General features: G+C 40.2%; 1 long non-coding RNA gene across 1 annotated transcript; it reads right to left on the bottom strand.

Moving 5' to 3' along the window:
- Positions 140,384-140,837, bottom strand: LOC110436098. Its single transcript, XR_002453765.1, has 2 exons — positions 140,787-140,837; positions 140,384-140,703 (listed from the first exon to the last, which is right to left on the bottom strand). It is a non-coding gene; the product is annotated as an uncharacterized LOC110436098 (long non-coding RNA).

Genomic DNA, 144,179 nt, shown 5'->3' with positions numbered 1-144,179 from the left:
TCAATAGACGCAACTTCTACAACACTATCTATGACACCAGATTAGGCGTCAACATCATGGCCAAGGTAACATATGAATTTCTATATGGTACTATGCCTTTGGACCCTACCTATGCACAGCTATAGTTGATGGACTAGTCCTTTCGCTTCGTGGTGGGATAGCCAAAAACGTCCCTGTCCAAATCAAAGACCACTACGTCCTCACTGACTTCTTGGTCATCAACATGGGAGAAGAGTATGATCCACCCACAATCTTAGGAAGGCCGTTCCTCAACACTACCAAAGCCATCATATACATTGGAACAGGAGAGGTCCATTTCCAATTCCCCTCAGAGAAGGTACGCCTGCATTTCAACAATAATTATATAATTGAGGAAGATCCCAAGAATAAGAGGTCAAGGAGAAGGCGATGCACCCGCTACCACAAGAAGAAAAATTTATAGATGGATGGGCTGACTATGAAGGAGAGTTTTTGTTGGTGCAAAAACTGATCTGCAAACACAAAGGGCTAATACCTGATTCAAACGTTAAGGCGTGCCAACCGATTTGACCTTACAATCGACAAAGGTGGTAACTCGAACACTTTGGTCTAGAAAACAGCGATGTGCCCGGATGTCACGGCCAAGAGGTGCTCACACGGAACTTGAGAACACGCCGAGTTTGACTCGACGGATTCCTAAGAACTCATAATAAAAGAGAAAATATGCAAGATGACGAAGTCATCAAAAAAGTAATTCTGGAATATGAGTAAAACTTGTGTTTGATTGATTGATTGATTCTTTCATTACATCACCCTAGGGTCTATATTTATACCCTGTCCGAAGAGCTACAACCAGACACGACTAGGACTCGAATTCCAAACTAATCGGAACCCGTACACAAAATGAATTCTAATAACTAAGGAAAACATAAAACTACCCCCTTGTAACCGACCGGGGCACCGCCACAGATCAATCAGCAATCTCCACACTTTCCTTCAGAGCCATCGGCAGACCTCCTGCTGTGGCCATCGGCAAACATTAATACTGGTCATCAGAACGAACACGTCACCACCTCAGGACTTAGTCACATTCAATTGTCCCTTCATCGGCAACCACCTTCATCGGCAACTTCCCTGTATACTAGTTACCATTGCTTCATTTGCCGATCCATACTTTACTGACCCTAGGTACACGTCAAAAAACACGTGTCCAAAAACGGTGTCAACACATGCCTCCCAATTTTGGAGTATAAAATCATTAATGCTCCGAAATTCTCTATAGTAATGACATCTTTCCACAATTAATTCTCCCAATTTGGTAACCGGCCATTAAATCCGAACAACCTTGGCCCGATTCTTCTACAGATCCCTTGAATTCCTCAACCTCCCGAACCAAATCTTTCCACTTTATGTGCTCATCGGCAATGTTACCGTTAGAAGGAACTGCCGATGGACCAACTAGGAGATCTTGTACAGTGAAATATCTTCAAAATCATGACCGCTTACTGTCAAATCACCTGCACAATCCCTTGATTACCGTGCGAACAGTTACCATATCCACCTGAATACTCTCGGACTTCACGGATGCGACAAAGAGATAAGTCAGATTTACCCCTGCCCGTTTTGTCCTATAAATATTTCCTTCTCCAGTACTCCTTCTCCATCTTGTCATTCTATAGCCCCAAATCCACTTTCTTGGCGGCGGCATCACTCGAGGACTCCGAGAACAAGGATCTCCTCCAACAACCCTCAAAGCCTTCGATTTCTCCTTCTCTCAAGAAGGAATGACCATCAACTTCAACGTCCCCGAGGTCAGTTTATCATCCTTTTTTCTTTTCGTATTTTCGCTGTACTCCTGTTCTTCTGCGATTCCTTTTACTGAGTACCCCTTTTCTTTTTGTTCTTCCTTTTACCCCCAAAAACTTCTAGGATTTGGCCGATAAGATCGTAATTCCTACCGATCAACCTCACCTCCAATGTCTTGGCCTGCTAGGAAACCCAGATCCCACTGATCTGATAAACGCAAAAACAAACATAATTCCCTTTAGGGCCGAAAATCTCTCACTAGATCTATGGAAAGATGCCTTCCATTCCTGGCCCAGTCCTACCAAGGGATGGAAGGATTGGTTTTTGAGAGTCAGCCATTCAAATGAGGTTCAATGGGGCCAACAGAAGTTAGACCAGTGTATTGGATTGTCTCTTGCCGATATGGAGAGGAATGAGTCACTGCTGATCGCTGCTTCATACTTTTGGTCAGACACACTCAATGCTTTTGTGTTTGGACATGGCCCTGCTTCTCCTACACTTGCCGATGTACTCATGCTCACCGGCTTAGACATATCCACTGCCGATAACAGCCATCTATTTGACACCAAACCCAGTTCTAAGGTAGAAACTCGTGCTATCGGTGGTTGGTCTGGGTACATTCAGAAGTATCGAAAAATAGGACCTGTCAGTGCAAAGGAACAGACCACTTTCCTGAATATGTGGCTGGATAAGTTTGTATTCTGTGGTCGATCGGCAGGACCAACCTCTGTTTACTTATCGGCAGCAGAAAGATTAGCCAATGGTGGCCAATTTCCTCTTGGCCGATACTTTCTCGGCTCTGCTTATCACCTCCTTCACCAGGTAGCCAAGAAACTTCTGCTAGGTCAATCCATCGGCAACTTAGGGGGTCCTTGGTGGTTTATCAACATGTGGCTTAGTCTCCATATGCACAAGCGTCTTGAATTCGACCTCTTTGCACAGCACTTTCCTAGGGACATAGCCAAGGATTATGAATTGGATGAAGAAGAATCGGCAACTCATTCCCCCTTGAACTTTGGTGAAGCTGCCATAGTCTTACCTGGCACTGGTGGTAATGAAGACCAGGTTAGCCGATTCTTTCAGACTCTCTATGAAGGTCTGACTAGAGAACAGCGGGCATGGATGCCTTATGAAGATCCAGACACCAGATTTCCCCTGACTTTCCATCCCTTCAATGATGCTCTTAACAAGGACCGTGGTGTGATGATGACAATTATCACCCCAAGGGCCATACCAGTGAACTTCTTTGGTAGTGGGAAAGCTTCCAATCTGACCTATGAGTTCTACAACCCATTGGCACTAGCTCGTCAGCTAGCCTTTGGATAGCTGCCGATTGCACTTTGCTACGCCGATGTGGTAAAGCCAAGGGAAACTATCACCAACAATCTTGAGTGGATCAGAATAGCCCAACTCCCGCCAAATGCCGATACATATGTCGATCTATCAGCTTGGATCCCAGCTCTTTTCATTACTCAAGCATACAAACAGTGGTGGGAGGAGTGGAAAGAGCATTTGTTCTGCAGATCGGCCCTCACATACCGTGGCATGATCGATCCCAAGTACGAAGTCCCCAATAATACTGTAAGTATTTTAATCAATGTTTCAATCCTTCCACTTTCATTTTCTATCGGCAACTTACTTTCTTTGTTTTATACAGGTTGATAATACGCCACCATCAGTTAGCAGAAGTGGCAGATCGATCGAACTCCTTCCATCTGGCCCGATCTCTTTGATCGGCAACAACGCTCCGAGCTTGGCGGCTTTAATGCACCGGGGTGCGCGTTTCAAGAAAATCACCACCAGGCAAGCTAAAACATCCCCGTCGGTAGCTGTCACTGCTTTGGCACAAGCTTTCAAGGTAAATTCTTGAATCCTTCAACTTATACCGATTCCATTCTTACATTTACACAATTTTTAGGATACATCGGCTGGCATGGGAACCTCATCGATAACTTTTACTATTTCAACCACAACATCGTCAATACTCTGTTACACTTGTACTTATAAAACTTTCATTGTTATATCAGCAAACTGGCAAATCGATAAGGACTAGAAGTACCAAAATGACTGCCGATGCCCCCCAGTCTAGCCAAGTAAAGAGAAAAGGTCCCAAGAGTACCAAGTCACAAGCGAAGCGTCAGAATACAGCGCCACCTTCTTCTCCTCTCCAAGTGTCGCCGATTCAGGTAGAATCGTCCCCTTCTTCACCAGCAACCCAGACTCAACAAGCACCATCTTCACCTCAACCGCAAGAAGAACCTCAGCCAGAAGAGGCATCAATCGATGTACATGAGCAGACCATCGATCCAGTTGGTTCAATCATAACATCGGTAGTCTCTTCAACTCAGACAAGCACTCCACCCCCTCAAGGTAAAGCATTGTCTATGAAACTATTGCCGATGGAGTTATTCTTTCCCACTTATAATCGTTATTATATTTTTTCAGCTGACATCATTCCATCGGCAATTCCAGCCGATCAACCTGTTGCACCATCGGTTCTAGCTAGCCAGAGGCAAGAAATTGCCCTAAAACAAGTAAGTCACCCAATTTCTATTTTTCATCACTAGTGTTCGACCATCAAATAACTTATTTCATTCTCTTTTCCAGGAACAAGATTCTCCTGATAGTCTGTTCTCCTTCGCTATTGAAATTTCTGATGACGAAGGTGAAGAAGCAAGTTCTTCTCAAGCGATTGGGATCTCATCGGCAGAGATCAGAGCAAAGCTGGAGGATCTGTCAGCCCTGCTTCATCAAGATACAGTGCAATTGGTCGATGACTTTGATCCAGCCAAGGCTCTGTTTAAGGCTCTTAGAGGTCAAATCCCTGCCGATGTCGAAGAAATTCTTTTTCAGGCTGCACACTTAGAGAGTCATCAGTTGCAGTACCAAAAGGCCGCTCAGCGCCTTGCCGATAGAGCCACTTATGCCCAGCTCTCAGAGGAGGTGATGAAAGTGAAGCATCTTGCCGATGATAAGCATAAGAGCGTCGGCATTCTAAAATCCTCCAGAGATACGCTGAAACAGAAGATCTCTGACCTATCGGCAAAGAGAGAAGCACTGCTAGCGGAACTTAAGCAAGTAGAAGAAGCTCTGTCCCAAGCTCAACAGGAAGAAAGCTAGTTGCCCGAGATGATCAAGACCCTTGAACAAGAGTGAAACGTCCAAGCCCGCAAGGCACTGCAGATGAAGAAGAAACTGAAGCCAGTGGAGGGCTCTGCCGATGAAGACATGAAGATGATAGAAGAAGCTGATAAGATTCATCTGCGCGGCATATCGACGATCTAGGCTCTGCTAAACATATGAACTCTTCATCGGCGGCGTGTTTTGCTCTTTTCTTTCAAACACTCCTGATTATTTTGGTCTAGCCGATAGGATTGTTATCGGCACCCTTTTAAAACATTGAGTCCGGCCCCAGATACACTTTGATCCAGCCGATAGGAATGTTATCGGCACTTAAACTTTCATGCATCAATCCATATGCTAGGATAATATTTCTTTAAATATTTGCCATTCAATGCCCTGGGAAATTCAACTCCTTTGAGAGTTTCTAAAATATAGGCATTTCCAGGAGCAGATCGATTTATCTGATAGGGACCCTCCCAATTGGGAGACCACTTCCCAAATTTTGAACTTTTAGTCCCGATCGGTAAGATTAGTTTCCATACCAAGTCTCCATCGGCAAACTCCTTAGCCTTTACCTTCTTATCATACCATCTGGCAATTCTCCTTTTATTTTCCTCTATACTCATCAAAGCCTTCAGCCGATGCCTTGCCAAATCATCCAACTCGTCTTTCATTAAAGTAGCATAGTCATCGGTAGTCAGCTGGTTTTGAAAAGATAGCCGCCTAGATCCGGTTTTAATCTCCCATGGCAACAAAGCATCGTGTCCATACACCAACTGATAGGTGAAACTTTGGTTGACCCATGACAAGCCATCCGATATGACCATAAAGCTGCATTCAACAATGTATGCCACTTCTTAGGATTTTCTTTAATCTTCCGCTTGATAAGCTTAATAATCCCTTTGTTAGACGCTTCGGCCTGCCCATTGGCTTGAGCATAATAGGGAGAAGAGTTCAACACTTTAATTGCCATACCGATCGCAAATTCATCAAACTCTCCCGATGTGAACATAGTACCCTGATCGGTAGTAATCGTTTGAGGAATACCAAATCAGTAAATAATATGTTCTTTCAGAAAATCAATCATATTGGCCGATGTTACTTTCTTCAAAGGAATAGCTTCAACCCACTTGGTGAAATAATCGGTGGCAACCAAGATAAACTTATGCCCTTTGCTTGACGGTGGGTAAATCTAGCCGATTAGATCAATAGCCCATCCCCGAAATGGCCAAGGTTTAATAATGGGATTCATGGCCGATGCGGGTGCCCTCTGAATATTACCAAATTTCTGACATCCTTGACATCCCTTGAAATATTTAAAACAATCTTCAAATATGGTTGGCCAATAATACCCATTTCTTCTGATCATCCACTTCATCTTAAAAGCCGACTGATGTGCTCCACACACTCCTTCATGAATCTCTCCCATCAAACTTTTAGCTTCATCATTACCTAAACACTTGAGAAGAACTCCATCGATTGTTCGATAATATAATTCATCCTCGAGGAGCACATATTTGGTAGCTTCAAACCGAACACGCCTTTCAACCTTCTTAGATGGATCCCTTAAATAATCAATAATTTCTTTTCTCCAATCATCGGCACTGATTGCCGATAACGTGTTCAATATGGGTTGATACCCCGAGGCATGCTGAGCCAACCGATTAGCTTCCTCATTATGTAATCGAGGAACATGCTCTAATCAGAAATCTTTGAATTCCCTTAATAGTTGTATACTCTTTTCGTAATAAATTATCAGGACTTCACTTCGGCATACATAGCTTCCAGCCAATTGATTTATAACCAGCATAGAATTCCTGAAGATTTCAACAGCATCAGCATGAACTTCTTTCAACAACTCCAACCCCTTGATTAAAGCTTGATACTCGGCTTGATTATTTGTAGATATGGCAACAATCGGCAAAGAGAACTCATACTTCCTTCCCTGAGGGGAAATTAGTACTATGCCGATTCCTGCCCCCCGGTCACACATGGATCCATCAAAGAAGAGCGTCCAAGGCACAATTTCCAAAGTCTCCACTACACCGCGATGTTGGGTCACGAAATCGGCCATAATCTGCCCTTTAACCGCTTTAGCCGATTCGTAACATAGATCGAATTCCGATAGTGCCAAAATCCATTTACCGATTCTACCACTCATAATCGGCATGGACAGCATATATCGGACCACATCATCTTTGCATATAACAGTGCATTCGGCCGATAGCAAATAGTGCCTCAACTTAACACAAGAAAAATATAGGCATAAACATAATTTTTCAATGGCCGAATACCTGGTCTCAGCATCAATCAATCTTCTACTTAAATAGTAGATCACACGCTCCTTCCCTTCAAATTCTTGAATCAAAGCTGAGCCGATGACCATCCCATCGGTGGAAAATATAATTTGAAGGGTTTTCCTTGCTGAGGTGGAATCAATACCGGAGGATTTGCCAAATAATTCTTGATCTCATCTAAGGCCAATTGTTATTCTTTTCCCCACACAAACTCTTGACCGGCTTTCAATTTAAGCAAAGGACTGAAAGCACGAATTTTACTAGACAAATTAGAAATAAATTGTCTGATAAAATTTACCTTGCCGATCAAAGACTGGAGTTCAGTTTTATTGGTAGGGGAAACTATCTTATTGATAGCATCAATAGATCGTCTACTAATCTCAATTCCTCTCTGATGCACCATAAAACCAAGAAATTGCCCTGCCGATACACCAAATGCACACTTATTAGGATTCATCTTTAAACCATGTTTCCTTGTGCATTCCAACACCTTTCGCAGATCGGCAAGATGCTTCGTGAAATCTCCAGACTTAACCACCACATCATCAATGTAAATCTCGACCAGCTTGCCGATGAACTCATGAAAGATAAAATTCATAGCCCTCTGATAGGTAGCACCAGCATTTTTCAAGCCAAAGGTCATGACTATCCACTCAAACAGCCCAACATGACCAGGACACCTGAATGCAGTCTTTGGAATATCTTCTTCAGCCATGAATATCTGATTATATCCTGCATTGCCGTCCATGAAGCAAATAATCCGCTGTCCAGCTGCGGTATCAACTAGCAAATCGGCAACTGGCATTGGGTAGCCATCCATCAGCGTAGCCTTGTTAAGATTTCTAAAATCAATGCAGACTCGAAGCTTCCCATTTTTCTTGTAAACTGGAACGACATTGGAAATCCACGCGGCATCACGACACTGCTGAATAAATTTAGCTTCAATAAGTTTGGTTATCTCGGCCTTAATATCGGGAAGAATATTTGGATTACATCGGCGAGCTGGCTGCTGATGTGGCCGAAATCCAGATTTGATAGGTAACCGATGTTCAACAATTGATCGGTCTAAACCAGACGTCTCGGTATAATCCCAAGCAAAGCAATCTTTATATTCCTTTAACAAATCGGTTAACTGTTGCTCACACTCAGAATCTAACTTAGCACAAATAAAAGTAGGTCTAGGTTTATCTTCATTACCTATTTCTACCTCCACTAAATCATCGGCCGATTTGAATCCCTAGCCTAATTTTCCATCATCGGTGAACCTATCCATTAGAACTCCTCATCAGAACCGACTGCTTGGATCAATGGAATTTCATAATCAGCAACTTTGAGGAAATCCTTTTCCCAGATTTCTCCTGAGATGCATCTGGTCCTTTCATAAGTATCCGCTTCTGCCGATGCGATGACATAAGAGGAATCTCCCGGGACAATCTCAATCTTGTCACCTACCCATTGAACCAAACATTGGTGCATTGTAGACGGGATGCAACAATTGGCATGGATCCAATCTCTCCCTAGCAGCAGATTATACGCACCCTTTCCACTAATCATGAAGAAAGTTGTCGGCAAGGTTTTGCTGCCGATGGTCAACTCGACGCATATTGCCCCCTTAACCGGAGACACATTTCCTTCGAAATCTTTTAGCATCATATCGGTCTTGGTTAAATCTTGATCTCCTATCCCAAGCTTCCGATAGACTGCATATGGCATGATATTGATAGCAGCCCCACCGTCGACAAGTATCTTGGTCATCGGCTGCCCATCAACCCTTCCCTTGACGAACAAAGCTTTAAGATGCTGCCTTTCATTGTCGATAGGCTTTTCGAAAATAGCTGTCATCGGATCTAGAGCCAACTGAGCTATCTGCTCGGAAAAATCCAGCTCCTCATCATCATTGGATGGCGCAAGGAACTCCATCGGCAACATAAATTCCATGTTAACATCTGCCGATGATCCTTTTCCCTTAGGATCCGATTGCTGCAGATCTTCAGACTTGCCAGAATTCTCCCCTTTGCTTAGCTCTTCTCGTCTTTCACGCTGCAGTCTTCTTTTCTGTGTCCTAGTCAATCCCTCTAGACACCACAGAGGAAGTGGTGGCTATCTTGCCGATGGGCGACGAGTTTCCTTTGACTCCACTCGATAGGTGTTAGCATCCATGCAAAATATGAATTCGTCAGGAACTCGTGCATCGGCCATCTCTTCAAGCTCCTCTTGGTTCCTGGGAAAATATCCGACACGGTCACCAAGTCTATCATACACACTGAGTCAGCCCCCAGCCGATCATGAACTGAAGCTCTCCCCCTGATCGGCCCATTAAATCGCCGATCATCATTCTGATACCGCTGATTAGGTCTATCATACCGATCATAACCATTGCATTCAGGGCAATCCCTAACAGTGGGGAATTTAATGTTTTGCTCCCAACAGTGAATAAAGAACGGGCAATTCCAATGATCCCTGTGCCGATTCCACTCCTGTCGGCGTCTTTCTTCTTCTCGACGATAATCCTCCTGTTGGCACTGATACCGATCTTTACGCTGCTGCCAAGTCTCCTGATGCCTTCTCTGAGTGATCACAATACCAGATCGGGGAGGCCTCCCTGAGCTGATTCCTTCCTGAACCAGACCTTTGCCTTTAGCGTCATCGGTAGTAATCTGATGTTGAGGATCCACCGATGCGCTTCTTTCAGCTTCTTCTGACGTCACGATCTTGGTTTTTCCCTTAGCATCCAACATATTTGTTGGGAAAGGATGTTGATCGATCTTCATCGGCTTCTGAGCTTTAGAGCTATCAAATTTAGTTCTCCCAGATTCTATAGCCGATTGTAGCTGTTGCCTGAAAACTTTGCATTCATTCGTGCTATGAGATGTTGCATTATGCCACTTGCAGTATTTCATCCTCTTTAACTCCTCTGCCAACGGAATCACATGATTGGGTGACAACTTAATTTGCCCCTCTTGAAGTAGGAAGTCAAATATCCTATCGGCCTTGGTGATATCAAATGCAAACTTCTCTAGTTCCTTATGCCCAAAAGGGCAAGACATCGGCTTCTTGTTCTTCACCCACTCTACTAAGCCGATGACTGGTTCCTCATCAGAATCTGAGCTTGCTGCCTCATCAACAAATGACACCTTTTTATTCCATGCTCTCTTAGGCTCAAAAGGTTTAATATCTTGGTCAAAAATTCTCTGCACCAAATGACTCAAACTCTCAAACTCTTGAGAAGCATACTTGTCTCTGATATGGGGCAACAATCCCTAAAAAGCCAAATCGGCTAGCTGCCGATCATCCAGAATCAGACTATAGCACTTATTCTTAACTTCTCGCAACCTCTGCACAAAGCTTTCAACCGATTCATCATTGCGCTGCTTCAATCTGACTAAATCGGTAATCTTCTTCTCATGGACTCCAGAAAAGAAGTATTTATGGAATTGTTTCTCCAGATCGGCCCAAGTAATCACTGAATTGGGAGGTAATGAAATAAACCAAGTAAAAGCCGATCCAGACAAAGATGAATAGAACAAACGAACCCTTAACTCATCCCTGTTAGCAGCTTCTCCACACTGGATGATGAACCTGTTGACGTGCTCCATGGTTGATGTATCATCCTGCCCAGAAAACTTAGTGAAATCTGGTACCTAGTATCGATTTGGAAGTGGAATCAAATCATATGCAGGAGGATACGGTCTCCGATAAGAGTAAGTGTTGACTTTGGGTTTTATCCCAAATTGGTCTCTCATTACTTCAGCTATCTTACCGGCCCAATAAGCATCGGCATCTTGCCGATGAAGTGGTTGTGGATCTGGCATCTGCTGATAAGCTTCCACGTGTCTCTGAGGTGCACGGTCTGCCTAGAACATTAGATTAACCATCTGTCCACCAATCGATTGACCAAGATTCATTGGTTGGTTGACCAATCCCTGGTTCTGAAACCCAGGTTGGATCTGTCCTTGCTGAAACCCTACGGTCTGATGATTCTGCTGAGGCATCTATGGAAAGACATACTGCCCAGCCCGTCCACTGTTAGAATTCATCGGCGCAGGACCTGCCGATGATTGGTAATTGGGTATCATCATTGAATTGACATACCCTGGTTGTGTCATAAACCTCTGCTGCGTCGGCATTGAATCTGCCGATGTGTTAGGCATCTGGAATGTTGGAGCTTGAGAATTCCCAGTATAAGGTCTTGTAGTAGTAGTTGTAGTATACTGGGGACTCTGATTCATCGGCGGGTTTGGAGGTGCCGATGCCATAGGAGCCTTGCCTATCACGTCAGCCGTTTGAGAAGTTCCAAGGCTCTTTGCCATCAACTCTGGGGGCATACCAAAACCCCACCAGTTGGGAGGAACAGATCCCGACATTGTCGATGCCAATAGATCTATGGCAAGCTTGATCTGCTCGTCTGACGTCGATGGTACGGTCGTCATCGGTGTAGATTGCGCATTAGTGAGCTCTAATGTGCTTGGAGGAGAAGTAGCTTCTGTACCCGCAACGGCTGTAGTAGCCGATGGAGCTGTAACCAAAGATGACCCTGGCTGATGATAGGCAGGACCCACATAATTTGGTGGCAATTGTCCTTCTTTGAAAGTTCTAGCCATAGCATTGAAACCCGTATTGGACAGCACACCAGCTTGGTTGATCAAGGCACGGTTAATGGCATTGTCAACCATGTCTTCAAGTTTACCAGGATTGGCTTCAAAAGTAACCTGCCGAGGTGCCGGCAACGCTTCCTTCTGGATCACCTCGCCACTCCTGTTGATACTGAAGGATTTCAAGCATTGCTGCTTGTAGTCCTCCATGACTTTTGCAATTGCTTGCTTTTGCTCATCTCTGAGATTGGCTTCTGTCATGGGAATAACATTCTCCAAGTCGAAATCGGTGTTCGACATGTTGATCTTGATCTTGAATCTATCCCACTAGGCATGCCAAAAGATGTGTTGGTGCAAAAACTGATCTGCAAACACAAACGGCTAATACCCGATTCAAACGTTAAGGCGTGCCAGCCGATTTGACCTTACAATCGACAAAGGTGGTAACTCGAACACTTTGGTCCCGACAACAGCGATGCGCCCGGATGTCACGGCCAAGAGGTGCTCACACGGAACTTGAGAACGCGCCGAGTTTGACTCGACGAATTCCTCAGAACTCGTAATAAAAGAGAAAATATGCAAGATGACAAAGTCGTCGAAAAAGTAATACTGGAATATGAGTAAAACTTGTGTTTGATTGATTGATTGATTCTTTCATTACATCACCCTAGGGTCTATATTTATACCCTGTCTGAAGAGCTACAACCAGACACGGCTAGGACTCGAATTCCAAACTAAACGGAACCCGTACACAAAATGAATTCTAATAACTAAGGAAAACATAAAACTACCCCCTTGTAACCGACCGGGGCACCGCCACAGATCAATCGACAATCTCCACACTTTCCTTCAGAGCCATCAGCAGACCTCCTGTTGTGGCCATCGGCAAACATTAATACTGGTCATCAGTACAAACACGTCACCACCTCTGGACTTAGTCACATTCAATTGTCCCTTCCTCGGCAACCACCTTCATCGGCAACTTCCCTGTATACTAGTTACCGTTGCTTCATTTGCCGATCCATACTTTACTGATCCCAGGTACACGTCAAAAGATACGTGTCAAAAAACGGTGTCAACAGTTTTTCAGATACAAAGATCGATATCCTGTTGAAGAAGACATCGTCAAGGAAGAAGAACCAGCAGAAGAAGAGATAGTGATTCTAGACACTCTCACTTCGAAATCACCATCACCTACAAGGTAGGTATGGAAACCCAAGGTAAATTCAGAGTTAAATCCTGCTCAGGACACAACACTTGTGGCAGCGTCCTATGCGCCCCTCGATGATTGAGCGAACAAGAAGGTCCACTTCGGATAACTTAAAATCACCGAACGCCATGCCAAGAGGTAACTTGGTATTTATCTGCATTTTCTTTTATGCATATTTATTTCTCTTAATTGTATTAGTAGTTGCATCTTTATTTTTATTGCTGTATTAGAAAAGAAAATAAATACATTTTGCATTGCATCTAGAAAATTGCTAAGCCCCATGTATTTAATATGTGATGCAACAACTCACATACTTATCTACTGTGGAGGCACAAAAATAATTTATAGCATATTTATTTCCCTGTCTGCATATCATAAAAGCAAAAAATATATTGATCCTGTTAAAAGATAAATGAGTATAAGAAAGTTCTAGACTCCTAAGGCTTAGTGGTTTATTAGTAATACTTAATCAGTTCCACAGACTTTGTTGTCTAGTTGAGCTTCACAGGCTTTAAAGGATCAAAAAAATAATAGGTAGAAGGACGTCCTGTCCCCTGTCGGAGTACTATCCACATCAGGCTGTTTCTGACAGCAAGAACCCATGACACTCTAAGAGGATCAGTACGCCTTCACTGCCTGTCAGCAACCTCAGCAGACTATGCCAACATCCAGCTTGGGAGAGAGCAACCCCCGTATACTGAGCTAAGTATCTCTTACTTACTCATATATTTATCTATTCCTAGTGTGTTATGACAAGATAAAAAGAGGAATAACCTTAGAAACTTAATAAATATTTTATCTTTCATAAATTAATTTTCCTAGCTATGGAGAGATCTTAATGAATCTGTTAAAATGAACCTCTAGAATAAACTCTTATATGGAGATAATGAATAGTTGCTCTACCGTAATTCTTTTCAAGCATCTAGTTTTCAACCTTGTACTCTCCTGAGTTTTAGAAATAACAATTTAGACTTAAGATTTTGCTCTGAGCCTAAAACTTGTGGGTAGCAAACGCTTGATCTAAGTTTAGGTAGTTGAGGGATATGATATGGGAAGGTCTTGAGCTGCTACCAATCTTGCTCCTAGAGATGCTAGAGTTCTGGAGAATTTTATTTTGAAAATTTTAATTTGCTACATGATGAGTTCCTTTATGACAAGAGTTTAATTTCCTACCACAGCCAAATACTCATGCTTGCTAGATTAGGAAAACCTCCACTTATATTTCAACCTATAAGCTTTGAGGGTAGTTAAGTTGCGTAGACCCTAAGGAACTAGTCATGCAGTTAAAATCAATATTATGTGCTCTCCATCCAATGATCTTAGCTACTTCTACCCTTAGAAGTACACAACCACTTACATCCACCACATTCACTATGTGCTACTTTTGTTCCTGGAAGTACCACCCACACATAGGCACTATACTCTGTGCTGTTTCTATCCTGGAAACACGCACCGATGCTACTCCTACACTTGGAGTACGTAGTCCTTCATCCACCCATATACATTCCATATCCACTTAGAAAATATTCTACTCCTAGACTGGGAGGGAATACCCAAAAATATCAATTGCCATTATGTCTTATTCTACTTATCCAATAAAGCTTCAGTTATTTCAGAGTATACTCCCTGTTGTTATCAGCACATTAGAAGGGATGGCTGATCTCTAAAAAAAGATAAAAGAAAGAAAGAGGACAAAAGTCCCAATGCAAAAGAAAAGAAAGACATCCAAGTCCTTAGTCCTAGATTAGGGAGGCATGTTTCCCCGAGGAGCTAATGTAAAATTAGATATTCACCATCAGTTATCACCCCTAATAACCCCTTTCATTCTTATCACTCATATGCACATATGACTTGATTGTATAATTAGTTTCTCTGGATCCACGGTTTAACTATGCAATACATGTAAGTAGGTTTGAATAATCTTTCCCACCTACGAGCTCCACATAAGCTAATTAAAAGTAGGGTGAGAGAGAGAAGGCATACTCACTTGCCTTGGAGAGGATCCAAAAATACCACATATGAGAGACTGGAGAGTTTCATACAAAGAAACTCTGAATTTTATTTGAAAATCTTGCAAAACTCTAGAATAATAGTTGAACAAAGAGTGAGTAGCATAGTCCTTGACTTAACTGTTCTATCTTTCAACTGCCCAAGTGTTGATATTTGGTAACGCAATAAGGAAATGATCCGCAAGCGCACGGATATCGGTGAGCATTTCACCCGGGAGGTTATCTAGAGTCATCGTATTTATATTTTTACCACTGGGAGAAAGGGTGCATCTGACTAACCAAATCTATTGCTACTATCCCTTTAGGCTGCAAAGAATGTTTCTCGATGTGAGTGATGTATAGAGAAGACTGCAACCGTAGTCTCGTTCTAACCTTGGTAAGGATGATCTACTGTTCTATTGGGGAAGCTTACGAAATCTAGACACCACAAAGGATGTTCGACCCGCACCTATAAACCTACCCGTCCTGCTAACGAGATATGGGATACAAAGGTAACTCAGAAATGTCATGTTCCTCGCTACTACCACGATCCAGCTAGTCAGGGGATATCTATGAGTACCCTAGCCTAAACACCACGTTTACGCTAGCAATGATTACTCTAATACTCAACCGGAAGAGGATTAAAGTAAACTCATAAACCAAAGAACAATAAAACAAGAACTTACTAGAATTAGAAGTCGAATTACTGAAGAATCTTAGGAGCAAGCCTCGGGTTAGAAGACTTGATCCTGCAGGTACAACCTCGGAGTAGACACCGACAGGCCGGCCTTCCTCCGATCTACACCTCCACTCTATATCTCTCAATCTAGTAGAAACTAGAAGATCTATTTCTACTCACATTGGATGCTAAGCCTAAAATAAATATTTATTTAGAGAAGAGGTTTTCCTTCGAGGGCTCCCCTCAACTCTATGATAAACTTGTTCTCCTCTAGGGGCCAGGGGCCTTGCTTATATAGTCCTCCTCCTTTGTGTGTTTTTGGTCCAGCAGGCGATGTGGTACTATGTTATCCTTGATCCTTTAGATCGGTGGAACGTCGTGTGCGAAGAGAGTCCTGATTGGCATCCAACAGAGGGCGGGCGCCCAGGTCCTCAGGGCGGGCGCCCTGGGCCTGGCCCCTTTCGGCCTCTGCTTTCTTCCCGTGGCTTCTAGAGTCTTCTAGATGGTAGAAAATTGCGCGGTGTGTTGATATCTCTATGTAATCCCGACATGTGGGCCTTTCTTCCGTATTTCCTGATAACCCCCTGCATAAATAGACAAACAAAAAAACTCGTGGAATTCTGTCAGATAAAACCCTAAATCTGGGAGTTGGTTGCATTTGGATCCTTTTCTTTATTTATTTGATGATTATATTTGGTACTTAAGGACCGTCAACAACTCCCCCAAGCTTACCTCTTGCTCGTCCCTGAGCAAGGATGGACTCAAGAGTTTCTGCAGTGGTTTTATGCCTTAAAGATACATATGCGTTGAAACCAGATCTCATCTCTAGGTTAGGGTAAACTGTTAAGATTTAAACTTACTCATATTACCTTCCACCATGGGGCTTGCTACCGTCACTTGTGTCTTGAGCAATTAAAAGATAGAACGGTCAAGTGAAGCGCCATGTCTCTTATTATTGAACAGCTATAGCTCTGGAGTTTTTTGTAGATTTTCAAATAAAACTCAGAGATTCCTTGTATGACTCTCTCAGATCTCTCTTTTGTGGTATTTATAGATCCTTACCAAGGCAGTAATGGTATATGCCTTCTCTCAAAGTATGTGGTATTTTTGGTATAATGCATAGTGATATTGCCTTCTCTCTCACCCTACTCTAATAAGGTTTTGATATCTGGAGCTCATAGGTGGGAGACAACTCATACATACTTACAAGACATTTATTGCATAGTCAAACCATGGATCGAGAGAAACAAGTCAATAAGTCAAATCAAGATGTGCATGTGTGGCGAATGAATGGTGTATGGTGATGATGGTGATAACAATGGTGAAAGTCTAATTCTACTTTTGCTCTTTTAAGGGGATACATACCTTTCTTGCACTTTGAAGCTTTTTGAGGAGAATGAGATGCTCTATATTTTCTTTTTCTTTCCTCTCAGGTGGGTATCTTGTACCTCTAATTCTGCTATCGGACACTTGTCCATTTTTACCTCTCGTCTCACTTTTTCTTTTCTTCGAGGTTCCGGGCACTTGCCCCTTTTTATTTCCTCGTATATTATTTTTTTTCTTCTTTTTTTGGAGCACTCATCTCCTGAAATAATGTAGCAAGTGGTAGTAACCAAAATAACTGGAGCATTTATTTCACAGGGAATAAGAGGGATAGGAAAATGTTTTTGGCTATTCTCTCCCGGATTAGGAGTAGAATAATTTTGGGTGAATCTGGAGATGGAAATGAGTGGATGTATGTGGATGCGTACTTCCGGAATAGAAGCAGCATATACGAGTGAACATGCAAGTGAATCTTGATTTTAACCACATGACAAGCTCCTAGGGGTATACACAGCTTGACCACACTCAATGCTCATAAGCAGTAAAAAGTAAATATATGGTTCATAGTCTAATAAGCATGTATATGTGGCTGTGGTAGGATTTTAAACTCTCATCATATAGGAACTCATCATGTGTTATTTTAAAGATTTTCAAAGATAAAATTCTCCAGAATTCTAGCATCTCTAGATACAGATAAACAGCAGCTCAACCTTCCCATATCATATCCGTTAACGACTTAGACTTTAGATCAAATACTCTTCCCACAAGTTCAGGTTTAGAGCAAATCTTAATTCATAATAGTTATGCCTAAACTTGAGAGAGATTTCAATTTTAAGAACTAGTCATGGCAGAGCAACTATTCATCATTTCCATGTGAGAGCTTATCATGAGGGTTCATAGCAAACTTTATTTATTTATTTATTTAGCAAACTAAGCAAAGATATATATAAAAGCACAAAATCTTTATTTGGGTTTTTATGATTATGCATCTTTTTATTATTTGAGTAATGTATAAATGCGAGTGGAAACACTTAGCTCGATAAATGGGGGTGCTCTCCCCCAAGCTGGATTTTGACGTAATTTCTTCTCATGTAGCTAGCAGGTGACGGAGGTGTATTTGAATGTTGGCAGCACCTTGACAGCGATTAGGATGTCCTCCGTCTGCTAGTCTTCTTTGATCCTTGAATTTTGTGGAACTCAAATAGACAACAAAGCTTTGTGGAACTGGTTAAGTGTTAGCATAAATATCTAGCCTTTATCATGTTGAGCCTCCTCAATAAATGTTATTTATTTAGCAGGATCATGCACTTATTATTTTTATATTTTTATTGTAAGATGAAAACATATTTATTTTATGCCACCACAGTGAATGTACCTATGGGTTTTATGCCATGAGCATACTCACATGGGGCTTACTATTTTTAACATTTTTATTTTCTTTTTGAGATGATATGAATCCTAATTAACTAAGCAAACTATAATTGAATAATTGAAAGGAAAAGGATAACTATCAAGTTTACCTATTGGCAAGGCGTTCGATGTTTTTAAGTCCTCCGAACGGGACTCTCTGTTTTCTCAGTTGTCCTGGGATTCGCTGGATGGCGTAGTCGGTGATTCCGGTGGCGCCTCCTCTTCGTGTATAACTATCTTCTCCCTCCACACGTGACTCGGTGCTATGGTCTCCTTAGGATAGTTCTATCCAAGCTGTATGTCTTCAGACCTTACCACTTCTCCTTCGTAGTCTGCCCATCCGTCCTTGATGATTTGCCTCCTGTGATTTCGGTTGCGTCGCCTTCTTCTTGTCCTGACCTGCTTAGAATCTTCAACTATATAGTTAGAATCATTAAAGTAGTAGCGTACCTTCTCAGAGGGGAAGTGCATGTGGACTTCTCCGGTTCCAATATAGATGATGGCTTTGATAGTGTTTGAGGAACGGTCTTCCAAGGATGGTAGGTGGATCATACTCGTCTTCTCCCATGTCAATGACATGAAAATCGTCTGGAGCTGAATGTATCTTGGTTGTAGGAGCAAGGTTCCATGCAGGAGCTGATAAGTGACTGCAGCCCTTATGTTGTCGTCAGATCTGGTGTCGTAGAGTGTCTTCTGAAAAGAGTATCCATTAATTGTGCACTCGATGCTTGGAACACCAGGGTCATCCTTCTTGATCAGGAAAGGCGACTTGAGTCGACGATCTTGACCTCTTTGAACTGCAGTGACCATCTTAGCTGACTCGGTCCACATTTGCTTGTTCCTGTTCCTCTTGTTGGTCTTCTTCCTTGGTTCGTGTCGGGATTTCTTGAAGGAAAGTCTCCTTCTTCCCCTTGATGTAGAAACTGATCTTGGCAGCATTAACATAGATGACAGCTCTGGTGTTTAGGAATGGCCTCCCTAAGATGATGGGTGCCCTCTCCTCAGTACCAGTCTCTATTACCATGAAGTCTGCTAGAGCGTACAAGGTACCAACTCGGACGCAGAGGTTCTTCAATATTTCCTTTGGGAAACTGAGTGTCCGATCTGCAACCCTGGTCATAATGTTGACGCTGGAGCCAAAGTCGCAGAGTGCTTCTGGGAAGTCCACCATGCCGATGGAGATCGGGATGACGGGGCGTCCTGGATCACCTCTCTGAGTAATTAGGCCTCTGTTGATTCCAACCTTGATTTTGTTGAGGACGGTTGTAGTAATAGTTGTTATTGTTGTTGATGTAGTTCACGTCCTCAAGCATCTCAGGGCAGTGATTGCCTGAATGTCCAGTATCTCCAGTGTGTTTGTGCTCGTAGATCCTGGTTCTTCACTTGGTGGAGTCTGGGAGTTGTAAAACTCCTTCATATTATGCTCGAAGTGTACCTGCTCATAGAGACAAGGCAGAGATCAAGTGCATGGGCCCTGTTGGTGGAAAACACCAATAGAACCAAAAGTGTATTTGTTCTTCTCTAACCTTAAGCATAGTGAGCAAGACAAAGTTGATGGATCATGAGTGTAGCATTTGTCAGATCAGATGGCTCAACCTAATGGAAAGATAATCTATCTATATTTATGTTTTGTTTATATCTTCCAAAGATTGAATGTGCAACATATTAGCTTATATGATTAGGAGTGTGGGATCACGAAGGTAGTACTAAGAACAAAGATTAAAGAGCTAAACATGTTGAATTAATTAGGTTTGTTAATTTAGAGTTATAAATTATACATGTTTGTCTCTTTATTTATGTGAATGCCAGAACCAAGGAGAAGCTTATAAAAGTGATAGTCACGTACCTTAAGATGTTACCTTACTTGAAGAGTGATGGTATAGTATCACCTTGTGGAAGCTTTCCTTTCTTAGCGGTTGTGCATCGTGTTTGTGGCACCCTCCATGGATCATCTCTTTATGATGAATGAGCTATGTCTTCCTTGTGCAAGTCGTTAAATTTCATGTGTCTCCTTTATCTCCAATGGGCTTGTAGCTCAGGACTTCCCAGGTTAATATTGAAAGTTTTCCTGCAGGGGTTAGTCCGACAAAATATACCAATGCCTACTCAAGCAGTTTTTAGTTCAGTAACCAAACTAGACTCCATGTCTAATCAGATTAAGGAAGGCTATTTAACCTAAGCACCATGCTTAATTTAAATGCCAATGGAAGTATGTCGAGTACTTCCAAACCAACACTTACTAGGATAAACAAAGGTAGCATGATGGCATTTATAGAGATCTACTCAAGTGGAGATGAAGTAGTGTGATTAGTGTTTAACAAATTGAGCATGTCTCAAAGGTAAGGACAACCAACATAGCAACATGGCAAATGATGTTTTTATGTAAAGTACTCCCCCAAGCTTGAATTTTGCAAAATTCAAGATTGGATGAATTTAATTCAATGTTGCATGATGATTGGTTGGTCATACCTTGCGTTTGTCATTCCTCAGATCTTCTTGCTCCAATCCTAGAAAGGTTAGTGACACGAATACCCAAGGAATTTTTCTACAATTATCTTTATATGCTCAATACACAAGGCAATGTTGCAAATAATTAGAAGTTCATGATCAGTGCTTGTTTTAGGACACTAAGCTTTGGGAAACCATCAATCAACTCAACAAGATCTGCAATATTTATTATAGACATATGCATCGACAACCGCTCTTTTAAAGTTGTTATAAATATAAAGGAAGAGAGGGTTGGAGATCTCAAATGTGGTGATAGCACATGGATTTTTAATGCCCTCTAGCCATTGATGTTGCTCTTCTCGATCCTCCTTGTGGTCTTGGTGACTCTTATGAACGGGATGTCTAGAGAAATTCATAGGCTTATCGGGAGGTTCGAAAGAAAGAGCATAGTAGAAATTATGAGGCTCAAGGATGGGATGGATAGCCGAATCATGGGATTGAAATGTTTGGAAATTGGCTATTGAAACTTTCTTTCCTTGTCTGGGAGATGATTCCTTCTCTATCTCTAAGATTTTTCTATCAAGACTAGTACAAGAAGGATGTCCACGAATGAAGACATACCTTCCTTTACTGATAGATAAAGAAAGAAAGACTCTACCAAAGGGTATATGATTAGGACCAATGTAAAAATATCGAGAAAAAACATGGTCTTGTTGGGCTAGGTTTAAACCAGAATTTATAGAAAAATTAAAAGATTCCCTAGGTGTAACTAAAAGTGCATTATCTTCTTGATTAAAAGATAGGACCTCAGCTATAGAAAAGGGTTGGTTTTGACCTATTGCAAGCAACTCCGGACACAGATAATAATTAGGGGCAGGACTTGTTGACTCCCATGGTCTATGGCTGGTCTCCGAAGGTGCAAAAAATTCAATAATAGGTATGGAATTTGAGTTATCCATAGAGATGAAAAAAATAAAAAGATAAAAGAATAAAAGTATAAAAGTATAATACAAGATAATAGCAAGATTCAAAGTTATCTCAGCAAACCGTCTTTCTCCCCGGCAACGGCGCCAGAAATGCTTGTTGATATTTGGTAACGCAATAAGGAAATGATCCGCAAGCGCATGGATATCGGTGAGCATTTCACCCACGAGGTTATCCAGAGTCATCGTATTTATATTTTTACACTGGGAGAAAGGGTGCATCTGACTAACCAAATCTATTGCTACTATCCCTTTAGGCTACAAAGAATGTTTCTCGATGTGAGTGATGTATAGAGAAGACTGCAACCGTAGTCTCATTCTAACCTTGGTAAGGATGATCTACTGTTCTATTGGGGAAGCTTATGGAATCTAGACACCACAAAGGATGTTCGACCCGCACCTATAAACCTACCCGTCCTGCTAACGAGATATGGGATACAAAGGTAACTCGGAAATGTCACGTTCCTCGCTACTACCACGATCCAGCTAGTCAGGGGATATCTATGAGTACCCTAGCCTAAACACCACGTTTACGCTAGCAATGATTACTCTAATACTCAAACGGAAGAGGATTAAAGTAAACTCATAAACCAAAGAACAATAAAACAAGAACTTACTAGAATTAGAAGTCGAATTACTGAAGAATCTTAGGAGCAAGTCTCGGGTTAGAAGACTTGATTGGCATCCAACAGAGGGCGGGCGCCCTGGGCCTGGCCCCTTTCGGCCTATGCTTTCTTCCCGTGGCTTCTGGAGTCTTCTAGATGGTAGAAAATTGCGCGGTGTGTTGATATCTCTATGTAATCCCGACATGTGGGCCTTTCTTCCGTATTTCCTGATAACCCCCTGCAGAAATAGAGAAACACCAAAACTCGTGGAATTCTGTCAGATAAAACCCTAAGTCTGGGAGTTGGTTGCATTTGGATCCTTTTCTTTATTTATTTGATGATTATATTTGGTACTTAAGGACCGTCAACACCAAGACCTAAGTGATAGATATAAGCTCCATGGTTAAAGGTAATATGTGTGAGTCTTGAGTCAGAATAGCTCACTCTAATCTGAAGGAGAGTCCTTGTTTGAATACTTATGTACTTGTGAGGCATACATAATCTGAAGGGGAGCAACTCCTGATCCATCATTGAGTCTATCTTTTCTTAGGGACAAGCAAAAGGTAAGCTTAGGGGAGTTTGTTGACGGTAGATAAGTACTCTTTTTAACCGTCAACATAGCATGAGAAAGGATTAAAATGAGAATATTATCTAGCTATAAGGGTTATCACTAACAGAATTCCATGAGTTTTGGTGATTGTCTATTTTTGCAGGGGGTTATCAGAGTAAGAACAAAAGGAGGTCTACATATCAGATTTACATAGAGAGAACACGTGAAGCATCAACTTAGGAAAACTCTAGAAGACTCAGGAAGACACCACTTGAAAGGTGGGGCCCACGTGCCATAGGGCAAAGGCGGGCGCCCCACCTTGTCAGGGGCGGCCGCCTGACTAGCTGGACCAATGAGGGTGAACCTCACGGATCCTGCATCCACCGACTTTGAGGATTAATCTTAAGCGCACATTTAAGTCGGTCTGATCCAAGGGCTGTTGTGCTTCCTAGGGGGCTATAAATAAAGACCTTGACCCCCCTGAGAAGAGATATAGAGGAGTTCATTATTCTTTGATCAAGAGAAGAATTGGACACAGAAGCGTCCCTCGAATGGATCTATCTCTATAGGATTCTTAGCCACCATCTCAATTAGATCTCTATAGTTCTTTAGCATAGCTACATAGGAATAGATCTAGAAGGAGTCAAGTTAATCTCGGAGTCTGGATCAATCTTCAGTTCTCAGTAAACTCTTATTCTCTTGTTATATTTATATTAGTTCTTACTACTATGAATATGACTTTGATCTATTTGATTATATCAGAATTGACTTTATTATATTTTCTTATGTTCTTAATTTTATTGTTCTTAGTCTACTTTGATTATATGCTTAGCATAGTCAGATCAGAATTATATTTATGCATAGGATCGTATAGCGCTTAATCATTAGGCTGATGGGTAAGTGATAGATATTGTGTAGGTGAGGTGCCTAGACCGTATTTATTTGTGATTACCCCTTATAGTCCGGAGCTTGAGGTAGATTGTGGGAGTGACAGTCTTGTTTAGTCCTTTGTATTCCTTCTCCTGATTATAAGGATTGTAGAGCATCATTATTATAGGGAAGTTCTTGCTATGTTCATGATCTTTCTTGCTAATATCACTATGCATAGATATAACTATTGGTGCAAAAATTGGTTTCTCACACCAACAATCTCGGGGGCTCTCAGAAGGAGTGCAGGAGATGAAGTCCTAGTCCTCCTGAGCCACAATCACACGAGCTTGGTGAAACGATTCCAGGGAGTGCCAGTTAATTTGACCTAAAAATTGACAAGGTGAAAGTACAAATGTCAAATTATAGAACCTGCCGGTTATTGCCAGACAATTCCGAGATGTAATGGCTTTAACAAGCCGTTGAACTAAGGAAATTAACTAGAAAGTCAACTCCTTGAAATGATGCAAAAAAATAAGCATTATCGAACGTACTAGACGAATGCATCTTAAGGGTGTAAATTACTGGATCGGCTATTTAGACGATACGCTGTGTGAAGATAAAAGATAGCTTACGTGCATTATCCTTTTATCCACTGAATAAACAATAACTTACTAAAACTGGTCTAAAGGCCTGTGGTTTCACTGGATTACTTTTATAATTTGTATCAAATCTATATTCACCTAGTCTAATAGCTAGCGAGCTTTAATAAATTCAATACAGAATACTAGTTCATTTAATGCATAAACAGACTCGTGCACGCGCGCTATTCGTTTAAGCTTAACTGGATATACTATTTTAGCTGATACAGGGTCCATGAGGCACAAACAAAATCTATCTATGTTGTTATAATCGAATTTAGTTATTAATACCAAATTAATCATAATAAAATAAATATCTCAAACGCACAACATATAATGAACAAGATTAATGAGCTAGCTATCTTATATTCGCTTAATGATTGTTATTTGCTTTGAGGTTCGTGATAAGCGTTTAGATTTGAAGCTACAATGTTGGTATAAATTAACTGCACTCTTTTAAATAAGATTTAAGTAAGATTATCCGCAAGCGCACAGATATTGTACCAATGTCACATTTTACCCGAGGATTTTTAAATATCATATCCACAGAGAAGGTCTATATGTAGGACTTATAACTATAACTTATAGTATTGGTGTGAATGATAAACCATATCTAGAATCCTACTCATAACAGGGATAAGTCGATTGATAAAAGATATAAGATAAATATTGATCAGTCATCATAAATAGATAAATATCAGAGCTCTTCTAGTCATAGTAATAGCTAGCCATTGGATAAACTCAGGAAGAAATACTAATGTAATTCTATAACTATGTTAATTAATAACTCTAATTAGTGCAATTACATCTAGAAATCATTGTAAAGTCAACCCTATATCATAATCACATGTAAAGAGGCAACAACTAATGAGAGTTTTAAGATGCAACCGTCACCTCCTTCATAACCACGCCCAAGCTAGTCCTACGTACGGGGGGTGGACTACAGAGGAACCAACACAGCTATCACCTGCGCGGACTACCACATGACCCGGTACGTCTGGGTGCCCTCACAGATAAACAAGATATCTTGACACCACGTCTACATATTGTCTACCATCTACCCACCAATTGATTGGGTAAACGCTATACGAGCAACTACATGAATTCAATAAGATCAAACTAACTATCCTAGACATATAATCAAAGTAGACAATGACTATTGTAATTAAGAATATATAAGAGATTAAGAACAATATTGCCTGAATCATAATATTGAATATAATAAGAGAAAGGTACTAGAGCTATACCGAACTTCGCTCTCCAGACAGATGCCAGGGGCTCCGGATCCCATTGAAGAACTAGAACTATTCTACTTCTAATCTAACTAGGCTAAAACTATGAACTAGAGAGGCTCTGATGAACTAGAGAAGGCTCTTGATGAATGGATCTCCAAATGACTTTATGCCTTCAGGGAGGGGGTTCTGCCCCTTTATTTATAGCCCGGTGGGATCGACGTGCGCTGCAGGATCAAACTGATTTTACCAAGGGCCAAGATGACTCCTCGGAGGTGGTGGAGGAAGCTTCCAGAAGGGGGGTCGAAACCCTAACAGGGGGGTGCCGGCCGGCCCCACTGGGCGGCCTCTGGCCCCCTGTTTCTTTCGATGTCTTCTAGAGTCTTCCCACGTCCCGTTCGTGATCTTTTTCATGGCGGATAAGTTTTGTGGTAAATATGCACTTGAATCCCTCTTTTCAGCTTTTCTGGAAATAGACCGTAGAAAATACAGAATATGCAAAACTCATGGAAATTGTCAGTTTAAACCCTAGACTAGTGTGTTTTCATGTTCTCCTTCGTGTTTAAAGTTCTAATAAAAGTTGACGTTATCGACCATCAATAATTCCCCCAAGCTTACCTTTTGCGAGTCCCTTGGCAAACCAAGCCTAAGCAGTATATGTAAGAGTTGCTACAATGTTTTTATTCTTTCCAAGTACACATGCTCCCAAACAAAGATTCTCCTCCGGATTAGTTAATTACTGCTCTAATCTTCAAACTTACCCATTTTACCTTTAACCATGGGGCTTTACAGCTTTTGCATGAGTCTTGAGCAATCAGAAGACAGAACAATCAGGTCATGCATTATGTCTCAAATTCTTTGGAGAACCATTATTCTAGAGTTTATTATAACTTTTCAGAATAAAACTCAGAGCTTAATTTTATGACACCCTTAAGTCTCTCAATGTATGTGGTATTTATGGTTCTCTCTTCACGCATTAATGATGTTATGCCTCCAATAGCTAAAGGTATATATGGTAGATCTTATAGGAGTGCCAATAACTAGGATAGACATACTTTCAATGCACGTATCATAGAGTCAACTAATGGATCCATAGAGAATCGAGGCATACAATCAAACCAAGATGTGCATGTGTATGGAATATGGTGGATGGGTGTATTTGTGGTATTTGTGGCTAATTTCTATTTCTACTTTTGCTCCTTGAGGATAAATCTCTCTTTTGATCTAGGAACTTTTCGTGGGAAAACATGGGCTATCTTTATTTTTTTTGGGACGCGGGCATCTAGTGCCCATTGATTTAATTACTGGGACACTTGTCCATCTTTTACTCCCTCTTCTTCTTTTATATCTTTGCATGGCCACATGTATCCTTTGAAGTACAATAAATGAATTGAGAGATATAATTAGGACTTAGAGCATTAAAGACAGGGGTTATCCTATAGGTTGATTGTATATTTTTGTGTCCTCTCCCAGTGTAGGAGGTGAACATGATTGATGAACATGGAATAGAAATGATTGCGATTACTCCTAGTGTGGGAATAATGCATATGTCAACTGAAGTGTGTACGTGATCTTGGTTTTAAAAGCATGACAAGACGCTTGTAAGGTATACGACAAAGGTTGACTAAACTCAATGCAAAGCAACCATCATAAATGTGCAAAAGGTTTCCTAACTCTATGATATGACCATGCCAGCAAGCAAGATGTCACAAGCTCCAAGTTAAGCTACAACCACTCAAGTTTTACCTACACCGACACCAGGCCAAGTCATCGATGGACCGGTTACACGTAGTCGTGCAAAGAAGCTACAACAAGAGGTCCACGCGCTACTTTGTGAGATTCATTTTAACATTAATGAGAATTATATACTACCTAAGTGTTCTACCGTGATTGTACTTAGGTATATAGAAGAAGAGACGGATGAATCGGACCCTGAAGAACAGACCCGTGCATGTCCGATAAGACACTACCGAACGGACCAGAGAGTCAAAAACGGACCAGTGGAAGTCAAGAACGGACCAGTGCAAAGAAATCTTCATAACATTTTAGTCACAAAAGATATGAAGGCCCATGAGGACTTGTTGGAAAGCTTGTCGAGTCTACTTTCCAATGAATCTAGTGGCGACCCGTTTTGATACGCCAAATTGACTGCAGACCAGAATTAGTACAGACTGCTTAGAAGGTCAACAGTCTGTCGTGACAGAATATTGGTACAACTTGCCGTGCAAAACTGTACCAATCTACAATGTTTTGTGGTGCATGGCATATATTGCTAGAAAGCTCTACGAGTCTAGTTTCACACCCATGAAATGGTTCATCATTTGGACTTCCCAATAAAAAGTTATAGTCAGTTTATTGGAAACTGCTCTGGAGGCCAACAGTCACGTGAAGCCAGTTCGGGAATCCAGTCTGAGAGCAGTTTCTAATGAACTAACTATAACTTTTTATTGGGAAGTCCAAATGACGAACCGTTTCTTGGGTGTGAAACTAGACTCCAAGAGCTTTCAGCAACGTGCGCCATGTATAACGAAACATTGTAGATTGGTACAGTTTTGCATGGCAAGTTGTACCAATATTCTGTCATGACAGACTATTGACCTTCTAAGCAGTCCATACTAATTCTGGTCTTCAGGCAATATGGAGTGTCCAAAATGGTCGCCACTAGATTCATTGGAAAGTAGACTCGACAAGCTTTCCAACAAGTCCTCATGGGCCTTTATATCTTTTGTGAGTAAAAAGTTATGAAGATTTATTTGCACTAGTCCGTTCTTGACTTCCACTAGTCCGTTTTTGACTCTCTCTGTTTGGTAGTGTCTTCTGGGACATGCACGGGTCTGTTCTTTAGGGTCCGATTCATCCTTCTCTTCTTCTATATACCTGAGTATAATCAAGGTAGAACACTTAGATAGTACATAATTCTCATTAATGTTAAAATTAATCTCACAAAGTAGTGCGTGGACCTCTTGTTGTAGCTTCTTTGCACGACTACGTGTAACCGGTCCATCGATGACTTGGGCTGGTGTCGGTGTAGGTAAAACTTGAGTGGTTGTAGCTTGACTTCGAGCTTGTGACATCTTGCTTGCTGGCATGGTCATATCATCCTCTCCCTTTTGAAAAGGAGTCGTCCTCGACTCGTCCAATCCAAGAAAAGAAGATAAATCGGCGACATTGAAGCTTGTACTCACACCATACGTACTTGGGAGATCAATTTTATATGCATTGTCATTGATCTTGTGAAGCACTTTGAATGAGCCATCGGCTCGGGGTTGCAGCTTGCTCTTGTGTTGTTCAGGAAAGCGATCTTTGCGCAAGTGCACCCAAACCAAGTCTCCCGGTTCAAATAACACCTTCTTATGACCCTTGTTGGCATGCTTCTCATATAACTTGGTCATCTTCTCAATGTTTGCTTTAGCTCGATCATGAAGCGTCTTGACAAATTCTACTCGCTTGCTCGCATCAAAGTTCACACGTTCCTGCATAGGCTAAGGCAAAAGATCGATGGGAGCAGTAGGTTTGAACCCAGAGACAATCTCAAATGGACAAAATTTTGTGGTCGGATGTACTTCCCTATTGTATGCAACTCCACATGAGGCAAGCTTTCTTCCCACAATTTCAGATTCTTCTTTAGGACAGCTCGCAGCAATGTTGATAGTGTGCGGTTTACAACTTCGGTTTGTCCATCCGTTTGAGGATGACACGTTGTGGAGAACAGCAGCCTTGTCTCCAGTTTTCCCCACAAGGTTTTCCAAAAGTAGCTCAAAAACTTGGTGTCACGATCAGACACGATGGTACGTGGCACTCCATGTAGACGCACAATTTCTCTGAAAAATAATTCAGCAATGTGTGAAGCATCATCGCTCTTATGCCAGAGAATAAAGTGTGCCATTTTGCTAAATCTATCAACCACAACAATTATGGAATCCTTTCCCCTCTTGGTTCGTGGTAAACCAAGGACAAAGTCCATAGAAATGTCCTCCCAAGGTATACTAGGAATAGGTAGAGGAGTGTATAAACCATGAGGGTTCAAACGGGACTTAGCTTTGTGGCAGGTTTCACAGCGAAGAACATGCCTCTCCACATCTCTTCTCATCTTAGGCCAAAGGAAATGGTCAGTCAGCACTTGTTTTGTTTTCTTTGCACCAAAATGGCCCATAAGTCCTCTTGCATGAGCTTCCTGCACTAGCAAAATGCGAACAGAGCAATCTGGAATGCAAAGTTTATTAGCTCAAAATAAGAAACCCTCATGCAAATGGAATTTTTCCGATCCCTTGCTGCCACAACACTTGGAATATGGTTCAGCAAAATATGAATCCTTAACATATAATTCTTTTATACTTTCTAATCCAAGAATTTTAGTATCAAGTCGTGAAAGCAAAGTATGATGTCGAGACAAAGCATCAGCTACAATGTTATCTTTCCCTTTCTTGTACTTGACAACATAAGGAAAGGACTCAATGAACTCACTCCATTTTGCATGCCTTCGGTTCAGTTTTAGTTGGCCTTTAAGATGTGTAACACCCAAAATTTGATTTGTAATTAATAGGATTTAATTGGATTTATTTATGTATTTTTGGTGAGCATTTAAATTTGGCACTTAAATAAATTTTGCGGAAAATAAAATTTATCATAAGTTTAGAAACATGTTTTGCATTCATGCTGGGGCATAGTATTTTTGTGAATTGCTGTTTCTGTTATATCTTTAATTGTTTTGCCCAAAACTCTTTTTGCAAAAAGGATTTGGAAAATAAAAAAAAGAAGAAAGAGAGCCACCTGCTCTCGGCCTGGTGACACAATTGGCTGCGGCCCAGTCCTTTTCCCCCTCACCCCCTGGCTTTCTTTCCACCTCGGCCCACTCCCATTCTCGTCCGGCTGTGCTGAAAGGCGTTTCCAGAAATTACAGAAATGCCACCGATTTTGTTTTGCTCATAAAATACTCATTTTAACTCCGTTTTAGTCCATTCAAATTCCGTTGGATTCGTATTTATGATCTCTACATGTTAGAAGTATTTATTCTCTATTTTGAAACCTTTTAATTCTGCAGTAGCATTTATATAATTATTTCGCTATAGGAAATCTTGGAAAATTCATAACTTCTCCGTTTTAATTCCGATTTTCGTGAACTTTACGTTTGTGTGATCGTAGCGCTGCGTAGAATATTTTGATAAATTTTTATATTTGTTTTACCACTGTTTGGTGTATTGTTCTAATTATATCTTGTTTGCTTCGTGTATGATTGTCTACATTGGATTGCGTGTTGTTGATTGATGATTGGGATTAGACGGTGAGCCGTACATTGGTGCTCAAGATCAAGCATTTGAAGACCAGCAGGCTCAGGAGAGCTTTGATCAAGGCAAGTATAACTTGGGATCATCCTTGTTACCTATACACAACTAATATAACAATTATCATATGCATGCTATCACCTTGATGACCTTAGCAAAATCATAAATGATTGTTATCCTGAATTCCTTGTCATCTATTTGGACATGCATTTGGGTAGTTCTTGCTAGTGCTTGATTATTAATCCATGATCTTGTGACATGAATATTTGAATATACAATAAACAATAAAATAAGCTTTCTAGCAACTTGAATATAAAGGGTGGAAAGAACTCTGGCTTTTGCTGGATTGATCTTGACCCTCCATAAGGACTTATCCCTTGGCAAAAGCTGGGACAACTCGTACAACCATGAGGGCTATATGGCTCTGGCTTTAGCTCAGTATGAAGAACTTTTCTAGCTTGTTAGAGGTTCCTCGAAAGGGCGGAGGGGCTGAACCGACACGGGTATAGTGCGGGCCCCTGTCCCTATGTGTATAGGCTGCGCGTCATTGTGCCATTCGGAAGGGGGGTATCTATATCTGCTCGCAAAGGAAACCTTGCGGCCCTAACATGTTAGACGAACTTTTGAAAGGCTTCATAGTGATCCCTGCCGACCTCCCTAGGAAGGGGGTTAAGAGACTAGCTACCTCGGGCGAAAGGGTAAATCATGACTCATGGGTAAAGATGTACAACCTCTGCAGAGTGTTAAATCTGGTATACTAGCCATGCCCACGGATACGGGCGGCCCGAAAAAATGACGGAATAGATGGACACTGATGAACATGATTAATGATAATAAAGGATGGTTTATTATGTTGTTTATATGTGTTATTCTTAATTCTTGTATACATTGATCATGTGGTTATGGAATTTATTATGCTACCTTGACATTTGCTATTCAATGATTAAACATGCTATCAACTATTAAAAGCTAAATGCAGTCAAACCAGTGTCAGCTATTTGAGCCTCATGAACCCCTGGTTATACTTGTTGAGTACGATATGTGCTCACTCTTGCAATTTCCCAACACCTCAGGATATGATAATGAAGATGACTGGACGAGGATTATCGCTATGAGTACTAGGTTTGGAGTCAACCAGTCAACAGTGTCCCTATGTGGAGCTTCCGTCGAGAGCGTTGTTTATTTCATGCTATCATTTTTGTATGAGACTATGTGATATATTATATTCCGATATGTAATAAACACTGCGATGGTACATTTGAGATTTGTCTACTTATGTGTGCGACTATTCCTGGGGCACATATGAGTCTTTTATGCATCCTATTTTGTTCTTAAAATATGGGTGTGACAAATTCACAGAATGTGGTACTAGGCAAAGCACCAGGATTCAGAATAGATGACAATGGTGTATTGTGGTTTGAAAAAAGGATATGTGTTCCGGAAGTGAAGGCTATCTGTGATATGATTCTAAGAGAGGCTCATGAGTCAGCCTATTCCATTCATCCTGGTAGCACCAAGATGTATCTAGATCTGAAACAGAAGTACTGGTGGTATGGCTTGAAGAGAGATGTGGCTGAATATGTTGCTTTGTGTGATACTTGTCAGCGAGTGAAAGCTGAACATCAGAGGCAAGCTGGACTGTTGCAACCAATGAAGATTCCTGAATAGAAGTGGGAAGAGGTAGGCATGGATTTCATAGTGGGATTGCCTCGTACACAGAGAGGATATGATTCAATATGGCTAATAGTGGATTGATTGACTAAAGTTGCTCACTTCTTGCCAGTCAAAACCACTGATTCAGGAGCTTGACTAGCAGAGTTGTATATGGAGCGGATAGTTTGTTTGCATGGAGTGCCTAAGAAGATTGTATCTGATAGAGGCACTCAGTTTACCTCTACTTTTTGGAAAGCAGTGCATGATTCCTTGGGGACAAGGTTGAATTTTAGTACAGCATATCATCCACAGACAGATGGACAGACTGAGCGAATCAATCAGATACTAGAGGATATGTTAAGAGCTTGTGCATTGCAATATGGAACCAGTTGGGATAAGAGTTTGCCATATACAGAGTTTTCCTACAACAACTGTTATCAGCAAAGTCTTAAAATGGCACCGTTTGAAGCGTTATATGGTCGTAGGTGTAGAACACCTTTGTTTTGGAATCAAACTGGGGAGACTCAGGTGTTTGGAACGGATGTGCTTAGACATGCAGAACAACAAGTGCGGACTATCCGGGATAATCTGAGAGTTGCTCAGTCACGTCAGAAAAGTTATGTAGATACACATAGGAGAGAACTAGGTTTCGAGGAAGGTGATTATGTCTACCTGAAAGTGTCACCTATGCGGAGTGTGAAGAGGTTTAACATGAAAGGAAAGCTAGCTCCAAGGTATGTCGATCCGTTTAAAGTTTTGCAAAGGTGTGGAGAAGTAGCGTATCAGTTAGAGTTGCCTGAAAGTTTATCTGGTGTGCATGATGTGTTCCATGTATCACAACTTAAGAAGTGTTTGCGTGTACCTGAGGAGCAAATACCATTGGAAGAGCTTTCTGTGAAAGGTGATCTCACTTATGAAGAGTATCCGGTCAAGATATTGGAGACAGTTGAAAGAGTCACCAGAAGTCGGGTGATTAGAATGTGCAAAGTGCAGTGGAATTGGTATTCAGAAGCAGAGGCAACTTGGGAAAGAGAGGATGATTTGAGGAAATCATACTCATATTTGTTTGAGTAACCACCTTTCAATCTCGAGGACGAGATTCTTTTAAGGGGGGTAGAGTTTGTAACACCCAAAATTTGATTTGTAATTAATAGGATTTAATTGGATTTATTTATGTATTTTTGGTGAGCATTTAAATTTAGCACTTAAATAAATTTTGCGGAAAATAAAATTTATCATAAGTTTAGAAACATGTTTTGCATTCATGCTGGGGCATAGTATTTTTGTGAATTGCTGTTTCTGTTATATCTTTAATTGTTTTGCCCAAAACTCTTTTGGAAAAAGGATTTGGAAAATAAAAAAAGAAGAAAGAGAGCCACCTGCTCTCGGCCTGGTGACACAATCGGCTGCGGCCCAGTCCTTTTCCCCTCTCACCCCCTGGCTTTCTTTCCACCTCGGCCCACTCCCATTCCCGGACGGCTGTGCTGAAAGGCGTTTCCAGAAATTACAGAAATGCCACTGATTTTGTTTTGCTCATAAAATACTCATTTTAACTCCGTTTTAGTCCATTCAAATTCCGTTGGATTCGTATTTACGATCTCTACATGTTAGAAGTATTTATTCTCTGTTTTGAAACCTTTTAATTCTGCAGTAGCATTTAATTAATTATTTCGCTATAGGAAATCTTGGAAAATTCATAACTTCTCCGTTTTAATTCCGATTTTCGTGAACTTTACATTTGTGTGATCGTAGCGCTGCATAGAATATTTTGATAAACTTTTATATTTGTTTTACCACTATTTGGTGTATTGTTCTAATTATATCTTGTTTGCTTCGTGTATGATTGTCTACATTGGATTGCGTGTTGTTGATTGATGATTGGGATTAGACGGTGAGCCGTACGTTGGTGCTCAAGATCAAGCATTTGAAGACCAGCAGGCTCAGGAGAGCTTTGATGAAGGCAAGTATAACTTGGGATCATCCTTGTTACCTATACACAACTAATATAACAATTATCATATGCATGCTATCACCTTGATGACCTTAGCAAAATCATAGATGATTGTTATCCTGAATTCCTTGTCACCTATTTGGACATGCATTTGGGTAGTTCTTGCTAGTGCTTGATTATTAATCCATGATCTTGTGACATGAATATTTGAATATACAATAAACAATAAAATAAGCTTTCTAGCAACTTGAATATAAAGGGTGGAAAGAACTCTGGCTTTTGCTGGATTGATCTTGACCCTCCATAAGGACTTATCCCTTGGCAAAAGCTGGGACAACTCGTACAACCATGAGGGCTATATGGCTCTGGCTTTAGCTCAGTATGAAGAACTTTTCTAGATTGTTAGGGGTTCCCCGAAAGGGCGGAGGGGCTGAACCGACACGGGTATAGTGCGAGCCCCTGTCCCTATGTGTATAGGCTGCGCGTCATTGTGCCATTCGTAAGGGGGTATCTATATCTGCTCGCAAAGGAAACCTTGCGGCCCTAACATGTTAGACGAACTTTTGAAAGGCTTCATAGTGATCCCTGCCGACCTCCCTAGGAAGGGGGTTAAGAGACTAGCTACCTCGGGCGAAAGGGTAAATCATGACTCATGGGTAAAGATTTACAACCTCTGCAGAGTGTTAAATCTGGTATACTAGCCGTGCCCACGGATACGGGCGGCCCGGAAAACTGACGGAATAGATGGACACTGATGAACATGATTAATGATAATAAAGGATGATTTATTATGTTGTTTATATGTGTTATTCTTAATTCTTGTATACATTGATCATGTGGTTATGGAATTTATTATGCTACCTTGACATTTGCTATTCAATGATTAAACATGCTATCAACTATTAAAAGCTAAATGCAGTCAAACCAGTGTCAGCTATTTGAGCCTCATGAACCCCTGGTTATACATGTTGAGTACGATATGTGCTCACTCTTGCAATTTCCCAACACCTCAGGATATGATAATGAAGATGACTGGAGTGAGGATTATCGCTATGAGTACTAGGTTTGGAGTCAACCAGTCAACAGTGTCCCTGTGTGGAGCTTCCGTCGAGAGCGCTGTTTATTTCATGCTATCATTTTTGTATGAGACTATGTGATATATTATATTCCGCTATGTAATAAACACTGCGATGGTACATTTGAGATTTGTCTACTTATGTGTGCGACTATTCCTGGGGCACATATGAGTCTTTTATGCATCCTATTTTGTTCTTAAAATATGGGTGTGACAAGATGTTTCAAAGATTCATGGTCTGAATGTATCACAAATTCTTTTGGCAAAAGGTAGTGTTGCCAAGTTTCCAAACTCCTAACAAGAGCATATAATTCTTTATCATAAACTGAGTAATTCAGAGTTGGACCACATAGCTTTTCACTGAAGTATGCAATCGGCCTTCTTTCTTGCATGAGAACGCCACCAATTCTTACACCACTTGTATCACATTCAATTTCAAATGTCTTACCAAAATCTAGAAGTGCAAGAAGTGGGGCTGTTGTCAACTTCATTTTCAGTTCTTCAAATGCCTTCTCTTGGGCTTCTCCCCATTTAAAAGGCACTTCTTTCTGTGTCAACTCATTGATTGGAGCAGCAATGGTGCTAAAATCTTTCACAAATCGCCGGTAGAAACCAGCAAGTCCAAGGAAGCTACGCACTTGGCTTGCATTTTGTGGAGGCATCCACTCATGAACAACTTTGATCTTATCCTCATCCACCTCCACACCATGTCCTGAAACAACAAAGCCAAGAAAGACTACCTTGTTAGTGCAAAATGTGCACTTGTCATGGTTAGCATACAATTTTTGCTCACGTAGGACAGCAAGCACACTTTGGATATGCTCAACATGTTCATCAAGAGACTTGATGTAAATTAATATATCATCAAAGTAAACCACAACAAACTTGCCAATGAAAGATCTAAGCACATGATTCATCAATCTCATAAAGGTACTTGGTGCATTAGTCAATCCAAAGGGCATTACCAACCATTCATACAACCCAAACTTGGTTTCAAAAGTTGTTTTCCACTCATCTCCTTCTTTCATTCTTATTTGGTGATAGCCACTTCTCAAGTCAATTTTAGTGAAAATTATTGCACCACTAAGTTCATCAAGCATATCATCAATTCTAGAATGGGATGCCTATATCTTACTGTGATGTTATTAATAGCTCTACAGTCAACACATATTCTCCATGAACCATATTTTTTAGGAACTACAAGAATAGGAACTGCACAAGGTGAAACACTTTCCTGCACATACCCTTTTCTCATCAATTCTTCCACTTGTTGCTGAATTTCTTTTGTTTCTTCCGGATTGGTGCGGTATGCTGTTGACACTTGCTAACACCACTTGAATACTAGGTTGTCATCCCCAACATGGCACTAGAGTGTACTATGGTATTTATACGCACACAGATAAATCCACAAGCGCACGGATACTGTTGTAGCTTTTACCCGGTTAAAGGTTTTATCGTATCCACAGGGAAACGGGAGAACCAACTATGCTCTAACTTAACCAGGATAGATAGATAGGTGTAAATAGGAAAGATGGTAGAATAAGAACAATATTAAAGGTAAGATAATGGGTGATAATATGGGAATAGAGAGTAGAGCAATCTAGTATATGGGCAATGGTAGGAGAATAGAGAGGATAACTATGGTTTCTCTACTTCAAAGGGGTATGTCTATGTCTGACGAACCATGTGATAAGAATACACCACAAAGGATGCTTATCCATAGGCCGATAAACCCTACCAGTCCTGCTAATGGGAGGTGGACTACAGAGAACCAACATAGCTGTCACCTATGTGGCCTACCACACGATCCGGCTAGACAGGGGATATCCACAAGTAATCTTGGTCTAAGCACCGCGCTTACACCTATACTACAACTCTCACCTATAGCATCCTATAGATTAAAGTACTCAAAAGAGTTGTGAACCAGAACATACATGGATAGTAATTGCATAATGAAATAGAAGTAGACTACCAGAGTCATCCCATGAGCAAGCTTGATTAGAGCTTGATCATGGCAAAGTACAACTGGAGGAAGAACCGACAGGCCGGCCTCTCCTCCAATCCTCCCTCACTCTCCATCTCGCTACTATCTAGATCTACTCTAGTTTAGAGATGAGAGGAGAGCTTTCATCTCCAAACCCTAGCTTTTGCTCTGTCTATGAATAATGAATAAGGATTCAGAGGTACCTCCTCTAGGGGCCAGGGGGCCTGCTTACATAGCCCCTCCAAATGAATGTGGGCCGTCGGATCAAACCGACCTTAATCGCACGGTTGTCCTTAATCCCCTAGGTCGGTGGAGCATGATCCACGAGGTAGAGCCTGATTGGTCCAGATGACAGGGCGGGCGCCCAAGGGGGGAGGGCGGGCGCCCTGTCCCCGAGCCCGCTCGGCTTCCCGTTCGTTCTCGTGGCTTCTGGAGTCTTCTAGATGATAGAAAATTATCGCACACGTTAATATCTCTATGTAAAGCCGACGTGTGGGCCTTTCCTCCATATTTCCTGATAACCCTCTGCAGAAATAGACAAACACCAAAACTCGTGGAATTCTATCAGATAAAACCCTAAGTCTGGGTGTTGGTTGCATTTGGATCCTTTTCTTTATTTATTTGATGATTAAATTTGATACTTAAGGACCGTCAACAACTCCGCCAAGCTTACCTCTTGCTCGTCCCTGAGCAAGGATGGACTCAAGAGTTTCTATAGTGGTTTCATGCCTTAAAGGTACACATGCGTTCAAACAAGATCTAATCTCTGGGTTAGTGTAAACTGTTAAGATTTAAACTTACTCATTTTACCTTTCACCATGGGGCTTGTAACCGTCACTTGTATCTTGAGTAGTTAAAAGATAGAACAGTCTAGTCAAGCGCCATGTCTCTTGTTCTTGATCAACTATAGCTCTGGAGTTTTTGTAGATTTTCAAAATAAAACTCAGAGATTCATGTATGACTCTCTCTAGTCTCTCTTTTGTGGTATTTCTGGATCCTTACAAAGGCAATGATGGTGTATGCCTTCTCTTCAAAGTATGTGGTATTTTTGGTACGAGGCATAGTGACATTGCCTTCTCTCTCACCCTACTCTAATAAGGTTTTGATATTTGGAGCTCATAGGTGGGAGATAGCTAATACATACTTACAAGACATTTATTGCATAGTCAAACCATGGATCCAGAGAAACAAGTCAATAAGTCAAATTAAGATGTGCATGTGTGGTGAATGAATGGTTTATGGTGATGATGGTGATAATGGTGAAAACAATGGTGAAAGTCTAATTCTACTTTTGCTCTTTTGAGGGGATACATACCTTTCTTGCACTTTGAAGCTTTTTGAGGGGAACGAGATGCTCTATATTTTCTTTTTCTTTTCTGTCAGGTGGGTATCTTGTACCCCTAATTCTACTATCGGACACTTGTCCATTTTTACCTCTCGTCTCACTTTTTCTTTTCTTCGAGGTTCTGGGCACTTGCCCCTTTTTATTTCCTTGTATTTTTCTTTTTTTTTTCTTCTCTCTCTCTTTTTTTAGAGCACTCACCCTCCTGGAATAATGTAGCAAGTGGTAGTAACCAAAATATCTCGAGCATTTATTTCACGGGGAATAATAGGGATAGGATAATGTTTTTGGCTATTCTCTCCTGGATAGGAGTAGAATAATTTTGGGTGAATCTTGAGATGGAAATGACTGGATGTATGTGGATGTGTACTTCCGGAGTAGAAGCAGCATGTATGAGTGAACGTGCAAGTGAATCTTGATTTTATCCGTATGACAAGCTCCTAAGGGTCTACACAGCTTGACCACACTCAATGCTCATAAGCAGTAAAAAGTAAATGTATGGTTCATAGTCTAATAGGCATGTATATGTGGTTGTGGTAGGATTTTAAACTCTCATCATACAGGAACTCATCATGCAACATTTTAAAGATTTTCAAAGATAAAATTCTTCAGAATTCTAGCATCTCTAGGAACAGATAAACAGCAGCTCAACATTCTCATATCATATCCGTTAACGACTTAGACTTTAGATCAAGTACTCCTCCCACAAGTTCAGGTTTAGAGCAAACCTTAATTCATAACAGTCATGCCTAAACTTGAGAGAGAATTCAATTTTGAGAACTAGTCATGACAGAGCAACTATTCATCATTTCCATGTGAGAGCTTATCATGAGGGTTCATAGCAAACTTTATTTATTTATTTAGAAAACTAAGCAAAGATATATATATATATAAGCATAAAATCTTTCTTTGGGTTTTTTATGATTATGCATCTTTTTATTACTTGACTAAAGTATAAACACGAGTAGAAACACTTAGCTGGATAAATGGGGGTGCTCTCCCCCAAGCTGGATTTTGACGTAATTTCTTCTGATGTAGCTAGCAGGTGGCGGAGGTATATTTGAATGTAGGCAGCACCCTGACAGCGATTAGAATGTCCTCTGTCTGCTAGTCTTCTTTGATCCTCAAATTCTGTGGAGCTCAAATAGACAACAAAGCTTTGTGGAACTGGTTAAGTGTGAGCATAAAATCTCTTTGCCTTTATCATGTTGAGCTTCCTCTAATAAATATTACTCTCTTTGGTAGGATCATAAATTTATTTTTATATTTTAATTTTTATATGATAGGAACATTTTTATTTTTACACCACCACAGTGAATGTACTTATGGATTTTATGCCACGAGCATACTCACATGGGGCTTACTGTTTTTTAATATTTTTAATTTCTTTTCAAGATAGCATGATTAACTGACAAGCTATTAAGGAAAGTCAATAATTTTAAGGGAAAGGGAATGCAGAAAGGATAAATATGGATAACTACTGATTTTACCTTTCGGCGAGGGTTCAATGTTTTAAGTCTTCTCAACAAGACTTCTCACCGTGTTCATTCTTTAGGTGCGTCATTTGATTCAGGTGTGGACCTTGACGTCTGCACCTCTTGATACGGTGTCAACCATGTTCTTCGTTTGCCCAACAGTTCGAAGTGCGGCGTTGGCAGCATCCTGCTCAGTGTGTTTGTGCTCGTAGATCCAGGTCCTTCACTTGGTGGAGTCTGGGAGTTGTAAAACTCCTCCATGTTTTGCTCGAAGTTTACCTGCTCATAGAGACAAGGCAGAGATCAAGTGCATGGGCCCTATTGGTGGAAAACACCAACAAAACCAAAAGTGTATTTGTTCTTCTCTAACCTTAAGCATAGTGAGCAAGACGAAGTTGATGGGCGATAAGTTCATGAGTGTAGCATTTAAAACATTTGTTAGATCAGATCACTTAACTTTATGGAAAGATAATCTATCTATGTCTTTTTCTTTATATCTTCCCAAAGATTGAATGTGCAATAAGTTCACTTAACTTTATGGGCGATAAGTTCACTTAACTTTATATCTTCCCAAAGCTCATATGATTAGGAGTGTGGGATCATGGAGGTAGTACTAGGAACAAAGATTAAAAGACTAAACATTCTAAATCAGTTGGGTTGGTTAATTTGGAGTTATAAATCATACATGTTTGTCTCTTTATTTATGTGAACGCCAGAACCAAGGAGAAGCTCATAAAAGTGATAGTCACATATCTTAAGATGTTACCTTAATTGAAGAGTGATGGTACTATTTCACCTTGTGGAAGCTTCCCATTCGTAGTGGTTGTGTATCTTGTTTATGTACTTTGTCTCCTTCCATGGATCATCTCTCTATGATGAATGAGCTATGTCCTTCTTGAGCAAATTGTTAAACTTCATGTGTCTCTCTCTTCAACTCCGATGTGAGTTTATCTCAGGACTTCCCAAATCAATATTGAAAGTTTTTCTGCAGGGGTTAGTCCGACAAAATATACCAATGTCTACACAAGCAGTTTTTAGTTCAATAACCGAACTAGACTCCATGTCTAATCAGATTAAGGAAGGCTGTTTAACCTAAGCACCATGCTTAATTTAAAATCCAATTGAAGTATGTGCAGTACTTCCAAACTAACACTTACTAGGATAAACAAAGGTAGCGTGATGGCTTTTATAGAGATCTACTCAAGTGAAGATGAAGTAGTGTGATTAGTATTTAACAAATTCAGCATGTCTCAAAGGTAGGGACAACCAAGATAGCAACATAGCAAAGGATGTTTTTATGTAAGGTACTCCCCCAAGCTTCAATTTTGCAAAATTCAAGTTTGGATGAATAGACATACCTTGTGCTTGCTTGTCGTTCAACCGATCTTCTTGTTCCAATCCTGGAAAGGTTAGTGACAAGAATACCCGAAGGAATATCTTTACAATTATCCTTATATGCTCAATATACCAGGTAATGTTGCAAATAATTAAAAGCTCATGTTACGATCTGATCAGTGCTTATTTTAGGACACTAAGCTTGTCCTTGGGAAACCATTAGTTTATGTTGGCGAAGTGGTTTCCCCTCCGACGCTAACCTTTGTATATCAAGATTAGCTAAACGAGATCTGCAATATTTATTATATACATATGCATCGACAACCGCCCTTTTAAAGTTTTTATAAATAGAAAGGAAGAGGGGGTTGGAGATCTCAAATGTGGTGATTTTGGAGAGACCAATAGATTGGGAAGATGTTGCATATGAGCATGGAGTAAACAAAGTGGCTATGAAATAAATTCCATGCTCATTAATGTTATCTTCGTCTCCAATCTGAATGTTCAAAGTTTCTCTTAGATTGGTCCCGTCTATGTCCTCTTCTATAGATGGATGAATCTCATATTCAAGGGGAGTTAAAGACTCAACATCTGAAATTGAGCCAAGGTTAGAATCCATTAAGGCTTCTTCCTTGTCCTTCCATTCTACACATTCCAGCCATTTAGAATTTGTGATCAAGACAAGGGAGCTGATAGAATCTTCTATATAGCTTAGCTCTCCTTCTATGGCATTACTTGTCATGCCATCCTTATGGTCTTCATGACTCCTTTGGTTTGGTCATCTTGGTGAATTGCTAGGATCCTCATGAGACTGGAAAGGAGAGGGATAAGAGGGATCTCTAAGGTCAAGGATGGATTTAGAACTTGTGAACATGGAAGGGGAGCAGATAGAATTTTCTATATGTCTTAGCTCTCCTTCACTTGATATGTCATCCTCGACTTCTTCATAACAGGAACCAGGACATTCTATAAGAGAACCATCATTGCTAGGATTTGAGTTCACTATGCTTGAAAGTCCCTTATGGAACCAGAAGTCTAAACCATCAGGATCTAAAAGATTTAAGGTTGGAATTCCTTCCTCCCTTAGAGAATTTTGGGGTATTGATGGTTTAGGATCGATAGCTAAAGTTTGGTATTGAAGTGGTTGTGGTCTGGCTATCGAAACATCTTCTTGTCTAGGAACTGGTTCTTTTTCTTTCTCAGGGATATAAATGCTAGGAGACTTTCCACTCATTAAATCAATCAAATTCCAAGCTTCACTAGCGGACAGGTGGTGGAAAGATCCTCTAGAGGCCGCATGAAGGGTTTGCTTATTTTCCCTACTAAGGCCATTAAAAAAGTGAATTAGAAGAACTTCTTCTAGAATAGAAAGCTTTGGGCCAGTGAGAGTAAGGTCAATAAAACGGTCCCATGATTCGCCAAGAGATTCTCCTTCTAATTGTCTAAAAGAAAGAATCTCGAGCCGAAGATCTGCCACTTTGGAGATCGGAAAATATTTAGAGAGAAAACTATTGTATAGCTCCTTCCAATCTTGAGCACTTCCTATGTTGAGTTTATACCAATGTCTAGCCTTTCCCGTTAAAGAGAACGGAAAGAGCTTCCATTTAAGGGTCTCATCGGACATGCCTTCAATGCGAAGGAGGTCACAGACTCGATAAAACTCTCTTAGGTGTGTGTATGGGTTTTCCTCACCTTCTCCTGAGAAAGGTTGTTTTTGAAGAAATTCTATGTATTCCAGGTCTTGAAGGTCCTTAAGTATCAAATTTAATTATCAAATAATCAAAGAAAAGGATCCAAATGAAATCAACATCCAGACTTAGGGTTTTATCTGACAGAATTCCACGAGTTTTGGTGTTTGTCTATTTCTGCAGGGGGTTATCAGGAAATACGGAAGAAAGGCCCACACGTCGGGATTATATAGAGATATTAACGTGCCGCGCAATTATCTTACATCTAGAAGACTCCAGAAGCCACGGGAACGAAGCGGAGTCAGAACGGAGCCTGGCCCAAGGCGCCCGCCCTAGGGACTAGGGCGCCCGTCCCCTGTTAGAGTCCAATCAGAACTCCCTTTCGGGATTACGTTCCACCGACCTAAAGGATCAAGGATAACATTACAATCAATGTCGGTTTGATCCGACGGCTAATATTCACTTGGAAGGACTATAAAACCAGACCCCCTGGCCCCTGGAGGAGAGGACCTCTCAACCCTAATTCATTATTCATTAGGGAGAAGAAGCCTCTGATCAAGCCCTAGAGCCACCACATCAATTAGACATCTAGATTAGCATAGCTACATAGGATTAGAACTAGAAGGAGTCAATCTTCGATTGGTTTCCGGATCTGTCAAGAGGATTCTTGGTAATTCTCTATTGTTCTTCAATTGTTCATTTTTGTTCTTCAATATTATGAATATGACTTTGTTCTACTTCAATATATTGGTTATGACTTTGCTTTACTTGTTTATATTCGTAATTATATTGTTCTTAGTTTATCATAGTTATATACTTGGCTTAGTTAGATTGGATCTATATACATGTTTAGGATCGTATAGCGTTTATCCATCGGATCCATGGGTAAATGATAGATATTGTGTAGGCGTGGTGCTTGTACCGTATTTATCTGCGATTGTACCCTATATGCCAGATCGCGGGGTAGTTCGTGGTAGTGACAGCTCCATTGATTCTTATATAGTCCCCCTCTCGTGTATTGGGCTGGCAGAGCAACATTATTACAGGGGAGTGATTGCGATGTTTCTCATATTCCTTGATAATATCACTATGCATGGGCGCAGTCTTGCCTCACAATGATTGCTAAGTATAATTGCACTAACTATGGTATGCTAGACTGTATAGTTAAGAATAACGTATGGAATATTCTTGTAGTTCGTCATAATTCCATGCTAATGACTTGCTAGAATATCTAATTGAGGTGCTTCTCATATTTATTATGTGGCTAAGTTATGCTGATCAGATTAATTATCTTTGTCACTATTCATTACTTTATATATATCCTTTATGCGACACTTATCCCTGTATGAAAGAGTTAGATAAATGTTCTCAATTATACATGCAATGATAGATACTCAATCTTATATTCTATTCTATAATCAACATTGATGGTTACTAATCCCTTCCCAGTGGTAAAAATATAAATAATGATACGTAGAATACTTCCCGGTTAAAATGCTGCATCGGTATTAATCTGTGCGCTTGCAGATCACATTTGTTATTTATTTAGATGAGCAATTGCATATTTTAATACCGCGTCTCACATGTCATGCTGGGGATGACAACTTGGCTTAAGTGGTATGAGGGATAGGTTTGGCATTTTTGGCGCCGTTGTCAGAATTAGAAAACTAAGTCTACTTTTGGTAATGACGTTAAGAATACCCAACAAGCATTTTTGGCGCCGTTGCCGGGGAAGGTTGATTACTAATCAGGAATGGATATAGAATTTTGAGTTATCATTCACATCACTAATATGATTGAGCTTATCAATTCTTTCATACAGTTTTACCCCGATATTTTTCTATTTTATCTTATGCATGGTAATGTATGAATAGAAGACATCTTCTAGGAAATTTTGTTGACAATCCTGAATTGTTATTCAGGAAAACAAGAGCCAAGCTCAAGAAGAGACCATCAACACTTCAGCAAGAAGCTTCATCCAATCAAGAAGATCACCGAAGTTTCACCCAGAACTTGTCTTCAGAATTCGAAGTCATGGCGAACAAATCGATCCGCGAGTTCTCAGCTCCCACTACGGACAACATCCGCACTAGACCTGCTGTAGAGATCGATGGCAACTTTGAGCTCAAGCCTGGACTTATCAACATGGTGCAATCCAACCAGTTCTGCGGGAAGACACACGAAGATGCTAGTGCTCATCTCCAACACTTTCTGGAGATTTGCAGCACATTCACCATATCAGGAGTCCCCAGAGATGCTATACTACTTCGCCACTTCCCATTATCACAGTTAGGGAGAGCGAAGCAGTGGTTCTACGCTACAAAGGAGAAGAATACTGCGTGGGCACTCTGCTCCACGAACTTTCTGGCTAAGTTCTTTCCCATGGGCAAGACCAATGCTCTCCGTGGGAAAATTACAAGTTTTCAGCAACAACATGATGAATCTATTCCAGAAGCATGGGAGCGCTTCCAAGACTACATCCTAGAATGTCCCCATCATGGAATGGAGAGCTAGCTATTGATGTAGACGTTTTATCATGGGCTCGGCAATAGTGCCCGAGAGACCATGGATGCTGCAGCTGGAGGAGCATTCCTATCACTCACCATATCACAAGCCACAGCTCTTGTGGAGAAGATGGCGTCCAACCAAAGCTGGAATGAAGAAAGGACCCAGACATGCAAGAAAGGTGGAGGTATGCATCAGCTCAAGGAGGTAGACATGTTGTCTGCAAAGCTAGACCTGCTCATGAAGAAGCTCGATGATAGAGCTGGAGATAAGAAAGAAGTTATGCACATCGACGACTCTCACATGACTTGTGAGGAGTGTGGAGATACTGGACACTCAGGCAATCATTGCCCTGAGATACTTGAGGATGTGAACTACATCAACAACAACAACTACTACTACTACAACCGTCCTCAACAAAATCAAGGTTGGAATCTACAGAGGCCTAACTACTCAGGTAATTATCAAGGTAATAATTCTTACAACAATAATAATAATTTTTCACCTCTGAGAGAGTTAGTATCTAATCAAGGAAAGCTAATGGATAACCTATCTAAGAAATTAGCATCTAATGATAAAATGCTAGAAAATATAAATAATATAATGGATAATTTCTCTACTGCCATCAAGAATCAAATTAGCTTTAATAAAATGATTGAATCTCAGTTAAATCAAGTAGCTGCTGTTGTTCCTGCTACTAACCCTAGTATACCATCACAACCGGAAGGATTAGAATCTGCAAATCTTGTAGACATGTTTGATGCAGGTAACTACTGGAGTAACCCCGTCAGTGAAGTTACTAGTGACCTTCTGCCGGTCAAGAGAGGCGATCCAGGACGCCCCGTCATCCCGATCTCCATCGGCATGGTGGACTTCCCCGAAGCACTCTGTGGCTTTAGCTCCAGCGTCAACATTATGCCCAGGGTACTCTATGAAAAATTCTTTACATATCCTTTATTAGAAACAACCATGTGTTTGCAGTTTGCAGATCAGACGATAAGTTTTCCAAAAGGAATATTGAAGAACCTCTGTGTCCGAGTTGGTACCTTATATGCCCCAGCAGACTTCGTGGTGATAGAGACCGGTAATGATGTGAGGGCACCCATCATCTTAGGGAGGCCATTCTTAAATACCTCAGGAGCTGTCATCTACGCTAGTGCTGCCAAGATCAGTTTCTACATCAAAGGGAGGAAGGAGACATTTTCCTTCAAGAACAAGACTACACAAATCCAAGAGCAATCCCGACATGAATCAAAGAAGAGGACCAACAGGAAGAACTGGCACAAGCAAGTGTGGACCAAGTAAGCTAAGATGGTTACTGCAGTTCATGAAGGACAAGATCATTGACTTAAGTCACTGTTTCTGACCAAGAAGGACGACCCAGGAATGCCAAGCATCTATTGCTCCATAAATGGGTACAACTTCTATAAGACATTTTGCGACACCGGATCGGGCATCAACATAATGGCCGCAGTCACCTATCGGCTCTTGTTTGAAACCATGCCCCTAAAACCAACATACATTGAGCTCCAGATGGCAGATCAGACATTTCGAGAGGTTAAAGCTATAGTAACTGATGTCCCTGTCAAAATAGACGATCATTTTGTCTACACAGACTTTCAGGTTATTGACATGGGAGAAGACGAATACGATCCAACCATCATCCTTGGAACCGGAGAAGTCCATATGCACTTCCCGTCAGAAAAGGTACGCCGCTATTTTACTGACCCTAACTATATTGTTGAAGACTCTAAGCAGGTCAGGACAAGAAGAAAACGACGCAACCGCAACCAGAGGAGGGAAATTATCAAGGATGGATGGGCAGACTACGAAGGAGAAGTAATAAGGTCTGAAGACATACAGCTTGAACAAAATTATCCTGACGAGACCGTAGCACCGAGTCAGGTGTGAAAAAAGAAGATAACTATACATGAAGAAGAGGCGCTGCCGGAAGCACCGACTCCGCCATCCAATGAACCCCAGGACGACTGAGAAAACGGAGAGTCCCGTTCGGAGGACTTAAAAATACCGAACGCCTTGCCAAGAGGTAAACTTGGTAGTTATCCTTTCCCTTTTCAATTATTTCAAATAGTTTGTTTAGTTAATCATATTCGTACTATCCTAAAAAGAAAATAAAAATGTTAAAAATAGTAAGCCCCATGTGAGTATACGAGTGGCATAAAACCATAAATACATTCACTGTGGTGGCATAGAAATAAAATAAATATTATTTCTTCTTTATGAAACGAAAATATAAAAATAGAGAGTAACATTTATTGAGGAGTCTCAACAGGATAAAGGCTAGATATTTATGCTAACACTTAATCAATTCCACAAAGCTTTGTTGTCTATTTGAGCTCCACAGAATTCAAGAATCAAGAAGACTAGCAGAAGGAGGACATTCTAATCGCTGTCAGGATACTGCCGACTTTCAAATACACCTCTGCCACCTGCTAGCTACATTAAAAGAAATTACGTCAAAATTTAGCTTGGGGGAGAGCACCCCCATTTATCCCACTAAGTATTTCTATCAATCTTTATACTTATACTATATTAAAATATAAATATACATAACGATGGAAAACCAAATAAAGATTTTATGCTTATATATATACATATCTTTTGCTTAGTGTGTTTAGTAAATAAATAAAGTGGCTATGCTAAACTGAATCTTAAAACTCTAGCATGGATATGATGAATAGTTGCTCTGCCTAATTTTCAAATTTAAGTTTTCTCTCTAGCTTAGACGTAACTGTTATAATTTAAAGCTTGCTCTAAATCTGAACTTGTGGGAAGAAAACTTGATCTGAAGTCTAAGTTGTTAACGGGTATGATATGGGAAGGTTGAGCTGCTGTTTATCTTTTCCTAGAGATGCTAGAATTCTGGAGAATTTTATCTTTGAAAATCTTTAAAACATTGCATGATGAGTTCCTCTATAATGAGAGTTTAAAATTCCTACCACAACCATATATACTTGCTTGCTAGACTTTGAGCCACACATTTACTTTTTACTGCTTATGAGCATTGAGTGTGGTCAAGCTGTGTAGACCCTTAGGAGCTTGTCATGTGGTTAAAATCAAGATTCACTTGCACGTTCACTCACACATGCTGCTTCTACTCCGGAAGTACGCATCCACATATATCCACTCATTTTCATCTCCAGAACCACCCAAAAATATTCTACTCCTAATCCGGGAGAGAATAGCCAAAAATATTTCTGTTTTCCCCTGTTAAATAAATGCTCAAGATATCTTTGTTACTAACACTTGCTATATTATTTTATGAGATGAGTGCTCTAAAAAAAAGAGAGAGAAAATATGAGGAAATAAAAAGGGGCAAGTGCTCGGAACCACGAAAGAAAAGAAAAAGTGAGACGAGAGGTAAAAATGGACAAGTGTCCGACAGTAGAATTAGGGGTACAAGATACCCACCTGAGAGAAAAAAGAAAATATAGAGCATCTCATTCTCCTCAAAAAGTTTCAAAAGAGCAAGGAATGTATGTATCCCCTCAAAAGCGCAAAAGTAGAATTAGACTTTCACCATTATTATCATCATATACCATTCATTTGCCGCACATGCACATCTTGATTTGACTTATTGACTTGTTACTTTGGATCCATGGTTTGACTATACAATAAATGTCTTGTAAGTATGTATACTTTATCTCCCACCTATGAGCTCCAGATATAAAAGCCTTATTAGAGTAGGGTGAGAGAGAAGGCAATGTCACTATGCCTTATACCACAAATACCACATACTTTGAGAGAAGGCATATACCATCACTACCTTGGTAAGGAACCAGAAATACCACAAAAGAGAGATCTAAGAGAGTCATACAAGGAATCTCTGAGTTTTATTTGAAAATCTGCAAAAACTCCAGATCTATAGCTGATCAAGAATAAGAGACATGGCACTTGACTAGACTGTTTTATCTTTTAACTACTCAAGATAGAAGTGACGGATACAAGTCCCATGGTGAAAGGTGAAATGAATATGTTTTAAGTCTTGACAGTTTACTCTAACTCAGAGATAACATCTTATTTAAAAGCATATGTACCGTCAACTTTTAAAGGCATTGTTGACACTAGCTAACACCACTTAGATACTAGGTTGTCATCCCCAGCATGGTGCCAGAGTGTACAAAGGTATTTATAAATGTAAAGGCTCTCTAGAAAATAATCTATTCTATCCGCAAGCGCACAGATAAAACACCTCATTGTAGCATTTCACTAGGATAAGTATTCCAGGTATCGTTATTTATAATTTTGCTCGCGAGAACTAAGAAGATTAAATTAAGGGCAAAATCTATCAAGGCATAGACTAGAGATAAACTTGCAAGAACATGATTACTAATGAGAAACTCGTCACATAGTCACATACTTAAGCAGGGGGTAAACCATAAAGATAATGATAATGAATTATAAGTTTATGGGATAGATAACACAGCGATTAGAAAATAGACTACTCCTTATATGTAGGTGATGTCGGATTAGCTAGAGAATGAATTCTAAGTTATCTACTAACTACTAAGTCATAATCTACTCTAATTATCTACAAGATCATGTATAGCATAAAAGACTCTTCATTCATGTATAAGGAACATTGATAAAGTAAATCAGAGCATCGCATGACTTACTCCACAATACCGGTTCTGCCTGTCCTATCAACAGAGGGTGGACTATATAAGAATCAATGAGGCTGTCACTATCGCGAACTACCACACGACCCGGCCAATAGGATACATTTGCAGATAAATAACATCTAAGCACCACGCTCACATGTGATCTATCACCTAACTCCCTCACGTCAAGAGCTAAGCGCTTTGCAAACTTATACATAAACTCATTATTAATTAGAACTATATCAAATATAGAACTAGAGCAAACTAAGAACATAATAATTAGAGACATAATACAATTAGAACAAAGAATTAGAGAAAGATATGAATAATACCAATCTTTATTACCGAAGATCCGAATCCAGAGCGTAGTGCTCTACTTCTCTAATTGCTATCTAATCAAACCTCTAAACTTGAACGATTAGGGAGTAGCTAATTCTAATTCTCTATGGGAGAGAAGCTCTAACCCCTAACTTTGATGGCTACCTCTGAATAATGATTTCTTCTCTTCTCCTCTCTCCCCAAGGGGGGGTGGCCTTGGTTATATAGTCTTTTCAAGTGAATGTGGGCCGTCAGATCAAACCGACATAGATTGTATGGTTTAGATTGATCCTTTAGGTCGGTGGAGTTTTGCCCCGAAGCAGAGTCCTGATCCAACTCCTGGCCAGGGCGGGCGCCCTGCCCCCGAGCCCGATTCCCTTCTCGTTCGTTCCCGTGGCTTCTGGACTCATCTAGATTGAGGAAAATTGCACGGCACGTAATTGTCTCGTTGTAAACATGACATGTGGGCCTTCTCTCCATATTTCCTGATAACCCCCTGCAGAAATAGATAAACACCAAAGCTCGTGGAATTCTGTCAGATAAAAGCCTAATTCTAGATGTTTGTTTCATATTGATCCTTTTTCATGTTTATTTGATTATTAATTTTAGTACTTAAGGACCGTCAACAAACTCCCCCAAGCTTACCCTTTGCTCGTCCCTGAGCAAATAGCTAAACTTAGACGAATCAGAAGTTGCTTCGATGTTTTCTTTCCTGACAGGCACACATGCTTTTACATAAAATTCTTCCAGATTAGAGTGAAGTGTTATGGAGTTAGTACCTGCACTTAAATCTTAAGTAATCGAAAGACAAAATAGTTAAGTCAAGCACTATTCCTCCTGTCTATACTTCACCTTTGTTCCAGAGTTTTTCATAAGTTTTCAAAATAAAACTCAGAGTTCCCAGCAATGATCTCTCAAGTCTCTCTATATGTGGTTTTTGTGGATCCTTACCAAAATATCACTTACCTGTAGCTAATGAAATATTTAAGTGGAGCTCATAGGAGTGAAGAACAGCTCATACATATGTTGTCTAATCGAGCTATGCATCCAAAGGAACTCAGCATATAATTAAATCAAGATGTGCATGTGTGATGGAGTAAATGATAGTGATGGTGAAGATATATATAAGTAATAATAAAATTTTCTTCTCATTGCTCCTCATATTGCTATCTCTCCTCCTCTTTGATTTTTGCTTTGAGAGAACATGGGCTATCTTTTTTCTTTCTCTTTTTTTTTTCAGGTGGGTAGTAGACACCCCTAATTCTACTGTCGGACACTTGTCCATTTTTTCCACTCAGGTGGGCATCTTTGTACACCTAATTCTACTTCGGACACTTGTCCATTTTTACCTCTCGTCTCACTCTTTTTCTTTCTTTTTCGAGGTTCCGGGCACTTGCCCCTTTTTATTTCCTCGCATATTTTTGCATAACCTATGCCTCTTCTGCATTGAATCTTTTTTTAGAGAGAGAGAATAACAATATTCGGGACAGTGAGTGATAATATTTTTAGCAATTTTAATGATTGGTGATGAATGCTGTGGTAGATGTGTGCAAGTGAATATCTTAATTTAACCACATGAAAAGCTCCTAAGGGTCTACACAGCTCGATCAAACTCAATGTAAATATAGTAAAAGATGTTATACCTAGGAAATCATCATGTGATTTGTAATTTTTCAAAATAAATCTCTAGAACTTAGTGTAGTAGGAACAAGATAAACAGCAGCTCAAATTTTGTATTATGCCTTTCTCTTACCTAGACTTTAATTTTATGCTTCCCATAGATATTAAACTCAGTTTTAGTAATTCCTGGAAGAACTCTAATATAGAAGCTAGGTACTTGTAAGTAAGCAAACAGAGCAACTATTCATCATTTCCATCATGCATCTTTTTGGTCTTTTTATTTTTCTAGAGATTAAGACTTAGCAGGTAAATAAAGCACACTTATCTACACACTTTTTTTTTATTTTGTTTTCTTGTTTATAGAATGCAGTAAATTAAAGCAAGAAAATATTTATTTGATTTTCTAAATTGTTTTTAAGATAGAATGCTAAAATAGAAAAGAATAAATAAGAAGAGCAAATAAAAACTTACTTGATAAATTGGGAAGGAACTCCCCCAAGCTGGATGTTGCTATCGATCTTACCCGATATTCTAGAACCGCATCATAGTTGTGATGTTGTCGTTCATTGTTGTTGTATCTTGTCTCAGCTCTTCTACTGCAGCGGCATGGTCCTGGTTCCATTTTTGTTGCTCTTCCAGGAGTCTTCCATGTTCTGCTTGCGTGTTCTAGATGTCGAGGAGGGTGTTGTCGGTACGAGTGAAGAAAACACCGGCCTCTTGATAGTAGTCATTCGTGAAGGCGTAGGAGGCGTCAGAGTATCGTCCTGCATCAAACTGGGACGGAGGTCTGGATCCTGAAGCTCCATATGGATCAGTGGAGTACCTGCCCGTATGAAAAGGCGGGTTTGTCCACTGGTGATCTTGGCTCTCCGGCCATGTCTCCTCTATTGGCTCTTGTGGTTGCGCATGACGAACCCATAGGTCTCGAAGGACTCGGGGGTTGTAATCGCAATAATGCAGGTGCGCTGCTTCTTCTGGTCCAGGGTCAGCTCCATACCAGGTGCGTTCTCGGTGGGTGGTCATCCTTTCAGATGCCACTCGCTGTGGACTTCTCTGGTTCACTGGTGTTGCTGCAATCTCAATCAAAAAGTTTCGCACAACGTAGAGGCCAAGGTTCGGGTTAGGTAACCGAATCTTGCCTTTATCATCATATAGCATATACATTACATTCCCCTCTTTCTTTAACATCTGAGCCTGTCTAAATGTGTCATAGCCATGATAAATTCTTAACTCATCTATGAAGTCCAACGATAAATTTTCTAGTAAATGTAGATTAAAGGCTAGACGAGTGATAAGTGAAGTACATCCTACTAGTCCCTGAAGACTAGGTATACTAAGCCAATGAGAAACTAATAGTGTAACAGGTGAAGTGGGTACTTTACTAATAGCAGCATATAAAAGTTGTAAATCTTCTACTCTTACTTTCCTAATATCATCACGATAGAAAAGATTGTACCCAAGCCATTTGTGGAACATCCTAAGAGTGGGGTGTACCATGTCACTGGTTCGGGCTTGACTATAAAAATTATCTCTAGATATTTCTCTCCAAAACTGGTGTCTCTCAAAGTTAGGTAGATCGGAGTCAATGTTTAGGATGCATCTTGAAGAGAAACCAAGATGGTCGCTCAGCTCTCTCCAAGACAACATAATTTCCTGTTTGAACATCCGAAAAACAATTCCCCCCTCATAGTATTGTAAAGTGCAAAGAAATTCGAGGGTGAGAAGACGAGAACCCAGCTCAGTTATATTCCAAAAATTTGTCCAACCTATCATCTGAAAAATTAAGTCAAATTCAATGTCCATACCTATTTCTTGTAGTAAGATTGGATCGAGAGTAGGGGTGTGAATGAAATCTTTGTTCTTCAGTTGCTGATAGACTTCCTTCTCCCTTCGGGTCTTTAGTCCTAGGTCTCCTATCTTGAGAAGGACCTTAACTTGATGACCTGATGAAGATGACGGAGCTTGTGTGGGTGTCGGGTCGACGCTCATCTCTGATGGCTGTGAGGAGTGCCGGGCTGAACTCCTTGTACCAATGTTCTTGAGAGCCTTCCCTGCATTCTTCACCTTCTTAAACATCCTGCAATCAAAAGTTGGCAAAAACACAACTAGTGGAAAATATGAGAGAAAATGATAGTGGTCAGCTGTCCAGAATGTCAGTAGTCCAGGGGTTAATCGTTCAAGACAAGTTTCTATTTTGGTAGCGCCTCCCCCTAAACAACTTTTACTTCTGCTTGGACAGCAGGATCACTACTTGCTAGGTGATAATTACTCTCTCAAAAGAACTACAAACCTTCTCTTCCACTCTTCTCTTTCTTTTTACTCTCTTCTCTTCACTACAATAGCTCCTTCTCGGGAAACTGAAACTTGTGTGGTTTTCTGGAATGTGTGTGAAGAGAAGGGAAGCTGGAGGTGGCCTTTTATAAGCTGAGCAGGGGACAGGGCGGGCGCCCTGGGTAGGTGGGCGGGCGCCCACCCTTGGTGTCCATCCTGGGTGTGCCTCCTCCACTTGCTTCCTTGCTTTGATCTCACGCAGAATAATATTGTGTTGGTGGTGGTTGGACGGTGGAAAGATGTCTGGTGAGTGGAAACATATTGGTGGATGAAATTATGTGATGGGATGTATGTGAGGTGTGGTGTATGACATGTGGGACCCAAGGAGTGTGGGTCATGCTTCTAGAAGATTACTATAATTAAATATAATGCAGGAAAATCTATGAGAATTAAAACTTATTTAAAATGATTATGGAAAATATTTTTGTGCCTCCACAATAATTAATAAATATGGGTTGTTACACACCATAAATATTATTTATATGGGGCTTATTATTATTATAATTATGCTATGAATATATATGACTAATGCAAGAATTAGTTATGCAAGAATCTAAATATGAGAAAATTAATAATGCGGATAAATACCGATTTACCTCCTGGTGAGGGTTTGGGATTTTTAGGTCCCCCAAGCTGGACCTCCAAATCTTTTAATCTTCTGAGTTACCTTCCTCCGGAGATGGTGTCTCCAGTGGTTCTTCATGAACTTCCTTCACTGTAGAGTCCCTCTCTGGTCTGGGTTTGAATGTGAAGTGTTCTTCTTGTCTATTTACGTTGAACTTGATTTCTCCTTTTCCGACATCAATGTGGGCATTGGCAGTGCTCAGAAATGGCCTTCCAAGGATGATGGACACTTTTGAGTCAAGACTCATGTCTAGTACTACGAAGTCTACTGGCACAAGGAAATCTCTGATCTTGACTGGAATGTTCTCGGTGATGCCTAACGGGTGTCGAACCGATTGATCCGCTAGTTGTAGGCACATTGATGTTGGTTCTAGGGTCGCATGCTCAAGCTTTTTGTAGACTGATGCTGGCATCACACTGACACTTGCTCCGAGATCACAAAGTGCATTGTTGAAGTGTTGGTTTCCGATCGAGCAGTCAATAGTGGGACATCCGGGATCTTCCTTCTTCTTTGGTGGTTTGTTGAGGATGGCCGCACTACATTCTTCTGTCAGCTTGATAACCTCAGTGGTGGGCAGTGGTCTCTTCTTGTTAAGAATATCTCTGATGTACTTTGCATATGTAGGTACATGTATGGCATCGAGCAGAGGTATGTTGACATATAATTTCTGAATGACCTCTACAAACTTACCAAACTGCTCATCCGACTGCAGTCCTCTGTTTCTTCTGGGAAATGGCAAATAGTTGGTGTCGTAAAAATCTTTCCTCATTTCTCCAGTTCTTGGTGGTTGTAGCAGATCTTCTTCTTCAACTGGGCTTTCTTCTTCTATCACTGCTGGTTGCACTGGTGCTGATGTTCTTTGTTTCTCTTTTGGGTATGGGGGATCTCTGGTAGCTTTGCCTCCTCTAGTAGTTATATTCTTTACCTGCTCAATGTTATTAGCAACAGGCAGTGCAGCATCTATCTTTATTAATTTAAGCTCTACCCTTTTATTAAGAGTGTTTTGCTCATCAAAGGCAGTTAGTAGAAAATCCATTTTATTGTGTATATCTTTTAGAGATGATTCATTTGCATCTAGCCTTTGTTTAACTTCATCACTAATTTTGGTTTGTTGAGCAATTATCTCTTTTAATGAAAGTTGCTTGAAAGTATTACCTGAATTCATACCTTTGCTATTGGGTTGACTCGAAGTTGGTTGATATTTGTATGCTGTCTCAATGGACCTTTGATCTTCTTTGAACTTGGCCCTCTGGTCAATCCAATGGAGCAAATTTTCCATCTTAGTTGATAATGCATTTACTTCTTCTGGTATTTCTTCAGTTTGATGACATTGTTGAGCTTTATCTTGGAACCAGCTTTGATTTTCTGCTATCTTATCCAAAAGTATCTCTGCTTTTCCAATTGTAAGCTCCAAGAATGATCCTTTAGCCGATGCATCTAGGCACTCACGAGCCTTCTGGTTTAATCCATGGTAGAAGGTCTGCATAAGTAACCATGTGGCCATTCCATGGTGAGGACAATCTGATATGTATCCTTGAAAATGCTCCCATGCTTCTGAAATGGCTTCTGTCTTCTGTTGTTGGAAACTGACAATATTTCCTCTTAAGGCAGTTGTTTTGCCTATAGGGAAAAACTTTGATAGAAAGGCATCTGACAAGTTCGTCCAGTTGTTGATGTTATCTTGATGAGTGTAGATCCACTTCCTTGCTTTCCCTTCTAGTGAGAATGGAAAAAGGCGAAGCAGTATGACGTCTTTGTCAACTCCGTTGATGTGGATTGTGCTTCCAATCTCTAAGAAATTCTGCAAGTGTGCACTAGCATCTTCATGTGCCTTTCCACTGAATTGTGTAGCTTGTACCAAATTGATGAGGCTTGACTTGAGCTCAAACTCAGGTATTCCTTCTTCTGCTGCAAATCTTGGACCAGTTTTAATGTTCTTGTTGGCACTTCTTAACGCAACCACCGGATATCGGTGATGGCGCCCGAAGTGCCTGGTGTGGTAACTCTATTAACTATTGGATAATTCCGCAAGCGCACAGAAGGTACCGCTGTAGCACTTCACCCGGGAGTATTCCAAGGTATCGTAATTTATATTTTCCCAAGGGAAAGCAATAGCTAGAAATGCTTGTAAGAAAAGAGATCCTATCTCAACTTAGTTACAACTAGTGCAGAGAGGTGGTAACGAAAGGTGAAGGAAGGGATGATGATGATCCAGAGATAATCAAAAAGGATAACTACAAGATAACTAGAGTAGAGTAGCTAGGTGGGAGGACAACGAGTGAGTACAGGTTCCTAGGATATCTAATTCTACTCTCGTGAACTAATCTTAATCAAATAGCAGAGACACACTAGATTGATACCTTACTAATGGCTGCCAGGGATAGCCGAGCTGGTAAGACGCTTAAAAGGTTTTTCACCTAACCCCTTACCGAAAGCGACTATTGGGCTTATGGACGCCTTATCTTTTAAGAACTAGCTCGTACGTGAGGAGAACCTAATGCCGCCCACGATCTGTCACCTACTAGGGAGTGCGCCCCTACTTTCCGTCCGAGCCAGCGACACCCAAAGGCAAGACCTAGCCTAAGCACCGCGCTTACGCTAACTCTCACTACTCTAGCTGCGATCAAACAACTATAGCACCTTGCTAAAGGCGATGGGAAACAGCCACGAGCTTGTTACAGGATCACAATCTAATATGTAACTACTAAAGGACAAGATAGAACACTACAATACTATTGCAAGAATAATATTGCACAAAGTAATACTTAGAAAAGTAGAAAGAGAATATATTAAGAAAACAAGTCTTACAGGAGAAAAGATACAAGAGCTATACCAGACTCTCCAGAAGACGACTCCGGAGACCCCGAGCTTCGCTCGACTCAACTCTAACTCCCACACTAGACTACTACTACTACTACTCACTTGTATCTAGCTTGGATCACTTGAACCTTGAATTCATCATGCCCTGGAAGGGTGAAATCAGCCTCTATTTATAGGGAGAGGTGGAGTAGGGGCTACTCCACCGCCACGTCATCGATCCGTGTGATCATGCCTCTCCACCCTTGGACCAAACCGACTTCACAACCGCCATTTGATCAACGGCAGGGGCAAACCAGCACGTGAGACATGTGGGGAAGGTCGGTGGGAGGCCACCGACCCTGAAACCGCCATACATGTGGGGTCGGGCGACCCCACTCCTGACCACCTGGGCCCACCAGCAGTGTCCACAATGGTCCCTTATGTCGGTGGAGTAGGTGGCACACCTGGGTCCCACCAAAGAGGGGTCGGGCGACCCCCTCCCTGTGGGCCCAGGGTGTCACCTGTTGTCCCCTCGATCTCCTCTTGATGATTCTGATGTTGGCTTTGTCAAATAATGTCTTGAATTTGTTGTTCCTGCATGAACAAGCTAAGAGTACAAGTGGAACTAGTTATGGATAAAATATGTTCGTGTCATGTCATTTCCCCTTGCAACCGAGGCATGTTGACGGTGTTTTGTATGTGGATTTCTATGGTATATCCACCGTCAACAGTTCTCAAGGCTTGGAGCAGAGAATTCTTGTAGGGTCTTCTGTGCCATAGCTTCAGCAATTGGTAACTAGCTTCTTCTTCTCTTGATTGCTTTGGTTCTGATGATGAAGAGTTGAATGCATCCAAAGTCAATCCTGAATTACCCTGTATAAAAATATAAACATAGAAAAACAACAGGGTGAACCTGCCAAAGCAGAGGTGCCTTGTTATGATTTCTCACTTAGTAGCTGTTTTTATGCAATTATTTCTCTATAGTCTAGTCTAATATTTTATATGAATAACCTTGACTGATTTTTTGGCTTTCCTAACCGTTCCTATGTGTTACCCTTTTGCTTCCCCGGCAACGGCACCAGAAATGCTTGTTGACACTAGCTAACACCACTTAGATACTAGGTTGTCATCCCCAGCATGGTGCCAGAGTGTACAAAGGTATTTATAAATGTAAAGGCTCTCTAGAAAATAATCTATTCTATCCGCAAGCGCACAGATAAAACACCTCATTGTAGCATTTCACGAGGATAAGTATTCCAGGTATCGTTATTTATAATTTTGCTCGCGAGAACTAAGGAGTTAAGGGCAAAATCTATCAAGGCATAGACTAGAGATAAACTTGCAAGAACATGATTACTAATGAGAAACTCGTCACACAGTCACATACTTAAGCAGGGGGTAAACCATAAAGATAATGATAATGAATTATAAGTTTATGGGATAGATAACACAACGATTAGAAAATAGACTACTCCTTATATGTAGGTGATGTCGGATTAGCTAGAGAATGAATTCTAAGTTATCTACTAACTACTAAGTCATAATCTACTCTAGTTATCTACAAGATCATGTATAGCATAAAAGACTCTTCATTCATGTATAAGGAACAATGATAAAGTAAATCAGAGCATCGCATGACTTACTCCACAATACCGGTTCTGCCTGTCCTATCAACGGAGGGTGGACTATATAAGAATCAACGAAGCTGTCACTATCGCGAACTACCACACGACCCGGCCAATAGGATACATTTGCAGATAAATAACATCTAAGCACCACGCTCACATGTGATCTATCACCTAACTCCCTCGCGTTAAGAGCTAAGCGCTTTGTAAACTTATATATAAACTCATTATCAATTAGAACTATATCAAATATAGAACTAGAGCAAACTAAGAACATAATAGTTAGAGACATAATACAATTAGAACAAAGAATTAGAGAAAGATATGAATAATACCAATCTTTATTACCGAAGATCCGAATCTAGAGCGTAGTGCTCTACTTCTCTAATTGCTATCTAATCAAACCTCTAAACTTGAAGGATTAGGGAGTAGCTAATTCTAATTCTCTGTGGGAGAGAAGCTCTAAACCCTAACTTTGATGGCTACCTCTGAATAATGATTTCTTCTCTTCTCCTCTCTCCCCAAGGGGGGTGGCCTTGGTTATATAGTCTTTTCAAGTGAATGTGGGCCGTTAGATCAAACCGACATAGATTGTATGGTTTAGATTGATCCTTTAGGTCGGTGGAGTTTTGCCCCGAAGCAGAGTCCTAATCCAACTCCTGGCCAGGGCGGGCGCCCTGCCCCCGAGCCCGATTCCCTTCTCGTTCGTTCCCGTGGCTTGTGGACTCTTCTAGATTGAGGAAAATTTCACGGCACGTAATTATCTCGTTGTAAACATGACATGTGAGCCTTCTCTCCATATTTCCTGATAACCCCCTACAGAAATAGATAAACACCAAAGCTCGTGGAATTCTGTCAGATAAAACCCTAATTCTAGATGTTTGTTTCATATAGATCCTTTTTCATATTTTTTTGATTATTAATTTTAGTACTTAAGGACCGTCAACAGGCATTACAACAACTTCTGATCCATCGCTGAGATTATCATTGCTTAGGGACGAGCAAGAGGTAAGCTTGGGAGAGTTTGTTGACGGTCCTTAAGTATCAAATTTAATTATCAAATAATCAAAGAAAAGGATCCAAATGAAATCAACATCCAGACTTAGGGTTTTATCTGACAAAATTGCACGAGTTTTGGTGTTTGTCTCTTTCTGCAGGGGGTTATCAAGAAATACGGAAGAAAGGCCCAGACGTCGGGATTACATAGAGATATTAACGTGACGCGCAATTATCTTACATCTAGAAGACTCCAGAAGCCACGGGAACGAAGCGGAGGCAGAACGGAGCCTGGCCCAGGGCACCCGCCCTAGGGACCAGGGCACCCGCCCCCTGTTAGAGTCCAATCAGAACTTTCTTTTGGGATTACGTTCCACCGACCTAAAGGATCAAGGATAACCATTCAATCAATGTCGGTTTGATCCGACGGCTCATATTCATTTGGAAGGACTATAAAACCAGACCCCCTCGCCCCTGGAGGAGAGGACCTCTCAACCCTAATTCATTATTCATCAGGGAGAAGAAGCCTCTGATCAAGCCCTAGAGCCACCACATCAAGTAGACATCTAGATTAGCATAGCTACATAGGATTAGAAATAGAAGGAGTCAATCTTCGATTGGTTTCCGGAACTGTCAAGAGGATTCTTGGTAATTCTGTATTGTTCTTCAATTGTTCATCTTTGTTCTTCAATATTATGAATATGACTTTGTTCTACTTCAATATATTGGTTATGACTTTGCTCTACTTTTTTATATTCGCAATTATATTTTTCATAGTTTATCATAGTTATATACTTGGCTTAGTTAGATTGGATCTATATACATGTTTAGAATCGTATAACGTTTATCCATTGGATCCATGGGTAAATGATAGATATTGTGTAGGCGTGGTGCTTATACCGTATTTATCTGCGATTGTACCCCATATGCCAGATCGCGGGGTAGTTCGTGGTAGTGACAGCTCCATTGATTCTTATATAGTCCCCCTCTCGTGTATTGGGCTGGCAGAGCAACATTATTACAGGGGAGTGATTGCGATGTTTCTCATATTCCTTGATAATATCACTATGCATGGGCGTAGTCTTGTCTCACAATGATTGCCAAGTATAATTGCACTAACTATGATATGCTAGACTGTATAGCTAAGAATAACCTAGAGAATATTCTTGTAGTTCGTCCTAATTCCATGCTAATGACTTGCTAGAATATCTAATTGAGGTGCTTATCATATTTATTATGTGGCTAAGTTATGCTGATCAGATTAATTATCTTTGTCACTATTCATTATTTTATATATATCCTTTATGTGACACTTATCCCTGTATGAAAGAGTTAGATAAATGTACTCAATTATACATGCAATGATAGATACTCAATCTTATATTCCATTCTATAATCAACATTGATGGTTACTAATCCCTTCCCAGTGGTAAAATTATAAATAACGATACCTGGAATACTTCTTGCTTAAAATGCTGCATGGGTATTAATCTGTGTGCTTGCAGATCACATTTGTTATTTATTTAGATGAGCAATTGCATATTTCAATACCACGTCTCTCATGTCATGCTGGGGATGACAAATTTGCTTAAGTGGAATGAGGTATAGGTTTGGCATTTTTGGCGCCGTTATCAGAATTAGAAAACTAAGTCTACTTTTGGTAATGACATTAAGAATACCCAACACCAGGCTTATCTCAAAACTAGATGTCATGATAGGCTTTGAAGATTTTGGTGATTCGAGATGTGTGCCCGTAGGTCTATTAAACTCATAGATAGACATGTTTGCCTTCATGATAGACTAGAGATCAAGGGTTAGATAAGAAGAAAGAATAGCAGAAATGAGGCAAAGGATAAAAGGAAAAATATATATATTTTTTTTCTTAGAAAATGATTAAGCTAGTTCGTAGTCAACTCAGCAACTGTCTCGCCGGCAACGGCGCCAAAAAGCTTGTTGACACTTGCTAACACTACTTGAATACTAGGTTGTCATCCCCAGCATGGCACTAGAGTGTACTATGGTATTTATACGCACACAGATAAATCCGCAAGCGCACGGATACCGTTGTAGCTTTTACCCGGTTAAAGGTTTTATCGTATCCACAGGGAAATGGGAGAACCAACTACGCTCTAACTTAACCAGGATAGATAGATAGGTGTAAATAGGAAAGATGGTAGGATAAGAACAATATTAAAGGTAAGATAATGGGTGATAATATGGGAATAGAGAGTAGAGCAATCTAGTATATGGGCGATGGTAGGAGAATAGAGAGGATAACTATGGTTTCTCTACTTCAAAGGGGTATGTCTATGTCTAGGACGAACCACGTGATAAGAATACACCACAAAGGATGCTTATCCATAGGCCAATAAACCCTACTAGTCCTGCTAACGGGAGGTGGACTACAGAGAACCAACATATCCATGAGCTCGTCCTCCATCTTGGCCATGATGACCAGCCCGCCTGCCACTACCACGACCATCTCTGAAATGGTCATGTCCTCCATTAGAATTGTCATCACCAGATTCATCAGATTGATGCTGAGGAGCCCTCCGCCCATCTGCAGGTATGCGTGCATCAAGCATCCTCTCCATGGCCTGCAAGAGTGAGTCTGCCATTTGGCGCAACTCAGCCCGTGCAATAGGGGCTTCTTCTTCTCCATGACGATTACCATGAATACTTGCGTTGGATCCTGTCATGTTAGCACTAAAGTAAAATATAGTGGAGTGGGCAAATTTGTGGAATCACACAACCTCACCTCTTACTTACCAATGATCTTTCCTGTACTCAAGGACAGTGAATTGTGCTAGTGTAGCAGCTCAACAGAAGTGATTCCGAGGTCGCAAGGATTACGAGTCGAATGTCCTGGTTTTAGTTTTTGGTGGAGCTATAGGTGGCTAAACAAGGGAGGCTACGGTACTAAAAATCAAGTGGTTTGATGTGCTCACAAGATGTAATGTTGGTGGTATATAAATCACCAAGAATCTGAATGTGTAAACTAAATTTTCAGTGAGCAAACCGCAATATAACCCATTTCCTCTTCTTCTACTTTTTCTGTTGTTTCTCTTTTCTTTTCTCTGATTTTTTTCTCTGATTTTTTTTAAACTCTTTTTTTTATACTAACAGGGGTGCGGATAACAAATGAAACACAACACAATATATGTAAAGAGGGTGACTAGCAACTTCATGAAAACAAAAAATAAGATAACAGTACCGTCAAAAGGGCTCTAGGATTTTTTTTGTGGCTTTTTCAGTGGACTATAGGTGATGAACAAAACTGTGACAAACGATAGATAAACTAAAGGTAGATATGTGGATGATTGTGAGATCTACCATGACAACGAAAGCATTGATACCAGTTGCTAGGGTACCGATATGAATCGGTACGAGGGTGGCCCGATCTTCACGGCAGTAGATCGAAAGAACAAGGATAACTTGCTGCGAATAGCGGATAACTAGCTTTATACCTCAGAAAGGTTGGATACGACCAAGCGACGGGGAGAGAGGCACCAAAACCGCGAAGACTTCGACTCGATCTTCGAACGACCGCAGAACCACAATCCAGAACTAATCCCAACAATACGGCGCAGCCGAACGGAAGCCGTAGAGCACGAAGTAGGGGAACCCAGAGGATTGACTTCACAAGTCCATGAAGAACAAGGAAGAACAAATGTTGAGTAAGGCACTCAGCAGCGCGGCTGCAATATCATGTAGTTTATCAAAATGGTCAAAGGTCGCTCATAGCTTAGAGGTAGGGGATATGTATACTAGGAAAAACCCTCCTAGAGAGGTATGAAAACGAAATAGAGTTTCTGAGGGAAGCCAATGTGAAAGGTCCCCTCGAACTAGATTCCCAAACTGGCTTCGCGTGACTGTTGGCCTCCAGAGCAGTTTCCAATGAACTGACTATAACTTCTTATTGGGAAGTCCAAATGACAAACCATTTCTTGGGTGGGAAACTAGACTCCAAAGGCTTTCTAGCAATGTATGCCATGCACCACGAAACATTGTAGATTGGTACAGTTTTGCACGGCAAGTTGTACCAACATTCTGTCATGATAGACTGTTGACCTTCTGAGCAGTCGGTACTAATTCTAGTCTGCAGGCAATATGGAGTATCCAAACTGGTCGCCACTAGATTCATTGGAATGTAGACTCGACAAGCTTTCCAACAAGTCCTGATGGGCCTTCATATCTTTTGTGAGTAAAAAGTTATGAAGATTTCTTTGCACTGGTCTGTTCTTGACTTCCACTGGTCCGTTTTTGACTCTCTGGTCCATTTTGTAGTGTCTTCTGGGACATGCACGGGTCTGTTCTTCAGGGTCCGATTCATCCTTCTCTTCTTCTATATATCTGAGGACAATCAGAACACTTAGGTAGTATATAATTCTCATTAATGTTCAAATGAATCTCACAAAGTAGCGCGTGGACCTCTTGTTGTAGCTTCTTTGCACGACTACGTGTAACCGGTCCATTGATGACTTGGGCTGGTGTCAGTGTAGGTAAAACTTGAGTGGTTGTAGCTTGACTTGGAGCTTGTGACATCTTACTTGCTGGCATGGCCATATCACTCTAGATGTATATTATTTATGGCTTTGGTAGGAATTCATACTTTGTCATACAAGAGCTCATCATGTAGGATTTTGGGTTTTCAAAATAATTCTCCAGAACTTAATAATGCTAGGAATAAGATAAATAGCAGCTCAGACTTTCAATGATCATATCAACCGACTACCTAGACTTAGCTCAAACTTATGTCTCCACAAGTTGCAGGTTCAGAGTAAACCTTCAAATTAAAACAGTCATGTCTAAAACTCGAGAGAATCTAACATTGGAATCTTGGTACTTGTAAAGAATTATTACAGAGCAACTATTCATCATCTCCAAGACAAAATTTTAATGTTCATAAATTTTTGTTTAGCTCTAGTTTCAATTGACTCTAAACAGACTCTAACACTTGACTAATTATAAACTCACAAAAAGACTCTATGACTTGTGGACCTTCATGTGCCCACATATTTTTTAGTATTTTTATGACTATGTAGACTCGATAATCGCTTAGGTATAATTACTTGATAACTAGGGGATGCTTCTCCCCCAAGCTAGATGGTTGCAATATCTGATGTAGACGTCCTTCAGAGTGAGCTAACCAGTAGCAGACCTGGTGGGTGCCACTGATAGACTCTCTCCTTGTTATGATGTTACTCCTGCATAAATACTCTCCACAAACAGAAACCAAAACTTGAGGCTGGAATTTGTTAATGGGTTAGCGGTCAGCCAAAAAGTAATTGATTTCCTTTATGAGCTAGTTTTATTGTTGTCTAATTTAAACAAGATTTCACTTTTGTGTTCTTTTTTTGAATTTTCTGTTTATGATGCAGGAATTTAAATATGAATGCTATTTTTATGCCACCACAATAAATATTCCTAAGGGTTACCATAAGTTTATTCACATGGGGCTTGGTATTTATGATATAGTAATTAAAGCAGTAAATATTTGTTTGTATTTTGTATTAATATGCAAAGAGAATAAATATGCTACTAGGTGTATTAAAGCAAATTTACTAATGCATGCTAACTTAACTAGATAACTATCATTCTGACCTTATGGCTAGGGTTTGGAATTTAAAGTCTACCAACAGGACTTAAATAAAAGGGAACACTTACTTAGTGGGTTCATCATCTGAGGTAACCTCAGTCAACTCCATGTTTCATGGTGATGCGTCAGGTGCCTTCTTCCATCTCATTTTTGTCTCTTTTGCTTCTTTCTTTTCTGGCTTCAGCTCTTCAACTTTATTCTCTTTCTTCCACGCTTATAACCATGCTGATAGCTAGGGGATGTTCTCCCCCAAGCTTGATGTTTGCTTATGGTTGATCGTTGAAGCTGAGTGGTCCTCATGGAGGAGCTCATGCTTATAAGAGCAAGTGTTGCCTGGAATACTTCAATCTCATCACCCAAGAAGTTATTTCATTCATATAGGGGTCAGCTGTATGGTAGAAAGGTGTACTTCAAGTGATGAAGATGAAGATTCCTTGGTAAGTTGGCTCTTGGAGTCATCCTGCAGAAAGATCTCACAAAACACCAAAACTCCTGGAATGGTATTAGGATAAAATGTTAATGATTATCGTTTTTGGAGGATTGGGTGTTGTGGTGGTTTCAAAGTATTTTTAAGACAGCAGTATTGTAGCAGGATGCTCAGTTAATATTATTTTGGATTTTATGGGTTTATATGCATAAAGTGCAAATGCATGATATATATTTTTATTCTATAGGCCACCACAGTGAGAACTCCTACAACTTTTACACTACAAGGGTTTCACATGGAGCTTAATATATACATTATTTTTTTAAGATGCATGAATGTAGCTTAATGCAAGACTATTTATTTTTGTTATTTCTATCCATTGCCAATAGAAAAGTAAACATACGAAAGAGAAATTAACTCATACAATGTAAGGAAGTAGATATAAATAACTACCTATGTTACCTTACGATGAGGGTTCGATGTTTTTAGTCCTTCAAACTAGACTTCTCCTTGCAGTAGTTCATTGAGTACTTTGAGTTGCTCTTGATGGTAAGGATTGAGGTGGTGCCTCTACTAGTGGCTCCCAATAGCGGTGCCACCTTATTTCTTTCTGTTGTAGGCGTCTCAAAGCCAATCTTATGTGCATCATTATAACTAGTTGAAAACATTCATAAAGACAAGGTAGAGATCAAGTGCATGAGCTCTGTTGGTGGGAAAACACCAACAGAACTACAAATTTATTTATCCTCTAACCTTGGGCACAATAAGATTGATATTTTTCATATTGTTTATTCCTATCATGAGTGAGAGGACCAGAAGTATAAATATGATATTTAAACTTGTGATATAAAGAGTAAAGCTACTTAACCATTAGAAAGGCTATTCATCTTTATAATATATCAAGAATAATAGATGAAGTATTTCTAGCTTACTCGGTTAAGACTGAGATTACAAGAATAGTGCTATGAACATACTCAGAGAACAAATCATGTTGAGTTTAATCAGGTTGATCAATTTAAGTTGTAACTGTAACATGGTTGTATTTTCATTTATTACATACCAAGATCTAGAAGAAATTAATGACCACTTATCTTAAAGTGTTACCTTCATTAGAGCATGATGAGTTTCAATGGTCTCTCTTTTTTTCTTGTATCATGGGTTATTTATTAGCATCGTGTCTCGTATGTTGTCCTCCTTTCTCACTCTTCAGACCTTCTGCTTCTCTCATTATATCTTTTCTGCAAGCGGTTAGTGGACAACACATACCCGAAGGAATATACTATTTGTCAAAGTATGGATAGTGTTTGCCTAAAAGTTAAAGATAAATTTGTAGCTCATATTTTCAATGATTCAATAATTAATTTATATATATATATATATCAAGATTAAAGCAAGGATATTATTTTGAAGCATACTCTTAACCTTGAATTGATTCTACGAATAGTCTCCTAATATAATTTAAACACTTTTTTAAATAGGAGGGGTTAGTCTATATGTACAACTAAATTCTTATATAAGCATGCTTAATTTTCATAATGTTTAAGTAATATTCTAAAGCATACTTATAATAGAATAAGGAAGTTTGCAAGACTAAAGGTATTTATTCACATAGAACCGAGAATATGCATGGTGAACCATAGGAGCATTTTATTGTATATATATATTAGCAAGTTATGTTTGAGCATAGTATGGGGTAGAAATGACCAAGACAAATGAGCAACATTGTATGAGATGTTAATTGTAGTTACATGTTGCATGAGGCTTGGACAAACGTACCTCATATCTTCATCTTTCTAAGTAAGTGATGACGAACTTACTTGGAAGAGGAGGGTTCGGGTTCATCTATTGGTGAGAGCTCCTGGTCTTGCTGAGCAAGGCCTTCCTTTTATTCTTCGCCTTTTCACCATTCAATGAAACTATAGAAGATTACATGCTCTTCACTCATCAACCTTTTCCTAACTCCTTTGATTAATTTGCGGTTGATGAGCTGGGGTCTATTGGAGATGCAATAATGTTCACTTGAAAACTTTTTCTCCAATAGATTAAGGTTGTTCTTTCTTGCAAAACATTAATGGACACATACCCAAGGGAATAGCAAGATTGAAATATGGGTTTTGTTATCCATACTTTCCTTTTTTATTTTATTTTATGCTAATCAAGATGATATATGGTTTAAGATTATTTAGCATAAATTGTGTCTATTGTGTTTTATGTTGTTGTTGCAATCTATCATGGTTTAAGGAAAAGATAAACTGTAACAAAAGATAAATGGATAAATGTTACAACTCATAAGTTGAACTTTTTGTGCAAAGTTATCATTTGCCTTGATTTATCCCCGGTGCGAACTTATCTCTTGACTTTCCCAAATTTAATTCAATATTTTCTTATAGGGGTTAGTCCGACAAAATATTCCAATGTCTACTACAGCATACTATCGGCTCAAAAATCAACCTAAACACCACGTCTAATTTGATTAAAGAAGGCATTTTAACCACGTCTAATTAAAATCCTTTGAGAGCAAGATCATCACTCCTAAACTAGGCACCACACATTATTTAAGAGATAAATGAAACTACTCTACACCTAAACATATACTATAGCAAACAAAGGTGACATGAAAGCATTATAGAGATTTATTTAGATAGAGATAAAAGAGCATGACCATGGTGAGTTTTTTTATAATGCATGTGAGATGAATATACAAAATGGAACAAGTTATGGCTGAGGAATTTTAAACTAAATAGTGTGAATATATGGATTAATGTAAACATGCAGTGGAATGTAAAAGATAACTACTCATAATTGTTGAAGTCCATGAGCAAAACTTTCTGACCTTTATTTGATCATACTTACTATGACTCATATTCTGGAATTTGAGAGTGATGCAACATCTTTGTTTGCGTCACTTGAGATATGAATTAAAGTCCTATGACTTTGACCTCTTTCTCCAACATTAGATTTGTTATGTTTCATCTTATTTTGTGGGGGCATGCCGAAAGGTCGTAAACTGGTCGTTTATTACCCTGCATAGGATATAAAAGTAGACAAACAAGGGTAATCCTGCTTGAGAAGGGGTTAATGGTTATCTCGATCACATAATTGAGTCTAAGTCTATCAATGTTCCTTAATTGCCTAGCTACCTTCCTCGGCAATGACACCAAAAATGCTTGTTGGTATAAATTAACTACACTCCTTTAAATAAGATTTAAGTAAGATTATCCGCAAGCGCACAAATATCATACCAATGTCACATTTTACCTGGAGAGGTTTTAAATATCATATCCACAGGGAAGGTCTATATGTAGGACTTATAACTATAAATTATAGTATTGGTTTGAACGATAAACCATAACAAGAACCCTACTCATAACAGGGATAAGTCACTTGATAAAAGATATAAGATAAATATTGATCAGTCATCATAAATAGATAAATATCATAGCTCTTCTAGTCATAGTAATAGCTAGCCATTGGATAAACTTAGGAAGAAATACTAAGGAAATTCTATAACTATGTCAATGAATAACTCTAGTTAGTGCAATTACATCTAGAAATCATTGTTAAGTCAACCCTATATCATAATCACATGTAAAGAGACATCAGCTAATGAGGGTTTTAAGATGCAACCGTCACCTCCTTCGCGACCGCGTCCAAGCTAGTCCTACTTACGGAGGGTGAACTATAGAGGAACCAAGACAGCTGTCACCTATGCGGACTACCACACGACCCAGTGTTGGGTATTCTTAACATCATTACCAAAAGTAGACAGTTTTCTAATTCTAGTAACGGTGCCAAAAATGCCAAACATATCCCTCACACCACTTAAGCCAAGTTGTCATCCCCAGCATGATATAAGAGACGCGGTATTGAAATATGCAATTGCTCTTCTAAATAAATAATGAATGGGATCTGCAAGCGCACAGATTAATACCGATGTAGCATTTTAACCGGGAAGTATTCCAGGTATCGTTATTTATATTTTTACCACTAGGAAGGGATTAACAATCATCAATATTGATTACAGAATAGAATATGAGATTGAGCATCTATCATTGCATGTATAATTGAGAACGTTATATCTAACTCTTGCATACAGGGATAAGTGTCACATAAAAGATATATGAAATAATAATAGTGACAAAGATAATTAGTCTGATCTAGCCACATAATAAATATGATAAGCACCTCAATTAGATACTCTAGAAAGTCATTAGCATGGTATTAGAACGAACTACAAGAATATTCCCTAAGTTATTCTCAACTATATAGTCTAGCATATCATAGTTAGTGCAAGCATACTTAGCAATCATTGTGAGACAAGACTACGCCCATGCATAGTGATATTAGCAAGGAATATGAGAAACATAGCAATCACTCCACTGTAATAATGTTGCTCTACCAGCCCAATACACAAGAGGGGGACTATATAAGAATCAATGAAGCTGTCACTATCACGAACTACCCCACGATCTGGCATATTGGGTACAATCGCAGATAAATACGGTATAAGCACCACGCCTACACAATATCTATCATTTACCCATGGATCCGATGGATAAACGCTATACGATCCTAAGCATGTATATAGATCCAATCTAACTAAGCCAAGTACATAACTATGATAAACTAAGAACAATATAATCTTGAATATAAGCAAGTAGAGCAAAGTCATAAGCAATATATTGAAGTAGAACAAAGTCATATTCATAATATTGAAGAACAAAGATAATTAGAAAGCAATTAGAAGCACAATTAGAGAATTACCAAGAATCCTCTTGACAGATCCGGAAACCAATCGAAGATTGACTCCTTCTAGTTCTAATCCTATGTAGCTATGCTAATCTAGATATCTAATTGATGTGGTGGCTCTAATCTTGATCAGAGGCTTCTTCTCCCTTGAGGAACAATGAATTAGGGTTGAGAGGCTCTCTCCTCCAGGGGCCAGGGGATCTGGTTTTATAGTCCCTTCAAGTGAATATGGGCCGTTGGATCAAACCGACATAGATTGTATGGTTTAGATTCATCCTTTAGGTCGGTGGAGATCTTCCATGAAGCAGAGTCCTGATTGGACTCAAGGAGGGGGCGGGCGCCCTGATCACCTGGGCGGGCGCCCAGGGTCAGGCCCCGTTTCGCCTCCACTTCGATCTCGTGGCTTCTGGAGTCTTCTAGATGTAAGATAATTGCGCGGCACGTTAATATCTCTATGTAATCCCGACTTGTGGGCCTTTCTTCCGTATTTCCTGATAACCCCCTACAGAAATAGACAAACACCAAAACTCGTGGAATTCTGTCAAATAAAACCCTAAGTCTAGATGTTGATTTCATTTGGATGCTTTTCTTTATTTATTTGATAATTAAATTTGATACTTAAGGACCGTCAACAAACTCCCCCAAGCTTACCTCTTGCTCGTCCCTGAGCAAGGATAGACTTAGCTATGGATCATAAGTTGTTGCAATATCTTTAAAAATTGACGGTACACATGCTTTTAAATAAGATCTCATCTCTGAGTTAGATATACTGTCAAGACTTAAAACTTTCTTACTTTACCTTCACCATGGGACTTGTAACCGTCACTTCTGTCTTGAGTAGTTAAAAGATAGAACAGTCTAGTCAAGTGCCATATCTCTTATTCTTGATCAGCTATAGCTTTGGTGTTTTTGCAGATTTTCAAATAAAACATAGAGATTCCTTGTATGATTCTCTCAGATCTCTCTTTTGTGGTATTTCTGGATCCTTACCAAGGCAGTGATGGTATATGCCTTCTCTCAAGATATGTAGTATTTGTGGTATAAAGCATAGTGACATTATCTTCTCTCTCACCCTACTCTAATAAGGCATTAATATCTGGAGCTCATAGGTGGGAGATAAAGTATACATACTTACAAGACATTTATTGCATAGTCAAACTATGGATCCAAAGAAACAAATCAATAAGTCAAATCAAGATATGCATGTGTGGCGAATGAATGGTGTATGGTGATGATGGTGATAACAATGGTGGAAGTCTAATTCTACTTTTGCTCTTTGAGGCGATACATACCTTCCTTGCTTTTTGAAACTTTATGAGGAGAATGAGATGCTCTTCTTTTTTTTATTTTCTCTCAGATGGGTATCTTGTACCCCTAATTCTACTATCGGACACTTGTCCATTTTTACCTCTCGTCTCACTTTTTCTTTTCTTTCGAGATTCCGAGCACTTGCTCCTTTTTATTTCCTCGTATTTCTCTTCTTTTTTTAGAGCACTCGATAATATAGCAAGTGGTAGTAACAAGATAACTTGAGCATTTATTTCACAAGGGAAAACAGAAATGTTTTTGGCTATTCTCTCCCGGATTAGGAGTAGAATATTTTTAGGTGGTTCTGGAGATGGAAATGGATGGATATATGTGGATGGTACTTCCGGAATAGAAGTAGCATATATGAGTGAACGTGCAAGTGAAATCTTGATTTAACCACATGACAAGCTCCTAAGGGTCTACACAGCTTGACCACACTCAATGCTCATAAGCAGTAAATAGTAAATGTGTGGCTCAAAGTCTAGCAAGCATGTATATATGGCTGTGGTAGGAATTTAAACTCTCATCATACAGGAACTCATCATGCAACATTTTAAAGATTTTCAAAGGTAAAATTCTCCAGAATTCTAGCATCTCTAGGAACAGATAAACAGCAGCTCAACCTTCCCATATCATATCCGTTAACAACTTAGACTTCAGATCAAGTTTTCATCCCACAAGTTTAGGTCTAGAGCAAGCTTTAAATTATAACAGTTATATCTAAACTTGAGAGAGAACTTAAAATGTGCAAATTAGGCAGAGCAACTATTCATCATATCCATGCTTAAGTTTTATTTAGATACAGATTAGCATAGTCACTTTATTTATTTATTAAACACACTAAGCAAAAGATATATATATAAGCATAAAATCTTTATTTGGTTTTTTCATAGTTTATGTATTTTAATATAGTATAAGTATAAAGATAGATAGATAGATAGAAATACTTATCGAGATAAATGGAGGTGCTCTCCCCCAAGCTGAATTTTGATGTAATTTCTCTTGATGTAGCTAGCAGGTGGCAGAGGTGTATTTGAAAGTCAGCAGCATTCTGATAGCGATTAGAATGTCCTCCGTCCGCTAGTCTTCTTGATTCTTAAATTCTGTGGAGCTCAAATAGACAACAAAGCTTGTGGAACTGATTAAGTGTTAGGATAAATATCTAGCCTTTATCATGTTGAGACTCCTTAATAATTATTACTCCCTATTTTTATATTTTCGTTTTTATAGAGAAGAAAAGAAATATTTATTTTATTTTTATGCCACCACAGTGAATGTACTTATGGGTTTTATGCCACTCGTATACTCACATGGGGCTTACTGTTTTTCACATTTTTATTTTCTTTTTAGGATAGCATGAAAATGATTAGCTAAGTAAACTATTTAAAATAATTGAAAGGGAAAGGATAACTACCAAGTTTATCTCTTGGCAAGGCGTTCGGCGTTTTCAAGTCCTCCGAACGGGACTCTCCATTTTCTCAATTTTCCTGAGGTTCGTTGGGTGGTGTAGTCGGTACTTCCGGCAGCGCCTCCTCTTCATGTATAGTTATCTTCATTTTCCACACCTGACTTGGTGCTTCGATCTCCTCTGGATAATTCTGTTTAAACTCTACGTCTTCTGACCTTACAACTTCTCCTTCGTAGTCTGCCCATCCGTCCTTGATGATCTACCTCCTCTGGTTGCGGTTGCGTCGTTTTCTTACCTGCTTAGATTCTTCAATGATATAGTTAGGGTCAGTAAAATAACGGCGTACCTTCTCTGAGGGGAAGTGCATATGGACTTCTCCGGTTCCAATGTAGATAATTGCTTTAACGGTGCTGAGGAACGGTCTTCCAAGGATGATGGGTGGATCATACTCGTCTTCTCCCATGTCAATAACCTGAAAGTCTGTGTAGACAAAGTGATCGTCTATCTTGACTGGGACATCAGTTACTATTCCTTTAACTTCTCGAAATGTCTGATCTGCCATCTGGAGCTGAATGTATGTTGGTTTTAGGGGCATGGTTCCGAACAAAAGCCGATAGGTGACTGCGGCCATTATGTTGATGCCCGATCCGGTGTCACAAGTTGCCTTGTAAAAGTTGTATCCATTTATGGAGCAGTAGATGCTTGGCATTCCTGGGTCGTCCTTCTTGGTCAAAAACGGTGACTTCAGTTGTTGATCTTGGCCTCCATGAACTACAGTGACCATCTTAGCTGACTCGGTCCACACTTGCTTGTTCCTGTTCCTCCTGTTCGTCCTCTTCCTTGACTCACGTCTGGATTGATCTGGAATTTGTGTAGTCTTGTTCTTGAAGAAAAATGTCTCCTTCCTCCCTTTGACGTAGAAACTGATCTTGGCAGCAGTAGCGTAGATGATAGCTCCCGTGGTGTTCAAGAATGGCCTCCGTAAAATGATGGGTGCCCTCTCATCATTTCCGGTCTCTATCACTACGAAGTCGGTTAGAGCATACAAGATACCAACTCGGACACAAAGATTCCTCAATATTCCTTTTGGAAAAGTTATCATCTGATCTGCAAACTGCAAACACATGGTTGTCTCTAATAAAGGATATGTAAAGAATTTTTCATAGAGTACCCTGGGTATAATGTTGATACTAGAGCCAAAGTCGCAGAGTGCTTCTGGAACGTCCACCATGCCGATGGAGATCGGGATGACGGGGCGTCCTGGATCGCCTCTCTTGATCGGCAGAAGGTCAGTAGTGAATTCAGTGACAGGGTTACTCCAATTACCTGCATCATACATGTCTACAAGATTTGCAGATTCTAATCCTTCCGGTTGTGATGGTATACCGGGGTTAGTAGCAGGAACAGTAGCAGCTATTTGATTTAACTGAGATTCAATCATTTTATTAAAGCTAATTTGATTCTTGATGGCAGTAGAAAAATTATTCATTCTATTATTTATATTTTCTAACATTTTATCATTAGATGCCAATTTCTTAGATAGGTTATCCATTAGCTTTCCTCGATTAGACACTAACTCTCTCAAAGGTGGAAAATTATTATTATTGTTGTAAGAATTGTTACCTTGATAATTACCTGAGTAGTTAGGCCTCTGTTGATTCCAACCTTGATTTTGTTGAGGACAGTTGTAGTAGTTGCTGTTGTTGTTGTTGATGTAGTTCACATCCTCAAGCATCTCAGGGCAGTGGTTGCCTGAGTGTCCAGTATCTCCACACTCCTCACAAGTCATGTGAGAGTCGTAGATGCGCATAACTTCCTTCTTATCTCCAGCTCTATCATCGAGCTTCTTCATGAGCAGGTCTAGCTTTGCAGACAACATCTCTACCTCCTTCAGCTGATGCATACCTCCACCTCTCTTGCGTGTCTGGGTCCTCTCTTCATTCCAGCCTTGATTGGACGCCATCTTCTCCACAAGAGCTGTGGCTTGTGGTATAGTAATTGATAAGAATGCTCCTCCAGCTGCAGCATCCATGGTCTCTCGGGCACTGTTGCCGAGCCCATGATAAAATGTCTGCATCAATAGCCAACTTTCCATTCCATGATGGGGACATTCTAGGATGTAGTCTTGAAAGCGCTCCCATGCTTCTGGAACAGATTCATCATTTTGTTGCTGAAAACTTGTAATCTTCCCACGGAGAGCATTGGTCTTGCCCATGGGAAACAACTTAGCCAGGAAGTTTGTTGAGCAGAGTGCCCACGTAGTATTCTTCTCCTTTGTAGCGTAGAACCACTGCTTCGCTCTTCCTAATAGTGAGAATGGGAAGAGGCGAAGTAGTATAGCATCTTTGGAAACTCCTGATATGGTAAATGTGTTGCAAATCTCCAGGAAGTGTTGTAAATGAGCACTAGCATCTTCGTGTGCCTTCCCACAGAACTGGTTGGATTGCACCATGTTGACAAGTCCAGGCTTGAGCTCAAAGTTGCCATCGATCTCTGCAGCAGGTCCAGTGCGGATGTTGTCCGTAGTGGGAGCTGAGAATTCACGGATCGATTTGTTCGCCATGGCTTCGAACTCTGAAGACAAGTTCCGGTGATCTTCTTGATTGGATGAAGCTTCTTGCGGAAGTGTTGATGATCTCTTCTTGAGCTTGGCTCTCGTCTTCTTGAATAATGCTTCGGGATTGTCAACAAAATTTCCTGGAAGATGTCTTCTATTCATACATTCCCCTGCATAAGATAAAATAGAAAAATATCAGGGTAAAACTGTATGAGAGAATAGATAAGCTCAATCATATTAGTGATGCGAATGATAACTCAAAATCTTTTATTCCATTCTTGATTATTAATCAACCTTCCCCGGCAACGGCGCCAAAAATGCTTGTTGGGTATTCTTAACATCATTACCAAAAGTAGACAGTTTTCTAATTCTAGTAACGGTGCCAAAAATGCCAAACCTATCCCTCACACCACTTAAGCCAAGTTGTCATCCCCAGCATGATATAAGAGACGCGGTATTGAAATATGCAATTGCTCTTCTAAATAAATAATGAATGGGATCTGCAAGCGCACAGATTAATACCGATGTAGCATTTTAACCGGGAAGTATTCCAGGTATCGTTATTTATATTTTTACCACTAGGAAGGGATTAACAATCATCAATGTTGATTACAGAATAGAATATGAGATTGAGCATCTATCATTGCATGTATAATTGAGAACATTATATCTAACTCTTGCATACAGGGATAAGTGTCACATAAAAGATATATGAAATAATAATAGTGACAAAGATAATTAGTCTGATCTAGCCACATAATAAATATGATAAGCACCTCAATTAGATACTCTAGAAAGTCATTAGCATGGTATTAGAACGAACTACAAGAATATTCCCTAAGTTATTCTCAACTATATAGTCTAGCATATCATAGTTAGTGCAAGCATACTTAGCAATCATTGTGAGACAAGACTACACCCATGCATAGTGATATTAGCAAGGAATATGAGAAACATAGCAATCACTCCACTGTAATAATGTTGCTCTGCCAGCCCAATACACGAGAGGGGGACTATATAAGAATCAATGAAGCTGTCACTATCACGAACTACCCCACGATCTGGCATATTGGGTACAATCACAGATAAATACGGTATAAGCACCACGCCTACACAATATCTATCATTTACCCATGGATCCGATGGATTAACACTATACGATCCTAAGCATGTATATAGATCCAATCTAACTAAGCCAAGTACATAACTATGATAAACTAAGAACAATATAATCTTGAATATAAGCAAGTAGAGCAAAGTCATAAGCAATATATTGAAGTAGAACAAAGTCATATTCATAATATTGAAGAACAAAGATAATTAAAAAGCAATTAGAAGCACAATTAGAGAATTACCAAGAATCCTCTTGACAGATCCGGAAACCAATCGAAGATTGACTCCTTCTAGTTCTAATCCTATGTAGCTATGCTAATCTAGATATCTAATTGATGTGGTGGCTCTAATCTTGATTAGGGGCTTCTTCTCCCTTGAGGAACAATGAATTAGGGTTGAGAGGCTCTCTCCTCCAGGGGCCAGGGGGTCTGGTTTTATAGTCCCTTCAAGTGAGTATGGGCCGTTGGATCAAACCGACATAGATTTTATGGTTTAGATTCATCCTTTAGGTCGGTGGAGATCTCCCACGAAGCAGAGTCCTGATTGGACTCAGGGAGGGGGCGGGCGCCCTGATCACCTGGGCGGGCGCCCAAGGTCAGGCCCCGTTTCGCCTCCACTTCGGTCTCGTGGCTTCTGGAGTCTTCTAGATGTAAGATAATTGCGCGGCACGTTAATATCTCTATGTAATCCCGACGTGTGGGCCTTTCTTCCATATTTCCTGATAACCCCCTGCAGAAATAGACAAACACCAAAACTCGTAGAATTCTGTCAGATAAAACCCTAAGTCTAGATGTTGATTTTATTTGGATCCTTTTTTTTTATTTATTTGATAATTAAATTTGATACTTAAGGACCGTCAACACCCAGCACGTCAGGGTGCCCTCGCAAATTGATCGGGTAAACGCCTTGTAGTTAGTTAGATTAGAAGTAGAGGGTAAACGTCATCAAGAGCGTTCTAGTTCATAGTTCTAGTTAGTTAGATTAGAAGTAGAGGAGAATTAGTTCTTCATCAGGATCTGGAGCCCCTGGCGTTGGTCTGGAGCGCAAGAGTTCGGTAATAGATATAGTTCTTACTTTATAGTATTTAATTGTATATTAGGGAGACTTTATTCTTATTAGATTCATATGTTCTTAATTTCATTAGTCATTGTCTACTTTGATTATATCTTGGATAGTTTGTTGGATCATATTGAATTCATGTAATTGCTCGTATAGCATTTACCTAATCGATCGTTGGGTAGATGATAGACAATATGTAGACATGGTGTCTAGATATCTTGTTTGTTTGTGAGTGCCCCCTGACATGCCGGGGGTCGTGTGGTAGTCAGCGTAGGTGACAACTGCGTTGGTTCCTCTGTAGTCCACCCTCCGTATGTAGGGCTAGCATGGGTGTGGTCGCAAAGGAGTTGATGGTTGCGTCTTGAAACCTTTATTTGTTGATGCCTCTTTACATGTAATTATGATATAGGGTTGACTTAACAATGATTTCTAGATGTAATTGCACTAATTGGAGTTATTCATTGGCGTAGTTATAGAATTACCTTAGATCCAACTCCCTAGTTTATCCATTGGCTAACTAATATTATGACTAGTAGATGCTCTGATGATTATCCTTAATTATGATACTTGATACTTGATGATTATGCTATCATTATTATTATTTATCTATTTTTATCTTGTGACCTCTGCCTGTTATGAGTAGATATTATGACTTGGGTAATATCATTTATCCATTCTTATCAATATAATAGATATAGTTTAACCCTTAGCCTTTCCAGTGGTATAAATATAAATCAACAACCTGGATACTTCTCTAGGTAAAATGCTACAATGGTATAATTATCTGTCCGCTTGCAGAACCCATTTAGTTTACAATTATATTCATACCTATTATGCTTTGCCTATTGCATTAGAACATGTGAATCTATATTAAATTCCTAGCAATATAATTAGGGATGACAACCTACTTTGTGCTTAGGAATTTAGAGTGGTTTATTGCTATTTGATAAGTTAATTAAATACCGTGCATTTCTAGTGTTGTTACTAGGAGTAGAGTTTATCTCTATTTTTAGTGTTGACATTAGTAAATGTTAATAAGCATTTTTGGCACCGTTGCCGGGGAAGGCATAATAAACTTAGGATATATTGATAACATATATATGCATGGATAAAGTTATATTACCAATCAATTTCTACTCAATCAGGTACACCCTTCGTCGTTATCATTTTTTTATCTTATGCAGGGTGATGAATGAATGGTTTTGCTCTTCCAAGAAACTTTACTGAAGATTTAGAGAAACTCCTTAGGAAGAAGAAGTTTGTAGAGGCAAGGGACAAATTTGAATCACCATCAAGAACACCCTCTGTTGCTCAAGCTAGCTCTTCAGAGGAGCTAGCTCCAACATTGGAAGAGGAATTTGAAGAACAAATAGAAGAACAAGCAGAAGAGTTAGGAGGAAAGCTAGCTCCTGTGTTTGAAGACATGGCTGAGAAGACACTACGAGAGTTCTCTGCCCCAAACACATCAAACATCCGGACTGGACCAGCAGTCAACATTGGGGAGAATGGATTCGAGCTCAAGCCTGCTCTTATCACCATGGTTCAAGCCAGCCAATTCTGTGGAAAAGCTCATGAAGATGCAAGTGCAAACTTACAACACTTTCTAGAGATCTGTAGCACCTTCACGATCAGAGAAGTACCAAAAGATACTATCTTACTCCATCTTTTCCCATTCTCATTATTGGGGAAATCCAAGCAGTGGTTCTACACCAACAAAGACAAACATAATATATGAGACCTTTGCTCAACTGCTTTCCTAGCAAAATTCTTTTCTACAGCCAAGACTAATGCTTTGCATTGGAAGATTTTAAGTTTCCAACAATAACATGATGAATCATTCACTGAAGCATGGGAAAGATTCTAGAATTACATTGAAGACTGTCCTCATCATGGAATAGAGGAGTGGCTATTAATGCAAACTTTCTATCACAGACTTATCTCTAGTATCCGTAAGTCTATTGATGCTGCAGCTAGGGGAGCTTTCCTGTCACTTAAGCTCTCAGATACTAAAGCACTTGTTGAGAAGATGGCCTCAAATTCAACAAGCAATGAAGAACGTACTCAGTCTCAGAAGAAAGGAGGAGGAATCCATCATCTCAAGGACGCTGACATAGTCACTGCCAAGCTAGACCTCATCATGAAGAAGCTCGACATAGAGAAGAAGGAAGTCATGCACATCAATGATTCCCACATGGCATGTGAAGAATGTGGAGACTATAGCCACTCAGCTACCAGTTGCCCTACACTACAAGAGGATGTGAACTTCATCAACAATAACACCTACTATCGTCCTCAGCAAAATCAAGGGTGAAATCAGCAACCTCGACAATGTAATTACCAAGGTAATAATTTTAATAATAACTTTCTGCCTTTAAGAGAATTAGTTGCTAGTCAATCCAAACTGCTAGATCAAATGACTAGGAAACTAGCATCAAATGATAAAACTTTAGAAAATATACATACTAGGATAGATACATTTGCTTCTGCTATAAAGAATCAACACAGTTTCAATAAAATGTTAGAATCACAATTAGCATAATTAGCTACTGTTGTTCCTCCATTAGAAAAAGGCAAGATTCTAGGCCAACGAGAAGAATTAGAAACTGCTAACCTTGTTGATATTCACAATGCAACTCAATGTTATATTGAGCATGCAGCTGTATAGTGGATTGACCACTCTCTACCAGAGAAGATGGGAGACCCTGGAAGACCTATCATTCCTATCTCTATAGGATGCCACAGCTTTCCAGATGGTATCTATGACTTCGGCGCAAGTGTCAACATAATGCTCAAGGTAATTTATGAGAGGATATTAAATGATTCCTTGTTGTACACAAATATGCATTTGCAGTTTGCAGATCAGTCCATTTGCTACCCCGAGGGAGTACTAGAAGTAGTTGTCATTAGAGTGGGGCAATCATATGTCCCAGTTGACTTCGTGGTCATGGAGACTGGAGTAGATAGGAAGGCACTAATCATTTTGGGCAGACCATTCTTATGCACAACAAAAGCCATCATCTATGCAGAGCACGCCAAGATAGTCCTATCCATCAAGGACAAGAAGGAGAGATTCACATTCAAGAACAGTGTCCTGAGCGCTCCTGCAGCCCCGAAGCAATTCTACCAACAAGGAAAGCAAGAACAGCAAGCAACGCCGAAGAAGAAGAACAATAGAAGATGGAGGAAGACCAAGCATGCAGAGACAACACAACTAATTACCACTCTAAACACTGAGAATGATCATGTGCTACCCAAGCCATGTCCAATTAAGAGAGGTGATCCAGGAGTTCCAATCATTGAATGCACAATCAACAACACCACCTTCCCTTACACCGTCTACGACACTAGATCAGGCTACAACATAATGTCAAAACAGGTATATGATGAATTATTTTATTTACCTTTATACCCCAACATATATTCAGTTGCAGATGGAGGATCAATCATTAAGATTCCCGGAAGGAATAGTCAAGGATGTAATGGTAAGAATTCAAGAACAATATACACCTACAGATTTTCTAGTTCTTGACATGCAGGGAGACAATGAGATCCCAATCCTCTTGGGAAGACCGTTCCTCTATACAGCCAAAGCCAACATCTACATTGGATCAAGGCATATCCACTTCAACCTACCCGCCGGAAAGGTATGCTGTCAATTTAGAACACTAGTTAACCGTAAGAAGATCAGGAAGGAGAAGACGCCAAGCCCGCCGTCAGGCTGCCAAGCCTCACTGTGGATGGGAAGACTTTTCTGGCAAGATTGTAAAGTATGAAGATCGCTTCATAGAGGAAGAAGAGAACACGCAAGCACCCCGATGGAGTGAGTGGGCCGAAGAAGCTGGAAGGATGGACTAGATTACCAAGAAAGAGAAAGAGGAGATCTTAGCCCGATTAGAAGCATGGGAAAAGGACAACAAAGCTGAGGAGTTGGAACTAGAGAAGGAAGAAGCAAAAGAGACAGAAGCAAGATGGGAGGAAGACGCACGTACCGCATCACCACAAGACGGGGAGTTGACTGAGGTTACCTCAGACAATGAACCCACTAAGTAAGTCCTCTCCACTATCTAAGTCTTGTCGGTAGACTTTAAATTCCATACCCTAGCTATAAGGTTAGAATGGTAGTTATCTGGTTAAGTTAAAGCATGCATTAGGGTCTAGTGGGAAAATTTAAAAATTAGCGAAAGATTTGAAATTTTTAACACAGGCGGTTTTGTAATGACAACCACCTGTAGAAAATACATTTCTACAGACGGGTGGTATAATTGAACCACCTGTAGAAATGAATTTATCAGCCTGTGAAAATTATTATTTCCATATATACCCTGCACAGGCGGTTCTCCAATGCGTCTATGGAAAGAAGTTGTGAAGCGTCTGTATAGTGGTTCTGTGTACCGTTGACAAAAGGAAAAATGGTCTTTAACACTTACAGTTTCGCTAACCTCTTTGCGTGCAAAAGAGTAAAAGACCAACGAAGCTGTAGCGCTTTACTCGCACATCGTACTCACACTGCACCATGCTGTAGTACGTACGTACAAAGCGTGTTCTTTCGGACACGTTACAGTCGACACTTTACTGCTGTCTGCCAAGGATCTGTGTTTCTCCCCCACTTCTTTACAAGTGAAAATAGTTCGGAACCTGCGATGGTGATGTGACAACCTTTTTGCATTCGGAGTCCGGCCCCGGCCGGCATATGGTTTGGGCACGCGCCGTACCCGGCCGGCTCAATTCAGAGCGAGTTCACCGGCGGGCGGCGGTCGGCGTATTCATTCGTCCCCGTCAGAACTCAGAAGTAACTGTGGCCGAGCTCATGATCCAGGAGCGCACTAGTAACTGAGCTTTGGATGCGATGCGAGTATGCGACGAGCTGAGGACCTACACAGTGAGGAGCTGACGAGCTGGTGGATCTACGATGTAATAATGGCGTCCTGATCTGCAGTGGAATCAGCTGGGTCAGACCGTGGCAATTTGTATTACCTGCTGAAGTAGTAACATGTAATCTACGTAGAGTACTGTACGTACTATTATTACCTCGCTGTTAAAACTTTAAAGAAACATGCATGTGAAACAGTGAAAAGACACCAGTAGAACACACCGTCTCCATGTTGGCATGTTGCATGGACATGCATGCTTGCGCCCACACATGCATGCCAGACCTAATCATTCAGCGGGAAAAGCTGATCGGTGTTGGCAGATGCATATGCATGCATGACTCTCCTGTTCTAGTACCTACGTAGCCTTGCTCCTTTTGACCCAAATAATCATGTTCGCATCGACCATTTCGTCCTTTAAACCGAGCGAGTGGAGCGGCCAACCAATAGCTATAGCATGGTCACAGTTTGCATGCGCTAGAGAGAGAAGCGCGTGCACCGCTCGATTTGGCGAAAAAAGGCGTCCGACCCGACCCCGACCGGGCTATTGTGACATCACTAGCAGGGATCCCTGCTGCTGTTGGAAACGTGCTCACCTGGGCCGTCACAGATTTCTCAAAATGATGGCATGCGAGGCCTTTTCACTTCACTATCTGTGCTGTCCCAGTGTCCCTAGCTGGTTCAGATGGTAAAAGGGTCAAAAGTTATACTATACTGTATGATGTGCATGCATTGCTTAGGTTTCAGTTCGTGACCAGAAAGAACCCAACTCATCATGAAGTGGTATGCCTATCATTTTCATCCTCTTGGTCAATGTTACGTGCTTTATATATCGACCCAATGCAAGTTTATGATGAATGTGTTTATTTGCACTTTGTCTTTCGATCAGCTAGCCAGCTTTTTCTTTCTTCTACCGTACCTCTTTGACTTGATTTCTTTTTTCACTCACAAACACGGGCACACATATACATGCAAACATATCCATGCACCGTACTACATATCTCTTCAGTTTGATTCATCATTACTATTTGAGAACAGACACTGAAAAGTACAGCAGGCCATGGTTGGATGTCGGCTGATTGCTTCTTACTCCAATGTGAAGTGAGTTTTTAACTCCATACTATGATAAGAGACCATGTAAAAGTTGGAATGGCTAGAGCGGTCTAATTAGCGAATAATGGCTGATGCATCCCGACGATTCAGCTCTGCATGCTTCTGCAGAAAAGAGACGACGACCACCACAAACCTCTGATCATTCACTCATCCATGCATGAAAAAGTCGTCAACCTTTTTTGGAGCGTAAGCTCTCCTATAGTCCTGTGGCTTGGTCGTCTCTCTGCATTCTTCACATGCATGCGTGGCCCATACTTACTACACCTGAACGCTGCAGTGCGCATGCGTGCTTTCTTACGTACGAAATTTACAGAGAGAGCCAATCCGGAGACGGGTAGATGGACGGATGCGAACCAAAAGTGCCTGAAAAAGCGCTTGATGATGGATCGCAAGTCGCTGTCTTCTCAGCCGGGCGGTCGGCCGGAGCAACAGCAAGCGGTGACCAGTGACATCACTAGCGAGCGAGAGCTAGCAGCAGGAGGGATCGGGAGAAAAGCGTTCCCGTACTGGGAGCATAAAAGATCTCCGAATCCTGGCACGCCTGCACGATGTACGTACGTACTCATCTGGCTCGGGCTGCCTAGCTGCATGCACTCAAACAGCCCAGGCCCAGCCAAACATACAAAAACAATACAATTATTATAGTTTTTTTCTTTCTTCTTTGCGGTATGAAGTTTGCTTATTACTGCCGTGGTTTACATATGGCCTTGTTTAGTTTCCAAAAAATTTTGCAAAATTTTTCAGATTTCAATCACATCAAATCTTTAGACGTATGCATGGAGTATTAAATATAGACGAAAATAAAAACTAATTTCACAGTTTGGTCGGAATTGACGAGACGAATCTTTTAAGCCTAGTTAGTCCATAATTGAACAATATTTGTCAAATACAAACGAAAGTGCTATAGTGTCGATTTCATAAACTTTTTTGGAACTAAACAAGGCCATACTTGTACAAATTTGACAACACAAGTACATACCCAGTTGCTTAGGTTCTTTGTAGTGGAATATTTTTGCTCGAATTTAAATACAAGACTTAACGTGGGTATTTATATATTTTTAATTTATTTTAGAATTTAATAACGTTATATTTTCAGTGCTAAAATGATGTTGCCGCTGACTAGACCGGTATGTTACGTCGATCGGTACACCCACACGGCCACACAGACATATGGGCAGGGCCGACCACACGGAGCACAGCGATCTTTGACACGGCGCCGTGCAATGCAAGCGCCCGCGGCAAGGCAAGACGGGCAGCAGATGAGGCAGCTGCCAGCAGCGTACGAGTGTCCGGTTCTGACGGTGCAAGAATTCGCCGACCCCTGCGCCAATCGACGCGCAGCCCGGCCGGGTCACAGCTGCTCATCAGCACAGTGAACGTACGTTCTGCTGCGTGTGGTACGTGACGCACTTGCATCTGTCCTCTTGCTAGCCTTTTGCTGTCTCTATATATGGACTGGTTTGTCGACCCATCGCGAGACGACAATACATGTATAATCATCATTAAGCTGCTCAAGCATTTAGTTACTTCGATCGAATTCCTGAAGTCTAAAATGGTTATTTTATTAGCTCAACTAGATCGTAGAGGGGAGTTTTTTTTTTCAAACACGCAAAAAGTTTGCACATATTTGTCTTAAGAACTGAAAGTTGTAACAGCACGCCATAAACAGGCATACTAAGGTGAGGGTGTTATTAGTGTTATGTAATCAACTCTACTCTCCCTAGCATGCTAGAAGATCATAAGCTATTACTCATAAATCATACTACATAATCGACGATCAGACGCGTTGATGTGCGCGGTGCCTCAGTCGCTCTCATTGTTGGTTCGAAAAGAGTTGTCGCATTGCCTCAACATGTGAGGGGTTGAGCTGGTCGACAAAGATACTGTCGTAAACGTCCTGGGACATCATGGAAGGCCTCGTCTGCCTATCGAGATAGCCCATCCGCTTCATCACTAGAACTGAGGAGATCTTGTCTTGCCACATAAACACGTCACAAACTCAATCTGATCACGCACATACACGCACTCTTGCGAGAGTCCCTCAGCCTTCAGTGAGGGGGGAGACAAGAGCAAGAGATCAGAGTAGTGGTACATGGGTGTAGTGTTGACTAGTTTTGTCTCCAGAAATTAGGGGCTCTAGTTTGAAATGCAAGTTGGGGCTCATTAATGAATAGCTACTAAAACTATATACTTTTACTCATCAAATATCAAACTTAAATACATAATCAATACAACTAGGAGGATTCCCCATACGTTATAGCGGGTATAAATGAGGAATATAAATATGGTCTCACTGTAGTCTATCGAGTCCTCTCTATATAGCTTGATTATTAGTAGTCAAATTTCGAACAGGAAGAGAGAAAGTCACGTGAGAGATTTATGCTAGCAGTATGTGTGCATCCACTACTAAAACCATTTGTGAGTGGGCATTTAATTGCATGCGGCAGCAAGACCAGTGGATAATGATGTGGCGCAAGGAGGTGCAAGATAATTAGCTTAGTAGGGTTTATCTTTATAAGATATATAGATATGCAGAAGTATAACATACATTGTGAACTCTAAAGTAGAGAAGGTATTACTAAGCTCAAGTTCAATTCAAAAGCATCATCCGTCTGTATTTCTTAAAATGAAATCTTCAATTATGTCTTCATAATTAATCTTCTCAAAGACATCAATTTCAAGTGCTATTAGTGCCAATCCATTGAGTTTTTCTTATGTTATAGTAGAATGAAAGTAGGATTTCAATAACTTGAGTATTTGATAATGCAAAAAAGCTTCTAAAGAATTTGTTCCTAAGACCATGCTCAATAGGGAAGTTTCTTTTAGGGCCCTTTTGCACCAAAATACCAACTATTCTAGAATCAAGTGCATTACAAGTTCTTGGATCAAATATATCATGCTGAAAAGAATTATTCAAGTCACTAGCAATAGGAGCCTGAGCCTCTTCAGTTTATATAGTAGGAGCCTGAGCCCCAAAGTCTACTGTGTCATCAGCATGACCATCATCAACATTAGCATTTAGACTTTCTATGACAAGAAATCTCTCAAAAGCACCCTTCTGAGATTGAGCTATTGGTTCTAATCTTTTTCTCTTCATACGCTTCTCAGCACCAGAATCATACTTTCTATATCTACTTGACACAATGAGGATCAACCCTGTTTACAAATACATAAAAAGATTTATATAGGTACACCCTACAGGATGCATCGTAATTTGCCAACACATATTTCAAAAGAATAAAATTCAATTCAATTAGGCCTTGTTTGGATGTAGTCGGATTCGCATCAATCCACATATGTTGGGGTGGATTGGAGTGGAATTTGAACTAAATTCCACCCCAATCCACTTCAACACATGTGGATTGAGGTGAATCTGACAACATCTAAACAAGGCCTTAATTAAATTGGGAATCACCTGAGGTCCTGATGTCCCTGTAGCCTGTTGTTTGCTCTTGCGTCCTGGCAAGTGGCGAGAGCCAACACAAGAATCAAGACGAAGAATCAAAGAGATGAAAATGAAAGGTTGCGAGGATGGAGTCAAGCGGATGCCGCTGGTGCTTGCCACCTGGTGCCGAGCTTGAAGTTTCAAATTTCTGATTATACGTTGGCTACTGGGCTAATGTGTTCAGTCGCCCACTTCGCACCTGCCGGCCCTTGGACGGCACTGGCGTTGATCTTCATAAAACCAGTGAAACTGACTAATCACCTTGGTCACACCTGTAGTATGTCGGAGAGGAAGAGAGACGGTCTCTGGGTTGATCCAACGTCTTTAAAAGATTGGAATAAGAGTCACAAGTACAATAAAACTCTATACTGACGATTCCAACTTAGATGTGGGTTGGCTCTAAGAGTAGCCAACAAACTTCTTTAATTTTAAGCGTGGTGCTGCTTGACCCAGGGCCGCAATCATTAGTTGATTTGGTGCTACCGATCATGGAGCATGGGGAGTGCATTGCTCCATTTGATACGGTCACGGAAAAATGGCACTTGGCCCTACTCCCCTTGTAAGGGTAGAGGTCACTAAGTTTAGGTCTTGTTTAGTTGTGAAATTTTTTTGGATTTCGCTACTGTAGTATTTTCGCTTTTATTTGACAAACATTGTTCAATTATGAAGTAACTAGACTTAAAAGATTCATCTCGCGATTTACAGGCAAACTGTGCAATTAGTTTTTGTTTTTATCTATATTTAATGCTCCATGCATGTACTGTAAGATTCGATGTGACGGAGAATCTTGAAAAGTTTTTGGTTTTTTGTGGGAACTAAACAAGGCCTTAATAATTCCCCTTTCATCAAACCGATATAATCACCAAGTCCACATAGTAGATTAGTAATACCAAAGTGGAAAATAATATGTTACAACGGTAAGAAGAATGCCACTGGAACATGAGTACACACAGTACACTATTTGATAGGATAAAACTAAACAAAGGGGAGTTGCATGTCTTACACTGCTAGTAAAAAATTTTAGAAGACGGACTAATCATATACTCTTATAAAGATAAATCCCACTAAATAAATTCTTTTTTCATGCAAGGTGTCCACATTATATCCCCACTAAGTGACCCACTAAATGTTCTATCTCTTCATGTAAGGTCTCCACATCATTCCCCACTAAATCCATGTCATCCCATATTAATTACAAAAAATGACCATGTCATCTATATCATGTAAAATGCTTTAAATCTTTAGTCTATTAACATACAAGTCATGTACATACACTATTTATTTCATCACCAATTCCTCTATAATGTAACCAAAATATTAGTTTTTACTAGACCTAATTTAATAAAATACATGCAAGTTAATTCATATATATGTATACATACATAATATATTAAATATCATATAGTAATGCTATGTATATAATAATTTAATTTTAAGAAAATCCTGCAGCAACGCGCAGGGAATTCACCTAGTTTTATTAACGGAGGGTTGAATGCACCTGTCTCTAAAAAAACTAATAATTTTTGAAGCAGCCATTTTATTTACCGAGATAGACAAAAATTTCCCATCTCTACTTTCAAAGGCAGTTCTATGTTTTAGAGCAATATCTCTTAATAGGCCTATCTCTATAAATCGTGGCAAGCCCATCAGCCCAACTTTTGGCTCTCTTAGAAAACATAGAATATAAAAATGTTGCGAGTAGAATGTAAGGTATGAGAACATAGACGAAGTAATGAACTCAGGTGTGTGTTTCTTTATTCATTGATCGGTATTTATATAGGTCAAGGAGAAGGAGAAACTCTCTCCCCATGTAATTGAGTACACGATCGAGTCGTGGGGGCATGCCCGTTGGGGAACCGGTCTTTACGGGCACGTACGAAGTCATGGGGGAAAGACCTATTGGGGAACCGATCTTCACGGGGAATCTTCCTTCCAACTCCGAGCCCTCAGGATGGACCCTAGGGAAAGTATCCAACAAGATCATCTGGATTTAAATGTAACACTTTTCTTGATCGAATCGCATGTTGAGATCAATGATCGTATTGCTCCTCTAAAAATTCCTGTAGGGTAAAAACAAGGAAAATACGTGTAAAGAAGGATAATGTTATTGCACTTAATGATTGCCTTATTATAAACTAATATGAGAAAACCTTTATAGGAAAAAACTCATGTTATAGTTTAGAGGACAATATGTGTCTTTGATACTCCTTTAAAAACCTAAGTGGGGAAAACAAGGAATATGATATTTTTATGTTAATATTACCTCATTAAAAACTCCTTATGAGAAACCTTGCGAGGAAAAACTCATGAAGAAAAAAGAGTGTAATATGATGGCATAAATAGGCCAATGTCTAAGGGATTTCTCCCCACTATTAGGGAAGTGCTCATCAATGACGGTCCCCCTTCGTCACAGGAGGCTCTAAAATCGTCACTAAAGTTGTTTTGTGACGAACTGGTGACAAAAACTAGTTCGTCATTGAATGACCGCCATTGATTAACTACGGTGACGAAACACATATTTTCGTCACTGAATGACATTCATTCAATGACGAAATACTCTGCGTAACTGAATGGAATTCATTCAGTGACGAACCTTTTTCATCACTGATGTGGTTCCGTTTTTGTCACAAGATGTAGCTCCGTTAGGCTGCCGACTCTGTTTGCCACGGTGTCTGACGTGGACAAACACGTGGCTGCTGACGTCGTCTGCCACGTGTCGGATGATGTTGACTGCCACGTGGCCGATGACCTGGACTGCCACGTGGCCGATGACGTGGATTGCCATGTGTCCATTGACTGGACTACCGTGTCGCAGGCTTGGACTGCCAAGTGGCGTTCTTTGTTCAGACCACGTGTCACACTGTGCTTCCTTCTTATTTTCGTCACTGAACAAAATATCACATCGTCATAGAAAAATATATAATTATCTCAGAGCCTAGATTATGATCATCAGAGAACGCAAATTTTTCATCATAGGTGCACGTGCTATATTTTTTACAAAATGCAAATAATATTAAAATGAGCAAATGCTTCCATAACTCAATAAGATCCAGCATTGCAGTCACCATACAACTGACTCATTCTAGGTTTTAGTTTGATCGCAGTTCATATTAACATCACAACTAATAATATAAAGTTGCCAAGCTCTAGCAACATTAGTTTTATCCTAAACAAAAGAAGACAGCAGCAAAGACCCCCTGCCAAGCACCAGCAGCAACAACACATAGCCCTCGCTGGCATAGATCAGCAGCATTGATTCATGTCGAAGAAGGGCTGTTCAGGCATAGGAGCAGTGCATTGTTGTCCTCTAGTGTCTTTTGGTTTACTCTGCCTGCTTCCTCATCTCTCCATCTCCCTTTGTGTGCTCTCCAACTTTTCCTAAGCTTCTTCACTTTTCTTCTTGAGCTCGTCGATTTCACCTTGTACAGCAGTCTTAGCTTCAGCTGCTAGTCGTTCACGAAGCTCGCTTTCTTTTAATGCTGCAGAGTTGGAGGATGTCACTGGTTTGATGCCAACATTTTTTAGGAAACTGTTTGAGCTGTTCTTGGGGAGCACCTGGGACACAACCTGCACACTAGTAGCTCCTGTCTCACCTTCAGCAACAGGTGCTGCCCTCAAAGCTTCCATGTTGGACTGAAATAAACAATGAGCCATAATTAGATTATACTTATTGAATTAAATTTAGGTGCAAATATCAGACAAGATGTATTTTTAAAATATAGTGGTAAAATATACAAGTTGTATCAAATTGCAATAGCAGAACAGGAATAGACCAAAAGTGTAAACTTACAGTTCAGATTGTTATCAACAAAATGGAATCTTATTTGTAGGCAAGTAAGGTAAATTAAGATGTTGTATTCATGTTTGGGGTCAGCATTTCAGTTGAGCAAGAAGGCATAGTTGAAAGATAGATATGTAGAGTAGAAAGACTGAACCAAGATTGTAGAGTAGAAAGATAGATACATATAATGAAGGTACATCAACACTTGAGACAAATTACAGAGGACCTAATGGTTAACATATCAACCTCCCAAATAACAGATTTCCACTATTATTGATCTTCTAAACCACAACACAGCAAAAGTGCAGAAAACATAAGCCAAACAGGATGCATTGTAATAACGGACATGCTATCCAATTGATGGACAAAATGGCACACCGAAACAGATGTCGGGACTTACCAACGCTTCTCTTGCTGATTCACTTAGTCCTTTTTTGAGCTAGTATGGCATGTCTGGAAGGCCTCCACCACATCAAGCTCTGCATCTTGCACTGTGCTGGGCTCTGCACTGTTCCTGTTTTGCTTCTATTTCACAGAGAATAATTACAGCAAAGATTTGGTGGACTTATGATACAAATTCAGTCTTGTGTATAAAGAATTGCTTACATATGAATGCAAGTGTGCCCTATAGTTGTGGGAGCCGGTAGCCTGATGATACTTGACTTTACTACGATTAGTCTTGTTCTTTGCACTAGTTTCCTATAGGAGAATCAACATGTGAGATTAGATCATAGGATCAAAATGAGAAGATCAACTAGAAACTGAATGAGAAAGAAGATAAGATTCCTGTACCATGTTCTTTGGATTACTCCACTTTGCAGTCAGTGCATTCCACTCTGCATCAGACATGCATGCTACTGGATAAGTTGTTGGAATCTCATTTGCACGTAGACCATCGAAGTACTTCTTCTTCAGGCGATAACGCCTTTGTCGTACCCCAGTGCGCAGCATATCGGTGCAAGCTTCCTCTATTGGCTTGTCCGTATCATTAATGGCCAAGCGCCCCTAGTCATATGAAAATTCCACATTTATTTGGTCAATTTAGGTTAAGAAACATATAGAAGGGAACCATAGAAAAACAGTAAGGTACTTACAGAGAGCTTTGACACATATTCTTTGTAATACTTGTCGTCATTCTTGTATGACTTCCAATGAGGTAGGATAGGAATCTTGTCCCGAATGACGACACCAGACTCAGATGCAAACTTTTCTGCTTGAACAGGTTCATGAGGCCTTTTGTTGCCTAGAGCAATAGCAATGGGCAGTCTATGTCCCATGGCTTTTGTCATCCTGTCCAAGTATGCTCCCTTGGTGGGTGGCCTGGTGAAAGGTCCTAATATGGCTAGAGGGGGGGTGAATAGCCTCTTTAAAAATTCTACAAATTCACTAGAGCAAGGGGTTAGTAAATAACAAAGCGAAGCTTTTTGCTCAAGCTCTAAAAGGGGGTTTGCAAGCCACCTATCCAACAATTCTAGTTGATATGATCACTAGGCACACAAGAGCTATGTCTCTACTTACACTAGAGAGCTACCTAAAGTTTCTATACCAGTATGTAAGCTACTCTAGTTTGCAAGAAAGTAAGAGAGAAGATTTGATCTTTATACCACCATGTAGAGGGGATGAACCAATCAATAAAATAAAGTCCAATCACCGGGAGAAATCCAAAGCACAATCGCAATGAAGACACATGATTTTCTCCCAAGGTTCACGTGCTTGCCGGCACGCTACGTCCCCGTTGTGTCGACCAACACTTGGTGGTTCGGTGGCTAAGAGGTGTAGCACGAACCTTGTCCTCACTAGGACAAAACAAGAACCTACCCACAAGTGAGGTAGCTCAATGACACGAGCAATCCATTAGAGTTACCTTTCGGCTCTCCGCCGGGGAAGGTACAAGACCCCTCACAATCACGAGAGATGGCCACGAACAATCACCAACTCGTGCCAATCCTCCTCCTCTGCTCCAAGCCGTCTAGGTGGCGGCAACCACCAAGAGTAACAAGAAAACCGCAGCTAGAATGATCCCCAAGTTCCACTAGATGCAATCACTCAAGCAAATGCACTTGGAATCACTCCCAATCTCACAAAGATGTATAATCTATGAAGGAGATGAGTGGGAGGTGTTTGCTTAGGCTCACAAGGATGTCAAGTATGTTAGAATGCCAAGAGTGTGAGCCCCAAGCCGGCCAAACATGTATCTATAGCCCCTCAAACAAATAGAGCCGTTGGCTTTTTCACTGGGCGAAATACGGGGTCACCGGACGCTCTTGAAGGGGCACCGGACGCTCAGCCCTTGCGTCCGGTGCTCCAACGTCAGCCACGTGTCGCCTTTTGAACTTCTCATGTCAGAGTCTAACGGTCACCTGCAGTGCACCGGACGCTGAGCAAGTTAGCACCGGACGCGTCCGGTGCACACCGGACTCATGCGCAGAGAGCTCCGCAAACACACAGGGTCACCGGACGCGAGCCACCGGACGCACCCAAGCGTCCGGTGCTCACCGGACTCACACCCAGAGAGGTTCGCAAAACGGACCCCACACCGGACACGGACCACCGGACGCACTGGCCAGCGTCCGGTGCCAATCGTCCCGTGCCTTACCCTAGCTGGGCCAGGCAGACTCTGCACCGGACGCTCAGACTCAGCGTCCGGTGCTCCACAAGCCAGCGTCCGGCGAGAAACACTCCCGCGACTTCACCAAATTTCCCACCGGCGCAATAGAAAATATGCACTTCATTTTCTCAAACACTCCCGCGACTTCACCAAATTTCCCATCCTCTCTCTAACCTTCAAACTCCACCTCCTTCTCAAAGCGTGCCAACACCACAAAGTGTGTACCAACAAGTGTGCACGTGTGTTAGCATTTTCACAAACAATTTCTTTGAAGGAGTTAAGTTAGCTCACTAGATTCTAAATGCATGCACATGAACAATGACACCTAGTGGCACTTGATAACCGCTTAGCCAAAGAATTCCCCTCTTTATAGTACGGCTATCTATCCTAAATGTGATCACGCCCTCTATGGTGTCTTGATCACCAAAACCAAAACCCTAAGCAATACCTTTGCCTTGATCTCCATAGGGTTTTGTTTTTCTCTTTCTTCTTTTCCAAGTTGAGCACTTGATCACCTTGTGGTCATCACCATCATCACCATGATCACCACTTGCTCCTTCACTTGGCATGTACCAACCTCATTAAGTCTACACACACTTAGCATAGAGGTTAGTAATAGGGTTTCATCAATTATCCAAAACCAAACTAGGGCTTTCAATCTCCCCCTTTTTGGTAATTGATGACAACCCCTTTTTCAAAGATTTTCAATAAAATTTTCTTGGATTCATGTTACTTGCCCAAGCATTTTACCATGGGCAAAGGTTATGGACAAGTTTCATAAACCCAAATTGGTAGCAATTGCTCCCCCTACATATGTGCTAAGAGTTTGGATTTGAAAGCTTGCACATATGCTTGAATAGGAGATATAGGAGTCAATTTCTACCAAATGATGCTAAGGTGTAAAGAATGGACCTTTGAAGCGTGATACCAATCGGAGTTGCCAATGTACACCATCCTTAGCACCATTAGTAACTAGATATTCACAAAACTAGAACACCCCGTGAGATCAACATTATAAACGATGTTCTAGTACCACTTGTGAAGCAAATAAAGGTCTAGTTACACTACCTATGCATGCTAGTTCTTCATTTCATCAAGTAAACCTATAACTAGCATACACCACACAAGCAAGGTATTAGAGAGAAAGCTTCTAAAGCTAATGCAAATGCAAGCAAACATATGTGATGCACATTCAAATGCAACATACAAGTTTATGAGCTTGCTCCCCCTACTTGTGTGCTTCAAATTTTAATTTGATCCCCTTCTTTTATTATGTTACTCCCCTATCTTAAATCTTTGGGAAATTTTCTCCCCCTTTGTCATCAATGACCACAAAAGGTGAGCTCAAATTTTAGATAGGTTAGTGTGAGACCATGTGAAGTGAGATCATTTTACCAAAATTGGTCCAATCTAGATTACTTGCTTAAGATATTTAACTCGGTTGGATCCAAGGACAAGCTTCTTCACACCTCCAAATAAGGGTTATCTTGTACCATGTTGAGTTAAATACTTATAGCTCATATTCTAGATCAAACACTAGGATTGCAAGCCTACAAACATGTTATATGCTACCACTAGATCAAGTCAAGCATAGAAGCAATAGTGGTACCATACAAGCATTAAATTCATTTGATTTTCATGAATGAGCCTAAGACATGTAAGGAATGACTAGATGCACTAAACACATCCTTAGCAAAGATGGATGACATGTCAAACAATTTCACCTTGCTTTGCTCGAAGGAGAGGCATGTCATAAAGTGGGGGTGCATCAACACATATTTGAGAAGTCAAGTATGTTCAATTCATTTCTTAGCTTGCAAAACCTCTTCTCATCAAGTGGCTTGGTGAATATATCGGCAAGTTGATCATCGGTGCCTATACTCTCAATGCAAATGTCCCCTTTTTGTTGGTGATCTCTTATGAAAAGATGGCGGACATCTATATGCTTTGTTCTTGAGTGTTGAACCGGATTGTTGGTGCGCTTCACGGCACTTTCATTGTCACATAGCAATGGCACTTCTTTGAAATTGATTCCAAAGTCCTTCAATGTTGCCTTCATCCATAGGATTTGTGCACAACAACTACCGGCCGCAATGTACTCCGCTTCGGCGGTTGATAGTGCAACACTATTTTGTTTCTTGGATGACCATGAGACAAGTGATCTACCCAATAGTTGACATGTGCCCGATGTGCTTCTTCTTTCAACTTTGCATCCCGCATAGTCCGAATCGGAATATCCAACAAGTTCAAACTTTACACCTTTGGGATACCATAGACTAACATTTTGTGTATGCTTCAAGTACCTCAATATTCTCTTTGTTGCTTTCAAATGACTTTCTCTTGGTGAGGCTTGAATTCTTGCACACATGCATACACTAAACATGACATCCGGTCTTGATGCGGTCACATAGAGTAGGCTTCCAATCATAGACCGATACAACTTTTGATCCACCATATTTCCACTTGTATCACTATCTAGGCTTCCATTTGTTCCCATTGGTGTGCTAATTGATTTTGCATCATCCATACCAAACTTCTTGAGCATGTCTTTTATGTACTTGCCTTGACTCACAAATGTGCCATTCTTCAATTGCTTGATTTGAAGACCAAGGAAGTAACTAAGCTCTCCAATCATTGACATCTCAAACTCATTAGCCATCATGTTGCCAAACTCCTCACAAAATTCTTGGTTGGTTGATCCAAATATGATATCATCAACATATATTTGCAACACAAACAAGTCCTTGCCAATCTTCTTGGTGAAGAGAGTGGTGTGAACCTTGCCTATTTTGAAACCTTTAGAGAGTAAGAAATCTCTCAATCTCTCATACCATGCTCTTGGTGCTTGCTTCAAACCATACAATGCCTTTCTTAGCTTGTAAACATGGTTGGGTTTCTTGTCATCTTCAAAACCTGGAGGTTGCTCAACATAGACTTCTTCATTGATATAGCCATTGAGAAATGCACTTTTGACATCCATTTGGTATAGCTTGATGTTATGAGCACAAGCATAGGCTAACAAGATCCTAATTGCTTCCAATCTTGCAACCGGGGCATATGTTTCACCAAAGTCAAGACCTTCAACTTGAGTATAGCCTTGAGCTACCAATCTTGCTTTGTTTCTTACAACTATCCCATCTTGATCTTGTTTATTGCGAAAGACCCATCTAGTGCCAATGACATTATGATCACTAGGCCTCTCAACTAATTCCCATACTTGATTTCTCTTGAAATTGTTAAGCTCTTCATGCATAGCATTAACCCAATCAACATCTCTCAATGCTTCATCAATCTTCTTTGGCTCAATGTGAGACACAAAGGAGAAATGCTCACAAAATGATGCTAATCTTGATCTAGTTTGCACTCCTCTTTGAATATCACCAATGATATGATCTAATGGATGATCTCTTGCAATGTTTGTTGGTTGGAGTATTTGAACTTGATTGCTTGCACTTGGTTGATCATGAGATGATGTACTAGCTTGTTGATCTTGCACTTGTGTACCACTTGTACTAGCTTGATTTTGCTCATGAGAACCACTAGCTTGCACATTAGAGGTAGGAAGCACTTGATCTTAGTCATCTTCAACATCAATCACCTCTCTAGGTCTTAAATCACCAATATCCATGTTCTTCATTGCATCGGCCAATTGAGTGCCTCTCACATCATCTAGATTTTCTTCTTCCTCTTGAGAGCCATTGGTTTCATCAAACTCAACATCATGCACCTCCTCAAGAGTACCACTAGTCAAATTCCAAACTCTATAAGCTTTGCTAGTAGTGGAGTAACCAAGCAAGAAGCCTTCATCACATTTCTTTTCAAATTTGCTTAATCTAGTGCCTTTCTTCAATATATAGCATTTGCAACCAAAAACCCAAAAATATGCAATGTTGGGCTTTCTTCCATTCAAGAGCTCATATGGAGTCTTCTCCATCATTGGGTGACAATAGAGTCGGTTTCTATAGTAGCAAGCCGTGTTGATTGCTTCGGCCCAAAAAGAATGACTCACATTGTATTCACTCAACATTGATCTTGCCATGTCAATCAAGGTTCTATTCTTCCTCTCAACAAGACCATTTGATTGTGGAGTGTACTTGGCCGAGAATTGATGTCTAATGCCAAATTCATCACAAAGCTCATCAACTCTTGTATTCTTGAATTCACTTCCATTGTCACTTCTCACTTTCTTGATGGTTGTTTCAAACTCATTGTGTATTCTCTTGACAAATGATTTGAAAGTTGCAAAAGCATCACTCTTGTCACTAAGAAAGAATACCCATGTGTATCTTGTGAAATCATCCACTATAACAAATCCATATTTGTTTCCACCAATGCTTGTGTATGTGGTTGGTCCAAACAAGTCCATGTGCAACAACTCAAATGCCTTGCATGTACTCATGATGCTTTTCTTTGGATGAGTGTTGCCAACTTGCTTTCCGGCTTGACATGCACTACAAAGCTTGTCTTTCTCAAATGTGACATCTTTCAAGCCTCTAACAAGATCATGCTTGACTAACTTGTTTAATTGTTTCATTCCAACATGACCAAGCCTTCTATGCCATAACCAACCCATGCTAGATTTAGTGAGCAAGCATGTTGATAATTGAGCTTCACTAGCATTGAAATCAACCAAGTATAGATTCTCATATCTAAAGCCTTTGAAAATTAAGTTTGAGCCATCTACACTTATGATCTCTACATCATCAACTCCAAATATGCATTTGAAACCAAGATCACAAAGTTGAGCTACGGATAGCAAGTTGAAATTCAAGCTCTCTACTAGTAGCACATTGGAAATGCTCAAGTCATTGGATATAGCAATTTTACCAAGCCCTTTGACCTTGCCTTTGCCATTGTCACCAAATGTGATACTATCAACACCATTTTCATCATTTGGATTGATTGAATTGAACATTCTTGCATCACCGGTCATGTGTTGTGTGCACCCACTATCAAGCACCCAATGCCTTCCTCCGGCTTTATAGTTTACCTACAAAACAAATCAATGTTTCTTAGGTACCCATACTTGTTTGGGTCCTTGGAGGTTAGTGACTAAGCTCTTTGGTACCCAAATGGCCTTCTTCTTTGGACCCACAATTGGTGTACCAACAAACTTAGCATGCACACCCTTCTCACCCTTGGTAAGCACATAACAAGAGTCAAAAGGAATGTAAGGTACATTAGCAATTTTCTTGTTCTTGTTCATTTTATTGCAATTAAGCTCTAGGTGCACAATTTGCTTGCATTTGTTGCAATACCGACCATTGCTCTTCACAAAGCTAGGCTTGTGAGTTGCAAAAGATTTCTTGCCCTTCTTGGGGGTATAGCCTAATCCCTCTTTGTTGAGAGAAAACCTTTGGCTACCCAAGCACTTTAGCAAGCGGGCCTCACCACCATAGGCCTTGCCTAGGGTGTGAGTGAGCTCATCCACCTCTCTCTTGAGAGTCTCATTCTCAACCTTTAGTGAGGTGTCACAAGTGACACTAACACTAGAAGTGGAGGTAGAGTTGGTGGTGGTGGATTAAGACCTACAACAAGAGTTAGTGGCAACAACAATAGGTGGGTTAGGTGATTCTTTAATTAAGTCACATGTTGTGCCCACATCACATGATACAACAACCTTTTCCTTGTTCTCTTCTAACAACAAGGAGTGAGCTTTCTCAAGCTTGGTGTGAGCCTTGCCAAGCTTTTCATGGGCTTCCACTAGCCGCTCATGATTAGCATTGAGCTCATCAAAGGATTGCTCAAGAGCTTTTAACTTCTTGGCCAATTCTTTGCACTTCTTGTTTTTAGATTGAATAAGTGAATCGGCTTGTTCTAGCATGTCCATGAGTTGTTCATTAGTGAATTCATTTTCATCATCACTATCACTATCATGTTCATTTTCACTTTCACTTTCACTCTCATCATATTGTACCTTGTGGCCATTGGCCATGAAGCATGAAGGAGTGTCAAAGAGTGATGGCTTGTTGATAGCAATGCTTGCAAGCGCCTTCTTCTTGGATGCCTTGTCATCATCACTAGAATCATCATCCGAAGAAGCATCACTATCCCATGTCATCACATAGGATCCACCCTTCTTCTTCTTCTTGAAGACCATCTTCTTCTCTTTCTTTTCTTTCTTCTCCTTCTTGTTCTTCTTGTCATGCTCATCATTGTCACTATTGTAAGGACAATCCGCCACAATATGATCGGGGCTTTTACACTTGTAGCATAGCCTCACATGCTCCTTGTTCTTGAAGTGATCTCTTCTCTTTCTTGTGTGATAGCCCTTTTTCTTCATCATCTTGCCAAACTTGCGGACAAAGAGTGCTAGTGCTTCATCATCACTATCATCATTGGAGCACTCCTCATCACTTGATTCTTCCTTCATGGCCTTGCCCTTGTTCTTGCTCTTGGATGAAGAGCTAGCTTTGAATGCTACACTCTTTTTCTTCTTGTCATCATCATCCTTTTTCATGACCTCATCATCATCATTGTCATTGTATTGATCTTCGGTCATGACATCTCCAAGTACCTCATTGGGAGATACACCGGTCAATCCACCTCTAAAGATGATTGTTCTCAATGTCTTGAATCTCTTGGGCAAGCACATTAAGAACTTGTGAATGAAATCCTCATCCTTCACTTTCTCACCAAGGCCCTTGAGATCATTGATGATGACTTGGAGCCTATAGAACATCTCCGGAATTGACTCATCATCCTTCATCTTGAAGTTTGAAAGCTTGTCCTTGAGCATGTATAACTTGGCACTTTTTACCGTTGTAGTGACCTCATATGTTTCTTCTAGTCTTGTCCACACTTCACTTGCCTTCTCAAGATCTTTGACTTGTTCAAATACTTTTGAATCAATGCCATTGTATATTGTGTTGAGAGCCATAGTATTGCATTGCTTGTTTGCTCTCTCATTGTCGGTGGGGTTAGCTGGATCAAGAATCACAAAGTCATTTTCGGTGACTTCCCACACTCTATCATTTATTGATCCAAGATACATTTTCATCTTTCTCTTCCAATAGTCAAAAGAACTTGTGCCATCAAAGAACGGTGGTTTGCCCCCAACATGGTTGAACACTATTTGAGCTATAATTTGAGCACCGAGGTTGTTAAGCCCTCACAAAACGGTGACCACGGCTCCGATACGACTTGAAAGGTCCTAATATGGCAAGAGGGGGGGTGAATAGCCTATTTAAAAATTCTACAAATTCACTAGAGCAAGGGGTTAGTAAATAACAAAGCGAAGCTTTTTGCTCAAGCTCTAAAAGGGGGTTTGCAAGCCACCTATCCAACAATTCTAGTTGATATGATCACTAGGCACACAAGAGCTATGTCTCTACTTACACTAGAGAGCTACCTAAAGTTTCTATACCAGTATGTAAGCTACTCTAGTTTGCAAGAAAGTAAGAGAGAAGATTTGATCTTTATACCACCACGTAGAGGGGATGAACCAATCAATAAAATGAAGTCCAATCACTAGGAGAAATCCAAAGCACAATCGCAATGAAGACACACGATTTTCTCCCGAGGTTCACGTGCTTGCCGGCACGCTACGTCCCCGTTGTGTCGACCAACACTTGGTGGTTCGGTGGCTAAGAGGTGTAGCGCGAACCTCGTCCTAACTAGGACACCACAAGAACCTACCCACAAGTGAGGTAGCTCAATGACACGAGCAATCCACTAGAGTTACCTTTCGGCTCTCCGCCGGGGAAGGTACAAGACCCCTCACAATCACGGGAGATGGCCACGAACAATCACCAACTCATGCCAATCCTCCTCCGCTGCTCCAAGCCGTCTAGGTGGCGGCAACCACCAAGAGTAACAAGAAAACCGCAGCTAGAATGATCCCCAAGTGCCACTAGATGCAATCACTCAAGCAAATACACTTGGAATCACTCCCAATCTCACAAAGATGTATAATCTATGAAGGAGATGAGTGGGAGGTGTTTGCTTAGGCTCACAAGGATGTCAAGTATGTTAGAATGCCAAGAGTGTGAGCCCCAAGCCGGCCAAACACGTATTTATAGCCCCTCAAACAAATAGAGCCGTTGGCTCTTTCACTAGGCGAAATACGGGGTCACCGGACGCTCTTAAAGGGGCACCGGACGCTCAGCCCTTGCGTCCGGTGCTTCAACGTCAGCCACGTGTCGCCTTTTGAACTTCTCGTGTCAGAGTCTAACGGTCACCTGCAGTGCACCGGACGCTGAGCAAGTTAGAACTGGACGCGTCCGGTGCACACTGGACTCATGCGCAGAGAGCTCCGCAAACACACAGGGTCACCGGACGCGAGCCACCGGACGCACCCAAGCGTCCGGTGCTCACCGGACTCACACCCAGAGAGGTTCGCAAAACGGACCCCACACCGGACACGGACCACCGGACGCACTGGCCAGCGTCCGGTGCCAATCGTCCGGTGCCTTACCCTAGCTGGGCCAGGCAGAGTCTGCACCGGACGCTCAGACTCAGTGTCCGGTGCTCCACAAGCCAGCGTCCGGTGAATGTTTCTCAGCGAGAAACACTCCCGCGACTTCACCAAATTTCCCACCGGCGCAATAGAAAATATGCACTTCATTTTCTCAAAAGGAGAGAGGAACCCATCCTCTCTCTAACCTTCAAACTCCACCTCCTTCTCAAAGCGTGCCAACACCACAAAGTGTGTACCAACAAGTGTGCACGTGTGTTAGCATTTTCACAAACAATTTCTATGAAGGAGTTAAGTTAGCTCACTAGGTTCTAAATGCATGCACATGAACAATGACACCTAGTGGCACTTGATAACCGCTTAGCCAAAGAATTCCCCTCTTTATAGTATGGCTATCTATCCTAATTGTGATCACGCCCTCTATGGTGTCTTGATCACCAAAACCAAAACCCTAAGCAATACCTTTGCCTCGATCTCCATAGGGTTTTGTTTTTCTCTTTCTTCTTTTCCAAGTTGAGCACTTGATCACCTTGTGGTCATCACCATCATCACCATGATCACCACTTGCTCCTTCACTTGGCATGTACCAACCTCATTAAGTCTACACACACTTAGCATAGAGGTTAGTAATAGGGTTTCATCAATTATCCAAAACCAAACTAGGGCTTTCACCTGGGTGCCCTTGGGGCTCGCTGTGCAGGAGCTACAAAATAGAAATTGAATTTAGATGCTTTATTTGTCATGTAAATCAGCCAAAGAGATGGCATATTGGAAAGACAAAGAGACTTAGACTTGCCTTTAGTGTCATTCTCTATAACTACATTGTCTTCATCAGCAGGTGTACTGTCTTGAGCACCAGTTGCACTATCTTCCCCTGCAGCTGTACTGTCCTGGCCACCACCACCATTGGATTCCTCTAAACCTGTATGAAACCTTTGATGTATTTCATCATGACCATCTGTATGATCATCTGCATTCTGCTCCTCTGTCACTATACGGTGCAGCCTCTTTGATGATCTTGTTTGTGCTTGAGTAGGTTGCACCTCAGATGCTTGTGATGCACTCACTCTCTTAGTACCCCTCCCTCCTGGTGCCATGTTGGGCCTTATCTTCTTCTTATTTGGAGTGTGTTTGATTGGTTTAAATCCTGGAGGATACTGTGGAAAAGGAAGCAAGTAAGTAATGCGCATTAATAAGCAATAGCATATATTGAAGAACATATATGAATTAATAAGAAATAAGATGTGTCGAAAAGCAAGGCAATATATATGTATATGAAACAATAGAATTAAAACATCCAAATGCAATGGAAATATTCCCCATCCACTATTTTAAAGTTAGAATAAGCACCTTAGTTGCCAATGGTCGTGGCTGATCATTAGATTCAGAGTCATCATCATCACTATCTCCTTGATCATCATCGTCAAGGAGATACTCCGATGAATCCGAATCTTCACTACTTGTTTTCTTGTTTCCTAATTTTTTCCCCTTGTCATTTGCAGATTGTGGTAAAGAATTATTAAATTGAGCAGCCATTGTTTTCAGACCGAGCGCTTCAAACAACTTATTATTCTCCACCACTCGTGCATCCCGCCTTCTCTGATAATCATTTTTTGGAGGTTCTTACAAGAGCAAGCAAATTGTGTATATTAGTAGGGTAGAAAAAGGAGTGAACTAAGAGCTAAGAGGTAGTAATAGTAGATGCTAATTAGAAAAGAGGTAGGATTTGGGTACTGAAGAGCTAGGGGATAAGAGTTGATTTCTCTTCATAAGGCTTTTTTTACTAGCTTAGTGGCAAATAATGTAGTGGTAACAAGCTTACAATTGGCCAATATCTGTTTATGATTCAGATTTGTTTCATGTAGAACAAAGATACATGTGGTTGCCATCTCTGACTAAATGGGCATTCACAACTTACATAACAGATTTTCAGCCTGAGTGCATTATTAAAACTGAAAGGAGATATTTTTTTTAGGTAATAAGGAGGAGATAACAACTTAAATAGCATATGCCTAGAAACTGAAAGCAAGAAGTAAAAAATGGCAAACCCAATACTGAAAGCTCTCCCAAAAATTAGGTTTGAAGGTATTGAACTGTTAGCTAATCTACATTTTTTCTAGAGCCAGCAAAGTGTTTTGCAGCATTCATCATACTGTTGCATAAGAATGGTATATGGTTATAACCAATAATAAAATCTCCTAAAAAATATAGGGTTAAAAGTATTGAACTACAAGGTATTAGAAAAACTGGTTTGTACACACATTTATCAAACACCCAGCACTGCTGGCTATACACAGATTGCATGCATCACTAGGAACTTAAAAAACAAACTGAAAGTGGTGTTCCTCATATACACTAATTCACAAGTTTCATGTATATGTACTCTAGAAGTGCAAGGAAGGAAGCACAGATCGCTCCCCATATACATTCAAAATAGAAGCACAGATTGCTCACCTTCTACTTGTTGTGCAGATCTCTTCCTACCTTGACCCCTCGTTACCACCATTAGGGTCGGCAGCGGCGGTCGTCCTAGTGGTGGAAGCCCTGGTGCGGTGAAGTCGTAGGGGAAGAAGATCCACTGCGGCGGCGATCCAAACTCCCCCGGTGGAAGGCCTGGTGCGGTGAAGTCGACGGGGATGAAGTTCCACGGCGACGGCGACCCAAACTCCGTCGGTAAATAGTGCTAGGTTGGGCCGAGAAAGAGGTGGATGGGGCGAGAAAGTGGCATTGGATGATGAGAGATAGGGGGGTGTTGCTGGCGTTGGCGGAGCTCGTGGGCGGAGAAGTAGCTTGGCGACTGCGGTTTTGTTCTTGTGAGGTTGGGGGCTAGGGATTGGAGAAATGGGGGGGGGAATAGAGGAATGGCCGAGGGGGGATGAGGAAGTGGGGTTGATTAATGGGTACAGTAGCGGTGTTTGTGGCGCCTATATTTTTTCGGGGTGAGGCTGGGAAAATTTTGGCACCCTAATCTAATCTAATGTCTTTCGGTAAGCCTTGAAATTTTGCGTAAGAAAAGTATTATCCTTCCTATACGTAAAACTTCGCACAATATCTTACAAAATCACCTAACTAGCGCAATGGTAAGCCTCACTGTGATACCCCTTGAGCTCCCGGGTTTGAACCTAAATGGAGCCAAAATTTGTCTGTTTTCTAATTTTTTCTTTTAACATTTATCTTTCACAAATCCAATAAAAAATTTTAGTAATAGGCAAACATGGTCAGAAATTTGCATGGATGCACACAACATCATAGTTCGGCTCTATTAACATCCCATAAAAGTTTCAGAGTATTGTGACAAGGATGTACTAACCATGTTGTGCAATCACGATCATCTCGCATGAAAAAATGAGGTTATTAAGCATTAAGTAAATGAGGTTATTAAGTATTAAGGTGTATTAAGAGGTTTGAAAATAAATGAGGGTATTAAGTAATAAGTAATAACATACTAATTAAAAATCTGATAAAAAATGATGTTACAAAAATATAAAAACAAAATACAAAAAAATGATGGAAGAAAACCCAAAAAAATTGGTTCAACTAGAATCGAACCAAGGAGCTCCTACCCAAAGTGAAAGTGCCTTACCATTGCGCTAGCCATGTGTTTCCTATAGATGTGGACTGCACTATTACTTAACCTTCACATGGAGCCGTGGTCTGGTAAACCCCCGACCCCATCCCCCACATTCATTCATTTCTCCACCTGCCGCATTCACCCCAACCGCGGCGCGGGGCCACGGCGAGCTGAGGTCGTCGCCGGCGGCGTGCTCAGGGTCGCCGGCTCCGACTGCCATGTCGAGGAGAAAGCTTCTCAGGCCCACATTCCGGATCCATGGCAGGCCTCAGGCAACGCAGCCGTGGTGACGACCCCTGCTTCCTATCCATGGGATCGATTCGGACGAGGTGTTGCAAGAGAGCTGCTCGGCGTAGGTGCCTCCTGAGCCAAGGGATGCAAATGTCGTATTTTGAGGTTCTTTTGACTCTGAATTTTTGTTCATCGATTTATTTTTGTTTTATTAACTTGCAATTTGAAATAATGTAGTGAAGAAAACACAACAGCAAGTTTACTGTTTTGACATATTAGCAAAACATTGAACTTTCAGTGCTCAATTTAGTGCTATGGAGCCATGAAGGCAGCAATTTTACTGTTTTTAGTGCTATGGAGCCATGAACTTTCAGTGCTTCTTATTTTTATACTAACTGACCTGCAATTTAGTGCTATGGAGCCATGAAGGCAGCAATTTAGTGCTATGGAGCCATGAACTTTTAGTGCTTCTTATTTTTATACTAACTGACCTGCAATTTTTATACAAACTGATTTACAATCCTTTGAACCAACAAACCTTTTTCTTAGCCTGATGGTCAAGGTGAATAGAACCTGAATGAAAGGTAGGACCTTAACCTGAAATTAGGTGAAACAAGAAAAACAATTTCCTTTTGTCATGCTGGCCCATGTATGTAGCAATGTACAACTTAACAAATTTGAGTATCAATCTGAAATCCCATATTTTCATCTTTGCAGTGCTTGGCAAGTTGGTAAGATGGAACAGCAAGAAGGACACGTGATCTGTCGAGAAACCCTGGCCGAGTCCCTGGCCAATGTAGTCACTAAACAAATCTTGAAGGAGATGAAGGCCCTCAAAGTAGAGATCGCCAACCTCAAAGAACAGATGGCCAACCTGCAGCAGTGATTCAGTTGCTGTTCAAGACTTTTGCTGATGTACAGATGACCACCTTATATATGTTAGTAGCTGCAGTTATAAATGTTAGTTGGACTATGTAACCAGGTTAAAATAGGTGTGACAAACTTGTAGTAGTAATGCACTTGTGCTTGCTTATCTATGTATGAACAGATGACCATGGTAATGATGTATGAACAGATGGCTGTCAATGGAAATGAGTTCCCAGTCATGTTATCTGATTGTGTCTGATTAACTTAGAATCTGAATGTGTGTGCTTCACTGTCTACATACTTCTACACAGAATGTGAATGTGTGTCGACAGAATCATAGGTTCTGTATTTCCTCATAATGTGAACCTATGTGCTTAAGTATCTATATACTTGTTACCAGAATAAAAAAAATGGTTAACAAGTTAATAGGCATCAGAGTCAGCATAATAAAAACAATAAATGATTCAGGTAACTTAAAATGTATCAAAAAATAAATAAAGCAGTACATAAGTCAAGGGACATGTCACTGCATCACTGTTCTATACTAGGAATCATCATCTTCATCTTCATCTTCCTGGTAAACATCTTCATTGTCACCATCACTACAGTACTGTAGTAATGTATCATCTTCCTCGTCATCCTCACTGTCTTCTTGAATTATAGGTTGCTTCTTGCTTCTTATAAGGTCTCGTAAATTTCCTTTAATTATAGTGGCTTCTCCAACTACACTATTGACCCTAACCTCATTATCATCACTTGCTTGCACTACATGCTCAGTATCGGAACAATAATCATCCTGATGCACATCATGACTGGCCTCATCTTTTTCAACCACATCATAAATATTCCTATGTTCAAATTTCTGCACAACTCGCCAATCTTTACCTAAAGCTGTGTCTTGCAGGTAAAATATCTTTTTCGATTGAGTAGATAAGATGAATGGATCTGTCTTGTACCATAGTGACTGCACATTGATGGATTTGAAATGACTGTCATCTCGAAGGCCTCTCGTCTTGCCGTCTTGGTTGAACCAATCGCATCGAAAAAGAACCACTGTTCGACAGACATGAAAATTAGAATCATATTCCAACTCAATAACCTCTTTAAGGACTCCATAAAAATCTATGTCCCCCCCATTATGTGAACCTGGTGTCATTACACCACTATTTTGTGTTAGGAGGAACTTCTCACAATCGACAGTGCTATACCGCACTCCATTAACCTTGCAAGCAGCATATGTCTTAACTCGTAGATCTGGGCCACATGAAAGTGCTCATAGTCCTTCACTAACCGAATTTGGATTCTCCTTGAGTTTGTTCTCAATCTGTTGCAACAAAAACAATCAGTTCAACATTTATATATGAATACTAATGCATTTATGTACTAAACCTACAAATAAAATGTGTAGTGACTTACGTGGCACCTAAACCACTTTGTAAATCCTTGTTCAACCATTTTTTCAACATCATGTGCACCTTGCTGCACTAGATGCTCCTTGTACAAGCTGTATAGCAAAGATAAATTAGAAGAATAATTATAAAGTTCGGAACCATACAAATAAAGAATCAAACAACCAAACAGTACTTACTCTAAATATTCCTCCACTTCATCGCAGTTATTAAGAACATACCAAACTAACCTATTGAAGACAACATCATCAATGTACTGAGTCCTATTAGATCCAACAAGAGTAACACCATGCTTAAAAACAGAGATGTCATCAGGTAATACCATCTCTCCACCACTACCATCATCCTAGTTAAATCTATTCTCAATATTAGCCATGTACCTAGAACAAAAAGTCAAGGTGTCACTTGCCATATATGCCTCAGCAATTGATCCTTCTGGCTTAGCCCTGTTCCTTACAAAATAATTCAAAGTGCCTAGCCGCCTTTCTATTGGGTACATCCATCCATACTAAACAGGTCCTCTAAACAATGTCTCATCTGGAAGATGGACAGCCAAGTGCACCATGACATCAAAGAAGGCAGGTGGAAAGATTTTCTCAAGCTTGCTTAGGATCAATGGAATTTCTTCTTTTAACCGTTTCACAACATCTATCCTTAGGTTTCTACTGCATAGTTCCCTGAAAAAGGTCCCGAGCTCTGCAACTGCTTCATATATATCCTTGCTCACCAGACCACTTAGGGCAGCCGGTATGATTCTTTGCAAGAGTATATGACAAGAATGTGTTTTCAGCTTCTCCTAGATCTTTGAACCATCTTCACTTATGTACCTTGCTAGGTTAGCTGCATATCCATTAGGAAACTTGATACCCTTGAGAAACTTGCAAAACTCTATTTTTTTATTCCTCCCAAGATATAAGGAGCTGGTGGAGTAGTGACTGAGTTGCCATCCTACTGTAAGTGCAATTCTGGTCTTATGCCCATATCATGCAAATCTAGCCTAGCATTGATTGTGTCCTTGGTCTTCCCCTGTACATTCAGCAATGTGACAAGAATGTTTTCACATATGTTTTTCTCTATGTGCATCACATCGAGATTATGTGGAAGCTTCAAATCCTTCCAATATGGCAATCTCCACAACCCAGCTTTCCGGCTATAAATCCTTGGACCCTCATTGCGCTTCCTTTTATTTCCAATAATTTCGGTATGCTTCCCTGGCTTCACATCTTTCACCTTCTCTAGCTCTTCCATGACCTCCGCCAAAGTGAACTTGCCTGGCTGATCTTTCTTTTCATGCTTACCATCGAAAGCCAAGCTTCTCAGCCATTTATGTGTCATTGGAAGGTAACGACGACATCCAATGTAACATAGCTTATTCCTTATAGCCCGAGACAATGGATCCTTGTCACAATGAATACATGCAAAATACCCTTTTGTTGTTCGCCCTGATAATGTGCTTAACACTGGAAAATCATGTATACACCACAACACATCAGCATGAAGATCAAACTTCCGTCCACTACATGCATCCAAGGTATTGACACCGTTCCATAGTTCAAGCAGTTCTTCAATAAGGGGCTCAAGAAACAAAACAAAATCCTTTCATGGAGATTTAGGACCTGGGATGAGTAATGACATAAAGCAGTTTGCTGGATTCACGCATTCCCATGGTGGGAGATTCAGAGGAGTCAGAAGCACTGGCCATATATTGTATTGGGTACTCATGTTGCCAAATGGATTGAATCCATCGGTAGCTAATGCGAGCCTCAGGTTCCTTGGGTCACGTGAAAAATGAGGAAATTTCCTGTCAAAGTTCTTCCATGCTTCCCCATCAGCTGGATGGCTCATCACATTATCTACTGGCTTCCTCATTTTCTTGTGCCATTGTGTTTCCTTAGAAGTTTGCTTCGATGCAAAAATTCTTTTCAACCTTGGCAAAAGAGGAAAATGCCTTAATACCTTGTGTGGAACGCACTTGGTCCGTGTTTCATCTTGCCATCTAGACGTCTTGCATACTGGGCAAACATTATCTTTTTCATATTCCTTCCGAAACAACACACAATTGTTCTTGCACACATGGATGTTAAAAAATGCAAGCCCCAACTCTCCAAGATATTTCTTGGACTCATCATATGATTTTGGCAACTCACTCTGAGGGAATCCAGATGACAACAACTTCATCATTGTGGTAAATGCTGTATTGCCGATGCGATAACGAGACTTGATATACAACAACCTCACCAGAAAAGAAATTTTTGAATGGCTAGATCCCGGACTAAGTGACTTCTTCGCATCTTCAAGGACTCTTGCAAACCTTGGTTGTTCCCCATCGGCCTCTGCTGTAGCATACAAATCTCCTATCAACTCCGGTACTCCGTGATCCTCATCATAGTCATCATCATGCACTTTCCAATGTATCCCAAAGTCATGATCACTCACCTCAGCCTCCTGCTCCACATTCTCAACTACTACAGCATCTGCCGACTCTCCATGGTGAATCCACCTGGTGTACGCAACTGACATTCCAAAAATATGTATATGGTCACTTACTTCATGTTGAGGCCGCATACTTTGATTAAGACATTTGCGGCATGGACAAAGTATGTGGCTATCTTCTGGGTATCTTTCACTAACAAATGTCATGAACTCTTCAACTCCTTTCGTATATGCAGGTGTGAAATGTGTCCCGTAATCTAGCTTCTATCCATCTGTTTGTAATTAAAATTTAAAAAACAAATTAAAGTGAATTCAACAAAAGCAAAAACACATCAAACTCATGCATATAAAAAACAAATTAAAGTGAATTCAACAAAAACACATCAAGAAAATATGTAAAAAATTAAAAAAACATTACAGTTCATTCAATATAATTTAAAAACACATCGAATACATGCATATATTATATGAAGAAATTAAAATAAATTGCAGTTCATTCAACAAAATTCAAAAACACATCAAACACATGTGTATATGTAAATAAATTAAAAAACCCTCAAACCTTATTCTCAGTGATCCTCTGCTCGCGCGTGCCACGTACACCTATGCTCACCGGCGTTGGTGCTGTCCCACGCGCGCCGCTACTATGTGATGTTAATCTGCTCGTGCACCACGGACAGATCAACTCGTCGGCGCCGATGCTCTGTCCCACGCGTGCTGCTGCTGCCCAGCCCTAACCTGCTAGTGCGCCACAACGAGCTCTGCTTGCGACCGCTGCTGTTCTGTCGCAGGCACGCCGCCGCTGCCCCGCGCCCCTATGCTCGTTAGCACGTCGTCGATCGGCCGCCGGGACGCCTTGCTGCCAGGTTTACGGCCACAGACCTCCACGCTATCAGCCGCCACAGACGAGTATGCGACCAGCAGCCACGATACGTCGTCCACACGATTATGTGTGCATGGCCCATCAACTACATCGGTTAACTAAATGGAAAACAAAATTTTGTATTATAAGTACAAATAGTGAAACGTTTATGTTGTAATCACAAAAGGGCAAATGATCCAGTGGTAAGGCTCCTCCCTGATAAGTAATAGGTTGCGGGTTCGTACCAGCCTGTGGGAGCAATATTTTTTGGCAACAATACATCAATCTGAAGTTCCCTCATATATATTTAACTAAACAAATAAATATAGATACAAGGCCAGAGCACGAACTAGCTCTTGGTCTAGTGGTAACACGTCTGTGTTTCCAGCGAGAGGTCGCGGGTTCGAAGCTCCATATGAGCATTTTTTTGCCAAATAAAAGACGGAAGGCGAATTGCCCCGCATGGCCACGTTTGATCCTGCTGGTGGGACCATGCCGCCATGTCAGCAAGGCAGGGACCAGTGTTGGGACCTAGTCGCCATGTCAATGGGGTAGGGACCCGCAAATGGGACCAAGGGGCCACGTCAGGACGTCGGGACCCGCTGGTGAGACCATGGCGCCAAGTTGATGACGTGGGACCCACTGGTGGGACCATGGCGCCAAGTCATGCCGATGGGACCATGGCCCACCTCATGATTGTGGGACCCACATGTGGGACCCGAACACCACGTCACCTGTGTGGGACCCGCCGGTGGGACCATAGCGCCATGACAAAAAAAGAAGTGGGACCCACATATACCACCAAGGCGCCACGCTAGGACGGTGGGACCTGCTAGTGGGACCCACTGGTACGTCAGCTGGAAAGAAAAAATGGCGCCATGTTTTCGATAGGGAACGTCCAAACAATCAATGACGATTCTGTTTTCCTATTCTACGACGATTATTTCGGTTTCGTCATAATTCTTTGTGTCAAAGACCCGTCACTTATGACTAATGACGAACCTCTACTATTTTGTCATGGAATGCTCTCTTCCTGTGATGAAAATATAAACGTCACTAGAGAATCGTCATTGAGGAACACATTTCTACTAGTGTTAAAAGTTGTAGTTTGCTTTGGCTTCAGATTTGTCCCTTACTTGTTCTTTTTCTTATTACGGAATGTGTATTGCTTTTTCTTCTGCACCACATTGGCACTAGTAGACTCAACGCCTTTCCCATGTGTGTCTTTTGCTCTCACCTTCTCCTCAACATCAAGAGTTCTCATGAGTTCGGCAAGACCTAACTCTTTCCTCTGATGTTTTAGAGAAGTAGCAAAATCCTTCCAAGAAGGTGGCAGCTTAGCGATGATACCGCCAGCCACAAACTTTTCAGGCAACACACAAGAGAATTGTTCTAGTTCCTTTGCCAGTGCATGTATCTCATGTGCTTGTTCAATAAAAGAACGGTTATCCACCACTTTGTAATCAAACAGCTGTTTCATGAGGTACAGCTCACTACCAGCATCACAAACCCTGAACTTGGCCTCAAGTGCATCCCATAATTTCTTCACAGTGGTGCAAATGATATTGTTGTCAACATACTTTTTATCGAGCGCACTAATCACGGCACCTCTAAAGAGGTTATCGGCTGCAAGGAACTTTTGCTCCTCCTCAGGAGTAAATTGTTCCAGCTTCCCCTCTGCGACACGAAAGCAACTCATAGCTGTTAAGCACAATATCATTCTCGCGCGCCACCGCTTATAGTTTGAACCATCAAAATGATCCGGTTTTAACGCATCAGCAAAACTACTAACAGATGCCTAATATCAAGTTTTTGAATTGTTAGAAAATTAAATATTTTAATGTTTGATTTATTCTAGAAAATTACACATAATATAGTGGTGGCATATATGTCCACGTGTGTAATTTTATCGCTACTCAGATTAGAGATAAATATTGCAAATACTACTGTAGACATACTAAAAATAAAAGACAATCGTTTAAGATTGTACCCTGAGGAGGGACCAGTGCCGAAGGGCGGCTCCGTTCGCACTAGTTGACATAGTGCATTGCGTGAAGTAGCGGACCACAGTCGATGCAGAAAGATGTTCGTAGTGCAGTCCCGCGAACGTCCACCTAGAAGAAAACAAAGTAGCCGATCATGAGCGTCCACCGGGAAGAATATGTAGCCGATCTCTTGATGCCAGCGAGCAGTCGCGGAAGACGCTTCCCAAAAACCTGATTGCCTGCACACTCGAGCAAGTGTCTAGATGCAAGGCTTCGGGTTCCGGAGGCCTACTCTCCCGATCTCTGTGCGCGTAGAGGTTCGCGACAGGGATGAACAGGGAGCAACTCGACTGGAGGAAAGGACTGACTGTTTGTGTCTCGCAAAAGGAAAGAGTGACTCTGGTATGGAATATATAGGCCAAAGAGGAAACGTCTGAGTTAATGGCAATCAATCATAATTAATTGCCTTTAACTAGACAACGGTCAGATCCCGATTCTCCACCCCTTCCTTATTCACCATGCAAAAACGTCAAGTCAGGTCAAGTCACGACTCGACACGACACGACACGCTCGCCACGCACGAACGGCTCGGGTGCGGCGGCGGCGACGCTCGCGCACGTGTGACACCCTCTTTCCCTTCCTCAACTTATTAATAGGAGCTATTAGTAGCCGCATATTTAAGTTGAGTTAACACATGGTCAATAATCAATACGGTATTAAACCGTTTTCATTATAGCATTTATTATGGGCCCTTGGATTAATCATTAAATAGAATATGGGTTAAAAGCCCACATTATATTCAACAACTAGCTTGTAATTTGCAACGTACAAAATACTTTGTTGATCTTGTGTATATCACTAGTGTACCTGTGCACAATTTATGAAGTTAATTTGAACCATTTGCATGGGGGTCTGAAATTTAGTGGAAAATTACGTTTTGAAATTTGGCATGAATTTTCAAATTCAAAAGTTTAAAAATGACTTTTGATTATTCCACCCCTATAACAAATTTTTAATGGCGGTTCATGTATTGTGACCGCCCCTGAAAAATAATTTCTGGAGGTGGTTATTATAACAAAACTGCCACTGAAAATTCAATATCAGAACCTGTTTGGTTAAAACAACCAGCCCATAAAATGTTTTATCAACGGCGGTTCTATCTAAAAAGATTTTATCAAAGACGGTGTTCCTAATGAAACTGCTCCTGAATAAATTTTATCAGTTCTCCTAAGGGAACCGCCCCTAAAAATTCTCTATCAGAGGTAGTGCTCCTAAGAGAACCGCCACTGAAGATAAAATTATCAAAGGCGGTTCTCCTAATGTAACCGCCCCTGAAAAATCTTTTCTAGGGGCGGTTATAAGCCCGTCGCTATAGACGCCACATCTTCAGTGATGGTGGCATTCCAGCGGTTCGGCTAACTCACTAGTACAATGAAGCTCTATACAAGTGATTCCAAACCTATTTCTATAGGTATTTTTTAGACCTGCCAGCACTGGGGGCCAGTGGAAATGAAACTTTCCACTAGCGGTTAACTAAGAACCGCCAGTGGAAACCAATTTCAACAGGCAGTTAGGTTAAGAGAACTGCCAGTGGAAATAGGTTTTCACTGGCGGTTCTCTTAACCCAACCTCCTAAATAAAGTTTTTCAAATGTTATTGCCAAACCCTATACTCTCTCTATATATTTATTACAATAAGTAATAGATTTGTAACTTCAATGAGAAAACTACATAAATGACTATTACTATATATTACCTTAGAAGGGTTACTCATGCATCATGTGTTCTCTCTCATGAACACGCACACGTAGAATCCACAGAGGACTAATCCAGCTAGTTGCTTGTGGCGCTATATATAATTGGCAAATGGTTATTATGGTTATTAGTTCCAACATGTATGATATGATATGTATTCATAATTTAACATACATACTAGTCATTTATAAAACATTTGCAATGGCTGCCCTAGTTTTGATGACTCGTATCTTCCACTTTATTCTTATAAAACCTATATGCCCTATGATCCCAAAAAGAATGACCGTGTTATTTTCATACTCGATCTCATCGAATAAAGTACAAACGAACATCTTGGCTTACCGCTCTAAGATGGTCATGAATGCTGCATAAGTTGAATGATCGTAATCTATGGAGTTTTGGACCGATATCTTTCCATCCCTAGGATGAATGATGAAGTAGATCCAGTGGTCCTTGCATGAATTAAATTTGTGATGCATGTTATTGAAATTATTCATTTGATGTATGCAAACTCACACTTACCAAAGTTGTATGGAGCCACTACGGATTCCCTATGTTGATACTGAAGCATTGCGTGTCCTAGGCAGATGACGTATTTGGCTTCAAAGTTCTTCCTCATTTTCTCTATATGTTGCTGAGCTTCTTCAGGTGTCATCCGGTTTAATTCATCATTATCTGGATCAATTTTGAATATGTCCTCATCCTCACATATTTTCATTGGGTTTGGATACCCAACCCTTTTACTGGCATTGGACTATGGATCTGTGTTGACGGTCCTTAAGTATCAAATTTAATTATCAAATAAATAAAGAAAAGGATCCAAATGAAATAAAGATCCAGACTTAGGGTTTTATCTGACAGAATTCCACGAGTTTTGGTGTTTGTCTATTTCTGCAGGGGGTTATCAGGAAATACGGAAGAAAGGCCCACACGTCGGGATTACGTAAAGATATTAACGTGCAATTATCTTACATCTAGAAGACTCCAGAAGCCACGAGACTGAAGCGGAGGCGAAATGGGGCTAGACCCTGGGCGCCCGCCCAGTTGGTCAGGGCGCCCGCCCACCTCTTGAGTCCAATCAGGACTCTGCTTCGTGGGAGATTTCCACCGACCTAAAGGATGAATCTAAACCATACAATCTATGTCGGTTTGATCCAACGGCCCATATTCACTTGAAGGGACTATAAAACCAGACCCCCTGGCCCCTGGAGGAGAGAGCCTCTCAACACTAATTCATTGTTCCTCAAGGGAGAAGAAGACTCTGATCAAGATTAGAGCCACCACATCAATTAGATATCTAGATTAGCATAGCTACATAGGATTAGAACTAGAAGGAGTCAATCTTCGATTGGTTTCCGGATCTGTCAAGAGGATTCTTGGTAATTCTCTAATTGTGCTTCTAATTACTTTCTAATTATCTTTGTTCTTCAATATTATGAATATGACTTTGTTCTACTTCAATATATTGCATATGACTTTGCTCTACTTGCTTATATTCAAGATTATATTGTTCTTAGTTTATCATAGTTATGTACTTGGCTTAGTTAGATTCGATCTATATACATGCTTAGGATCGTATAGCGTTTATCCATCGGATCCATGGGTAAATGATAGATATTGTGTAGGCGTGGTGCTTATACCGTATTTATCTGCGATTGTACCCAATATGCCAGATCGTGGGGTGGTTCGTGATAGTGACAGCTTCATTGATTCTTATATAGCCCCCCTCTCGTGTATTGGGCTGGCACAACAACATTATTACAGGGGAGTGATTGCTATGTTTCTCATATTCCTTGCTAATGTCACTATGCATGGGCGTAGTCTTGTCTCACAATGATTGCTAAGTATGCTTGCACTAACTATGATAATGCTAGACTATATAGTTGAGAATAACTTAGGAAATATTCTTGTAGTTCGTTCTAATACCATGCTAATGACTTTCTAGAGTATCTAATTGAGGTGCTTATCACATTTATTATGTGGCTAGATCAGATTAGTTATCCTTGTCACTATTATTATTTCATATATCTTTTATGTGACACTTATCCCTGTATGAAGAGTTAGATATAATGTTCTCAATTATACATGCAATGATATATGCTCAATCTCATATTCTATTCTGTAATCAATAGTGATGATTGTTAATCCCTTCCCAGTGGTAAAAATATAAATAACGATACCTGGAATACTTCCCGGTTAAAATGCTACATCGGTATTAATCTGTGCGCTTGCAGATCCCATTTATTATTTATTTAGAAGAGCAATTGCATATTTCAATACCGCATCTCTTATGTCATGCTGGGGATGACAACTTGGCTTAAGTGGTGTGAGGGATAGGTTTGGCATTTTTGGCACCGTTACTAGATTTAGAGAACTTAGTCTACTTTTGGTAATGATGTTAAGAATACCCAACAAGCATTTTTGGCACCGTTGCCGGGGAAGGTTGATTACTAATCAGGAATGGAATAAAGGATTTTGAGTTATCATTCGCATCACTAATATGATTGAGCTTATCTATTCTCTCATACAGTTTTACCCCGATATTTTCCTATTTCATCTTATGCAGGGGAATGTATGAATAGAAGACATCTTCCAGGAAATTTTGTTGACAATCCCAAGCATTATTCAAGAAGACGAGATCCAAGCTAAAGAAATCATCAACACTTCAGCAAGAAGCTTCATCCAATCAAGAAGATCACCGGAACTTGTCTTCAGAGTTCGAAGCCATGGCGAACAAATCAATCCACGAGTTCTCAGCTCCCACTACGGACAACATCCGCACTGGACCTGCTGCAGAGATCGACGGCAACTTTGAGCTCAAGCCTGGACTTATCAACATGGTGCAATCCAACCAGTTCTGTGGGAAGGCACACGAAGATGCTAGTGCTCATTTACAACACTTCCTGGAGATTTGCAACACATTCACCATATCAGGAGTTTCCAAAGATGCTATACTACTTCGCCTCTTCCCATTCTCACTGTTAGGAAGAGCGAAGCAGTGGTTTTACGCTACAAAGGAGAAGAATACTACGTGGGCACTCTGCTCAACAAACTTCCTGGCAAAGTTCTTTCCCATGGGCAAGACCAATGCTGTCCGTGGGAAGATTACAAGTTTTCAGCAACAAAATGATGAATCTGTTCCAGAAGCATGGGAGCGCTTTCAAGACTACATCCTAGAATGTCCCCATCATGGAATGGAGAGTTGGCTATTGATGCAGACATTTTATCATGGGCTCGGCAACAGTGCCCGAGAGACCATGGATGCTGCAGCTGGAGGAGCATTCTTATCACTTACTATACCACAAGCCACAGCTCTTGTGGAGAAGATGGCGTCCAATCAAAGCTGGAATGAAGAGAGGACCCAGACACGCAAGAGAGGTGGAGGTATGCATCAGCTGAAAGAGGTAGACATGCTGTCTGCAAAGCTAGACCTGCTCATGAAGAAGCTCGATGATAGAGCTGGAGACAAGAAAGAAGTTATGCACATCTACGACTCTCACATGACTTGTGAGGAGTGTGGAGACACTGGACACTCAGGCAACCACTGCCCTGAGATGCTTGAGGATGTGAACTACATCAACAACAACAACAACTACTACTACAACCGTCCTCAACAAAATCAAGGTTGGAATCAACAGAGGCCTAACTACTCAGGTAATTATCAAGGTAACAATTCTTACAACAATACTAATAATTTTCCACCTTTGAGAGAGTTAGTGTCTAATCAAGGAAAGCTAATGGATAACCTATCTAAGAAATTGGCATCTAATGATAAAATGCTAGAAAATATAAATAATAGAATGGATAATTTCTCTACTGCCATCAAGAATCAAATTAGCTTTAATAAAATGATTGAATCTCAGTTAAATCAAATTGCTGCTGCTGTTCCTACTACTAACCCCGGTATACCATCACAACCGGAAGGATTAGAATCTGCAAATCTTGTAGACATGTTTGATGCAGGTAATTGGAGTAACCCCGTCACTGAATTCTCTACTGACCTTCTACCGGTCAAGAGAGGCGATCCAGGACGCCCCGTCATCCCGATCTCCATCGGCATGGTGGACGTTCCAGAAGCACTCTGTGACTTTGGCTCTAGCGTCAACATTATACCCAGGGGAGGCCATTCTTGAACACCATGGGAGCTATCATCTACGCCAGTGCTGCCAAGATCAGTTTCTACGTCAAAGGGAGGAAGGAGACATTTTTCTTCAAGAACAAGATTACACAAATTCCAAATCAATCCAGACGTGAATCAAGGAATAGGACCAACAGGAGGAACAGGAACAAGCAAGTGTGGACCGAGTCAGCTAAGATGGTCACCGTAGTTCATAGAGGCCAAGATCACCAGCTTAAGTCACCATGTTTGACCAAGAAGGACGACCCAGGAATGCCAAGCATCTACTGCTCCATAAATGGATACAACTTCTACAAGGCAACTTGTGACACCAGATCGGGCGTCAATATAATGGCTGCAGTCACCTATCGGCTCTTGTTCGGAACCATGCCCCTAAGACCAACATACATTCAACTCCAGATGGTAGATCAGACATTTCGAGAAGTTAAAGGAATAGTAACTGATATCCCAGTCAAAATAGACGATCACTTTGTCTACACAGACTTTCAAGTTATTGACATGGGAGAAGATGAGTACGATCCACCCATCATCCTTGGAAGACCGTTCCTCAGCACCGTTAAAGCAATTATCTACATTGGAACCGGAGAAGTCCATATGCACTTCCCCTCAGAGAAGGTACGCCGTTACTTTACTGACTCTAACTATATCGTTGAAGAATCTAAGCAGGTAAGGAAAAGACGCAACCGCAACCAGAGGAGGCAGATCATCAGGGACGGATGGGTAGACTACGAAGGAGAAGTTGTAAGATCAGAAGACGTAGAGTTTAAACAGAATTATCCAGAGGAGACTGAAGCACCAAGTCAGGTGTGGAAAATGAAGATAACTATACATGAAGAGGAGGCGCTGCCGGAAGTACCGACTACGCCACCCCACGAACCTCAGGACGATTAAGAAAATGGAGAGTCCCGTTCGGAGGACTTAAAAACACCGAACGCCTTGCCAAGAGGTAAACTTGGTAGTTATGCTTTTCCATTTCAAATTATTCCAACTAGTTTACTTAGTTAATCATGTTCGTGCTATTCTAAAAAGAAAATAAAAATATGAAAAACAGTAAGCCCCGTGTGAGTATACGAATGGCATAAAACCCATAAGTACATTCACTGTGGTGGCATAAAAATAAAATAAATATTTTTCTGCTTTATAAAATAAAAATATAAAAACAGGGAGTAATAATTATTAAGGAGTCTCAACATGATAAAAGCTAGATATTTATGCTAACACTTAATCAGTTCCACAAGCTTTGTTGTCTATTTGAGCTCCACAGAATTTAAGAATCAAGAAGACTAGCAGATGGAGGACATTCTAATCGCTATCAGAATGCTGCTGACTTTCAAATACACCTCTGCCGCCTGCTAGCTACATCAAGAGAAATTACGTTAAAATTCAGCTTGGGCGAGAGCACCCCCATTTATCCCGATAAGTATTTCTATCTATCTATCTTTATACTTATATTATTTTAGAATATTAAAATACATAAACTATGAAAAACTAAATAAAGATTTTATGCTTATATATATATATGTCTTTTGCTTAGTGTGTTTAATAAATAAATAAAGTGACTATGCTAATCTGTATCTTAATAATAAAACTTAAGCATGGATATGATAAATAGTTGCTCTGCCTAATTTGCACATTTTAAGTTCTCTCTCAAGTTTAGATATAACTATTATAATTTAAATCTTGCTCTAGACCTAAACTTGTGGGATGAAAACTTGATCTGAAATCTAAGTTGTTAACGGATACGATATGGGAAGGTTGAGCTGCTGTTTATCTGTTCCTAGAGATGCTAGAGTTCTGGAGAATTTTATCTTTGAAAATCTTTAAAATATTGCATGATGAGTTCCTGTATGATGAGAGTTTAAATTCCTACCACAGCCATATATACATGCTTGCTAGACTTTGAGCCACACATTTACTATTTACTGCTTATGAGCATTGAGTGTGGTCAAGCTGTGTAGACCCTTAAGAGCTTGTCATGTGGTTAAATCAAGATTTCACTTGCACGTTCACTCATATATGCTACTTCTACTCCGGAAGTACCATCCACATATATCCACCCATTCCATCTCCAGAATCACCAAAAATATTCTACTCCTAATTCGGGAGAGAATAACCAAAAATATTTCTGTTTTCCCTTGTGAAATAAATGCTCAAGTTATCTTGTTACTACCACTTGCTATATTATCTCAAGAGATGAGTGCTCTAAAAAAAAGAAAGAAAAGAAGAAAAAAAATATAATACGAGGAAATAAAAAGGAGCAAGTGCTCGGAACCTCGAAAGAAAAGAAAAAGTGAGACGAGAGGTAAAAATGGACAAGTGTCCGACAGTAGAATTAGGGGTACAAGATACCCACCTGAGAGAAAAGAAAAAAATATAGAGCATCTCATTCTCCTCACTATTCAAAAAGCAAGGAAGGTATGTATCCCCTCAAAGAGCAAAGTAGAATTAGACTTCCACCACCATTGTTTTCACTATTGTTATCACCATCATCACCATACACCATTCATTCGCCACACATGCACATCTTGATTAAACTTATTGGCTTGTTTCTTTGGATCCATGGTTTGACTATGCAATAAATGTCTGTGAGTATGTATATCTCCCACCTATGAGCTCCAGATATTAAAGCCTTATTAGAGTAGGGTGAGAGAGAAGACAATGTCACTATGCTTTATACCACAAATACTACATATCTTGCGAGAAGGCATATACCCTCACTGCCTTTGTAAGGATCCATAAATACCACAAAAGAGAGATATGAGAGAATCATACAAGGAATCTCTGAGTTTTATTTGAAAATCTGCAAAAACCCCAGAGCTATAGCTGATCAAGAATAAGAGACATGGCACTTGACTAGACTGTTCTATCTTTTAACCACTCAAGACAGAAGTGACAGTTACAAATCCCATGGTGAAGGTAAAGTAAGTAAGTTTTAAGTCTTGACAGTTTACTCTAACTCAGAGATGAGATCTTATTTAAAAGCATGTGTACCGTCAATTTTTAAAGATATTGCAACTACTTCTGATCCATAGCTGAGTCTATCCTTGCTCAGGGACGAGCAAGAGGTAAGCTTGGGGGAGTTTGTTGACGGTCCTTAAGTATCAAATTTAATTATCAAATAAATAAAGAAAAGGATCCAAATGAAATAAAGATCCAGACTTAGGGTTTTATCTGACAGAATTCCACAAGTTTTGGTGTTTGTCTATTTCTGCAGGGGGTTATCAGGAAATACGGAAGAAAGGCCCACACGTCGGGATTACGTAAAGATATTAACGTGCTACGCAATTATCTTACATCTAGAAGACTCCAGAAGCCACGAGACCGAAGCGGAGGCGAAACGGGGCCAGACCCTGGGCGCCCGCCCAGTTGGTCAGGGCGCCCGCCCACCTCCTGAGTCCAATCAGGACTCTGCTTCGTGGGAGATTTCCACCGACCTAAAGGATGAATCTAAACCATACAATCTATGTCGGTTTGATCCAACGGCCCATATTCACTTGAAGGGACTATAAAACCAGACCCCCTGGCCCCTGGAGGAGAGAGCCTCTCAACCCTAATTCATTGTTCCTCAAGGGAGAAGAAGACTCTGATCAAGATTAGAGCCACCACATCAATTAGATATCTAGATTAGCATAGCTACATAGGATTAGAACTAGAAGGAGTCAATCTTCGATTGGTTTCCGGATCTGTCAAGAGGATTCTTGGTAATTCTCTAATTGTGCTTCTAATTACTTTCTAATTATCTTTGTTCTTCAATATTATGAATATGACTTTGTTCTACTTCAATATATTGCATATGACTTTGCTCTACTTGCTTATATTCAAGATTATATTGTTCTTAGTTTATCATAGTTATGTACTTGGCTTAGTTAGATTCGATCTATATACATGCTTAGGATCGTATAGCATTTATCCATCGGATCTATGGGTAAATGATAGATATTGTGTAGGCGTGGTGCTTATACCGTATTTATCTGCGATTGTACCCAATATGCCAGATCGTGGGGTGGTTCGTGATAGTGACAGCTTCATTGATTCTTATATAGTCCCCCTCTCGTGTATTGGGCTAGCAGAGCAACATTATTACAGGGGAGTGATTGCTATGTTTCTTATATTCCTTGCTAATATCACTATGCATGGGTGTAGTCTTGTCTCACAATGATTGCTAAGTATGCTTGCACTAACTATGATAATGCTAGACTATATAGTTGAGAATAACTTAGGAAATATTCTTGTAGTTCGTTCTAATACCATGCTAATGACTTTCTAGAGTATCTAATTGAGGTGCTTATCATATTTATTATGTGGCTAGATCAGATTAGTTATCCTTGTCACTATTATTATTTCATATATCTTTTATGTGACACTTATCCCTGTATAAAGAGTTAGATATAATGTTCTCAATTATACATGCAATGATATATGCTCAATCTCATATTCTATTCTGTAATCAATAGTGATGATTGTTAATCCCTTCCCAGTAGTAAAAATATAAATAACGATACCTGGAATACTTCCCGGTTAAAATGCTACATCGGTATTAATCTGTGCACTTGCAGATCCCATTTATTATTTATTTAGAAGAGCAATTGCATATTTCAATACCGCGTCTCTTATGTCATGCTGGGGATGACAACTTGGCTTAAGTGGTGTGAGGGAAAGGTTTGGCATTTTTGGCACCGTTACTAGATTTAGAGAACTTAGTCTACTTTTGGTAATGATGTTAAGAATACCCAACAATCTGGACCATAACGGATCTCCTACTGATCATATTGCAAGGCACACATGCATGTCAAATATTGAAAAATTGATAGAACTAACTAATAACAACACATAGATGCTTTAATATGAGTGACACTTATAATGCAAACACTGTTATAAGCTGTATGTCGACTCTTCAGCATCAACCACATGTCCTCAAAGGTAACAACGGCCATTGGACGGCCACTAACAAAAGCTAATGGTGGTATAGACACATTCATTGTGTTCATGCCAATAACAAAGGCTCTCATGTACCGGTCATGCAACCTTTTTATACCATCTGAGACCTTTTTGAGTTTATCCCAAGTGAGTATAGGCTTGCCCGACACATATGTATTAGGGATATTTTGGTAATCCTCCCATGTTGGCTTTCTGATATTTGCAGTAATTGTCTCAGGCTTTTTTGTTGACTTCTCATGCTCAGCCAAGTCAACGGTATGTACCATGAGGTTTCGTGCAATTCCAGATAAAAATTTAGTTGTCCCAGCTCTTTTTCTTTGGCTCGAAAGGAGAAACCAATTTGGGTACAAAAAATTTCTTCTCTAGCTATGTGGGTGGCTAAGTCGTTTGTTCAGGATCTTTACATGGTGGGGAAGCTAGATAATTGAATGGCTTTGGTGGCAAAGATAGTGGGGTAGGTGATGATGGGTCGAGACGGGGCAAGATCGGTGATGATGGGGATGATGGTGGGTTAGGAAGAGACTTGGTAGGTGATGATGGTGACTTAGGAATAGACTTGACTTGAGAGGGTTGTGGTGGCTCACACAATTGGTCGTCCCATCAAGACCAAAGGATGAAATTCTTGATAGCTTGTCCAAGTTTCTCAATACCCTTAGGATCGGAGATTTTTAGCATGTTGTCCTCGTATGATTGGACGATCGTCGACACTTCCACCCTACGGTGCTCTTCTAGAATGTCCAACCACGGTACTAGCGTCCCGGTATGGCAAAGCCTGTGGCTATTCGCTTGTTCAAATATTGTTAACACCATATCTTATGACTAGGGAGCAAGGTGCAGGCATATCGATGTCGTCAACTTGATAGTGATCCTTATGACCCGTAGATGCGTCACTAGTAGGAACGACAGTAGTCTAGGTGACCATTATTGGAACTAGCTACATCTAGGGAGCCTGAGTGGTCATTTGATGAACATACATCACACTCGCTAATTGCCGCATCAATTTAGGAGGAGGATTGGATAGCATTTGAGATATCATATCGAAGTCTTTCATAGCCTCCTCCTTAAAATAATCTGCCATTGCTTCCTTGTATCGATCGTGTTTATTGTACATACTTGTCCACTCTTCACCGAATCCTTCTTTCTATCCTTCTTTGGATGAGATGCCTCGTATATGACCAGGATGCTTGGGGTTACCTAGACCAGCTGTAAGGATGTCCCTCTCTCTTTGTGGCTTTAATGATCATTCCTACTTCTTAGCTGCCACTGCAAAAATATTCTTTGCTTTCGACCACTGGGTCAGCAAAAGATGTGGTCTCAATTTCTCTTAGTTTTCGAGCACGAATCCAATTTGTCATCCTTCCACCCAGTTCCTCAGACAACATAGGCAACCCTACCGCCTTCTTCGCAGCCTCTTTTTTCCTTCATTTGGGAACCTAGCGCTCGTAACCACCTGTGCCTAGGTGGTGGTGGTACTTGTTATTCTTTGTGAGCTTGGAATTAGCTTCACTTAGACCTAGGAACTCTAGGTCACTCTGCTCAAGAAAAACCGCCCACTAACTTGCCGTAATTTCATACCTTTTTGTCGGGTCCAAGCCTTTCTTTGCCCACTTGGTATTCATCTCGGACCTCCAGTTTTGAAACATGATTGCACACTGCTTCATTGCATATTCCTTTATGAGTAGTTCCTTTGAATCCTAAGGCAAAATGAACCTCGTCTTCATAAGATTCCATAGATTTAACTTGGCATCGTCGAACACATCTTTCCACTACCTGATTGGGATATCAAGTTTGTGCTAACTAAGAAACCAAGTGCATTTCAAAACTTAGGTAGGGTTTCCGCATGAGCTAAGGGCTGTCCTTTCGGGCTCACTTCTATGAATGTATATGTATTATCCAACCACTTGTTCAATCCTCTGTCACCTTGTTTTCGATCACTCTGCTTCCTTTTCCTTGAACTATCGGTGGTCGTCGCCTCGATCGCTTCTGGTGCGTCTTCTTATGGCACTTCTTCTTCACCTAATATCTCGCGCACTTGAGACAACACCTCCTATTCATGTAGAAAGGCACACACATAAAATCATGGAAGGGTATATATAGACATTGTGAAATCATGTATTTAGATACAAACATGAAATCATGGATTTGTCACCTTATCTTCTTGTGAATTATAATCAGGGTCACATCCTAATTCACGACGAGTCTGTCTATCTATGCTAGGCGCAAGGTCGCTAGGGGTATGATACGAAGAAGTGCATCCATGTGCTTGGTCTGTATGGTGGGACCCTAGTGCTTGGTTTGTGTGGTGGAACCTTGGTGCTTGATCCTTACTTGGAGAACTCATCGCGGTAATAATCTGACATATACATATATAATGAATATTTATTTGTAGCAAAGAAATAATAAACATATACATTATATACCCATTTACATAATTACACAAATATATTATACAAATATATTATACAACATGGTTATACAAAGATATTATACAAATACTAATTATACAAGGTATAATTGAAACATTTATACAACACATAAGTATACAAATAATTATTAAAAATATATTATACAACATAATTACACAAATATTAATTAAAACATTTATGTAACATATAATTATACAAATAAATATTACATAAATATATTACACAACATAATTATACAACATAATAATTTTACAAATAATTATTACAAATATATTATACAACATAATTATACAAATATATTATACAAATAATAATTAAAATACTTATATAACATATAATTATACAAATAAATACTACAAATATGTTATACAACATAACTCCACAAATATATTATACAACATAACTATATAAAGATATTATACAAATAATAATTAAAATATTTATACAACATATAATTATACAAATAATTATTTAAAATATATTATATAACATAATTATACAAATATCTATAAAAATAAATAAATTATAAAAGACCTATGCAGCATGGTTAGCAAGAATCCTAGGGTCATCTTTGTAACCTATCTTAGATCAAAAACTCTAACCCCATAGTTATCCACAGCGATATGTTTGTCTTTGACCCATTGACATCGAAACACGGGGACATGAAATGCACCATAGTCAAGTTCCCGTATGTCCTCAATGAACTCAAAGTATGTACTAATCTTACCAGTTTCATCGTCTATAGCCTCGCATCAAACACCATTGTTTTATGCCATGCTCTTTTTATCCTTGGACTTGGTACAAAATATAAAGCCACTAATGTCATAGGTATGCCATGTCAAGACCTGGCGTGATGGTCTAGATGCTAACAACTTGATGGTTTGTTTCTCAATTGTTTCTCAAGGTGGAATGTCCTGCTCCATTAGCCATGTGCTGAACTGAGTCTTGTGTTCCTTCATTACCCAATCGTTCGTGTGCCCATGATTATATTCACCAAGCTCATTCATGTATTGCTCGATCAAAGGCTCCATTATTGAGAGCTAATATAGGATGTTGTGATGTGCCTCAAGGATTGTATTCTAATCTAGCAGGATGAATGGTTTGTGTCCCGTTCTCCCACTTCTATGCAGCCTATCCTCATGTCGTGATGGAAGCAGACCTGTTGCAACTTGGTCTTTTAGGACACTATTGCTGAATGGACCTCCGAACTCAATTACCTCTTTGGTACAATACCTCTCTACCATGGACGCCTCTAAACATACATAGCTATTTAGTATTGACATGAAATGCTCATACGTCCATATTTCATGCAAGTACATGGGACCCAATGTCTATATTTGTGGAACCAAGTGCATCACAAGGTGCACCATGATATCGAATAATGATAGGGGAAACACATCTCAAATTGTGACACTATTTCCACAGCGAATTCCTAAAATGACGCCAACACATTTCTATCAATTACCTTTTCTGAGATCTTGTTAAAAAAAAGTAGCACAACTATGTGACTATCATCTTTAATAACATAGGATTTATAGCCCTGATGGCACTAGGGAGGAAAGTAGTAAGCATGACATGCCAATCATGTGAGTGTAAGGTCTTTCATTGACATAATACTTCATATGCTAGAGAAGAATCCATATGGGTCTTTCAAATTCTTTAACCACATCCATATTGCATATTTCTCATCTATGTTGAGGTTGTAGCTTGCTGTTGTAAGATGGTACTTCCCATTTTCTAGAAGAACAGGGCAAAGTTCTTTTTTATGCCTAATTGTACCATGTCTATGCATGAATTGAGTCCTTCCTTTGTCTTGTACTTTATGTCTACCAAGGTGCCAATTAAGCTTTCAAACACATTCTTCTGAACGTGCATACCATCCATCGCATGACATATACATCTAACTCTTTCTAGTATGGCAAATATTCAAAGAAAATAGACTTCTTTTTGAATGTCGCCCCTAGAGTTGATTTCACATCCTTTCTTGGTTTTCAATTGTAATACCCGATTTTAAGGACAAAACCAGATATGCACCATATGTGAGTTTTAGAAGTCAAACCTCACATATAGCTACAAATAAGGGGTAATATCAAATGACAATGCATAAATATATAACGTACTTAGTATAAAAGAGATAACCTTAGATAGCAAACAGCGGATAGACAACTCCAACCATCGGGTATTAACTCCTCTCCACAGGATCCAACTGACTGGTTGATCACAAGCCTAAATTTCTCCTGAGGTTTGGGGAAAATAGCAAGAGTGAGTCCATGTCGAACTCCACAAGTATAGCAACTAGATTGTATAGATCCCACAATCTCATGATCAATGTGACATAAATAATGTAGAGCATTAAACAATAAACAATGATCATATTTAACACACAAGAATCATCACCCTTAATGTAGATGTCCCCAAGGCCGCTCCTGACCGTGAGCTCGGCTAGTATACTAGTTTTTAACCCTCTGCAGAGGTTGCACATCTTTACCCATGAGTCATGATTTACCATTTCGCCCGAGGTGATCAGCCTCTTAACCCACTTCCAAGGAAGGTCGGCAGGGATCACTATGAAGCCTTTCAAAAGTTCGTCTAACATGTTAGGGCCGCAAGGTTTCCTTTGCGCGCAGATATAGATGCCCCCCTTCCAAATGGCACAATGACGCGCAGCCTATACACATAGGGACAGGGGCTCGCACTATACCCAAAACGGTTCAGCCCCTCCGCCCTTTCGGGTAACCTCTAACAAGCTAGAAAAGGTCTTCATACTGAGCTAAAGCCAGAGCCATTATAGCCCTCATGGTTGCACTGTTGTCCCAGGTGATCACGTACAGACAAATCATCAAGTTGCTAAAAAGTCATTTTTATCATTTATTACTTAACATTAATCTAGTCACAGGATCATGGTCACAGAAATAAAATCCAAATGCTATACTTGCCTTGATCAAAGCTCTCCTGAGCCTGCTGGTCGTCAAAAGCTTGGCCTTGATCACCAACGTAAAGCTCACTGACTAAACTCGATCATCAATCAACAACACGCATTCCATTGGTCAATCATACACAGAGCAAACAAGCTATAATTAGAACAATACACCAAACAATTAAAAGATTTAAAAACTAATCAAATTATAATTTCAAAACAAATTCAATTAAATCGTTTTAAGATCTACCTATAAAATATCAAAGTGCAACTCCTATACTAATTTTATTAATAGAACCGGTTACATAAATACTAATTGAGTTAATATTTATTTTATAAGATTCAACAATATATTTAACAATAATATTAGAACGTGGACTGCATTGCTATAAGTCTAACTCAACTTGAGCAGACTAAAACGAAACAAAGATGAGGAAACACCACAAAGAGTTAATGGCAACGTGTAAGATATGGATTATGCATATGTTCACATCTGTAGACATGCAAGGCGATGAGGCTTAATTGCTGGATCTTGTAGTTAAACTCACCAAAAATCACCACACCCACGGCAACAGAATTGCTTGGCTTGATGCGCAGCAAATTCACCAAGCAAACAGCAGCTTTGCAGCCTCGATCCATGTGACCATGGTCCAAAAGCACGACGCCTTCACCTCTGGAATTCACCGCAACGGCAACAACGGGCACAGGCAGCAGACCTTCGATTAACGTGGCGTACTTTTCCTCCTCCACCTGGGATAGCAGCAGCAGTGCTCGCTAAAACTCGACGACGACGGCCAGCAATTCCAGCAGCTTTATGGATGGAACTTGCAGGTCGAGCACCTCGACTAGACTAGAAGTCAAACTCCGTGACGGACTTCACCGGCAGATAGAAAACTCTGTCTTGGACTCACGCGTGGACGCCGAGTCGCCGATTAGACACGACACTGAAGAATTTGTGGCAAACTTATGGCGGTGGCGGCGGCACGGGTGTGCGAGGCTGTGTGTAGGGGCGGCCGGCGGCGAGAGGCGAGGGACGGCTTGTGACTAGGTTTACATATTCACGAACATTAGGTGACGGAGGTGACCAACGTATATTTATATGCATCATACGTGGCCGAGTAGTATTAGGTTTAGGATTAATTACTTTTGGAATTGATTGATTTCAGTATTAAAGTAATTTCAGAAAAAATCTAAAATTACTTTTTAAGCTAGAAAAATACTTGAAAAGTTCTGAAAATTCGAGGAAAGTTACCAGAGACATTATGGAACATGAGAAATCCAAATAAAGTATTTGGAGCTCATGATGAGATAATTTAGAGCGTCTAAAAAAACTAGATTAGCAAATTAGAAATAAGTTTTAGGAAAAAGCTGAGATAATTCCTTGTAAATTTTTAGAGATTGATTAATGGGCGAGGAACTGAAAGGAATGATTTGATTACAAAGAAATGTTTTTAGAAAGCTCAATAAAAACTTGAGCTGGGAAACAAGGATTTTGATTGTAGATAAAGATAAAGACTTACTGGTCAAGGAAGATCAATCTACCAAATGTATTTTAAATACTTTTCTTACTATCACCACACAAAGAGCAAAAAAGGAAACATCACATTAAATCTTATGCGTCAGCATGTATACACAACATTGTTGCTAAACCCTATGATGAATTTTAATTTAAGGAAAATTTTCATTTTTACTATGTTTTTATGAGCACAAAAATACCTAATTAAATCATTTTAGACCTATTTCAAAAGATGCAAATTTTTAGGGTGTTACAATTCTACCCCCCTTAAAATGAATCTCGTCCTCGAGATTCGAAAGAGACACGGATTCCAACAGAGAAACAGAAAAAGATACTGATAACTATTTCAACTTCACAACTGGGATTCCAAATGCAAACACTTGTGTCTCGGGATCACAACTTGTGAACAAAATTTCCATAAAACGTCTATTATTCGTAATTGATCAAGGTCCATCTTGACTACCAACTTTTCACTCATACAACTCAAAGACGTGATAACTTAGCATGGATATGCCTCCTCAGGTAGGAGCGGACCACCTTGATACTCAATTCTTTTCCCTGATGGTGCGGTTTAAAAAAAAATCCACTGGGTAGCACAGATCACTCCTTTGTTTGCACATAACCATAAGATATCTCAGAAGACAGTTATCACTTCATGATAGTTTAAAATGCATCTTCCAGTGGTACCAAAGTACTACCCCCTTAAGACGAGGTTGGTTGGGGGACATTAGGGACTAATTCTCCTATCCTTTTTAGACGCTACACATCATAGTCTTTTAAATTCCTTGTATCAAGTCTCTTAATCCAAGGTTGGTTTCAACACTAAGTTCCATCTATTGGTACCTTTATCACAGTTAAGTTGTTTCACTCTGGCATCCCAATTATAGCTTCGTAAACTTTGGTGTCATCTGATCCTCATAACATAACTCTCAATCCATGAGTATCAGCAATGACATATATCTCCATTAGTATTCTCTAAATGGGATGATATTTTGAACAAACCCAACACTTGATGTCCTTATCGATGTTCCAGTCATTAACCACTTCTTCCCATTGTAGTTCTTTAATTGGGCTACCCCCCTTAAGATAAGTCAACTAGGGGACCAAGAAAGGTAGCTTGCATGTTTTCCAGACTAGTTAACTAACATTGAGAACCACTGACATCCCAAAGATCTTATGTGCAAGAGAATAAACAGGTATCCTGAAATTTTCTCATGATATGAAAACACCAGCGTAGTAAAACACATATAACTCTTATACTGTGAATCCAATAGACTTGTGGCTTATACCGTTAGAAAACGTATGAAATACCCAGCAACTTTTATGTAGAAAACCTCCTTAGGTTCTGTCTTTAAACTTAGGTAAAACAGCCAAACGTAATATCCATCCTGAAAATGTCTCAGCAAAGGTGCAGTAGCTTCCAGAAGTTATATCTCGAGCTACTTAACTCATCTAGAGATGATCCTTACATATTTGAAAGGCTTAGAAAATCCTCTACAACTTTCGTATACAACTTTTCCCCAGATTATGTCTTTAACTTGGCTGAAAATAGGAAATGCCAGATCTGTCCAGATTTTGAAACAGAACAGAAACATCCAATTGTAAATATCATATCTCAGGTTCTACTTATCCAAATAAGTTCCAGCTTATACTGTTGGAAAGCTTAGAAAATTGTCTACAACTTCGCTATAGAACACTTTTCCAAATTCTATAGTTATATTGGTCTCAAATAGTAGGCAAGCAAAACTGGTCCAGATTCCTGATAGAACATATGTATCATCTTGTGATTTTTGTAACTTACAAACCATAACAGCTATGAGGGTGATTCTTGAGGTCAGAAAAAGAACTTGAAGTCTAGTTGTTCCCAGAAAAATGTGATAAACATTGCATGATCAGAACTTGAGATACACCAGAATTATGGCAGACCGCTCCAGAAAACAGCAATAAAGGGAAACAGGATATAACCAAACCCAACTACTTATGTCATTACTCCTTATGCCTTAGGCCTATAAACTAAATGATATTGTGGGGAATTTCCACAAAATCATTGCACTCATTACAAAGATCCAAATCAAACATAAGCATAATAACAACCAATTAAGCATTGAAGGTTCACACTTCACTCAACTTGCGATACTATCGTTCTCTTCATAGTAAGGGTAAAGATCCTAAAACTTATATTTCAAAGACGCAAGAAGGTGGTAAGAAAAGGTTCTAATAGCATACCAAATCAAGGAGTGATGGTGAGAGCCAGTACTTTTAAAATAAGTGACAAGGTAGAGAGCAATAGCAAGGGTAGGGATATAGTATGGATGAAAATACCAAGGTTTATAGAGTAAGGATTTTATGACAATTCCAAAACCTTAAGACGACCAATTTCTAACTAGGCTTGCGTCCTACAGTCAGCATTGCTTTGATACCACTTTGTAATACCCGATTTTAAGGACAAAACCAGATATGCACCATATGTGAGTTTTAGAAGTCAAACCTCACATATAGCTACAAATAAGGGGTAATATCAAATGACAATGCATAAATATATAACGTACTTAGTATAAAAGAGATAACCTTAGATAGCAAACAGCGGATAGACAACTCCAACCATCGGGTATTAACTCCTCTCCACAGGATCCAACTGACTGGTTGATCACAAGCCTAAATTTCTCCTGAGGTTTGGGGAAAATAGCAAGAGTGAGTCCATGTCGAACTCCACAAGTATAGCAACTAGATTGTATAGATCCCACAATCTCATGATCAATGTGACATAAATAATGTAGAGCATTAAACAATAAACAATGATCATATTTAACACACAAGAATCATCACCCTTAATGTAGATGTCCCCAAGGCCGCTCCTGACCGTGAGCTCGGCTAGTATACTAGTTTTTAACCCTCTGCAGAGGTTGCACATCTTTACCCATGAGTCATGATTTACCCTTTCGCCCGAGGTGATCAGCCTCTTAACCCACTTCCAAGGAAGGTCGGCAGGGATCACTATGAAGCCTTTCAAAAGTTCGTCTAACATGTTAGGGCCGCAAGGTTTCCTTTGCGCGCAGATATAGATGCCCCCCTTCCAAATGGCACAATGACGCGCAGCCTATACACATAGGGACAGGGGCTCGCACTATACCCAAAACGGTTCAGCCCCTCCGCCCTTTCGGGTAACCTCTAACAAGCTAGAAAAGGTCTTCATACTGAGCTAAAGCCAGAGCCATTATAGCCCTCATGGTTGCACTGTTGTCCCGGGTGATCACGTACAGACAAATCATCAAGTTGCTAAAAAGTCATTTTTATCATTTATTACTTAACATTAATCTAGTCACAGGATCATGGTCACAGAAATAAAATCCAAATGCTATACTTGCCTTGATCAAAGCTCTCCTGAGCCTGCTGGTCGTCAAAAGCTTGGCCTTGATCACCAACGTAAAGCTCACTGACTAAACTCGATCATCAATCAACAACACGCATTCCATTGGTCAATCATACACAGAGCAAACAAGCTATAATTAGAACAATACACCAAACAATTAAAAGATTTAAAAACTAATCAAATTATAATTTCAAAACAAATTCAATTAAATCGTTTTAAGATCTACCTATAAAATATCAAAGTGCAACTCCTATACTAATTTTATTAATAGAACCGGTTACATAAATACTAATTGAGTTAATATTTATTTTATAAGATTCAACAATATATTTAACAATAATATTAGAACGTGGACTGCATTGCTATAAGTCTAACTCAACTTGAACAGACTAAAACGAAACAAAGATGAGGAAACACCACAAAGAGTTAATGGCAACGTGTAGGATATGGATTATGCATATGTTCACATCTGTAGACATGCAAGGCGATGAGGCTTAATTGCTGGATCTTGTAGTTAAACTCACCAAAAATCACCACACCCACGGCAACAGAATTGCTTGGCTTGATGCGCAGCAAATTCACCAAGCAAACAGCAGCTTTGCAGCCTCGATCCATGTGACCATGGTCCAAAAGCACGACGCCTTCACCTCTGGAATTCACCGCAACGGCAACAACGGGCACAGGCAGCAGACCTTCGATTAACGTGGCGTACTTTTCCTCCTCCACCTGGGATAGCAGCAGCAGTGCTCGCTAAAACTCGACGACGACGGCCAGCAATTCCAGCAGCTTTATGGATGGAACTTGCAGGTCGAGCACCTCGACTAGACTAGAAGTCAAACTCCGTGACGGACTTCACCGGCAGATAGAAAACTCTGCCTTGGACTCACGCGTGGACGCCGAGTCGCCGATTAGACACGACACTGAAGAATTTGTGGCAAACTTATGGCGGTGGCGGCGGCACGGGTGTGCGAGGCTGTGTGTAGGGGCGGCCGGCGGCGAGAGGCGAGGGACGGCTTGTGACTAGGTTTACATATTCACGAACATTAGGTGACGGAGGTGACCAACGTATATTTATATGCATCATACGTGGCCGAGTAGTATTAGGTTTAGGATTAATTACTTTTGGAATTGATTGATTTCAGTATTAAAGTAATTTCAGAAAAAAAATCTAAAATTACTTTTTAAGCTAGAAAAATACTTGAAAAGTTCTGAAAATTTGAGGAAAGTTACCAGAGACATTATGGAACATGAGAAATCCAAATAAAGTATTTGGAGCTCATGATGAGATAATTTAGAGCGTCTAAAAAACTAGATTAGCAAATTAGAAATAAGTTTTAGGAAAAAGCTGAGATAATTCCTTGTAAATTTTTAGAGATTGATTAATGGGCGAGGAACTGAAAGGAATGATTTGATTACAAAGAAATGTTTTTAGAAAGCTCAATAAAAACTTGAGCTGGGAAACAAGGATTTTGATTGTAGATAAAGATAAAGACTTACTGGTCAAGGAAGATCAATCTACCAAATGTATTTTAAATACTTTTCTTACTATCACCACACAAAGAGCAAAAAAGGAAACATCACATTAAATCTTATGCGTCAGCATGTATACACAACATTGTTGCTAAACCCTATGATGAATTTTAATTTAAGGAAAATTTTCATTTTTACTATGTTTTTATGAGCACAAAAATACCTAATTAAATCATTTTAGACCTATTTCAAAAGATGCAAATTTTTAGGGTGTTACATCAATATTTTGTCTTCTTCCCAAAAATAAATTGGATGTTGCTAACTATTTGAAAAACTCTTTGGCCTTTACTATTACCTAATGGTGCAATAGAGTGTAGTTCATAATTATTGACGAAGTACTTATCCATCTTTTTTAGATGGTATCTATGTCATTTCGATAAGAAGCATCTGGGCCTCATGTACACTAACTTTTTAGATGCATCAAGGGACACATAAGCAGTTCCGTCTATGCATACTGTGCAATCAACCTTTCTCTTGAACTATCTTGATAATGTGAAGAGAGCGGGGTAATCGTTGATCGTAAAAAACATAATTGCTCTTAGCGTGAATGAATCTTTGCGGTACTCATCCAACATTTGAACACATGTTTCCCACAATATTTTCATGTCCTCCATTAAGGACTCCAAAAATATCCATGTCATCTCTAGGTTGTGTAGGTCCACAACTAAGGATGGTTAAGGTACTTTCACTTTTGCATCCATGATGGAGGAAGGATGTAGATGGTGAGGATCACCGGCTATATGCTGTGCTTGCAGCCCCTCTTGGCAAATGAATTCATTCTGTCAGCACTCAATGCAAACCTAATATTTCTTAGTTTGTCAGCAAAGTCGTGGTGGTTGTCATTGAAATCTTGCCACTACTTGACATGGGCTGGATGCCTTAGCTTTCCATCATTTTTGTGCTCATCAGAAGCATGTCAGCTCATAAGTTTCACATCCTCTAGGTTAGCAAACAAAAACCTCAATCGATCAACCACTGGAAGGTACCACATCACCAAAGTAGGAATCTTTTTCCATGCATAGTAGTCTACTTATTTTTCTTTGCTGCTGAGTTTTGAACTCTGTTGGTTATTCTTTTCGGTCTTCTTTCGCTTTTTTCCAGATGCAGCACACTCTTCCTCTCTATAGTCTTTATTTGTCATGTTCCTACTTGCATCACATTTTGGACATCTCTCCAAGTCCTTATAATCATCAACGTGATATAGAATACAGGGATTTCTACATGCACGTATCTTCTCGACACCCATAGTGAGCGGACTGATTAGCTTCTTTGCATAGTACGTGTTAGCAATCACTTTATTCTTCTTTGGAAGCATATCAACGATAATACTCAAGTAGGCATCAAAGCCAGCACCAGACATACCATATCTAGCTTTTAATACAGTAAATTTAGCATAGACCACAACATCGTGAACTCTTTGCTGCAACCCTTGGACTCATTGTGTAAAGGCTCTTCTGCAGCCTTCATCAAGGCCTCCATACCTTTCATTAACAACATTGATGGATCCGTATGACGAGGCAACATTGTCTCTAAGAATTTTACATCTTCCATAACTATAACATTTGGCACAACATGTTCACTTTGGGGAAGAGGTTATTGTGTCTCGTATCCGAACATAAATCCATTAGCAATCATATCTGGACCATCAGCGTCGATGTTCTTAGGGTTTCTAGTTATATAAGGTGTAGAGCTACCCTCTCCATGCTTTGTCTAACTCAAGTAATCCTTTATAAATCCTCGGTAGACCAGATCAGAAGTGATTGGTTCAGTGTCATCAAATACAACAATTTTTTTGCAGTTTATGTATGGACATATATGTGCTTCGTCTTTATTCTCCAAGCATGGTTCTTAGCAGTATCAATAAACCTATGGACCTCGAGTATATATGATGGATCTAGTCTTGATAAATTATACATCCAAAATGACTTCTCCATCATTACCTAAAAAATATAATGAATTAATTATAATCAATGCAAAACAAGTCTGATCATCTAGAGATATTTATTATCTAAGCTTTTGATCACCAACCTCCTTCGAAGAAATTAAGATAAAAACCTCTCACTTATATATTTTCTAATTTGAAGACCTCAAAGCAAGGTTCACAAAAAGATATAAGAATGATATTAACCATACTAAGTATCCTCAGTCAACAAAATAATGGTAAATAAAGAAATCTCTTTCATATTTTCTATTTAATAAACATAAAATATCTTTCATAAATACATAGTGGTTAATTAAATTAAATTGAGAAATGAAAACACAAACTACATAATTTAAAAAACTTACAAATTGAAAAATTTAAATAAAAACTACATAATTTAAAAATCTAACAAATATAACATATATTTCTCTCTCCACATAAATACACAAGAACAAACAATTCATGAAAATACCTACATTAATCTTGGATAAACTAAAGTGAGAAGCAAAATGAAGAGAGAGAGAGAGAGGAGAGACATCATCTAACCATCTTAAGCAACCTCATTTGAGCAAATAAGGATATTAACCTAGCTACTTTTCTCTCTAACGTATGATGAAACCTTAAATCCAAAAGTAGCTCAAATTTAGCCAGAATGAACAAAGAGAGGCAAGAGAGACATAAACTAACCTTTCTTAACAACATCTCCCCTTGTCACTATACCACAGCCTATCTACAACGACCTACGTACGGTCGCTATAAGTCGGTATAGCGACCTACAGACGGTCGCTATAAACATATACTGACCAACTTGGCCGGTCCCCATAAGTGGCGTCGCTATAAGTTTTAGCGTCCGACCATACTTATAGCGACCGATCGTTGGACAATACGTTGAAGATATAGCGACCAACCGTTCGACGCCTTTTAGAAACTTATAGCGACCATTAGTCAGACGCTAGTAATATATAGCGTCCAACTGTCAGACACTATCCATAATAGAAAATAACAGCACAGTTATTCATTAACCTCAGGATTAGTACTAATCATACAATCAAACATACAATCAATGAGCAATAAAATCACCAATTCCATTCTGGACAATACACAATTATGACAATGAAGTTCATCATAGCTCACAATTATATTATATCCATAAACATTTGTCTTGTGTTATTTTCCACAACTTGCACAAATAAGTTACATGGCATACATACGGTTTGGCCATCAAGATATATGTATAGCGCATAGATGCTTGAACTAGTTGCACAGCTCACATCTCATGATTTGCTTGCACTCATTAGAAAATGATTCATAACTTAAGTATTAACAAAAGCATTCATCTCTAGTTAGGATGTACAAAATAATGCACTAGTTATGCACACTTCCAGCCAACTGCTTCCTGCATGGCCACCTCAAGCTATTACCTCCCACCTGCAAATAAAAGATTACATCCATTAATGAAAACTAGAGATCCAACTCTTACGAAGTTCTAAATTCATGAGCAGTAGTTGTACAGATTTGGAGTTGAAAAAGAATAAACTTGAGCTCCATCTCTTCTCTCTTTTTTGTATGCAAAGCGGAGAAGTGATGTGCAGGTTTGAAAAAAAAATAATTATATACTTGAAGGCTGAACTGCTGGAGCACCTTTCCTAGTTAGTGTTAGATATTTAAATGTTTTTGGAGCAATCATATTTTTGACATAAATAAATTTTGATGATACCCAGTGATTTTGTGGCAAAGAAGAAACAGATATATGATGCTGAATTTAATATATATGTGAACCCAGGTTTGAAGAAAGCAGTTCATAGAGGCTCTGCGGCCGTGGTTTGCAAGTTAATATGGCTCCAGGAATTGACTAGCTAACAAGCCAACTAATAATTAATATAAATGGCACAATCACAAGCACATGCACAATCTAGAGACAGAGCAAGCTGCATGCACTTGCACAAGATGTAAATATTAAGGCTACTACAAGAATGAGCTTGGGATAAAGTACTAATTGTATACCTGTATCATGGGATGATTTTGATGTTTTGCAAAGCTTCAGCTGTTAGAGATATCAGTAATCAGAAAATCTCATCATTCATAAAACAAATGGAAATAAGAAATAAAAAGAGGAGTTGCTTATTACCCAATTGTATGGCCATGCAATTCCCAAGTCCTTTGCATCGGCCATATTTTCAACACCTGCATAAGGGTGAGGCAAAACAGCATCTCTTTTCATCACAAGCTTAATAACAACTTGACAAATTTGCCTTCCAAGAGCCTGTCCTGCTAGCACGCAGCTAGGATTAGTTGAAATAACCATTCCCTTGGCGACAGGTTGACTAGACTTCATGTTTGGATAAAGTATAACTTCTCTGCCAGTCTAAAACAAATGATAGATGTATGAGAATTGTATCAACTAATAAAAACACCATTAACCTAGAAGCAACAAATTGTAGGATGAATGAGAACTTACATATTCGTCATATGAGGAATGATTAGTATCACCCTTCCTTGTATCTATGTCCTGACAGGGCTGCAGCTGCTGGACATGAACATGGTTGGATTGAAGGGGCTGCTGTCATGGTGGATTGAGGGGGATGCTGGGATGGGGCTGCTCTATTGGTGGATTGAGGGAGCTGCTGGGATGGGGCTGCTCTCATGGTGGATTGGGGGGCTGCTGGGATGAGGCTGCTCTCTTGGTGGATTGAGGGGGCTGCTGGGATAGGATTGCTCTTATGGTGGATTGATGGGGCTGCTGGGATGGGGCTGCTCTCATGGTGGATTGAGGGGGCTGCTGGGATGGGGCTGCTCTCTTGTTGGATTGAGGGGGCTGCTGGGATGGGGCTCCTCTCTTGGTGGATTGATGAGGCTGCTGGGCTATTGTGTCTGCATGAACAAGGTTTGACTGATGGTGATAAGTTTGTTCTAATGGAGCTCCACTAATGGGGCTGGACTGAGGGCATTCCTGGACTTGGCGGGGTGTAGCTTGCCTATGCATAGTCGTGTAATCACACTCATTAGTATGTTCTTCATATGTATCCTCATTTTCATTAAATTCAGCTTCAACACGTGTCCCGACACCAGCATCTTCAGACCTTGGGCTCTATAAACATACAAGACAGATTATAGATTTATGTAGCACTTGATAGTATATTAGCCATGAATTAGAGGAGGTGTAAACATTTACCATGTGATGTTGTGAATTAGAGCCATTCTGTGAGATGTTTTCTATATTTGACCTTTCACGTGCTAACCTTTCCTCCAACAGTTGTTGTTCTAGCTCCACTATGCGTTGTCGTAGAGCTCAGCTTGTGCATCTCTATGGCTAATTCTACATCTCTAATGGCCAGCTCTTCCATTTGAATGATTGTTGGTATGCAAGACTTCACCCCTGGTGTACCAACACTTTGGGGAGTTGGACCTAGACCCAAAACACGCACGCATCCTTTTGGCTCTTTTTCTCCACAAACAGCAGCAAATGCATCACCTTCTTGGATTGACTTTTGTGTCAACTCAGGATGTTCCTCAATAATTGATTTTAGTTTATTCTAAATACATAGAGTATCATTGTTAATACTACATAAAGTAGGATTTCAATAATCTTGCTACCAACAGCTGAGTTACTCAATGCAAAAGCTAAGAAACTATCCACTCCTTAAAAATATGCCTTTTCGTGCCTACATAAAACTATTGTGTTAAAAGGCATTTTATATAGCTACATATAACGCTATCACTATTTATGAACCTACTATTTTTTACCTAGCATCATCATCAATCCAAGACTTATCCATCAATCGTTACTGAGGGGAGAACAACAAGCTGTCCAAATCATATAATCCATCCATGAAACTTGGGGCATCAAAAATTAATGGTTCTTAAAATAAGCACACATGGAGACGGAAGAGAGGGAGAGAGCATCACCTTAAATCCACAAGCACGATGACAACTGCTTGTTCGAACGACACCGGATCTTAACTCGAGGACACCTCCCAGATCTTGACTCCTGGCTTCAGCACAACAGCTCCTACTACTCCCTCCTGCTTTTCATATCATATCGATAAATCCCATCTGTTACAAAAGAGACTCCAAAGCATTAGACACTCCAACACAACAAAAAATATTGTCAGTTAGAGAAATTCTATGAATCTTGAGCTACAGAGAGAAAAAAATTAGTTGGTCAGCAGGGAACATATAACATGCATGTGGTCAGCAATAACACTCAACACTTCTCATGGTGTTTGTATTATTTTGCAAGGAATTATATTGTTTTTATTAAACTATATGAAATGTACTAAATTTTTTAAATATATCAATATTAGTAGGAATGTGTAATGTAGAAATAGGGTCGTGCCGACAAAATCCGGGACCTTGTTCGAAAATTTAAAATAGGACCTGAAAATAATGACAACAATATATATATTAAAATGTTTTATATAGCAAACCTCTTAAACAAATAATTCCAGCACAAAAGTTCTACACAAACTGGCCAAAGTTTAGCATTTAGTAAGTAATTAATCAATATAAATAATTCCAACAGTAAAATACTATATATGACAACTACCAATTAGCCTGCAGCCTCTATGGCAGTTCGCCAGTTTGTAAATCAGCATAGGCGTATAACAGACTTCAGAAGTTCAGGTCTCTTTCCAGGCATAGCAGAAAATGGCGAGATGACAGACAACGCAGGTGGACATTGATCGGTGGATGGATAGGAAATTAGTGAGTCAACCGATTGAGTTTGATCAGGTCAGGTCTCGTCTCGGAGTCGAATGGATGACAAAGATGTAGTATCGAAACAATTTTTAGACTGACAGACCGTAAATTTGAGGCCCCAAAAATTCAGAGTCCTTGTACGGTTGCACTTCTCGCACAGAAATAAGTATGTACTTAGTTGCTTCAAAAATTTTGTAATATAGAGA

This window comes from Sorghum bicolor, chromosome 6 (assembly GCF_000003195.3).
Source record: "Sorghum bicolor cultivar BTx623 chromosome 6, Sorghum_bicolor_NCBIv3, whole genome shotgun sequence".
In the NCBI taxonomy this organism is placed as follows: Eukaryota; Viridiplantae; Streptophyta; class Magnoliopsida; order Poales; family Poaceae; genus Sorghum; species Sorghum bicolor.
This window is presented reverse-complemented; position numbering and strand designations above follow the sequence as displayed.